This window comes from Pelodiscus sinensis, chromosome 2, assembly GCF_052426305.1.
Source record: "Pelodiscus sinensis isolate ZL-2025 chromosome 2, ASM5242630v1, whole genome shotgun sequence".
In the NCBI taxonomy this organism is placed as follows: Eukaryota; Metazoa; Chordata; order Testudines; family Trionychidae; genus Pelodiscus; species Pelodiscus sinensis.
The window spans coordinates 181676787-181808620 of record NC_143053.1 but is presented as its reverse complement, the minus strand read 5'-3'; the positions used below and the strand labels follow the sequence as shown (position 1 = coordinate 181808620).

The 131834-nt window shown below is 45.9% G+C and overlaps 2 protein-coding genes and 2 long non-coding RNA genes across 5 annotated transcripts in view; 1 reads left to right on the top strand and 3 right to left on the bottom strand.

Annotated features, from left to right (window-relative positions):
- Window positions 1-11807: 11807 nt before the first annotated feature.
- On the bottom strand, window positions 11808-46565 carry LOC102460859 (C-C chemokine receptor type 5-like). Of its 2 annotated transcripts, XM_075921898.2 has the most exons (4): window positions 46508-46565; window positions 39136-39213; window positions 17381-17576; window positions 11808-16372 (listed from the first exon to the last, which is right to left on the bottom strand). In XM_075921898.2, exon 4 carries the CDS (start codon window positions 16359-16361, stop codon window positions 15309-15311), a length of 1053 nt encoding a protein of 350 aa, XP_075778013.2. In that variant the 5' UTR covers window positions 16362-16372; window positions 17381-17576; window positions 39136-39213; window positions 46508-46565; the 3' UTR covers window positions 11808-15308. The 2 variants fall into 2 exon arrangements, with proteins under 2 accessions (XP_075778013.2, XP_014434096.3); XM_014578610.4 differs by lacking the exons at window positions 39136-39213; window positions 46508-46565 and adding an exon at window positions 38102-38599.
- A 21502-nt stretch (window positions 46566-68067) lies between these two features.
- On the bottom strand, window positions 68068-71342 carry LOC102460373 (C-C chemokine receptor type 8-like). Its single transcript, XM_006133158.4, has 2 exons — window positions 71208-71342; window positions 68068-69373 (listed from the first exon to the last, which is right to left on the bottom strand). Exon 2 carries the CDS (start codon window positions 69362-69364, stop codon window positions 68309-68311), a length of 1056 nt encoding a protein of 351 aa, XP_006133220.2. The 5' UTR covers window positions 69365-69373; window positions 71208-71342; the 3' UTR covers window positions 68068-68308.
- Window positions 71343-90942: 19600 nt separating this feature from the next.
- On the bottom strand, window positions 90943-115921 carry LOC112547462 (uncharacterized). Its single transcript, XR_003091196.3, has 4 exons — window positions 115615-115921; window positions 93437-93558; window positions 93157-93238; window positions 90943-91303 (listed from the first exon to the last, which is right to left on the bottom strand). It is a non-coding gene; the product is annotated as an uncharacterized LOC112547462 (long non-coding RNA).
- A 13675-nt stretch (window positions 115922-129596) lies between these two features.
- LOC112547464 (uncharacterized) overlaps window positions 129597-131834 on the top strand; it is a 4070-nt gene continuing 1832 nt past the window's right edge. Inside the window, exons 1-3 of the long non-coding RNA XR_016348937.1 lie at window positions 129597-129694; window positions 130830-130932; window positions 131395-131834. The exon at window positions 131395-131834 is cut by the window's right edge and continues 1832 nt beyond it. This is a non-coding gene — a long non-coding RNA (uncharacterized LOC112547464). The remainder of the gene's footprint in view (window positions 129695-130829; window positions 130933-131394) is intronic.

Sequence of the window (131834 nt, the reverse complement as noted above, 5' to 3'; positions counted from 1 at the left end):
TTCTCTGTTTTGTGTGTTTGTTTGTCTCTTTCTGTAGGTGGTGAGGGCTATAAATTCCGTCCTGCTGAACAGGGTCATCCACCTGGGAGATCTGGACCTTATTGTGGCTGGATTTGCCACTCTAGGCTTCCCCATGATGGAACCCACATCCCCATCCAGGCCCCAGAACATCGAGCTGCCCAGAACATCAACAGGAAGGGATACTTCTCGATGGTCCTGTAGGCTCTGGTCGACCACCGTGGACAGTTCACGGACATTTTCGTCGTGTGGTTGGGGAGGGCGCACGACGCTGGTGTGTTTAGAAACTCCAACCTCTACCAGAAGCTGAAGGCTGGCACATTCTTCCCCCAGCATGACTTCAGGGTCAGGGATGTGCAGATGCCACTGTGCATCATGGGGGATGTGGCCTACTGCCTCATGCTGTGGCTGATGAAGCAATACACTGGCCACTTGGACCCCAGCAGGGACCGTTTCAATGCCTGCCTGGGCAAGGCCTACATCCAGGCCTTTGGAGGCTTGAAGACGAGGTTCAGGTGCTTCCTGACCCACCTGGATGTGGGGGAGCAGCCTGTTGTGTTCTCCACAACATTGTGGAGAGCAGGGGGAGGCCTTCTTTCCAGGATGGGGGGGCAGAAGCCAGCCCGGAGGGATGGGCCTTCCAGCAGCCATGCACAGCTGCCATCCAGCAGGCCCATCAGGTGGGGTTGCGCATCCAGGAGGCCTTGAGGGAGAGTTTCTCTGAAGGACCCAGTAACTCTCCCCAGGGCCCCCCAACCAGGGCCTGTGCCTTGCCCCTCTCTGCCTTTCCCACAACAACCCCTCCCTTCCCCCCTTCCCTGCACACTCAATAAAAACAACAGTTTGTGTTAAAAAACTGGGGAACCTGGATATCGGGAGGGATGAGGGGAGCTGAGAACCTGGATATGGGGAGGGACTAGGGGGGCTCAGAGCTGGGGCTGAGAGTGGCACGTGGTGCAGCTGGAAGTTCTAACTCAGGTCTGGGGACCTTGGTGACCTCAGGAGTAGAGGAGTCCAGGGACAACAGGAGGATAGGTGGGGAAGGGGGGGGTTGCGGTGGAGCCAAGCATGGCAGGGGGAAGGGCCAGGGGCTGGCATGGCAGGGGGGGCAGGGACAGGAGCAGGGACAGGAGCTGGGTATGCCATCATCTCCTGGATGTTGGCACATATGTTGAAGCCCTGCTGCACCAGCTCAGTTCACAGTTGGACCCACCACTGTGCATCATCCCGGACCTTCTGGGCCAGGGTCTGCTGCATGTCCCAGAGGATGGACACATGATCCCTCAGGTCCTCCTGGACCCTCCAGTCCCTGCGGCTCTCCAAGGGTTGGGCAGCTGGCTCTCATGTTGGTGATCGCCCCTCAGTCATGGCTGGTCTGGCTGTGGAGAATAAAAGGGAGAGGTGGTCAGTCATCCATGCAGACATTGTCCCTGAGGCCTTGTTCTCCTCTGTGAGCTGCGAGCAACAGTCCTTCGGGCAGAGGACGGTGATGTCCTGGGAGCAAGGCCATGTGTGGCCAGGACAGTGGTCCCTGCCTCACAGGGGCCCAGAGATTTCCAGGGGACCATGCTTTCTGCCCTCCCTCCACTGTCCCACGGAGAAGCAGGGAAGGGAAGTGTCTGGCCACACTGAGATCCCATGGGCGGAAGAGGGGCCTCGAGCAGCCTGGGCTTCCATTGGGGCTGTGCACACACCTGTGCCTGGCAGCACTGTCTCAGGGGGTATGTCTACACTACCCTCCTAGTTCGAACTAGGAGGGTAATGTATGCATACCGCACTTGCTAATGAAGCCCGGGATTTGAATTTCCCGGGCTTCATTAGCATAAGCGGGGAGCCGCCATTTTTAAATCCCCGCTGCTTCGAACCCCGTGTAGCGCGGCTACACGGGGCTCGAACTAGGTAGTTCGGACTAGGGTGCCTATTCCGAACTACCGGTACACCTCATTTCACGAGGAGTACCGGTAGTTCGGAATAGGACCCTAGTCCGAACTACCTAGTTCGAGCCCCGTGTAGCCGCGCTACACGGGGTTCGAAGCAGCGGGGATTTAAAAATGGCGGCTCCCCGCTTATGCTAATGAAGCCCGGGAAATTCAAATCCCGGGCTTCATTAGCAAGTGCGGTATGCATACATTACCCCGCTAGTTCGAACTAGCGGGGTAGTGTAGACATACCCTGGGAGTGGTGGTGCTTCGAGCATGCAGGCATGCCCATGTGCAGCACTCCTCAGTCTGTGTGCGGGTGTGCGTGAGCCCTTGTTCTCAGCCTGCTTCCAGCAATGGCTAGTGGTGAGAGGGCATCCCCCACAGGGGTCAGACGTGCTTCAGAGCCTGTGAACAGGAGCCTGGGGGTGCTCTGGGGCTGTCTCCTGGGGCTACGTGGCACAGACTGGCATTGCACATGCATCCATGTGCATGGACTGCAGTGTGAGGGCCAGGCCGAGTGACGATCGCACCCCAGCCCTCAGCGCCCACCACCGCCACCCTGTGCATGTGAAAATTAAACAGCACTCACCTGCTGATCCCTCTCTAGCCTCGGAAGATGCCTGGGAGACATGTAGGCCCTGGGGTATTGGCTCCAGGATGGTGCTGATGGTGATGGCTGTCTCTTCCTTCTCCTTCAGCTGGTCGTCCTCCTCTTCCTTGTGGGCTGGGGCCCCTGGGAGGGCAACGACAGGCGTCTCCAGCCCCGAGTCCACCACTGGGGTGGAGCTCGTTGAAGTAGGGGCAGGAGTGATGGTCTGGTCCAAAGCAAGAGCTGCGCTCCCTGGCCCTGGTGTTATCCTGCCGCAGCTCTTTGACCTTGCTACACACGTGCTCCAGAGTGATTGGGTAATGGCCTCTTGTGGCTAGAGCTTTGACTATCTGGCCATAGATGTCTGGAGCAGAGATCCTGCAGGGTCTCCTCCTCACCCCAGACATCTAGGAGGGTCATGATCTCTGCCCTGGGCATGACTTTTGGTGCCCCTGGCAGGCTCCTGGGAGCCCTCTGCATGCTCCCTGGGAAGGGCAGAGGGCTCTTGGGGGGGCTTGAGGCTGGGTCATGGGTGCCCAGAAGTGTGGCAGTGTCAGCCACATGGTGAGGTGCAGCTCCCAGGGCTGACCTCCTGCCACAAGGTGTCTGCAGTTTTAAGAGCTGCCAGGAGACAGGAACTAGAGTTGCGATGAGTGTGGACAGAGTGGTCAGCAGGGCACCTATATTATTTCCTGGAGGCCTCTTTTTTTGACAGAACTCCTCTTCCACATCCACACATGCCTTTTTCCAAAAAAGCTTTTTCGGAAAAAGGATTATTCCTCGTATAATGAGGTTTACTGCCGTCAGAAAAGGCCCTCCATTATTTCAACTTTTTGTCAAAATAACACAATTGCAGTGTGGATGCAAGTATTGTTTTTCCAGAATAACAGCCATTAGTCTGGAAAAACACTGCAGTGTAGATATACCCTCAGAGAAAAATGAAAACAAAAATGACGGATTGGTTAATACATTCCTCTAAAACCAAAATATCACTTGTGGTGGTAACAGCACCTACAGAAGTGAAGCAGTTTTCAGTGAGGCCCAGGGAGACAGTGTCTTAGCGGTATGGTGGATTCAGTTCGTGAAGAGAACAAGGCCCTGGAAGAGAGAATCCCAGTTGTCCTGGATACAATGACGGACAATGAAGTGAGGAAAGCGGAGAGTATTTTTTACCTCTTGATGACGGAGTGGGGGGTTGTGACGGGGCATATGCACCCCTCACTGTTCAGGTGGGGGTTAACCCAGCCTGGAGGGCAGACGAGGCCACACCCCTTTTAGCTTACTGGGCATGCCCTGGCTGCACTAGTATAAGAGAGAGCTGCTCAGCTCAGTTAGGGGGAACAGCCAGAGGGGAAGGAGCTCAGGATGGAGCTCTTGAATGGTCCCCGCAGCAGCCACCACCACCCCTCCCCTCCAAGCAGCAACCCCGGCAGCAGCAGTTGCAGCCGCCACAGCCTCAGTGACAGCCATGGGCAGTGAGGCCATCTGGGAGGCACCAGCTCGCCAAACAACACCCCGGGGGCCGCACTGCACACTGAGAAAGGTAGGAAGGAGCCTGGGGCGGAAGATTGCCCTCCGGGAGCTCAGCGTGCTGCGGCTGGAAACCCCGCTGAGCCAGCCGTGGAATCTTCCACTGGCAACAGGGCCCTGGGCTGGGACCCAGTGGAGAGGGAGGGCCCAGGTCCCCATACCAACCCCCCAACCCCTCAGTAATGCCACTCACAGGCCGTTGGGAGGCTTACCTGCTGACTAGGCTGGAGGGGCCGTATTTACCAGAGTAGGGGTGAACTGGACTTGGGGCCTAAGTCCCATGAGGCTGTGCTTGCTCTAACAGTAGGAGCTGTACTTTGGGAGGACCGGCAAGGGGTGCCCCTGGCATGAGGATGCCCCACGACAGGGGCTCATAAAATGTCCTGAGGGACCATTTCTTAGGACAGAAAAGGGCAATTGACGTATTTGCAAAGTGTACTGTTTCAGATGGCTAGCAAATATGGAACAAGTCAAACGTGACTGACTTATGTAGTATGAAACTGGGAACAATCACATACAGTCATATATTTTGGCTGGAAAGAAACTGAAACATGTCTATGACTGGGAAAGTCTGTAGACAGTTAATTGCAAAATGCTATCGAGGGGAGAGGTGAAGAGCAGTACTGTTTGGCGTGTTGGATTGTATTTTGTTCATGGCAGAGAGTAATTTAACATGGAGAGATAAAAATGCAGAACTGGGGAGTTCAAAGAATGGAAATATGATGGGACTATTAGAACTCTTAAGTCAGTACGATAATGTGATGGTTGAACATCTCCAAACAATTAAGGCGACAAAGGGTCTGACATCATATTTGAGTTGGTGTACATAAAATGAATTTCTGAAGTCTCTCTCAGACTGTGTCAGTTGCAAAATTTGTGAACAGGTCAAAGCAGCTAAATACTATGTGGTGGAACGAGACTGAACTCCTGACATTTCAAAGAAGGAACAAGTATCAATAGTTACACATTATGTAAATATTGATGACAGCGAAGAGGTAAGCACCGAGGAATCATTTCTTGGTTATACAAGTGTTAGTGATGCAATGAGGGAAGGGCTAGTGGCAACACTGATAAATACTCTAAATGGGTTAGGGATTGATCTGGCAAATTGTCATGGCCAAAATTACGATAATGGCTAAAACATGAGAGGAGTTCACCGTGGTGTCCAGACAGTAATGCTCAATAAAAATCCTGAAGGCTTATTTTTGCCATGTGCCAGCCTTAATTTGAACTAGTTGCTTGGTGATGCTGCTTCCTCAAAGAGTGTGCATGAATTTCTTTAGTACAGGACAAAAGCTGTATACAATCTTCTCCTCCTCAGTCAAACATTGGGAGATTTTAAAAGAATGTGTTAAGCTTACATTAAAGTCATAGAGTGAGACAAGGTGGGAAGCTCAATTAGATTCCATTAAAGCTCTGCGATATCAGCTTGGTGACATTGTTAAGGCTTTAGCAAAGTTAGAGCTCACAACAAAAGACACCGAGATTTGCTCTGAGACTAATGCACTGTCAAATGAAATACTATACAGTGTGTGGATTTTTTAACTTCTCTGTTGATCTGGCATGATCTGTTTATGGAAAGCACACAAACTAGTGTTGCAGTGTAGTCAGAGAACATCACACTAGACCCTGCTGTTCTGCTGACTGACAACTTGAAAGACTTCTTATCAAATTAGTGTGAAGATGGATGTGAGAGAGCTGTATCTTCTACTCATACACTTGCGATGGAACTCAGTGCTTCCACTGCTTTTCCTGAAAAACGCAACAGAAAACGCATAGCATTTCACAATAAACTGGACACTGACTGCATTTAACTTTAAGCGCAATATGTTCTATATCATGGTTGATACAGTAAACAGCAAGCTTGAGGACAGATTTCAGAACCTGAGACAGATATCAGAGAAATCGAGTTTTGTTATAGAAACGGGTAGTAATGAGGATTTGGAAGAGTCTATGACGTAGTACTTGATGTTTCAGACAATATGACTCAAGAAATCTACACAGCCAAGTATCTTTTGAAAGATTGTAGATCTGTCCGAAAGAAACTGAACTTCATACTGAAACCCAATCTTGAGTCAGTTTTTCCAAATGTGGCTGTCACTATAAGAGTTTTTTTAATCATGCTAGTTATGATGGCATCCACTGAAAGACCATTTCAGCAAGCTGAAACTGATAAAATTACTATGTGTCCTACAATGAACCAAGAGTGTTTAATGAACTTGTCAGTCATTTCAACTAAGCACAAGTTTGCATGATCCGCTTCCCTCACAGAAGTCTTGGACATATAGGCTGTCAGGAAAGCAAGACGTGACACTGTCACTGTAAGTATTCTAATGCTGCTGATTATGGTATAATGTATGTCTCAACAAATCTCCATGCTGAATACTTAGCAGATTATTTTCAACAATTCAGGTGATTCCTCTCCACTTAAAATTACAGGACATTTGATTTTATTAACTTGAGAAGTGCTGATTTTTGACTTGCATAACATGACTGTTTTTGTTGTTCTTTAAATGAAATACTAGGTGGAATTAAAACTATGCCAACTTATTTGATCACTCTTTAATACATACTGAGAAGAGGGGGTAAAATAATTAACATTAGCTAAGCAGTAATGATCAAGAGACAAGCCAGAAGAGGAGAGAGGGGCCCAAAGTCATATTTGCATGTCCCCCCAAACAGCTAATTGTGTCCCTGTTGATGGGAGAAACTCTCCTGTTGACTTCCCTTACTCCTCAGAACCTGGTGGAGTACTAGGGTCATTGGGGATGCTATCAGTGGTCAATTTAGCAGATCCTTATTAAAGTTGCTAAATCGAATACTGGGAGATCAATCTCCACAATGTCAATCTCCTGATAAGTGAAGACAAGCTCTTAGCCAATTAGTTAGGTTTAAACTGCAGGTTTCCATACTCCACTGGAGAAGTAGAAGACGAGAATTGCTGCAGGCTTTGAAAATTTCAGTGTCATTGTGAAGTCTCAATGGGTGTTTAAAGGCAATGGTGGGACAATCATCTGTTTCCCAGACTGTAAGGCGTTTACGCTGTTATTTCATGGAAAAGAGCCCTACGGGAGCATATGTAGGCATGCATATAATTAGATTTTTGCATTTGAACTTGTGATTATTACAAGTACTAAAACTTAGAGGAGGAGAGGGAGCCCCCCTGAAAGTCTTCTTTAAAAGAGCTGCTATTGTCAATTTTTGCAAAGGCCATAAGTAAGCTATTATGATTTAAAAAACATTTTCCTTGGGAAAATTTAGGTCACTCTCTAGCTATCTGAGGTTTAACTCTGTAAAATATATAGTGTAAATACCAAAGCCCTGAGAAGAACAAACTCTGATATGTACCACAGAAAAAAAGGTAAGCTGATATATAGAAAAGGGGACTAAATTCTGTACCTGATATTATGGAGTGTTATAGCTGTGTCAACCTTGTGTTGCATGTTGGCTCTGAATACCTTTCTCCAACCTGAGGGAGAGCTCTGTCTAGCTCAAAAGTTTCTATCACTGTCAGAACTTGGTCCAAGAAAATATATTTTAGTACTGTACCTGGTATTAACATAATGCCTTTCCAAAATCTGTAACACCTTCACTGCTGCTGGGGTGAAAACATGTGCTTTGTCTATTTTCAGACTAGGCCCTGAACTGCAGTCTCCTATGTAGCAGCTAGTCTTAGCCTGTAGATCTAACTAAATTTGAACCTTGATCCCCTCCATGAGTCTCTGACCAGTGCTACAGAGTGGCGCAAACAGCCTTTTTAAGCAAAAATATTGTTTGTCATAGGAACAAAGCTTTAGAGAAGAGGAGTTTAAAACAACAAAAGATCTACATGTATGTAAATCTAATCTAGAGTCCAAGCATCCCAAAATGGAGGCCTAGACAGGCCAGTTTCTAGTCACTTTGAACCTATTGGGGGGCAGGGGTCATTCTGTCTTCCTTAATTCTCTCTCTCTCTGCCTGCCTGCCTGAGAGATTGTCTCCTTTTAAATTTATTCAGGCTCTTTGTTCCCCACTGTTCTCCTAACTTCACAGGTTCCCTTCCCTAAACAAACTAGTCCAGAAGTGATATCAGCACGGGCAGGAGCCACCATAGCAAAAGGGAATGGTTCTTGCATTGTCCCTTAAGTGTTGGTAAATGGGTGGCTATCTGAAGCCATACTACTCTTTCCTGCGTTGTACAGTCCACCTCCTCTTGAATTAACCCCGGGTAGCCAAATAATATCCTCCCCTTCCACTACAATCAAACCAACCATTAGCAATTTTCTTTACCATATTCACAAGCAATCACAGGCAATTCCAAATCTGTCACAGGTGTCAATGAATTTTTCCTGAGTAAAGAAATACTTTGTTTTTCAAGATGAAAAGTGGGAGAGGTGAAAGAAAGAAATACGCCTCTTTTCTAGAAACAGGAATTACCAGCCTGGATCAGACCCATAGTTTGTCTTGGAAAATACCATATTTCTAGAAGTGGCCAGTACTGGCTGCTTCAGAGGAAGCTGCTAGAAAGTCTGTAGTGGACAATTAAGGAGAAACCTGCCCACAGGTAACATTTCTTCCTAAACCCAAGTGTAAACATGTCACTCGCCGACCGCGGGGAGAGGAGGGTCCGGGCCCGACCCCTCTCACGGACCCCAGCCCAGGGCCCTAAGGACACGGACACTTCTGCTGTCCGGTCTGGCTGGCAGGGCGATCCGCCGTAACTCGCCAGCCCACTGGCTCCCTTTGCCTGCCCTGGGCTACTTCCTCTCTCCACGGTCAGATCCCCTTGCCTCCAGGCTCACCTCTTTGCCTTGGGTTCCATCCGCTGGTGGGCCTCGGCGAGAGACCACTTCCGCGTCCCTCCTCTCTCTGTGGCATCTCTGGGAGTTTAAATCCACGCGCAGACTCCTGGGCCGTGGGATCCCACCCCTTCTGGCGTGGCCCTGCTTCTGGTCCGGCATTGCTCCTCCCCATGTTGGCGCCCAGCCGGCCGGCGGTGCGTGGGCGTTCGGCCGGGGCAGCCACCCGGGAACAGCTGCCGCATAGCCGGTAGGCCAGACCCTGCGTCACTCGGCCTGTGTCATGCGGTGCACCCGACGCCGCTACCCCGCCCTTTCGCACGGGGGCTGCCAGATAAGCGGCCGCCGGTGGGACTGGAGTGCGGGGCGCTTCCGCCCTGTCACACCAAGTAATTAAAGTTTGACTTATGTCCTGCAACGTAAGAGTTTATATTCCTTTAAAAAAATAAGGCTTTGTAATTAGAGATCACTGTGAAATAAACATCCAGATTTGTGTTTTCCCCAATAATACCACTTTATGGTATATATGTGTGATCAGAGATCTGTCATTGTAGATCCTAGTTCTATAGAGCTATCAATATGTTCATCATGACAGATCCATTTTGGTATTGCTAATAAGACTGCAAATGACAGAAGTCCAGGAAGGGGTTTTGTGAGGAGGCTTGTGTATTGGAAAGGATGTGGACTGCGGTTAGGGCAGGCTTTCCAAAAACATAGGGCCAGCCCCTACTAGTAGAGTCTGAGTGAGACCTGAAACTCGTGTCCTACTTTCTGATGATCTTGGAAAAAAATGCAAATTTCTGCATGGGATTTTCTGTTCATCTGCTACCAGGTTCCTCAGTGATTTGCTGGCATAAAGGAAACTGAATCACAGTCCCTCTATCCATTCTGTAACAGCAGCCTCTTTCCTTGCAGGGTTTTTTTACCCCCAGCTTGTACATCCCTTAGGCCCATTTTTCTCATGAGTCCCCAATTTCTCTTCAGGTTCATTCATATCACTGAAATGTTTCAAAGTAAATGCTAATGTGACTTGATGTCCTTTACCCTTCTCGCATCACATTAATAGCTATATGTGTGTGTGTTGTCTCCAACTCACATGAAAGTGGGGATTGAGCTCATTTGCTTTAACAAAAGTGAGTCATGTTAGCAGAAAGTTTGAAACCTAGTGAGGCAGGGAGTGGATGTGAGGGAGCCACCTTACCTGATCTGGGAGTGAGAGGCTGTCATGGAGGAGGGATATATTTTGATTGGCAGGAGATGGAAGCAGTGGTAGAGAGGACGTTCATGCATGGAAGAGGGGTGCAGAAGATTGGAAAGAGCATAAAGGGAAGGGAGTGGGCATGGTAGGGACAGAAAAGCAGGGAGAGAGGGATGTAGAGCAATGGGCACTGATCCATGTTTAATTTTAAATACTTAATGTTGGAAATAAGTCTGGGCACCCTACACTTAATGTTCTATAGATATAAAACTTTAGGGGCCAGTGTCAAGTCTGTTCCCCACTCTGGCACTCTGAGTGCAGACAGTGGTGTCACACAAGAGACTTTAAACAACCCTGCCACTAAAGGCTTCTGTTTCAAAACTCCCCAAGGTCACAGGCTCCCTGGCCTTGGATTGGTATTGCTGCCACCACCCTAATGCAAAAACCTCTTTGAGAACCCAGGAAGGTGCACTTAGGAATTCCTTCCTGTGGGGTATCCTCAAGCTCTTTAATCCTCCCGCTAGAGAGCTTGAAAAACTATAATTTATCCTAGCAGTTTGGCTTTACAGACTTAGTCACCTGCACACAGAGTCTCCTGTTTTATAGGACTCAGGAATCAGCTCATGGTCTGAATAGGGTGATTTTTATTAATAAAACAAAGAGAACATACTTGGTGAAACACTACTTGGTTCTTTGATGTTACTTAGCAACTTAAAAAAAAGGATTAAAACACAGAGAATTGCTTCTCTAGGGTTTAGTCTAGAAAGTTACAGTGTAAGGAGAGGGAATTATATGTGCTTAGTGCAGAGAAGCCCAACGAATCCAAAATAAAGAAAATAACCTGATTGCATCTGACTACACATTCCCTGTTCTACTCACATATCTATTGTTCCAAGACTTAGTCATTCCCTAAGTATGGATCTCACTGGCTTAATGTCTCCATACCCTGCTCCCTGGCTTAATTCATGTCTTCCCAGCCTCTTCTTTGGACACACAATAATAAGAACAGGAAGATCACTACTTCCAATTCAAAAGTCCACACCATTTCTATTGGCTTTCCTGGTCTCCTACCAACTCATTTCCTGCTTCCCTAGCATTCCTGGGGACTCTCTAGGAACCACTTAAGGTTTTAAGCCTTACAGGCAAGCCAATTAGGGCTAGGTCTCAAAAGTTAATGACTGTGAAAAGTCTTTAGTTAGCTGAGTGGATGGAATGTCCAGAAAAGTGAATTTACCTCTCCCATTCCTCACAGCCAGTTTCTCTAATTGGCTAATGTCACTTTATACTACCTAAGCGGCAAAAGTCACTGCTACTTAAGCAGTGGCCAGAGTTGGCTTGGGGGACAATCCAGTTTGTTCCCCAGTAGTGTGTGTGTGTGTGTGTGTGTGTGTGTGTGTGTGTGTGTATATATAATTTCCTCACTCATTTTCACTCCATCTGCTTTATAATACCCACCAAAGCTGATATTTCCCCCTAAATTGTGGATTTTTTTCAAAAGTCAAAGTATCAAATACCTCCTCAAACATCCTGATGCATGAGGGCTGGTGCTGCAACATCTTTTAGGAGTAGGCTTAATTTCTCTGTGGATTGGGGTAGGAGAGGGTTTTGGTCCATGGTTCCACATCCTCCCTGTTCCACCTTTGTGGTTATGTGCATTCCCTTGGTGTCCTTAAGGAGCAATCCATGTACTCTCTCTCAGTATCCAGAACTGAAGCCCCTTTTCCACAAAGACAATGAGAAACATACTGTGTCTTTTCAAACAATGATTTTATTAATAAATTGTATTAATGTAGAAAGAGAAAGAAACATAAAATCAGAGCATCAAAATTCACACCCCAATAAAATACAAATGGAGAAAGCGCAGTAAAATTGAAATAGATATATAACCATAACTATGATATTAATACATGTCAATAAGTTGCTTTCACATTAGTGCAAACATACAAAAATATTTTTTTCCATAAGAGAAAGTTAACTTTGGGAGTAATTTTTTGCCTTCCCTTTGTAGCACTGCAGATACAGTATCTGCAGATACAGTTCTGGATACTTTATAGGACTACTGTCTGGCTGAATTATTAGTTATGTACAAAGGTGTGAGGCAGCAATGCAATCTGTAAGTGATTAGGAATTAGTGTAAGTGATCTAATCCTGCCACCCTTTATTCATGTGAGTAGGACTTGCCTGCATGAGCAATGGCATTTGGAGCAAATGGGTGAAAGTCCAGGGACCCTCGGCATGAGTCGTGCCTGCCTGAATGAGTTTTTGCAGGATCAGGCTCTTAATACTTAAGTAAGAGCTAACAAAGCATACCCATTTTCTCCTCTCTCTTCCTGTGCATATCACATCACTCTCTGGAAATGGAGTTGTTCATGGTGTCAAAGTTAAGGGACATGCAACATCTATGGAAATGTCATTTCACGGTAAAGGGTGATATGGTATTAAATATTAGGAATCTAGCTGAGAAAAAGCTTCTACATTTAAAATGAAGTCAGAAGTTTATAATTTTGTTTGTTCTTGTAAGAAGTTTTCACCCTGATTCATGAGACGGCAACGAGTATTATGACCAAGAAAATCCCTTTCCAATGGAAAAAAAACAGGTTAGATGCAAGCCTGTACTATTCAGGTCTTAAAAATTTTCTCTGGAGATGTTGCTTTCCAGATTCACTTTTTCTTATTGTATGTTCATGCCTCTGGGTCAATGATCAGCTGTGTGATATCCCACAGCAATAATTCATCTAGTATGACATCACTCTGTTTACTGCAGTGCATGCCGACTCCTATCAGCACTGATGTTGAATTTTCAGTATACAGTTTATTTTGACTGTGGAATCAGTGGTGTATGGAAATTGGCATCCTGAGCATTCCAGAGCCTGCAATAGTCTAGTAGCCTGTCACAGAATCAGGAAAGATAATATATTATTGTGGAATCATGGAGTGTAAAAAGAGCACTAAGCATATTATTTTTTCACTCTTTTTTGGGTTATGACTAGAAGACATAAACCATGTTTAGTTTCTGCTTGCAAGGCTGTTAGAGAAATAAGACAAGAAATTTTGTATACAGGCTCTTTTTTTTTCTTTTTTTGTTTTTGAAAGCTAAAATATAAATAAGGCTAGGCAAAGCAAACCTTAGCCCTGCTTTATTCAGGATTTTACTGCAACAAAACTATAAGACTTAGTCTACACTGCAGGGTTTTTGTGCAAGAAGCCTTTTGCAGAAGAGTTCTTCCACAAAAACTTCTTGTGCAAAAGAGCATCCAGATCTCAAAGTGCATCACAAAAGAGATGTGCTTTTGTACAAGAGAGCGTCCACACTTCATGGACACTCTTGCAAAAGAAAACTCTGATGGCCATTCACAACTCTGATGGCCATCAGAGCACCTGTGCTTTTTCCAATAGGGGTTTCTTGTGCAAAACTCCCTAAAGAGCATCCACACCTCCCTTTTTGTGCAAGAGCTGTAGTGCAAAAAGGAGTTATTCCTCATGGGGAGAGGAATAACTCTACCTGCAAAAGCCCTCTGTCCTGTCGATTTTCTTTCGCAAAAACACGCTTGAGGTGTGGACGCTCTGCTGGTTTTTGTGCAAAAATGGTCAGTTTTGTGCAAAAACCTTGTAGTGTAGACATAGCCTAAGAGAATACGTGGCTTAGACAATTTTTTTGTGAAATTCTGGCATTTCAAATTGTTTCCATTTTTTTTCCAGTTGATTAAAAAAATCTAGAGAGATCTTGAGATTTTCATCCCACAATACATTTTTTCATGTCACCCCCTCCTGTGTCATCCACTGTTAACCATTCTTTTTATGATCAAACAAAAACATTGACTATACTACAGTCATCAAGAATAATTTTCATTTCATTTCTCATTCTCTTGGGTCACATTTATGCTCTTTTATCAGAACCTGACAGTTGTTTCTCTATGAAGGCTATGACTTTCAGAATCACAATCCTGGTTTGTGGCTACACCTTTACTTTGCAATTAATACCATTTAGATTTCTAATGACTTGATGTGTGCAGTAACCTCCAGAATTGCAAGGCTGCATAAAGGCACCTTTAAAGAAAATAGTCATAAAGATATAAGTATCTGAGGCTACATCTAGACTACAAGCCTCTTTCAAAAGAGGCTTTTTCGAAAGAGAACATCTAAACTGCAACCACTTCTTTCAAAAAAGCGAGCTGCTTTTTCAAAAGAGAGCACCCAGGCAGTCCGGATGCTCTCTTCTGAAAAAGCCCTGTTTGCAATCAAGAATGCCTTTTTTCGAAAGAACACTTTTGAAAAAAGGCATTCTTCCTCGTAAAATGAGGTTTACCATGGTCAGGTTTCAATTTAGTTTTGAAAGAATGTGGTGGTAGTCTAGATGCAGGGGAAGTTTTTTTGAAAAAAAAACCCACTTTTTTCGAAAAGACCCTGTAGTCTAGACACACCCTGAATGTTTAAACTTCCTCTTAGAATGTGTAAAACTGAAGACAAAATAATTAAATAAAGTAGTCAAGGGGAAAAGATTATTTTAAAATGACAGTCACTGGCTAATATAGTACCCCATGTTTAGCACAATTCTGGTGAACAGAAGGTCAGTCATATCCCTCAACAGAGGTGTGCACAATCTATTACTTCCCTGTTTATAAAAGCTCTTTTCATAAAGTTTTAATACGTCTTCAAACCCCACATAGGAAAAACAATGTAGCAATGCAATTGTAAATAAACATTCCCTACCTTAGATATGCAGTTGATTTTTATTCTGAAAAAACACATAGCTTATAAAATTCTTGGGAATATTAATACTTTTTATGATTGTGCTTCAGTTTTTGTCCTTATAATGTTACTTTCCTGTCGACTATTGAAATAAAAAGATGAATCAAGCCCCATGTAAATGGACATAATATCCTCTCATGGAGGCCTTCTTCCTAATGTTTTTCTTATGGTTTTCAATGTAGGTAAAAGGGCTCTTGAGAGAAAACAAACCTTATTCCTTGCCCTCTTAAAGGCATCTTCTGAATTATATTTCCTGAACAAATAGTTCTTTGACCAGTGTTCATGTTTAAAGAGCAAACACATACTACTTTACATGCCTTTTTATAGTAGATACTTACAAAATTGAAGTATTTGAATTTTCTGTGGCATCTGTAGTAATCCCCATATGACAAATAAGAAATACTGCAGTGTCATAAAAATTTAACTGCTGCGAGTGGTTACATGTCCCTAAGTTTTGTTTAATTGAACAAACTTTTAAGTAAAAAGGAAGATGACACTTTTACTGGCTACATATTTAATGTGCTTTACAAACCAACAGAGATGTCATGCTCTGCAGTAGATGGGGTGTATGTTAAGCTAACATGTTCTAATTTATCACGATAAAGAGCTGGACAGTGTTTGCAGAGGTAGATTGCAATGTGTTTTTGGAAAAAAGTATGAAGATATTTCCTAAATTTTTCCCCAACAAAGGCATAGATCACAGGATTGATACAACAGTGGATCATCGCAAATGTTTCTGTCACTTGGATTGCTAGCTCTATCTGCTTGCTGTTCTCACAAGTATTTAGGACAAATAAATTCGGAAAAGTGTTCATGAAAATAACAATATTGAATGGGGTCCAGAAGATAACATAAACAATCATTATGATAAAAATAAGCCTGACTGCCTTATGTTTTTTCTCATTCCTACCTCTCAATAATGTCTTTATAATTGCTGCATAGCAGAAGATCATAATGAGCAGTGGAATGACAAGTCCCACAAGGTTCATCATTAAAGTCTGGCATTGCTTCCATGTCTTTTCCTGTCCCCAGGGATAATGAGGGCTGCAGGTCCAATGAGTAGCTTCCTTTTGAGCACTGTGAAATATTAACTCTGGAAACGAGGCTAATATTGCAACACCCCAGGTGACAACACTTGTGAGAATGCCATAGGTAACTGTCCTAGCTTTTAAAGCAAACACTGCATGGACAATTGCCAGATATCTATCGACTGTCAAAAGTATTATGAAAAACATCCCACCATAGAAGCCAGCAATATAGACCCCTGAAAGAATTTTACACATTGCATTTCCAAAAACCCACTCATGTGCTGCATAGTAAGCCCAAAATGGTAGGGAAAGAATGAAAAGCAAATCGGAAACTGCCAGATTCAGCAGATAGATGTCAGCCATGCTTCTCAGCCTTTTGTATTTTATCAGGATCAGCACCACTAGCGCATTGCCCACCAGGCCAAGTATCAGCACCAAGGAGTACAGTGGTGGCAGAAACTGGGATGCAAAATTTTTTACTTCAGGTTTTTGGCATGGTTCTAACAAAGAATCGTAGTAGAAGGTTGTAGTCTCAAATTCTTCATCCATCTTTTGCAGTCCTAGATGAAGAAAAGAGTTAAAATTGAAGAGATGGAGTAAAACATAGACAAAGATTGGAATTTTACACCAAATGGTATCATAGAGAAGATGGTAGTGACTATTTAAGTTGACTGATACTTTTCATCATAAAAGATCAATCCAACCCTTTTTTGAGAAGTTCTGATACCTCCACTATATGTTAAATACTGGTTTCCACATGCACTATGTATGAGAAATGTGTGTCATCCTCAGTAAACTGTTCAGCACCATGACATAAGTGAAACTGCACTGATGACTAATCTCAAAGGCAGCTAGTTCTCAGATGGTTTGTCAGAAGCTCGTTTAAGTAGTTTTCAGAATCGTCAGAATGAGATAAAAAAAGCAGCATTTTAAAAGGGCTTATCTAGAGGAATCTGTTAAGGTTTTTCAGGTTTCCTAACTACATTCATGTGTTACTAGCTCATACGACAGAATAAGGCATCAGTGGGTGTGCATTGGTAGGCTGTGGATGGAATGCTTCTAAATAGCATTCCAAAAGAAAAATTTGCCAAACATTAGCGGTTGAAAATTATTCTTTCAGAAAGTTCACTCATTTCTCACATTAATAGACCTCTCTGTGCATCTGATTTGATTTACTTTGGCTCAGAAAAAAAATTACTCCTTACAGAATATACGAAGAGAAACACTAACAATCCCAATTTTCAGATATCTATATACAATAAAAATGCTGTTAAAATACACCTTGAAAAACAGAAACCATTTGATTAAATGAGAATAAGGCCCAAGGTTTTTATTTAACAAAATTGTTCCTGTAAATCTTTGGCCTTATTCTCACTTATACCCAGGCCTCTTTAAACTGTTCTGATCATGCAAAGGAGCCTTGAAGGAAGTAAACATAAATATAATTTATTTTTACTGTAAGGCCCTTTTACCTTTTCAGAGAAAGATAATGTGGCCTTCGAGTGAATGATAATTAGACTCTCTTGTTCTTGCCATAATAATATCTTTGTGTGCAAGAAATGACTTACCTTTCCCTAATTAGGAAAATGTTGGAGAGGTGATTTGACAACTTTGTACCACCGTTGACTTTGCTGGATGAAATGTCAAGTTCTACTTCTTTGCAGTTCAGCTTGAGTCCAAGCAATGAAAAATGTAGTCTTTGAATGAAAACAGAGCACTGTTCTCTACCAGCCAAAAAATATTTAGGACGTTATTCTTAGTAACCTGTAAGAAAATTCACATTTATAAATTGGAATTGAACACCACTCTGAATGGCATCTAATCATTTCAAAACCATCACCTTTGAGGCATATTTTTCTACTGTAAAATTTTAGTAAAAATGCTTGCCAGCATCCATTTTGAATGTATCTGCAGTTAGGATTGATTATCTTATTGTAATTATTGGGTTCTGCCAAAATGTAATATTGGGTTGAAATGATCCACTTGATTCAAGATTTTATTTCCTCTTATTTCAATGGTCTTTTGGCTGAACTTTAATGTGGTATGTCCTTTGCATCAGGAATGCCTATTGTCTGGAGTTTGAAAGATGGTTGAAATCTATGTGTTTCCATCAATGTGTCCAAAATGAGACCAACTATTTGTAGCTATTTGAAAGTTATCCGTAAACAAATTTTGCTATTTATAAATACAAATATTTATAAATATAGTTATTAAAAATTATTCAAAGTATTTCAGCCTCTGGGTTTCTTGGACTTATTCACTGACTGTAGCTTTGAATATTCCTGACTGCATTTATAATTCACTATTTGTGCTGTGAAGCTGACTACCCATATCACAAAGTATTTCTTCTCCCTGATTGTATGACTGAAACTTTTAGAAACGGGGAGGCTTCACTAAGTCCTCTCTAGTAAGTATTGTTGTGTGGATACATATTCCCAAGTTTCTGCAAATATTTCTGCTAACCAAAACAAATAGTTTATACAAATGTTAGAAGGAAACAATTTTTAAAAGTTGCAAATACCACGTCTTGCATGGCAGAGAAAAGACTGCACACATTCCTGCCTCGTAGCAGCCCTCTTAGAAACTGTAGTGTTTCGAAAGACTGTAATATATAAAGAGCAGAAGTTTTGGGTGGAATGTTTACCCCTTCATCTGCATGTATAGTTTCTGTGAAGGAGCAAAGTTGGTAGTGATAGTTAATACTGAATAGATTTTTTTTTCCCTTTGTGGTGGTACAATGTTTCAGGAAGTGCTTTGCTGGACAGTTCCCCAGTGTTGGCACTGGCTGCATGCAACAAGAGAACACTAGTTCTTCTATCTAGTGCTTAATCCAGGGTGGGCAATAATTTTTAATGGGGACCACTCCTAGATTTTGGCAAATGGTCAAGGGCCGCATTTGTACTACGGGGATGTGGGGTCTGTGACAGAGATTGGGTGCAGAAGGGAGCTTGGGGAAAGGAACTGGGGTGCATGAAGGAGTGTGAATTCTAAGAGGGAGTTTGGGTGAAGGAGGAGGTTGTGATCTGGGGCAGAGGCTTATAGTGCAGAGTCCAGAAGGAGGTATAGGTATAGGAGAGGATTCTGGTCTGGAGAAAGGGCTTTAGGAAAGGGTGCAGGGTGTGGGAGGGAGTTGTCACCTGGGTGACAGTGGTGTAGAGGGTTGGGGGAGGGGGTGACCTGAGGTGAGAGAATAGGGTGCAGGGTCAGGGAGGGAGTGTGGGTGCCAGAGAGGATTCTGGTCTAGAGGAGGGGCTCTAGGAGGGGGTGTAGGGTCTGGGAAGGAGTTGTGACTGGGGGAAAGATGTACAGAGGGTTTGGGTGGTGGCCTGGGTCAGGTAGTTGGGGAGGAAAGGGGGGGGTGCTTGAAGCAGGCTCTGGCTGGGAGGCACTTACCTAAGTAGCTCCCAGCCAGCAGTCCTGCAGGAAATTGAAGGCTGCAGTCACAAGGCTCTGCTCTGGGCAGGGGGGGAGGGAGAAAGAGAGGGGGCTTCATTGGCTACCCCTGCCACCAGCAAAATTTCTCAGCTCCTATTATCCAGAAACTGGCCAATGGGAGCTGAGAGATTTTGCTGTGGTTGGGATGGAGCTCAAAGCCTCCCTCCTCGCTCCCAACATAGAGCAGCCACCTTTAAAGTGATGGCAGCTGTGCTGTGCTTAAGGGACCCAGCAAGGCAGTCACAGACCAGATCTGGTGGCTTGCCAGGCTAGATCCAGACTGCTAGCCACCTCTTGCCCACCCTTGGCTTAATCCATGACCTCTCACTGATGGTTAAATGCTATTGTCTAAACACTATTGTGATCTAAAAATAAAAAGGAGTCATATAAAAAGTGGAAACTGGGTCAAATTACAAAGGATGGATATAAGCAAACAATGCAAATATGCAGGGGCAAGATTAGAAAAGCAAAGGCATAAAACGAGCTCAATCTAGCTAGAGACATAAAGGGTAACAAGAAGACTTTCTACAAATATATTAGAAGCAAGAGGAAGACCAAGGACAGAGTAGGCTCATTGCTCACTGAAGAGAGAGAAACAATAATAGGAAACTTGGAAATGGCAGAGGTGCTTAATGACTTATTTGTCTTCACCAAGAAGTTCAATGGTGACGGAAACCTAATAGTGAATGCTAGTGGAAATGGGGTAGGTTTAGAAGATAAAATAAAAAAAGAACAAGTTAAAAATTTCTTGGAAAAGTTAGATGTCTGCAAGTTACCAGGGCCTGATGAAACGCATCCTAGAATACTCAAGGAGCTGATAGAGGAGGTATCTGAGCCTTTAGCTATCATCTTTGAAAAGTCATGGAAGTCAGGAGAGATACCAGAAGACTAGAAAAGGGCCAATATAGTGCCCATCTATAAAAAGGGAAATAAGAACAACCCAGGAAACTACAGACCAGTTAGTTTAACTTCTGTGCCAGGGAAGATAATGGAACAAGTAATTAAGGAATTCATCTGCCAACATCTGGAAGAACATAAGGCGATACGTTACAAACAGCATAGACTTATAAAGAACAAATCATATCAAACCAATCTGATAGTTTTCTTGGATAAGATATGAAGCCTTGTGGATGACGGAGAAGTGGTGGATGTGGTATACCTAAACTTTAGTAAATCATTTGATACAGTTTCACATGACCTTCTTATTAATAAACTAAGGAAATACAACCAAGATGGGACTACCATATGGTGGGTGCATAACTGGCTGGATATCCATTTTCAGAAAGTAATTAATTATTAATGGATCAGAATCACGGTAGAAGGGCATAACAAGTGGAATTCCACAGGGGTCTGTCTTGGGTCTGGTTCTGTTCAATATATTCATTAACAATTTAGATATTGGCATAGAGAGTACGCTCATTAAGTTTGAAGATGATACCAATCTGGGAGGGGTTGCAGGTGCTTTGAAGGATAGGGTCAAAATTCAAAATGATCTGGACAAGCTGGAAAAATGGTCTGTGGAACATAGGATGAAGTTTAACAAGGACAAATGCAAAGTACTCCACTTAGGAAGGAACAATCAGTGTCACACATATAGAATGGGAAGCGACTGTCTAGGAAGGAGTACGGCAGAAAGGGATCTATGGGTTATATTGGACCACAAGCTGAATGAGTTAACAGAGTGACACTGATACAAACAAAGCAAACATGATTCTGGAATCATTCAAGAATAAGAGACCTCCTGAGTTTTCAAAGTGTTCCTGAGCATGTTGATGAAATGAGTGTCCAGGGGCTCCATGCTTATGCTCACAGCTGAATGGTTTTTGAGGGCTATTTATGACTGAACTTGCTAATAGGGTGAATTTTAAGGGTGCCCTGTGCCTGAATTTGCCCACAGACCCTTAAAATCACTTGCTACTAATGAACTCCTCATAGCTCAGGCACCCTTCAAAATACAGGTTGGACCTCTCTGGTCTGGCATCCTCTGGACCTGACTGGTCCCAAACAAGGGGATTTGCCAGACCAGGGGAGGGTCCTCTCCTAATGGCCACTCCCCACCTCCCCCACTGCTTACCCTGCTGCTGCCTGGCCAGCCATTGCTCCCTGAGTTCCTGCTGACCCTGCTGCTGCTGCTGGGGTCAGAGCTTCCTGGCTGCCACCAGGGTCAAAACTATGTACCCAGAGTCAGAGCTTCCTGGCTGCAGTTGGGGCCAAAGCTTTGCACCTGGGGTTGAAGCTTCATGGCTGGTGTCAGCCCCCTGCTACTGCCCAGTTGCTGGGGCCAGACCTCCCTGCTGCGATGCCCGCTTTTCCCTATACCTGGACTCTGTGGTCCAGGAACATCTGTGGTCCCGCCAGTCAACAGATGTTGCCAGACCAGAGTCACGGTTAAGGTTGGTACAACCTGTATACCCTTTCCCCCTACAAGCAAACAGTACTTAGTGGACAAAAGGCATGGCTTGCCCTCCACCCCAAATTAATATGCTCCACTTTTTATCTATATATTTTTAAAAAACATTCCTTCATCCTATGGGTTTTCTCCCCATTCAGCTGCAATGAGAAATGAGGATGTGGGCTGATTATCAAAAATGTTTCTTTCTTCAGTCTGCATTCAAAGATGGCTGATGGACACGACTTTCAAAGGATGGGATAAATGTCCAACCATTCACCAGAGAGAGACCTGGTGGAGATAAGTTTTGAGACCCCTTTTGTAGCAGAGGGGATTCTACGATAGTGGGTGTAGTTTTTAGAATGTTGAGATATTTGAGAGTAAATCTTTGCTTAGATTTCCGAAGTCAAAACCACACAGGGTTTGCCATTCAGTTTCTGCAAAGAAATCAAAAACATCTTCTGTGTGCCTTGGAAAAATGCAAGAGCTTCCACATACTACAAGTGAACTAAGGAGTAGGATTTGGTAAAAAGGAGTGGAGAGAGAATAATGCAGTTTTTGTGGTCAATTAAATGAGGATGTGAAGCTGCTGCATTTGATAACAACAAAAACTAGTTCATGAGAATCAGATGCATGGCTGTGTCTACACTGACCCCTATTCCATAATAGGGATGCAAATGTAGCACTTGGGAATAGGCAAATCCGCGGGGGATTTAAATATCCCCCGCGGCATTTGCATTTTCATGGCTGCCGCTTTTTTCTGGCTTGTAGATAAGCCGGAGAAAAGCGCCAGTCTGGACGTGATCCTCCGGAAAATAAGCTCTTTTCCGGAGGATCTCTTATTCCTACTTTCAAGACTTTGAAGTAGGAATAAGAGATCCTCCGGAAAAGAGCTTATTTTCCGGAGGATCGCGTCCAGACTGGCGCTTTTCTCTGGCTTATCTACAAGCCGGAAAAAAGCGGCAGCCATGAAAATGTAAATGCCGCGGGGGATATTTAAATCCCCCGCGGATTTGCCTATTCCCAAGTGCTACATTTGCATCCCTATTACGGAATAGGGGCCAGTGTAGACATAGCCATGGTATTTTTGTCATGCAGAAACATGCCTTTATTTTCTGGATCCACAAGGCAAATTTGATACACCCTTGCATTTCATAATGGGGTTATTGGAGGATAGGATTGTTCAGTTTATCTGATGAAAATACCAAAGAATTTCCATTCACTGTTTATCTTAATACTTTGGTTTGTACATGTAAAAAAATCTAAGGATAGTTTGTGTGTAATTTGATTTTAAAAAGCTACAGATTTCAATAAAATCAAAGTTAAGCACACATTCTGGAACTTCTATTATGGGAAATTAGATCTGAGATTTGCCTCCTAGAAATGCAGGATTGGGTGATCCAGAACTTTGACTGGCACCCTAACAGACTGAAGGTTTTACTCTGAAGCTCAATGAAGTCAATAGGAGTCTTTCCATTAACTTCAGTGAACTATATACTTCCACCAAATGAAGTGGGGTTACTTCTCTTGTCTTGATTTTTGTGCTAAACTCTATCAGACACCTGATTTTTCACAAAGCAGATTGCAACTAAAATCTCTTTCTGGGATAATGTTGCTAGATGATGGCCAAATGTAGATATATTTTTAATGATCAACTGGAATGTAGCATGTAGAGGGTAGGGACCATGCTGTATGAAAAGTTCCCCTGTTAGATTGCATTTATCACAATTAAGTAGAAATGTGTCTTAATTTAGAATATTGCACATGGTGGGGAAAAAAACAAAATAAAAACCAACATATGAAATGTTCTGCTTTTAGAATGCAGGTATCAAAATTTGTTGTATGCAGCGTTGTTGTAGCGAAGTCCATCTCACACTATTAGAGAGACTGAGGGAGATCCCCGTATAAGATTGTCTCACACACCAACAGCACTTGGTCGCATAAAATATATTCTCACCGACCATGTATCAAAATTTAGCAGAAGGGATCCCTAATTAGAATCCAATGTTGTCTGTCTCAGCATTTTATAATACAGGTTGAACCTCTCTAGTCCAGAATTCGCTGGTCTGGCAACATCCATGGTCCAGCATCAGTTTAGTAAGCTGGATGTCCACTTTTCGTGAGTGTGGCCAAGTTTTCTGCAGTCCCATAAAATTTGTTTACAGCCAACAGTCCTACCTCTCCACGTTCTGTGATGTAATTTAGCTCTAATTTACCCCTGAATGTCCTCTAACAGTAAGCAGTGGAAGTGTTGATAATGCTGCTAGACAATATTGACTTTCTGTGGTCCAGAAAATTCTCTGGGTCAGTCCTAGTCAGTTCCCAGGGATGCTGGACAAGAGAGATTCAATCTGGACTCTATTATTGAGAACGAGTGGGTGACCGTTCCCCTTTTCTGGCTCAATTAATTTTCATATAGTTGAGATTCAGAGGGTAAATTTTGTGAGTGAAACAAAGTCAGAGCTCTAGTGTCATCAGACTAAAACAGACTGTCTTCAAAGCCAAACCACAAATGCTTTTATCTTACATGTAAAAGCAAACGTGGGTAAGGAAACAGACACATACAATAAAGTATCAACTTTTTGCAGTCAGTAGAATATTTTCTAAAATACTGCAAAAATTATTCCCCCTCACCCTAACATACACTTTTAGTTAAAGATTCAATGGAGTAGGATCTTGTATGACAATTGCAAAGGAAATCACAATTTGCATTTGTTTTTAAGACTAAGTTATTTCTGCTTCACAGAGATGGTTGTAGAGGTAGGAGCATTAGAGCTTGAAAAGGGGGTCTATCTGCTTGTCTCTTCAAAGTAACTGAGGAATGCATATTTTAAAGGCTCATTTAGGAAATGATGCCTGCAGAATTATCCCCAAAGAATCTTTTATTTCACACAGTAAGTTGCCACAACCCTCTCTAAGGATGATTCTACAGAGGATAGTTATCTCTCTGGCTTTTCCCTCTCCTAGACTCTATCCACCTTCTAAACTGCAGAGCCAGGAATGGGAAATCCTGTAGATCCCTTTTTTGTAGGGATAAAATGTGAATGTTGTTCTTATTGCACATCTTCTCAGACACTTTCCATGTGTACAGACCATTTTGCTGGGTATTGTGGTTTCTTACCTGTTTATGCACATGGTGGCTGACTAGATCAGTGTTTCTCAACCTTTTTTTTTCAACCCCCTTTTCAAAAAAAATTATAAGTACCCCCCAGTTCCTGCAGTTTTCAGACACACAATATTTTTTCTACCATTTCAACACATTTGTTTAAACAACTTAATCGTAGCCGGGCGGGCGATGAAATGTTTGGGTGTAAAAAATACAAAAATAAAGCTCTGTAAAACATAAAACAAATTCAGTTTTCTCCAAACTTCAGTTGTGTTGACGTACCCCCCCAGACTTCTCTCAAGTACGACTTAGGGTACTCGTACCACTCATTGAGAAACGTTGGACTAGATGACTTAGGGTTCAGTCTAAAGCATCAGACTTTGGAGAAGGGGGACTATCACCAGCTCTTACCACTTCAATTCCCTGCCTCTTTCCAACTTATCCTACATATACACTATGTAAATAGAGTAAAAATAGCTACATGAAACCCACATGCTGAGACTATGTCTACACTGCACCTCTCTTGCTGAAAAAATGAGGAAGAATGGCTCAAGAGGGGGTTTTGCGCAAAAAGGAGCCATCTACACAGCTCCTTTTTATTCAGAAGCCTCTTGTGCAAAAATGGCCCTTGATTAATTATGCAAATGAAGTACGGCAATATGCAAATCTTGCTAAGCTTCATTTGCATAAGCTTTTGCGCAAGAGAGGTACAATGTAGATGTAGCCCTAGTGTGGTTCACTGTCGCACATAGTGGCACTTAAACCATTTACAGCAACAGATAAGAACAAGAGAACTCTACAGCCTAAGATGAGTGCCAGCTGGCTTTTAGCTCAAGTGGTAGCGGCTCCTGCATGAAGCTCCAGTGGTCCCAGGTTCAAATCTGCCCAGTGATGGTTACATATAGTCGCACAGAGTCTGTATGACTCAGAGAATCACACCCACACCAGAAAGAGGCAGGTCTACATTACTGGGGAAATTCTACTGTGAAAGAACAGACAGGCCTGTCACTAGAGCTGATTGAGAAAAAAGAGGGTATGTCTACACTACCACCCTAGTTCGAACTAGGGTGGTTAATGTAGTCAACCGGAGTTGCAAATGAAGCCCGGGATTTGAATTTCCCAGGCTTCATTTGCATGTTGCCGGGCGCCGCCATTTTTAAATGTCCGCTAGTTCAGACTCCGTGCCCGCGGCTACACGCGGCATGAACTAGGTAGTTCGGATTAGGCTTCCTATTCCGAACTACTTGTATTCCTCGTGGAACGAGGTGTACAGATAGTTCGGAATAGGAAGCCTAATCCGAACTACCTAGTTCGTGCCGCATGTAGCCGCGGGCACGGGGTCCGCACTAGCGGACATTTAAAAATGGCGGCGCCCAGCAACATGCAAATGAAGCCCGGGAAATTCAAATCCCGGGCTTCATCTGCAACTCCGGTTGACTACATTAACCACCCTAGTTCAAACTAGGGTGGTAGTGTAGACATACCCAGAGTGTCTTCTGGGAGCTAAGATATGGGTTGTAGACATGAAGCTGAAGAGGACCTTAATGTGAGGAGGAAAAAATCCACTGAGTAACGTTTGTGTGGGAACAAGTGATACTGCTGGATTCATACTGGAACACACCAAGGGAGACTATACTAAGTTGGGGAAGATGCTTGAAGAAACAGAGGCTCAGGTGATCTTCAGTAGAATTGTCAGAGGAGAATGGAGGTGAGACAAGATTATGATGATCAACAGATGGCTTAAGAAGTGGTGTTATGCCAAGGGCTTTAGCATATTCAATCACTGGAAGGTATTTACAAACAGAGGATTGTTCTCATGGGGATGGAGTAGGGAGGGGAGTAAGGTTCTCCAGTGGAGGCTGGCACAACTGGTTAAGAGAGCCTTAAATTAGGAATTTGGAAATGTTTGGGCAATGCTCATCGAATCTCCCATGCCTTATTCTAACCTTGAGTGGGAGGAAAATCAAGTAAGAGAGGATACAGCAATGGAGAAAGGAAGAAAAGAGGAGAATGGACACCAAGACTACGTCTACACTGCAGAGCAATTTGGGGATAAAGAGGTATCTATTCTGCATCTTTTGAGCACACCTGTTATTTCAAAATATAACGGGCTCGCTAGTCCGATGTCCCTGTAAACCTCATTTCACGAGGAATAAGGAATGTTTCAGAATAGCACTTTATTTCAAAATAAGTGCTGTGTAGACAGTGCCAAATGGCAAAATAACATCAAAATAAGATACGCATCGAAATAAGATACTATGGTGCAGTGCAGACACAGACCAAGAGAAAAGGCAATGCCAATATCAAGGACAGTAAGTACATCACATAGGCAATACTGGCAGCAGAATGACTGTATCTAAACAGGAAAAGAGTCTGGGCAAAGCTGAGCAGAAACAACTAAAATATCTCATGGCAGAGTCAAACCAGAAGGATATAAAAAGTAGTGGAGGTGAGATGTATAAACCTCAAACTGAGGAGATCCCTGCTCCCAGAGTAACAGGGAAGGGCTGGTTTAGAACCAGCAGAGGCAATCGGGGGCAGTAGAACTCCTGAGACTAATTGACCAGTCCTGCAGAGTGAGGCTAGCTTAGGCCAATTAGGATACCAAGGAGTAATTAAGAAAACCAATTCAGACTGGCTATAAAAGAAGCTTGCTGGTAGTTATAGGGCAGGTGCAGCTGGGAGGAAGGAGGAGAGCACCGCTGGGAGCAGGAAGAAAGGCGATTACAACTAGGAGGATGAACTGGAGAAAAGGAAGGCTCTGGGGAAGGTGTGGGGAAGTAGCCCAGGGGATTTGGAGCTGTATTGTGGTAAGTGTCAGGGATTCATATGAGCAGCTACTATCACAGGGCCCTGGGCTGAAACCTGGAGTAGAGGGTGGGCCTGGGTTCCCCCCAACATGCACCTTCCCATCTCCACTTGGGAAAAAGGATTGTGGAGTTTATTCTCCGTTTTACCATATGTTCAACAAACAGCCAACTAAGGCCCTGGGTGTGCTGCCTAAAATTGTGAGCTGCTGTGAGCCTCTGAGGCAAGCAAATCTGCCAGGAAGCATGGAACCCACCGAGTTTTCATAGGCGCTTTGTCACAATTTGTACAACAATGCAAAGAATCTGGGTTACAAAAAAGAGGAACTGATATTACTGGTGCAGGAAGTGAAACCAGGTATTACAGGGAAAACAGAAACTTGGCAGAGTAGCAGTTATGTCTAGAGTACAAATACTGAAGGCATGTATTTTCAGAAGAGACAGAAATAAAGATGGTGGAGTAGCATTATATATTAATGATGAGGTAGAATGAAAAAATATTAGAACTGATGAAATGGAAACAAAAGAATCTGTTTGGGCCAAAATCACTTTGAGAAAGAAAGATAACAGAGGCTCCACTGGGAGAATGTTTAGGACCAGCTACAGACTCTGAGGATCCAATTTTGTACATTAATAAATACCCCTTAATATTCTTTATGAATAAATACTACTGGGAATTGTGTGATTATGGGAAACTGGAATCCGCCCCGATATAGATTACAGGACAAGTGATAATAATAATAGTAGGACCCAGCTATTCCTAGATATGATGGCTGACAGATTTCTTTACCAAACAGTCACTGAACCAACAAGAGATGATGCCATTTTATATTTAGTATTGGTAAGTATAAAATGAGGACCTCATAGAAATATTTGTAGAAGACAGCCTTGGTTAGAGTAATCATGAGCTAATTCAGCTTAGACTAAATGGAAAGATAACCAAAAACAGGTCTTCAGCTAAGGTCCTTGATTTATAAAAGGCAATAAAAATTAAGGGAATTAATTAGGGAAATGTGCTGGACTGAAACTCCAGGATCTGAATGTGCACGAGGATTAGAATTGCATTAAATCAAAATTGCAGAAGCTATTTGAAGCCAGCATCTCAAGCAAGGGGAAAATGTCATTGGGAAGGTTGCTATAAGTTGGGGATGTATGTGTTGGAAGTGACAGTGGAGGAGAAACACCTGGTTATATTGGTTGATCACTAGATGACCAATGTGCTGCATCTGTGAAAACAGGTAATGCAATCCTAGGATGCTCCGGTAGAGATGGCGAAGTGTTAATAAGTTAATGTTAATATGTGACATGGGTGAAACCTCTTCTGGAATATTGTGTTCAATTCTAGTCCCCCATGTATAAGAGATGAATTCAAACTGGAACAGGCACAGCAAAGAACAAATAGGATGATCAGATGAATGGACTTAAGGGGCTTGATTTGTTTAGTCTAACCAAATGAATCTTGAAATACATATAAATTAAATACTACAGGAGGAGATGTGTGGATAGAGCATGTTAGATTAAGAAATAAGTAGAAATTAGTCTTTGTTTAAGTTAGGTTAAGTATAGAGCAGTATGGGAAATTGAGTTTGTGGCCTGGATTTTCAGGAGGTCAGGCTAGATAACAGTGGTCTCTTCTGGCCTTAAAGTCTATCAGTCTTAGGGTAAGTCTACACTGCAGCATTATTTCGGAATAACTTGATGTTATTCCAAAATAACAAAGAGTGTCTACACTACAAGCCTTTATTTTGAAATATTGTCAAGCTGGAGCACTTTGTACTCTGACTCCTGTAACCCTCATTGTACAAGGAATAAGGGGAAGTTGGAGGAAGAGTGTTCTTCCTTCAACTTACTGCTGTGTAGACAGCACCAAAACTGACGTATGCTATTTCGACTTCAGCTATGCAATTGACGTAGGTGAAGTTTTGTAGCTTATTCTGTCTTTAGCTCTGCTGTGTAGACATGCCCTATGAGTTAAACACTGAGGCTATGTCTAGATTATGGGGTTTTATCAGAAAAAGGAATGTAAGTTGCGCTCTGCAATTTGTGTACCTTTTTCCAATTGTTTTGTTGGAAAAGGCTTTTCTGAAATTTGGCCTGTCTATATTGGGCCAAATTTTGGAAAAACCTCCTCTTTCAGAAGAGCCCTTCTTCCTCGTGGAAGGAGGAAGACAGGGCTTCCGAAAAAGCATGTCTGCTCTTCCGCAAAAAAAAAAAAAGCGGAAGAGCAGACGCGTTCCCTGGATGCGGCAAAGTTTTTCCAGGATACCTCTGGAGTGTCTGGGGCCCCAGCAAGCTACTGTAACGTACAGCAGACTTTCTAGTGCTACCTATGCCATGGAAGTGTGTGCTGCAACACTGCTTTTGACATGCCCCATCCCACAACTCTCACAATCCCCAGCAAGCCATACACTGATGTTGGAATTCTCTCTTGGTTAGCTAAGAAAGCTTTATGCCCTCTGTGTGCCAATACAGTGATGTCTAGGACCCATAGCAGAGAGTAGACTCCCTCCCAGAAAATTCTAGGTCCAACCTTCCTGCAGACCTTTGGGTTAGAAACAGTGCTGTTTCTTAAACTCTATATCAATGAGTACCTTCGAGCCATATGAAGGGTTGGCAAAGCTTTCACTCTTCAGAGTCATTTCTGGCCTGAATAAGGGTATGCTATCAGGGGAAAATATGATTCTAAGGTGTTCATCTGTGATTTCAACGTACGGGCAAGGAGACCTTGTTAAACATGCTCAGAAAATGTTGAGCTCTCGTTAAAAAGGGAGAGACCTTTAAATTCTTCACCTCTTCCACTGCCCCAGCACAATTTCAGAACACAAATGTTGCTTAGCAAAGCAGTGCTCTGCATCGCAAGGCCTTGCTTACTGCAGCATGGTCATTGGCCCCATAATGAGCATGCAGCTCTGACCATATATTTTTTTTATTTCTGTAGCTTTTTGGCTTCTTGAATATCCTCTTTCACCTAGGAGGGAAATAAGGGTGACATCTTTTAGTCACTGACGTGTCTGGATACTGGTATGCCTAGCAGATATTTCATCAATTGTGCATTTAGAAAGCCTTCAAGCAAGAGGGATTCAGAACCCTGACTCATTCAGTTATGCCATCACAGATCATTGCTCAAGGAGCGTGGTGTGTCTGAAATGATCGCTAAGATGATTTAGTCAAAGTCTCCTCACAGCAGTCAGAATGAATGTTGCAAAACAATAAGAGGCCAAAGCCATGTCAGAGGGGACAGTTTCTCTCACCAGCAGTGAGAATAACTCATTGACCAAAAGTGAACCCTAAAGTTTGCCTTTCCATTTCAGAACCAAATCCAAGTCTTCCTCTTTACACTCTATAAGTGGTTGAAGGGGCCCCCTTTAAGAGGTATCTGGGCTCTTTGATTTAAGTTGTATTGGCCATGTGACTGGTGGTTTGGAGGAAGTCAGGTATGTGTAACCAGTAAGGCATGTTAGGTTAAGAAATAAGTAGAAATTAGTTTTTGTTTAAGTTATGGGAAATTGAGTTTGTTAGCATGAGTAAAAGATAATTGGGAGACAATCAGATGGAAAAATTGAAGTTAGAAAGGACATGAAGTTAGCAGGGCTATGTTGCAGTTAGGCTGAGGCATAACTTGTTTTGGCAGAGCTTTCTGTGAGTGTTTCTGAGAAATATGAATGTAAATTAAAATGCAATCTGTATTGCTATCATGGGAAGGACGCTGGTGGAGATGTTAACTTAAATGATATGTAAAGTGCAAAGAGCCAATAAAGAGGTGATGGAAATGTGAACATGGTAATGGATAGGTTTAAAGTTAATTAATATTATAATAGATTATAAAAGGAATAGCCTTGTTAAATTAGAGAATGCACCAATTAACACCAAAAGGGTGTGGGGTAGAGGGTCCACCCCACACAAGACCTGGCGGCAGGGTGACCAGACAGCAAGTGTGAAAAATCAGGAGAGGGGCTAGGAGGTAATAAACACCTATATAAGATAAAGACTCAAATATCAGGTCTGTTTGTATAAAATCAGGACATCTGGTCACCCAACCTGAAGGGGTTAAGATGGCTAAATGGACCAATGAACTGCCCATGCTGCTCCTGGAGAAGGGGAGAGGGAGCAGGGATTAAAGTAGAAAAGCTGGGTGGGGCAGACAAGGCCTATATAAGCCTGGAAGCTGGAAACAGAAAGGGCTACAGAGAAGATATTCCTTGCAGGGGGCAGTGTGGCTTGGCAATCCCAGAGAAGGGGGAGAGCCAGAGAGAGGCAAAACTTGATGGAAAGAGCAGTAAGGTATGAGGTAAGTGAAACCATAGCTGCCAGTATGAGGGCCCGAGCCAGGCCTGAAGTAGAGGGCAGGCCCAGATCCCCTATCAACTGCTGATGAAATGATGCTGGCAGGTAGTGAGTGGGAAGACTGCCAGAGCTCATTTGCCCGGAAGGACTTTCATACCCCACAGAGGTGGTTCCTGGAGTGGAAGTGCCAGCAGGGAGAGAGGCTGAAGGAGGAGAGACACTGCCAGGGGAGGGTGCAATGTCTGGCCAGAGCTAATCCCCACAATGGCTCTTAGGAGGCCCCACTAATGCAAGTGCACCTGTGACAGAGCTCTATTACGTTCCAGGGTTATAAGGCTAGACTTCATTCAGTTGGCATGGGATGGATCTCCTGTTGATACACTCCCATCTGAAGATGGAATGGGGTAATTGTAGTAGCTGTGTGAATGGGTAATTATATGTGTTTGCTAAACTAACTGTTTTCATTTGAAATAAAGTTTGGTTTGGTTCTAGCATTCAGTGTGCCATCCAGGGTCCTCTGCTAAACTAAACTATCTGTAGCAAGCCTAGAGGCTTGAACTTGAAAGGTAAGTTTGGTTTATTGCATCCTTGCTTTAACAACTTCATATTAATTGGGTACACCTACAATCTAGGCTACACAGGGTAGAAGGAAGAACTTGCCTTTAGCAACATTGTTATGTTAAGTCTTCAAGGGCAGCTAGAGCTTTGCATAGATACCCTTTTGGGAGAAATGTGTCTAAGGCCAAAATCCAAATGAAATGATAGATATTGAGCTATACTCTGCACAAGTATTTAGAGATGCTTATTGGTTCCTCCCAGTAGACATGACTCACATGGCCTTTGGGTTTAAGGAAGTGATTCTCTAGGAAGAAGGAATACTGGGAAGGCTCTGCAGGGAAATCCCTAAGATCAGCTAACCTTGGTGAACAAGCAAGGATTTTTCCCAGTCCCCACAGTGAGTTCCCCACTGCTCCTGGCCGCTGGGATGAATTCAGGAGCCACACAGACCTCAGGAGGGGAAAGGGAGAGCCAAAGGCTCCCAGTATTCGCAAATTTTGTCATTTGCAATTGTGCCAGGAATGCATCACCTGTAAATGGCAAGAGTTTACTGTATTGGTGTCCAGGGTGGTCTACCTGACTGCCCACTCTAAAGACTCTTCTATCTTCAGAGATTACCTGGAAATCTAATTTCTCTCTTCCAAGAGTTCTGTTTGCCCCACATTCTGCCCTCCTACCATGGACTCTATGGCCCTATGCCTCTTTCTCCCCCTTTGTGAGGGTTTCTGTATAACCCAACACCCTTTAGCTTCCATGCCATAGATTCCCTGACTTCCATTTTCTTTGTGTGCCCCTTTCTTCCTCTCCTATATCAGTATTCCCCAATTTCCCCCACTAGGTTTCTGCGTGGCTCCCATTGCTCTCTCCTCTCATACCAGTTTCCCACATTTCCTTCCCTCACCTCCCCCTACCCCATGCCAGGAGCTATGTGCATTCCTTCCTTCACTCCTGTACACAACATTGTCATCTTTTTGTCTGGGAGAAGTCATTCAAGGTGTCAATATATTAAACTCTGTTAGGAGGATAAACAGAGAGGAGATGTGGTATTCTTCTGAAAAGTGTCAGTGGGTGCCAACCAGTAGAGGTGCTTGAAGCTGTGGCTATGCTGAACAGATGGTAGGGGCTCTGTGTCCTGTTTCCCCCTCCCAAAATCATCAAAGTTCTGGCCATTGATGCCTAGAACGTTCCCTGACATTGTGGAATTGATCTGCTGTGGTGTTGTAAAGTTATTTGTGACAGATGCACAATGCGATCGAAAATAATAATTCTCTGACCAAAAGTAGAAAGACACTTGCAAAAACTCCAAGTTCTTGTGCTTTTTTTTGTTCTTAAACATTTAGTTCTTAAACATTTAAAATAAAAGAGAGAGCATGATCTTTATCACAGTTCCTCATTTAAAAAAGGAACACAAACTATCAGAAAAGACCACATGCAATGTTCATTCCACATATAGCCAAGAGGATAGCTGTAACTGACTTTTCAAAAATTTATAGTTTTAGAGTCAACGGGTTTTGTGCTCTGTACATAGTTAGCAAAATCCTAGATACAGTACTTCTGTAGAAATTTTCATAGGAGGGTATGAAAACACTGTACAATTAGAATGATGAGATGTTCTGTTTTTAAAGGGCCAGCCTTGTATTTAAGCCCTTAAACTTGTTCTTTTAAAATGGGCAAATTGTCCTTTCTTTTCCATCTCTTCCCCCTCCCCCCCCAATCCCCCATCAGTACTGATGTGTCCTGCTACTGGTCAGATCCTGGCCTCTCTCTTCCCCCCTGCCCCTGCTCCTGCTCCTGCCCCCGCCCCATACCTGGAGCATCCTCGCCCCAGTCAACCTTAGTTCCAGCCTGCTGGCTGACACCAGATCCCCCCATCTCTGTGCTGCCCTGTGTGAGTACCAGGCAGGAGGTCCCAGCCATCCCTAGTTGTGGAGCACCAGATAGTCCCACCCACCTGCTGGCCCACCCTATCCCCAGCCCCGTCCTGCTTTGGGGAAGAGGAGCAGCCTGGGTGGGGTGATGGGGGAAGAGTGGGAAGCAGGAGGGGGCCTCAGGGCGAGACATGGGTGGAGGCATGGCCTCCTCTGGCCTGAGATACCATGCTCACCCCCAGCCTGGGTCCTGCCCTGAGGGAGTGCAGGGCGGCTTCATTCCCTAGGCACCCTCCCCTGAAGAGCCACATCTCTGGCCAGGTTGGCTGAAGCTCCTGGAGTCAGGTTCACAAAGCAGCTTTAGGGTTTAACTCCTTCCTGCCTGTGCTGTAGCTGGGGGACAGGTGGCAGCTGGATTCTGTCAGTGGCCAGCAGCAGCCTGGAGATGAGAGCTGCCTTATGGCACTGGGCCAGCAGGAGTGGGGATGGTAGGGAGGGGCGGGGAGAGATGAGGTCTGCAAAGACATGGACATCCCTTCCTCCCACCCTGTCTCTCCTGCATGGTGGTGAAAGGCTGCTAATGGCCAAATTCTAGTGTGTACCCTGACAGAAATCTGACAGTGCATGTGACTCTGCATGCTTCCTCCTCCACTCCCCCAGATATTGCCTCAGGAAGTCACTGAGCCAGATACCAGGAGAGGCAGGTCTGTGCCAGGGACCTAACTAGGCATGGACGACAAAGTGTGCTGAGCAAGGAGGGTCAGGTCAGTCAATCCCCCTCTCCCTGTGAGATCTGTACAGGAGTGTCTGTGTGTCACCTCTCCTTGTGTGAACCCTAAAACCTTAAAGGTAAGAAGGTAAATAAAAATAATTGAACTATGCAGGATTTATTTTTATCCATGGCTTAGTTAACTTGTTAATTTTTAAAAATTTTACTCCATAGTTACAGTTGCTATTGAACTCACTCGAATATGAGTCATTTTACTTAGGGTAATATAATTATCATACTCTACAAACTTTAAGTTTCACAATAACACAGTGAGCAAGATAAACTGAGGGTATGTCTACACTACAAAGTTTATTCAAACTAACAGCCGTTAGTTCGAATTAACTTTGATAGGCGCTACACATGCAAACCGCTAGTTCGAACTTAATTCGAACTAGTGGAGCGCTTAATTCGAACTAGGTAAACCTCATTCTATGAGGACTAACGCCTAGTTCGAATTTAGTTCAAATTAAGGGCTGTGTAGCCACTTAATTCGAACTAGTGGGAGGCTAGCCCTTCCCAGCTTGCCCTGGTGGCCACTCTGGGCACAACCAGGGAAACTCTTTTGCCCTCTTCCCAGCCCCAGAGCCCTTAAAAGACCACGGTCTGGCTACGGTGCCTGTGCCAGGTGCAAGCCTGCCAGCACCCAGCCAGCAGACCCTGCACCTGGCACGGCACGAGCCAACCACCCGCTGCCACCCAGCCCTCTGCCTCTTTCCGGGACCAGGCTGGCTCTCACAGGAGCGTGCCCAGGGCCGCAAGAGGCGGGCGCCTGCCTGGTCTAGTGCGGAGATCGTGGACCTCATCCAGGTTTGGGGGGAGGCATCCAATGTCCATGACCTCCGCACAAGGCACAGGAAAGTGGCCGTCTAGGGCAGGTTAGCTGCCAGCCTGGCCACCAAAGGCCACGTGCAAACCCAGGAGCAGGTTTGCATGAAAATCAAGATGGTCCAGTGAGACCCCTGACCCTGAGCTTAGAACATAAGAATGGCCATACTGGGTCAGACCAAAGGTCCATCTAGCCCAGTAGCCTGTCTGCCGACAGCAGCCAACTCTAGGTACCCTGGAGGGGATGGACCGAAGACAATGACCAAGCCATTTGTCTTGTGCCATCCATCTTCAGCCTTCTACAAACAGAGGCCAAGAACACTATTTCTACCCCCGGCTAATACCACTCAGTGGACCCAACCTCCATGACTTTATCTAACTTCTCTTTAAACTCTGTTATAGTTCTAGCCTTCACAGCCTCCTGTGGCAAGGAGTTCCACAGGTTGACTATTTGCTTTGTGAAGAAGAACCTTCTTTTATTAGTTTGAAGCCTGCTACCCATTCATTTCATTTGGTGTCCTCTAGTCCTTATATTATGGGAACTAATGAAGAACTTTTCTTTATGCACCCTCTCTACACCACACATGCTTTTATAGACCTCTATCATATTCCCCCTCCCTCCCCCCAGTCTCCTCTTTTCTAAGCTGAAAAGTCCCAGTCTCTTTAGCCTCTCTTCATATGGGACCTGTTCCAAACCCCTGATCATTTTAGTTGCCCTTTTCTGAACCCTTTCCAAGGCCAAAATATCTTTTCTGGGGTGAGGAGATCACATCTGTACACAGTACTGAAGATATGGCATTCCATTGTGTGATACTTCCCCACCCCTTTCTTCCCCCGGCTTCCCCCTTCCAGCTCCCTCTGCCCAGGTTTCCCCCTCCCCTCTCCCACCTCCTTTTCCCAGTCTCCCCAGAGGTTAACCCCCCCCTCCCCAGTTTTGTTAAAAAGAGTTTTTATTTTTGAACACACATGTCCTTTATTTTGTACATCAGGAAGAGGGGCTAAGGAGGGGTAAGTGGAAGGAGGTGAGGGAGGAATGGGCACGAGTCCCCGATGGGGAGGACTGGGGTGGCTCTGTGGGCTCCTTGGGGTGGAAGCTCTCCAGCAGCCCCCTGATTGACACCTCCCCCGGATGGCAGTCTGCAGCAAGTGCAGCCGGGCTGATGGCCGAGTGCTGTGATGTGCTGAGTGTGGGCACTCAGGGCACTCCAAGCCAGGACTGCTTTGCTGTCTCTCATCAAGGTAGACAAGCAAGCGGGGATCCCTGAGAACTGTCTGTCCGGGGTGGGGGTCGGGTCCCTTTAAGCACAGCCCTTGGCTAGCCTGAGACAGCAGCTCAATGCTCTAAGTCCTAACCTGATGCCCTGCCGGCACTGCTTTTGGCCAGCCTTAACTTCAGTTCACGGTCCACTCAATGTGGACATACTAGTTCGAATTAGCAAAACGCTAATTCAACTAGTTTTTAGGTCTAGATGCACTAGTTCGAATTAGTTTAGTTCGAATTAACTAATTCAAATTAAGTTAGTTTGAATTAGTGCTGTAGTATAGACATACCCAGAGAGATTAAGGCAGGGGCAGGCAAGATACGACCCACCAAGCCTTTTACTCCAGCTTACAGCCTGCCCCAGAAGGCTCATGGACCTTTAGGCATAGAGCAGCTCCACACAGCTCAAAGCTGCTGTCTGCTCCACTTGGCTCTCTGCACTGCCAGCTGGTGGGGGAGGAGGGCTCTGTGTGCTGCCCCTACCCCCAGCACAGTCTTTCATCTCCTAATGGCCAGAACCAAAGCATTCCCGTCCCCTGCTCATGGTGCAGAGAGCCACTTAGAACAGCTAGCTGCTTTGAGTGGTCTGGGGCTGGTCCTGCTGGGCTACTGGCTGGGAGCTGCCTAGGTAAGCACCTCCTGGCCAGAGCCTGCCTCTGGCACTCCACCATCTCCCGCATCCCATCTCCCTGCCCCAGGTCAGCATCTGAAACCCTCTGTACCTTCCTGCCCCAAGGCACAGCTCCCTGTACCTCCTCTGACATTCCTCCCCCAGGTCAGAATCCTCTCTTGCACCCACACCCCCTCCAGGACCTGCAGCCCAATCACCTTTCACAGGTCACAACCCCCTCCTTCACCCAAACTCCCTCTCAGACTCCACACCTTCTCTTGCACCCCAGTTCCCTACTCCGAGTTCCCTTCTGCACCCAACCTCTGCCCCAGACCCCAAACTCCTTCCATAGAAAAGTGCAGTCCTTGACCACTTACCAAAATCTTGGAGTGGCCTCTCCTCAACAATTATTGCCCACTCCCAGACCGAGTGCCTCAAGATCACAAGGAAGTCTGTGACAACTGTGGTAACAGGACCTGGCACTCTAGTGTCCAGTTCTGGGCTTTAATAACTGGGTCTTACTTCCTCCCATATGACTAATTCAAAAAAAGTCAGACTGAAGCAATTCAAACAAGCTAGAGACTTTACAGCTCCTGTAGTCACAGCCCTTTCAGGGTGCAGTTAAATATTAACATGCAGGATAATACTGGGTGACAGAGTCCCAATCTTGGGGGTCATAGGAAAGTGCCATAAGGTTCCAGTCACATTGTCCTTCCCAAATGGGGCAGATGCCTCTGAGTACAGAAGAGGATGAAAACCACTGCTCTATCATATATAAGTACCACTGCTCAGTTACAATGGAATTGCACATTATATGATAGCAGAGCTTCTACCCAGTCTTTATTGCAAGAGTCAGTACAATTTTTCTGGACCATTCCTGCCACAGATTTAAATGATCTTTAACCACAAGAGAGCCTCTTTATGTGGGAAGATAAGATGTTAAATGGTAGTCACCACATAATGCACTGGACTTACCCATATGAATCCACACTAACAATAATACATTTTGTGAGCTCAGCTCCTGGCAGACCTAGTTAATGAGATATGAAGCATTTTATTTTGAACATGGTTGTGTTCTTAGATAAAGCTGTTTAAAAACATAATGATTTCCTGCATCAGTTTTGGAAACAAAATCAGGAATTGTTTTTAATATTTGTCAGACATTTTTCAACATGATTTCTCCTCGTTGTTGTTATGGTGTTGGGCAGCACTTTATTCCACTGCATTCCCAACTAGCTCCATCCCTGTCTTGTTTCCTTCCTGGCTTCCTGCTCAAATGGTTCTGAAGGCTGTGTGCCTTGCTTAATTAAATCATCATTCTTGCTAATTCTTAATAATTTACTCTACCTTTCCAACTGATACATTTATACATATATATTGGAGAGTGAAAAGATAGATGAGATACTCTTACCAAACTTCTTATGGATTATAACTGTGTCTTCATTCCTGTGGTCAATAGGGCAGTTGATCTTATTTATATCTTCAGAAGCTGGGAAATAAAATTTGCTGCATAAGAGAACTTTTCCTCATCGTAGATATTTTGCAAGCAATATACAAAAAGGAGCAGTTCTTCTTTCTAAAAAGAGACCTTCAGCAACCACTTAGAATGTAATGCAAATATTACAGTGCTGAATTTTCCGCGTGCATGTTAAATGCAGAACTGAGGGCTTAGATCCCCAGTTCTGTAGATTCACTTGTGTGAACTCTGTATGGGTATGTCTACACTACAGCGTTAATTTGAGTTAGCTTAATTCGAAATAGTTAATTCGAATTAAGCTAATTCAAAATAATGCATCTATACACAAACTATTTCGAAATAGAGTTTTGCTATTTCGAAATAGCAAATCCACACTGAGTGGACCCTGAACCGAAGTTAAGGATGGCCAGAACCAGTGCTGGCAGGGCATCAGGTTAGGACTTAGTGTGTGGAGCTGCTGCCTGAGGCTAACTGAGCTCCATGCTTAAAGGGACCCTACTGCCACCCCGGACAGACAGTTCTCAGGGTTTCCCACTTGCCTACTTCGATGAGGGACAGCAAAGCAGTCCTGTCTTGGAGTGCCCGCACTCAGGACACCACAGCACTTGGCCACATGGAGCCAGTGGTGCCCCTGGGCATGCCGGTGCATCTCGTGGGGTTGTTGCCATCAGCCTGGCTGCACTTGCTGCAGGCTGCCATTAGGGGGATTCATTGGGGGGCTGTCAGGATCCAGGAGGCCCTGAGGGACAGCGTCTACCCCAAGGAGCCCTCAGAGCCTCCCTGGACCTCTCCACTGGGGGCTCGTGCCCCATTCATCCCTCACATCCTTCCACTCTACCCCTCCCTAGCCCCACTTCCTGCTGTCAAATAAAAGACATGTGTTTTTCCTAAATACAAACTGTCTTTATTTAACAAAACTGGGAAGGGGGAATGAAACTCTGGGGAAGGGAGACAGGAGGAGAGAGGGTGGGAGAGGGGAGGGGGGAAATCTGGAAGGGAGAAGCAAGGAGAGGAAGGGGGAGGGGAAGCTCAGCGCTCTGGGTGGGGGTCTCTTCAGGCCACATGTCTCCCAACACAGTGGCTGCGGGGGCCTCGGCATCCCTGGGGGGATGGGGAGGAGGGAGTGGAGGTTGAGGTGGGGGGTGTGGAGATTGAGGGGGGGAGCAGGAGTAGCTGAGGGGGCAGCAGGCGCTGGGGAGGCACGGGGCAGCATGCTCTGGAGCAGGGCCTGCAAGTGTGAGCACATGGCACAGTCCAGGGCAAGCTGCTTCCGGGGGAGCTGCAGGTCCTCTTGCACCCAGGCCTGGATGGTGCAGAGCAGGGCTCGCAGGGCACCAGGTGCTGGTCCCGGTACCCCTGTCGTGTGCTGGTGGTCTGGAGGAGCCCTTGGGTATGGGACCATGTCCCAGGCAGGGTGGTGCGCCCTGCATGTGCAGCTGGTGTGGCTGTGGAGAAAGAAGGGGAATGGTCAGTTCTCCCTGGGGACACAGTGGATGATGCCCAGCGCCCCCTGCGAGGTGAGGACAACCATGCCCTGCATTGTCAGAGCCGACATGCTTGCACAGAGGCCATGGTCGGGATGTCTGGCTCTCCTCGGGAGTGGGAGCTGCCCCAAGGCTGCACCCATGCTCCTGTGCCGTGTATAGTGTGGCCGAGGTGGGGGGAGATGTCCCCTGCCTCTGTGTAGAGGGGGGCATGTGGAGGGAAGGTATCCTGCTGGGTCCCACCCCAGGGTCAGGAGCATGTCAGGTCTCGTCACACACACGTGTGGCTATCGGGCCACAGCCCCTGTGTGGCATGCAGCTGGAGCCACCTTCCCAAGGGTGGCACGGCACGTGCCTGCAAATGCACAGGTGGCTGCATGATCCATAGGAGGCATGGCCCATGCGCACAGTCCCTGGTCTCCCTCTCTGCTCTCTGCCCCCCTCCCCCGGGTAGGGGACAGTGATGGCACTTACCTGGTGTGGCCTCCCCTGATGACCCTGCTGACTCCAGTGCCAGGACAGCTCGGGAATCCCACTGGCATGGCACCCTCTGTGCTGGCCCTTCTGCCACTCCTAGGTCAGGGCCCTCTGGTCTTGGCTCGCTGCCCCCTGGGGTGACGCGGAATGTCCCGGCCCCCAGGATGCGGTTGAGGGCAGGGAAGTAGGGGCAGGTGTCCGCCCCTGCTGCAGCACCGCCCCTGGTGGCCCTGGCAACCCCCTGCCATAACTCTTTAATTTCAGGCTCACCTGCTCCTAGGTGCACCTAGGAGCCTTTCTGGGCCCTGGTGGCTGCTAAGTGGCCATAGACGGCTGGGTTCCTTCTCCTGTTGTGCAGATCATGGACATTGGGGCCTCCCCCGAAACCTCTGAGGTCCACGATCTCTGCACCAGTCCAGGTGGGCACACACTGTCTACAGCCTCTGACTGGTCCCTGGGTGCTGAGGGACTCGGTTGGGGACGGCTGGCTGGCACTGGCTGCCTGACTCATCCTGGGGCCACTAGGTCAGGGGCAGAGACTGCTGGCAGGCCTGGCTCTGGCACGTGCCGTCTGGCCAGAGTCTACCCGTTTAAGGGCTCCGGGGCTGGGGGAGAGGAGAGGAGTTTTCCTGGTTTGGCCCAGAGAGGCCACCAGGGGAAACTGGGAAGGGCTGGAGGCCCCCTAATTCGAATTAAGTGTCTACACAGCACTTATTTCGAATTAGCTATTTCGAATTTGGCGTTACTCCTTGTAGAATGAGGTTTACCAAATTCAAAATAAGCGCCCTGCTATTTCGAATTAAATTCGAAATAGCTGTTTGCATGTATAGACGCTATTGAAGTTAATTCGAAATAATGGCTGTTATTTTGAATTAACTGCAGTGTAGACATACCCTATGGAGTCCCACAAATTTCACTTCCTGTGGGTAAAGTCTGAACTAGTGTTTCAGTTTGCAGGAACAGGGCCTACTTACAACTTTCACTACTGTCTTCCCATTAACTTTTTTGGGAGTCAGATCAGGCCTTAAGTACACAAAATGGCATCAATTTTTTCTGACTGTACTAAACACTTTTGTAGCATATTCAAATATAATTTGAAATATCCGGTGTTTGCAGCTTGTCTGCAATAGGAAATTAGGTTGGCTCAGGGGTGTGAAAATGTGTCATATAGTTAAACTTAGAGCTGTCTATGTGGAAGCTTAGATAAGTTGATGGAGCAAGTTTATTGTTAACCTAGCTACTGCCTCTCAGGGAGTTGGATTGCCTATACTGATGGAAACATGGAATCCAATTATTTCAAAACCACCTTGGAGAGCATCTAATTATTTAAACACCGTCGTCTTTGTTGGTCCATATTCTCTTACTGTAAATCTTTTTTGTATGTGGGGGAGGAGAGATGCTGTCCAATGTCCCTTTTGAATATATCCGTAGTTAGGTATCTTTTTGTAATTACTGGGTTCTGCCAAAATGTAATATTGGTTTAAAATGATCAACTTGATTCAAGATTTTATTTCCTCTTATTGCAATGGCCTTTTGCCTGAACACTGTTGTGATATTTCCTTAATACCAGAAATGCCTATTGTCTGAACATGGCAATTGGGTATAATAGATCTCTTTAATCAAATAGAAGAGGTAGGAACCTGTTTGTAAATCACATGGGAACAGGTTCTGCTATTTATTAATATTATTCAGAGGTTTTATTCAAACAAAATATTTCTTTGATATTTATTGGATTTCTTATGAATTAGTCAGTACAAATATAACCTTGAATATTTATTATTTATAATTCTCTATTTGTGATGTGCAAGGGCTCACCTAAGTCACATTGTGTTTTTTCCTCTCCCTGTTGGGAAGATAGCTAACGTCCTTTTCAGTGTGTATCATTGTGTAGGTACAGCTGCATGAGTTCTGCAAATATTCTTGCAAACAAAACCCATAATTCATAACTAGGCATCTTTTACAAATGTCCACAGACTTGTCCTCAAAGAAACCCATATCTTGCAGTGTAAGTTCCCTTGGACTTTTGGGAGGTTGATTCTGCACAGAACAACTATCTTCCTGATTTCTTTTCCTCTGTCCTTCATCCACCCACTGAAACTGCAGAGCTACGGCGGGGGAAGCCTTCATGATACTTTCTACTGGGGACAAAGTGTGAATTGTTCCAGCCCCTTAGTAACCTTCCAGAGTCCATTTTGAAAAGATTGAACAGCCCTCTTGACTAGTTTGTTTGTGGATGGGTAGTGGGGAGCAAAGGTTTTGATCCCCTTACCGTTCAAAAAAAGCCTGGAATTCCTCAACAGTAAAGACAATGGCAGTGTTTTAGACGATGCTTAGTCTTAGTTCATGTGTGCTAAACAAGAAACAAAGTCCCTCCATAGTTAGAGACAGCTACTCAGACCAGAATGACTTCCATCCATTAGACTGTGGAATAGTATAATTGTTGTGTAATCTGATTCAACACCTTCTTGGCCATTTCCATGGTAAGAAAATTGCCTGTTGTCACAGATTTATCAACTATTGCTTTGTGGCACAGCCCACTACTGCATTTTCTTTCTTTCTCTCTCTCTCTCTCTTCCCCCCCCCCCCCCAACTGGGCTTGGACACGAGATGCAACTTCTGGTCAAAGTTTTCTCACACTTTTCAGAATTGGAGCATTTGTGATTGCTTTAACCTTCTCTTCTAGTGATTGCAGTCCTTTTTCTGAAATACCATGTCTTGAATAAACACTTTCGTTGAACACAAACACATTTTGAATGCTTGAGTCACAATCCTTTAACCTTTGTCGAACTTCATCTGGGTTCCAAAGAACTACTTTGTCTCCTGTTGCAAAAACATTATCTAAGTATACCACAACCTGGCACAATTCAGCCAATAACCCATTTCTGACCCTTTGGAAGACAGTACATGCACTGAGCATGCAGTCCCTCCACCCCACATCCAGCTCTGAGAGCCACCTGGAGACTTTTAAATATTTGAAATCACCTGGTGGTGGGTGGGCCAGAGGATGCATCAGGGCAGGCGGAGTATGCAGGAGCATCAGGTGAGTCTGGGGTAAAGATCTGTCCCTGAACTTTCCTGTAACTGGGCCCCCAGGTCAGGAATATTTCTGGAGCCTGGGCAGCAAGGGCATATGTGATGGATAGGAAGAGTGCTGGCCAGCAGTTGGTGACTAAAGAGTTAAACTCAGGTAGCTAAGGGTGTTGGCAGGGACCCAGAAGAACCAATGGAATACAGTGCTGAAATCTGAATTGTATATAGATGCCTTGCTGCTCTTCCTTTGTATGAGTTCTAAGTTAGGGTCTGGAGGAAACAATATGCAATAATCAGGACTACCATGCCTCCAAGGAATTTGGGGCATGGAAGTTGACTGGACCGTGAAGGTATCATGAGTAAATAAGGGGAAAATGTATATTTAGTCACAACCAGGGTATTTTTCTTTGTTCTGGTTGTTGGGTTAAACTTCTCTCTGTGAATTCCATGTGCCTTCCCTTCCCCACGTGCCTTACTGAAGCTACAGCCCAAAGAGATTGTTTCTGTGTGTTTTGATCTGTTCTTTTCTAGTTGCTCTCTAACACTTAACAACCAAGTATGCTTTATCAAGTCTATTTTTGTTTTGTTAATAAAATACCCCTTTTTAAGGCCATGATTTGATTCTTATGCCCTGGAAGGTAACAGGAGGGCTATATGTGTATCTGCCTCGCCTGGGAGATCAGCTATCAAAGACAGTTTGTTTTCTGTGTGTTCTTTTGTTCCTTTTTCAAGTTCTGTTTTGGCAGAAGAGCTTGGGAAACCCCAGGGAAGGAATCTTCCTTCCTGATTTTTTTTTCAGGGTTCCTTAAAAAAATCACTTGATGGTGGCAGCCTACCTTCCCGAGTTAGTACATCTGTGACTGTGGAGTGTTTTTTGTAAGCAGAGCCTATAAGGGCAAGGTATTAAGGTCTTTTGTGGGCCTCCACCTTTTGCAGAGCGCACTTTGTGTAGCTTTTTCCACCATTTGGCCCCGTCTAAATAGGGACAAATGGCAGCAAAGCCTCCTCTTTCAGTGGAGCCCTTGTGCCTCATGAAACAAGGTATACAGGGCTCCCTGAAAGAGTGCATTTGCTCTTCCGCAAAAAAACGTGGAAGAGCAAACGCGTTCCTTGGATGCAGTGGGGGTTTTGCGGGATACCTCTGGTATCCCGCAAAAATCTCATAGTCTAGACGTAGCTTCTGAGTGCTAGAGTTTAACCCTTTAGTCACCAAGTGCTGGCCAGCACTCCTTTTATCCATCATAGCCCATATAACTCTCCACCCCTGTTAATAAGACAGACAGAGAGTCCCACACCAGAATATCCCATTGTTAAGTGGTTAGAGTATTTCCTGGGAGACCCTTGTTCATATCCTCTTTTTCCCCTCAGGCGGGGGGGGGGGGAATGAACCTGTGTCTTCTACATCCAGGGTGAGTGCTCCAATCCCTGGGCTAAAGTGATAATGTAGGCACTGCCTTCTCTTGTCTTTTTGTGTGTGTTGAGACTAACAGTTCTTGCAGTCACAGCCCTTTCAGGGTGCAGGTAAATATAAACATGCTTATTAATGCTGTGTGACAGAGTCCAAACCTTAGGTGTCAAAGCCAAGTGTCAGAAGGTTCCAACCACCTGGTCCTTCCCATTTTGCTAAACAGGGGAGTTAAGTCTGAGTACAGAAGAAGTAAAGCACCACTGCTATATTCCATGTAAGTATGACTGCTCTGTTACCCTGGAGTGGCACATTATCTGAAAGCAGGGTTTCTACCAGTTGCCATTGCAAAAGCCCCAGCAGTTTTTCTGGAGTCCTGTTGCCACAGGTTTAAGTTCTCTCTAAACAGAAGAGTGTCTCTTTATGTGGGGAGGTCAAATGTTAAATGGTATATTTTCCACATAGTGCGTGTGGACTCACTCTTATAAATCCTCACTAACATTAAGAGAATTGTGAGCTTGGCTCATGGCAGGCAATAAAACTGATACTCACTAGACTAGATATGAAGGATTTCAAATATGTTTAATGTGCTCCTGTTCTAAGATTAAATCCATTTTTCAAATCAATGTTTTCCTGAAGCAATTTCAAAACAAATTCCATATTATTTGTATATAATATTTGTCAGACATTTTCAACATGATTTCTCCTGCTTGTTCTTATGGCTTTGGGTAGCATCCCATTGCATTGCATTCACACCTAGATCCATCCCTGTCCTATTTCCTTCCTTGTTTACTGATTAAATGGTTCTTCATCTCTTGTCTAATTACACCATCATTAGTGCTAATTCTAACCATTCACTTATTCCTTTCCACTTCATATATATGAAAGTAAAGAAAGATGAAATACTCACAGATTTACGAAGCTTTTCATGGATGATAACTGTGTCTTTGTTTCTGTGATCAATAAGATGATCAAACTTCTTTACACCCTCAGAAGCTATGAAACTTTGAGTTTCCTGTGTGAGGTAAGTTCTGCCTCGTCTTAAGATATTTTGCAAGCATTATAGCAGGAAATGAAAAATCGTTAAAATAGATCTTCATTAATCAAAGTCCATTTAATTCTAACATTTTGAGAGTGCAGAACTGATTTATCAGGACTTCAGTATCACAGATTCATTCGTGCAGGATCTGCACTTGTCCCATTGTCAGCATTGTACATTGTCACAGGAGTCTAACCTAATACATGTTTTTGAAGTATTAACACCAGTGACACACTCCAACTCCCTTTGAGGTCTTTCCATTAACTTAGCTGGGAATTGGACCAGGCCTTGGGTATCATGAACAAAATTGTGTCCATGAAGCAATGACTAAGAAAAATTCAAGTACAGTCAAAAATAGTGTATTCAAAAAATAACACGAAGTATTTGGCATTTGCATTTAAAAAGATATTCTACTCTGCAAAATATCAGCATGGTGCTCCATGTTTATGGCCTCTCAATGATTTCCATATCAAATCTGCTGAGTTCACAAATAAAATGAGGATTCCCATGTCACCTTAAAGACTAAGGGTATGTCTACACTACCACCCTAGTTCGAACTAGGGTGGTTAATGTAGGCAACCGGAGTTGCAAATGAAGCTCTGGATTTGAATTTCCCGGGTTTCATTTGCATCTCGCCGGGCACCGCCATTTTTAAATGTCTGCTAGTGCGGACTCTGTGCCCGCGGCTACACGTGGCACGGACTAGGTAGTTCAGACTAGGCTTCCTATTCCGAACTACCATTACTCCTCGTGAGTAGTCCGAACTACCTAGTCCAACTAGTCCGAACTACCTAGTCCGTGCCGTGTGTAGCCGCGGGCACGGAGTCCGCACTAGCGGACATTTAAAAATGGTGGCGCCCGGCGAGATGCAAATGAAGCCCGGGATTTGAATTTCCCGGGCTTCATTTGCAACGCCGGTTGCCTACATTACCACCCTAGTTCGAACTAGGTTGGTAGTGTAGACATACCCTTCAGATTTATTTGGGCGTAAGTTTTCATGGGTAAAACCCATTTTTCTCAGACTCTTTGTTGTTTCTGCAGATACAGACAACATGAATACCCCTCTGAGACTTTAAATAAAGCGACGATTTCTTAATTACTGGACCTAAAAACTCTATAGTAAGAGTCAATCTGAGTTCTCTCCATTTCACACACACACTGGTGATAATGATGGTGCAGACCAAATTAAACTCTCAGGAGCAGCCTTGCAAACCCATTGGCGTCAGTGAGGCTGCAAAGGTATAATTGTCTGAGACATAATAAACAAGTGTCATCATAAAGCACAAGGTGGAATAGAATCTGAAGTCAGTCCCACCAACAGGGGTCACTGGCCCTGGTGTCTAAGGGGTTCAAAAGGGCCAGGGGCGCCTGGCTGCTGCCCCCACTATTACAGAAATGGCAGTGGCTGGAGCCCCAGATCTTTTAAATCACCACCAGAGCACAGCGCAGTGCACTCCAGGCAGCTCTAAGGGCTAGCAAGGGGTCATTGTGTCGCACTCTGGGCAGCCCCCAGCACTGTCCCTTCTGCCCCGTCAGCCTCACCTCTCCAAAGCTCTCTCTGCCCTTTTGGTTCTGTGGGGTTGGTGGCCAGAGAAAGAAGGGGATAAAAAGAAATAACATAACAAAAGACCATTCATTTTATTTCTATTTCCAAAGCTAGATGATATGACTGAACATGCACCGGGAACAGATCCATTGAACACGGTTGTCCTCGTTTTAGCCTATTTTCTGGCATTGAACTGCACTTTCATTGATTGCCTCTCCAGAATGACTGGTGCACTCTGGAACCATGCAACAATAGTTATTAACATTTACGAGTGAACACAACATTCATCTAATGTCTCCCTGAAGATTGTTGTAAAAATCCAATAACTTTTGCTTATTACCATTTGGTCTTTCCCTTCTTTTTAGTCAAGCAAACCGTGACCTTTATGATCATGAAGAAAAATAATGGTGAAATAAGTTTCTAAAAAATAAGTTTGTGCATACTTGTTAGAAGCTGGCAAGTAAATTTGCTGATGCTTCCCTTTAGACTGAGCATGTTTCATCTTCACATGGGCTGTGTCTAGACTGCAGAGTTTTTTCGAAAAAAGTAGCCTTTTTTCAAAAAAACTTCACCTGCGTCTAGACCAAAGCCGCGTTCTTTTGAAATTAAATCGAAAAAACACGGCTTTTCTTTCGACGGCGCTACTCCTCATTTCACGAGGAAGAATGCCTTTTTTTCAAAAGTGCTCTTTTGAAAAAGGCGTTCTTGAATGCAAACAGGGCTTTTTCGAAAGAGAGCATCCAGACTGCCTGGGTGCTCTCTTTCGAAAAAGCGGCTTGCTTTTTCAAAAGTACTGCTTGCAGTCTAGATGTTCTTTTTCAAAAGAGGCTTTTTCGAAAGTATCTTTCGAAAAAGCCTCTTTCGAAAGAGGCTTGCAGTCTAGACGTAGCCAGAGTGACTAAGCATGGGCCCAGAGTTTGAAGAAGCATTTGCCTGTGACTGTCTTCCACCTGCTGGGGTCAGGGAGCAGGACTGTTGGGAGATTGCATCTCTTATGCTATCCAGTTCCTCCTGCTGCACTGTGTGGAGGGGAAGGAAGGGGGAAGCTAGACTCGAAAGCAAAGGAGTGCTGACAAAAAGATGGACAGGAGCCAGGGGTGGAGATGAGCAGAAGGGGGAGAGTCAGAGTGGCTGGGGGGCTGAGATCAGAGGTGAGGGGACAAAGTCCAAAGTGAAAGTTTTATAAACAAAGGGCAGAGCACATTCTCCTTCAGAATAGAACCCAGGATTTCTAAATCTTAACATTGCTCTTTTTCCAGCCAATATTTGTGAAACTCACTAAAAGTGTGGCTCATCCTCCTCTAGTAGCTGCTCCATAGAGTATCACAGCCTCCGAATGCAGCGGTTCCCAACCACCAGTCCCCAGCAGGCTGGGAACTCCTGCCTGCCAGGCTGCGGCACACTGCCAGGCCACACCCCCAGCTGCTAACGAACCCTGCCCACTTGGGTTCCCCACGCTGCAGCAAGGTGAGTAGCCTGGCGGGCAACCGGATGTGCTATGGCTGGAGTCAGGCCGTGGCCCTGGTTCCAGCACCGGTAGACACCCAGCAGGCAGGGCTGTGTGACGGGCAATTGCAGCACTCATCTGGGGCAGAAGCTGGGCTCCACGTGGCAGTTGGCCCTGGCCGAGTGCAGCAGCTGTGCTCAGCGGGGGCCCAGCTGTCACGGCACTCAGCTGGGGCTAAGCGCCATGTTGAATCCAGCTGCTGCAGTGCTCAGAAAAGGAGGAGGAAGGGACGGACATGGGGGGCTCTGGAGGTGGTGCTAGTAGGTGCATCAGGTTTGTATAATTTTTGGTGGTGCCCAAAATGGATCTAGTCTCCCCATTCTCTGCCCGCCCACCTGCCCTGTAAGCTGATATATATTTTATTAATGTAAAAATGGACTGGAAACAGTAAGCGTTTAAGTTTCCCTTTATTGCACAATATCACTATCATAAGAAATTAACTAAGAATATCAATGTTATGAATACTCTTTTGAATATGGAAACAACCAAGCACTCTTTGATCAATAACCCTCAAGAGCAGATACTTTCTAAAATTAAAACAAACATAGCCCCTTCTTTTGCAATGCTCTTCAGGAGGCAGCAAACACTTTTTGTCGTTGTTTGGTTCTAGAAATGAAGTCATCCAGGAGACTTGCAATGTCCAATTCAGAGGTAGAGTTCTTATGAACGTGCAGAAATGCCAAGTGATTTAGAAGTTCTTGGCCCATTGTCGTTCGCAAATAATTTTTCAGTTGGCACAAGCAACTGAATGATCGCTCAGCGGTGCAGGTTGTAGTCAGAATTGTGTAGAATAATTTCAGGAGAATTGTAACTTCTGACATGTCACTTAAGTCTTTTTGTTTTAGAAATTGCTTCACTTCGCTCACCGAATTAAGCTGGCAATTTCTCGATCTGCAAATATCACTCAACATTTCTAAATGAAGAAATAGCTTCTCCATGTTAATGTCACCATGGAAAGCTTCACTTATTGGGACAATGTCCTGTTTCGAGCCATTTGCTGCCTCAGTTATAAGCTTCTCCAATTTTACTGTGAATGTAAAGCTTTCTGTTGAAAACCTCTGTTCAATGGCAACTTTGCAAGCATCAATAATCCCAACATATATTTGATGAAAATACTCTTTGGGGTCACTGAAGGTGTGAGGAAGGCTTCCATGGTCGAGCCATCTCAGTGGCTTGTGTTTTCTTGGGAGTGTAGGATCATCTAAAAGATTTCTTGCCTTCTCTACTGTTGTTTCCCAGAATTGATTTTATGATGAGTCAGTGCACATCCCACTCAGCACCTCTTGCAATAGGCCAACTTTCTTCATAATGCTTGCCAATGACATGTTTGGGTCTTGAATTTTTGCATTAGCTTCTTCTATAGGACCCACAGCTTTCACAAGAACTGTTAGTGTAAAGTACGTTGAAAAAGATTGAAGTTGCTTCGAGAATCTACTACATTTTAAGCCAAATTCATCGGAAGAGTAACTAAGTTCATTTTAAACAGTTGATTCTAACCAACAACCACAGGACATACCACACTAATACCAACCCTGGTACCTTCCCTTGCAACAAACCCCGTTGCCAGCTTTGTCCACATATTCACTCTGCTGATACCATTATTGGACCTAACCAAGTGAGTTATAAGATCAAGAATACATGTTCCTGCGCATCCAGAAACATCATTTATGCTATCATGTGCCGAAAGTGTCCGTCTGCTTTGTACATTGGACAAACGTCTCAGACACTTCGCCAAAGGATCAATGCCCACAAAACAGATATTAGACAGGATCACAAAGAAAAAACAGTTTCTTGCCATTTCAACCAGAAAGGACACTGTCTCAACGACTTAATTACATGCATCCTGCTTCAAAAGCATTTCAAATCTGTACTCGAAAGGGAATCCTCTGAACTGTCATTCATGCTAAAATTCGACACTCTACATGTCGGTCTCAACAAAGACCCCAACTACCTTACCCATTACAAAGATAGCTTCCCCAATTATCACCTCTAATACCATTAGCTCACAGACTTTTACCTTCACCCTCCCCCCGCATCCCGCTTCTGTTCTGAAATGTGATTTGTCCTTTTCATATGTGTTCACTTTTTTTTTTTTAATTGTATCCTTTGGTATATATGGTTGTGACTATTTTCTTCCACTATTTGATCTGAGGAAGTGGGTCTGGCCCGCGAAAGCTCATCATCTAATAAACCATCTTGTTAGTCTTTAAAGTGCTACATAGTCCTGTATTTTGTTTCAGCTACACCAGACTAACACGGCTGTATTTCTATCACTAAGTTCATCTAGGCCGTTCATCCTGGCCTTGTAGTTGTGGAGCAGTGATTTTAATGCTACTGATCCTTAGTGTCCTTGTTGGGCACAAGGGTCATAAAGAAGATTCCCCTTCACGCTGAAACTCTCTGAATGCTGCCATACGTTTTGGTGACTCCCTGAAGGCATTGGTGAGATCTTTCACCATCAAAAACATATGAGGACATTCTTGAATATTATGCAGAGCATCATGTGTGGCAAGGTTAGGGGAATGTGCAGCACAGAGCACAAATTTCATTCTCGGCTCTTGATCCATCACTCTGGCTTGGACCCCAGTAAATTTGCCAGACTCATTACTGGCTCCGTCGTAACACTGCCCCTGGCAATCAGAAAAGGGCAAATCACGCCTGAGAAGTGTATCTTCCACAATTTCAAAAAGAGAAGCAGCATCCGTTGCGTCAGTTTGGTAAAACCCAATAAACTCCTCACAAATCTCCCAGTCGTCACTAGAAAAGAATCTTAAAGAAAAACTTACTTGTTCTTTTCTTGACAAATCGGTCGTCTCATCCATTACAATGGCATAAAACTTAGAAGCCTTTATCTTTTGCACAATTTTTCTTAGTGCCATCATTGCCATAATTTCAATTATTTCGTTAACCTCATGTGACAGCCACTTGTATTTTGTGCGATTAAGTCACTTTCTCAGTTCCTCAGAATCTGTACTGTGTAGCAACAAGAGCTGCATCAAATTTAAATCACTCTCATTATGTTCACGTAATTCTATTCCTTGTTGAGCTAGGTACTGAACACTGGTAAAAATGTTGTGCAGTGCAATCCTAGCTGATTGTGATCCTTTTCTGTAACTGGCCAACATTAGTGCAGAAACATTTACCTGTGATTTTAGAGCAGCATACTTCATTACTGCTTCCTTGTGACAGGAGGATTTTTCGTGTGATGTAAGACCATTCAATGCCTGTCTCCAGTCTTGAAATCCAGACAAAATAAATATTGGTTCAGCCTTCATAAAAAATATTAAGATCTTCTTTTCAGAACAGTTTTTGCAGACTGAGCTAAAAGCTTTGTTTAATTTGGTATTGTATTCTAACCACTTAAATCTTGATAGCTAAGACTGCTGAAAATTCCTTTTCTTATCTTAGGGTATGTCTACACTACCCCGCTAGTTCGAACTAGCGGGGTAATGTAGGCATACCGCACTTGCAAATGAAGCCCGGGATTTGAATTTCCCGGGCTTCATTTGCATAAACTGGGCGCCACCATTTTTAAATCGCTGCTCGTTCGAACCCTGTGCCGCGCGGCTACACGCGGCACGAACTAGGTAGTTCGGACTAGGTTTCCTAGTCCGAACTACCGTTACTCCTCGTGAAATGAGGAGTAATGGTAGTTCGGACTAGGAAGCCTAGTCCGAACTACCTAGTTCGTGCCGCGTGTAGCCGCGCGGCACGGGGTTCGAACGAGCAGGGATTTAAAAATGGCGGCGCCCAGTTTATGCAAATGAAGCCCAGGAAATTCAAATCCCGGGCTTCATTTGCAAGTGCGGTATGCCTACATTACCCTCCTAGTTCGAACTAGGAGGGTAGTGTAGACATACCCTTAGAGATTTGCCACTTCTTTCTTTTGTATAACTTAAGTTTGAAAGCTGGGTGTCGAACTCCGGCCATCATTTGATGAATTACCCTTTTCTTCTTTTTCTCTGGGTAACTTTATTAAGAATTTATCTATTGTTGATTGTTAGTGGTCCTACAAATCAAGAACTTGTTGCTGGTATAAAACAAAGCTACAGTGCGCTGGTGCCACAAGATTACAAGGGTCAATTAAAAGTGGAAAGTCAGAAGCAGCACTCGCCCACTTCAATATATTATAATGAATATATTGAATATTCAATATATATTGAAATATATATATTTCACCCTTTTTTAATATTTGTACCCTTTTTTCCTGGGTTATCCACACAAACACCATAGTAGCATAAGCATAGAATAAACCCATTGTGGATTCCATCGTGCATCAAATATATTTATATTTTTGTTGTACCTGTAGTGACTAAGTGGGAATGTTCTTAATGTTTTCTCTGGACACATGACCAGAAGTAAAGCCCTCTCTCTAAAGACTTTTCCCACCATCCTCCTAGCAATAGGGATTAGTTTGGCCCCCACCAAACTCCCCTCTTGCAACTATCCTGCAATTGCATTAACCCACTGTGTGTGACATTAACTCGGGGGCAGAGAGGCTGGGGAAAGTGTTCCCTCTAAGAGTTTCCTCCCATGAGCAGAATGAATTGTGTTGTGCACCAGTACTGACTTCATGTGGCTTGTTTGGATGTGCCACTGTGGCACCCAAGTTGTTAATAAATATCTTATAAACCTCTACCTTTTCCCTCTGCTGCCATGTCTCCTCCCCTTGCTCCATCAGCTCCCCTGGTGCCTGCTGCCCCCCAACCCCTCACCCTCCTCTGCTGTCCTGACTTGGACTCCTGCCCTTCTCACTGCCCTTCTCACTGCACTCATCCCTCCTGAGACCTGCCCCCCTCCTCTACCAGCCCTTCTTTCCTCCCTGAGCCCACTCCTCCAGTAGCCCCACTCTGATCATGTGAGCTACCCTTCCACGTCCCCTCTCCTACAACCTTCCTCTACACACCTGCACTGCCTCTCTCCTCTGGTGCTGGTCCCTCCCCTGCAGGTGTCTGCCCTTCTGCTTCACCCCCAGAATCCCCTGGCTCCTGCACCTTCCCTTACCCCTGTACCCTCCTGGTGCCCCCCTTCCCTCACTGTCCCTGCCCCTTTTGCCCTCCTTTTCCCTGATGCCCACCCCCTCACCACCCTCTGCCCCTGTTCCCCTTATGCTCTTGTGCCCTCACACGACTTGCTCCATCCCCGCCTTCCTCATGCCCACCCCTTCTTTCAAGCCTTCTCTCAGAACCTTCCTCTCCTCTCCCCTCCCCAGCCTCCAGTGCCCTTACCCTCTTCTCTCCCAGCATCACCCTGTCCCCCCTCCCACTGACACTTCCCCTCCTACCCTTTTCCTCAGTCTCCACTTGACCACCTGGCATTTGTCTCTCTTCCACCCTGTCCCTTGGTACCTTCCTCTTTCCTCTCCTGCCCTGCTTCCCTTCCCTTAGCACAAGCCCCTTCCTCTCCCATCCCTTCCCCCTATTTTTCCCCCTCCCCACCTCACCTCACCCCTCTCCTTCCCTCCCCTCCACACCCCACCTTCTTCCTTCAGGTTAGCAGCGCTGGAGTCTGTGATCGGGCCCCTGCTGCTTCTGGGGCTCCAAACCACTTGCCAGGCCTGGAGCTGGGCAACACGGTGCAACTCTGGGCTGCACGGTTTTAAAGTCCCAGGCCGTGATGTCACGCCATGCCCGGGTGTCTCCCCTCTCAGCTGTTGTGCGGAGTTTCAGCACACCACGCATGCGCTCCCTCTGCCCCACAGTGGGAATTTAAAGTGAGGAGCTACAGAGCCCCGTCATAATCCCCCTCCTCCTCCTCCAGAAGCCACCAGCCAGCCCTTCTGCCCTTTGGAGGACAGTTCACTGGGAAATTCCCGGTGTCCTGCCGGGCCAGTCCACCCCTGGTGCCTCCTCCCCCTCCTGAGGGCTCAGCCTGCTGCTGGCATCTCTTGTTGCCATAGGCAGCAGCAGCCGGCAGTGTGCGCAGGCAAGTAGGCAAGAGAGAGCAATGCACAGCTTTCATTCCAGCAGAGACTCTCTGGGGTCGGAGGGGACACTGGGGTTGGGGGGAGGGAAGACACATGGGGGGGGAGAGACAGGTGGGGTCTGGGGTCCGCTCCAGGCACAGCTGGGGGAGAGACCCAGCTCCAGATATTGGTGGAGCAGGGCCCCTGGCTCTGAATATTCCTGGAGCATGGGCACCACAAGTCGATATAACTCAGGGTATGTCTACACTACAAAGTTAGTTTGAACTAACTTTAATAGGTGCTACACTAGCGCTCCGCTAGTTCGAATTTGAATCGAACTAGCGGAGCGCTTAGTTCGAACTAGGTAAACCTCATTTTATGAGGATTAAGCTTAGTTCGAACTAGCTAGTTTGAATTAAGGGGTGTGTAGCCCCTTAATTCAAACTAGTGGGAGGCTAGCCCTCCCCAGGTTTCCCTGGTGGCCACTCTGGCCAACACCAGGGAAACTCTATGCCCCCCTCCCGGCCCCGGACCCCTTAAAGGGACACGGGCTGGCTACGGTGCACGTGCCAGGTGCAAGCCTGCCAGCACCCAGCCAGCAGACCCTGCACCTGGCACGGCTCGAGCCACCCACCCGATGTCCCCCAGCCCACCCCCTCTTCCCGGGACCAGGCTGGCGGCTCCCGGGAGCTTGCCCTGGACCGCAAGAGGCAGGCACCTGCCTGGGCTAGTGTGGACATCGTGGACCTCGTCCACGATCTCCGCACTAGGCACAGGAAAGTGGCTGTTGAGGGCAGGAGAGCTGCCAGCCTGGCCACCCAGGAGCAGGTGTGCATGAAAATCAAGGGGGTCCACTGAGACTCCCGACCCTGAGCCCTGAGCTTACAATGGCCATCCTGGGTCAGACCAAAGGTCCATCTAGCCCAGTAGCCTGTCTGCTGACAGCGGCCAACCCTAGGGACCCTGGAGGGGATGGACCAAAGACAGTGACCAAGCCATTTGTCTTGTGCCATCCCTCTCCAGCCTTCCACAAACCTTGGGCAGGGACACGACACCTACCCCCTGGCTAATACCACTCCATGGACCCAGCCTCCATGACTTGATCTCACTTCTCTTTAAACTCTGTTCTAGTTCTAGTCTTCACAGCCTCCTGCAGCAAGGAGTTCCACAGGTTGACTCTTTGCTTTTTGAAGAACAACTTTCTGTTACTAGATTGAAGCCTGCTACCCATTCCTTTCCTTTGGTGTCCTCTAGTCCTTCTTTATGGGAACTAATGAAGAACTTTTCTGTATGCACCCTCTCCACCCCACTCATGCTTTTAGAGACCTCTATCCTGTCCCCACTCCGTCTCCTCTTTTCTAAGCTGAAAAGTCCCAGTCTCTTTAGCCTCTCTTCATATGGGACCTGTTCATTTTAGTTGCCCTGATCATTTTAGTTGCCCTCTCCTCTCCCAGCCTCTCTCTTCCCCTCTCCCACCTCCTTTTCCCAGTCTCCTCCAGTTTTGTTCAATAAAGACAGATTCCATTTTGGAAGACACGTTATCTTTATTTTGTACATCAAGAAGAGGGGCTAGGGAAGGGTAAGTGGAAGGAGGTGAGGGAGGAATGGGCTACGAGCCCCCGATGGGGAGGACTGGGCTGGCTCTGCGGGCTTCTGGGGGTGGAAGCTCTCCTGCAGCCCCCCAATTGCCCCCTCTCCCCAGATGGCAGCCTGCGGCAAGTGCAGCCGGCCTGATGGCCGAGTGGTGTGATGTGCCTAGTGTGGGTAGTCCGGGCAATCCAAGCCAGGACTGCTTTGCAAGCGGGGCACCCTTTAGAACTGTGTGTCCGGGGTGGGGGTCGGGACCCTTTAAGCGCAGCCCTCGGCTAGCCTGAGACAGCATCTCCACGCTCTAAGTCCTCCTCTGATGCCCTGCCGGCACTGCTTCCGGCCATCCTTAAGCCCTGTTCAGAGTCCACTCAATGGGGACTTGCTAGTTCGAATTAGCAAAATGCTAATTCGAACTAGTTTTTAGTTCTAGACGCGTTAGTTCGAATTAGCTTAGTTCGAATTAACTAATTCGAACTAAGTTAGTTCAAACTAGCGCTGTAGTGTAGACATACCCTCACTGCCTATGGGTGCTAGTGCTGGAGGTTCTGGGGGTGGGAGGCTCTAAGAGGCGGGGGGCTGACACTGAGTGACACTGACATCCAAGATAAGGAGCTGGCACTGGGTGGCTCTGGAGTGGGACTAATTGTGAGGGAGCGAGGGGGACAGGGCTTTCACTGGGGACAGAGCTAATATTCAGGACCGGCATGGGGTACCTGGGGGGATTGGGTGCAGTGGGGCTTTGGAAACAGGAGGCTGGCACTGAGGCATTTGGGGCAGAGGGGTTGGCACTAGGGAACTCTGAGGGCAAGAGGCTGTTGGGGGGGGAAGTTGGGTGCAAGGGACTCTGAGGTCAGTGGCTGGCACTGGGGGGGTGGTGGAGGGACTCTAGAGGTTAGGGCTGGCTCTGGAGGCTGGAGCTTTTTATACCGTGGACCAGCTAACCCATTCACAAACTGTTGGCAGACCAGTAACCTTTTATTTGAATGAATATTTATTTGAATATTCATTATTTGCATAACGATTATGCAAATAATATGTTGCCAGTCTGCCAAAAGTTTGTGACTGGGTTTGCTAGTTCCTGGTCTAAAACAGTTTGGGAACCACTATCCTAATGCTAGCAGAAACAACATTCATTCAAGCAATAGAGGACTGTGCTGTGGAGTTAAAGTATTCAGTCATGGTGATGAGCCATATGGACTATAATTTGTTTCCCAAGAAATGGGATGCTGTCTTCTGGGGAAGCATTAGAATGGACCTTCCCCTTCTTGGTGTGTGACAGCCCAGTACTGTCAAACCAGAAGGTCTTTCTCCAGGCCATTTCAATACTATTAGATGATCTACACCAAACTCACTCAACAGAGGCTGCCCTCTGAGAGGGATAGGGCACTGTAGCCTCCTATGCTGTGCAATTCCACTACCTCATGGCCGATACAGACTGGAACAAGGTGGCCTAGACGTACAAGTTCCAGTGGGGCCTGCCAGAGGAAGTTAAAGATGAATTAGCCTGGTTAGAGATGCCCACAAGTCTAGATGCCCTCCTGCACCTTCTGTACATGTAGATAATTGGCTACAGCAATGAAAGGAGGAAAATAGGGGTCTTGCAACCCTCCAATCCAAATACTGCAACCTTTTCATAATTGCCTCCCACCAAACCAATGCAGATGGGTCATCAACACCTCTCCCCTTGAACAAGAATGATAATGCCATCACTGCTTCTTCTGCTACAGTGAATTAGGTCACACCATCTCTGCCTGCCCTGCATGAACTGCAAGGAATCAGGGAAAAGAGCCCCTACACACTTTGGTCTTGACCGGAATATACTCAGAGCCCTTCCTGAGAGCTCCTATTTGCAAGTGCCAGTCCAGTTACACATCCTGGGCTGCTCCTAGTAAATTCCTATTCTACCAGTGCTCCTGAACTTGGGCACAGCTGACTGCTTCATAGACACCGCAGCAGCCTGGATTCTGCAGATTCCCCTGCAACAGAAGGTCACTCCTGACCTTAGAAAGACGACTGGTGGTTTCCCTTTGTCTTCTAATTTAGTAATAGAGAAAATAGCTCCCCTGCAGGCTTTGCTTCAGGGCCACTGAGAAACATCACAATTTGGCATGATCCATTCTCCACCCTTTCCTCTGATCCTGAAACCTGCCTTCTAGTCCCTTTGCACCACCCTAGAGCAATACTGAATCTGGCCCTAATAATCTTTGTATATGTCCTATTCGTGAGAACATCATCTTACACTTTTTAGTACATACAGGGAAAGCATAAACAAACATTGAGGTTTAGATAAGTTTGCAAGATCTGCTTTCACAATTACAAAAACTAACTTACCAGACCAAAGAACTTGATACGGCAGCTATTTCCCGCTCTTCTCCGTCTTCTCAGAAAAGGAAATGACTGTGGTATCTCAGGTAGTATGGTGTGGTCAATATTGGTACATAACAGTGTTTTCAATAGTGACTGCGGTAGTTAGTGTACTTGGATGGGGAACATAAATATAATACAGGGCTCTTTGTCTAGGAACAAGTCATTTTGCTCTGAATGTCTGAGTAAGCTAATCAAATGTGGATAAACTGCTTCTATTACTACTGTTTTGTTCACGTATGCCCAGTATTTTTACTTGCCAATTAAACAGTCTAATTTAGTGGGGAAATAATGTAAACTATAGCAGGCAGACCCAGTGTGCTCAAAATTTTTCTTTGCAATGACAGTATAGAGGGAGATTTACAAAGAAATGAAGACCCTAAAGAGTAGTGAAGTTAAAAGCCACCACACTACAGAGTGCAAAGGAAATGCAGTATTGTGTCTTTAACTCAGCCCCCGATCTTATGCAAAATCTTATCAACAAAGTTTAGTTTGCATAGCTTCAGATACACTGGGGTTCACCTGAAACCTCAAATCCAATGCAAACATTGGTATGGTTTGCCAGGCATTCAAACAAAGTTCCCCAGATCCTCCTTCTCATAAGTCTACCCCAATAGACATTCTCTCTTCCATACCCTTGGGTGCACTGGAACAATTTGTATAGAGGGGATGCTGAGAGCCATTTGAACCAAACTGGAAACCCTGTTTATTATGGAAACCACTTCAAGTCAGGGGTTCTGCAGCACCTCCCTCACCTCTAGTTCTAACACGTATGCATACCCTTCAGTTGTCATCTGGGTGAAGAGGCCTGCTAGCCTTTATTTCCTCTTCTCCCTGTTGCTTCAGAGGGACAATTTCCTAATTTTCAGGTGTTCTGTTGTGTTAAGTACCCATCAGCTGCCTGCCCCCTGAGGACCAGCTGGCTACTCCCTCAATACAATCCATTGAGGGAGCTGCCATGTAAGTCTGTTCCTCTCAAATCTATTCTCGGACACTTTCTCACTGTGAGATGAGGGAGTCACTAAAACTTAGGTACATTCTAGAATTTCTCAGGCCTAAGTAAAGGACTACTCAAAGTAGAGGTCAATCATGTCCTGGAAAGGCAGCAGCATATGGCTGTGGTGGTGGGAACAATGACTACATGCTGATAACCACTGAAAATGTAGCCAGAAGAGTGGGCTAACCCATTTCTAGTTGAAGACACTGGAGTGGGGAACAGACCCATTAAGCCATTACCAAAGAAGGGAACTGGAAAGAAGGAAAAGAAGTTATGACCTGCTTATGGAAGAGTATCCAGACCCAAAAGTCATTTAAGTCTCACCAAAGTTCAACAAACCCCAATGATTTTCAGGTTCCAAATGAAAGCTATAACTTATAGGATTGAGTGGCAATTATGGGTTCACTTCAGCAGGCATATGAAAACCACAAAGTTTTGTGACTCAGGTTCTGCAAGTGATAAAGCTAATTAAGTCCAGATATGAGAGGTGTTTTACTCCAGTTGTTGAAGGTGGTTCCAGCTGCATATTAATTCATGTTGCTTCCTTTGGTAGCTTGTTCATAGCTCTGAAACTACTACAAATAAAAGGCATAACAAAGAAGGGCGTGTATGATGAAATATTATTTCCACAATTAACTGGGTGGTTCTATAGGCCTGGTTGGCCAAACTCTCACTGATTATATTTTTATTTTAAGCAAGAATTGAGGAATATACTGTTACCCCCAAAAATATTGTCCCTGGAGACCACCCAGGGTTACATTAGTAAGGGTTTATTTCCACTAAGTAAAACTAAATAGGAGAAAGCAGCCAACAAAGGTTTAAACTAAGGAAGATAGAACTCTCTCTCTCTCTCTCTCACACACACACTCAGACAAATGAGTTGCAGAAGGAGCCAAGGCATGTGGATCCTGGAGGGTCTGTCTGCTCATCATGGTTGGGGAAGCTGGTCAGGAGAGACACTGGAGAGGAGCTTCTCAGGATCAGGGGAAGGAAAAAAGAGAACGTCTCACATGTGCTCCCTCTCTTTATATAGTATCTGAATGGCTCCTGTGACTCATTCACCTCGTCATCAGGGAGCATGCCCAGACATCTCTTTATCTAGCAGGGAGCATTCCCAGATTCATTGCCATGTGGTCCATTGTTTCAAGCCTTCTTCAAACACACTCTCACACTCACACTCTCTCTCCATTCACCCAGGGGAGAATGCAGCTTAGGGAAAGTTACAAGCAAGGTGGCTGAGAGTTACAAAGATTACAAAGTTGCAGTTTACAGTAAATTTGAAAGTTACACAGATTACAAAGTTTGACAAAGATCACAATGAGTTACAGTTTAAAACCTTAGACCTTACGGTTCCGTGTAGCTTCAGAAAATCCATGTATTATAAATCTAGTGAGCTCAGGTGGAGGCTTTTTTATGCAACATATACAAGAATACAGTTAGGATCCTTTTTGCTCCCCATGAGAATAGATCCAGAATAATCATTAGCTATGAGACCTGCTGTTCTTCTCCCTTTGAAATTAGTGGTAAAAATCTCAGGGTATGTCTACACTACCCCGCTAGTTCGAACTAGCGGGGTAATGTAGGCATACCGCAATTGCAAATGAAGCCTGGGATTTGAATTTCCCGGGCTTCATTTGCATAAGCGGGGCGCCACCATTTTTAAATCCCCGCTCGTTCGAACCCCGTGCCGCGCGGCTACACGCGGCACGAACTAAGTAGTTCGAACTAGGCTTCCTAGTTCGAACTACCGTTACTCCTCGTGGAATGAGGAGTAATGGTAGTTCGAACTAGGAAGCCTAGTCCGAACTACCTAGTTCGTGCCGCGTGTAGCCGCGCGGCACGGGGTTCGAACGAGTGGGGATTTAAAAATGGCGGCGCCCCGTTTATGCAAATGAAGCCCGGGAAATTCAAATCCCGGGCTTCATTTGCAATTGCGGTATGCCTACATTACCCCGCTAGTTTGAACTAGCGGGGTAGTGTAGACATACCCTCATTGACTGCAGAGGGGCAGAATCGGGTGTAAATAACTAATGTGTGGGTTGGGATCCCTTTTGAAACTGCTTATTTAGCAAGTTTAACTTCCTCTCCTCTGGGTGGCTCCTCTTCTGTCTTTTTCTGTGTCCTCTGGTGAAATTTAGCCTGGTGGAGAGGCCCAACATGCCACATTTGCAGGAAAGGGAGAGAAAATGAGGAACATTTGGATGAAGAAACAATGGTCTGCTTTAGAGAACTACACCAATTTCAGGTTAAACAGTATTCCTGAGGTGAAACTGCTTTGTTTCAAAGAGGTTTTTATTGTACATGAAGGTTTTCAACTGTATACTGTGATAAGTTAATACTTAAAGTTCCTCAAGGTAGATCTATACTGCAGCTGGGAGCGAGTCTCCTAGTGTGAGTAAACAGACTTATACTAATGGGGCTGAAACTAGTAGGCTAAAAATAACACCATGGGCACTCTGTGTTGGGTGGAAGCTCAGGTTCTCAAAACCACCCAACTCCCTAAACTGTAGAGCCTGAGCTCCAGCCCTACAGAGAATGGCTTTTCCTCCCTGCTGGCTGTGATGGAGCATATAGCAGTGAGCCTGTAGAGGAACCCCCTACCCCCCACCCCTCCATGCAGAACAACATTCCCTCCTCTCCTAGTTCCATAGCCTCCACTCCCCAGGGGCCTGAGGATACCGGGGGGAGGAGGGGGAGAATACAAGGGCAGCCTCACACTCAACCTCCTGGGCCTTGGGAGGAAAGAGGCTGTTCTTCTTGTGTTTCTGATCCCCCACCTTTTGGGTCCCATCATGGTCTCCTTTTCTATCCCTGCTGTCTTCCCAAAATAAAAACACATGATCTCTAAACAACAGTCTCTTTATTGCTTCTATTGCATGGGTGGGGTGGGAGATTACAGGAAAAGTGCAGGGCACCTCATTGAGAGCAACGTGCAGGACTCTCAAAACTGGCCATTCATAACACTTTCTTTCAAGGCTTTCTTTCAAAGCATCTCTAATTTGCACTGCCCTGTGCGGTGCTCTCCTTTTTGCCCTGGTGTCTGGCTGCTCAAAATCTCTAGCTATGTGCTCTGCCTCAACTCCCCACGCTGCCATTATAACTTCCCCCCTCTTGCTCTCACAAATATAATGGAGTACACAGCAGGCTGCCACCGCAAAAGGAATGCTGCATTCACTGAGGTCTGACCTAGTCAGTAGACTCCTAACCTTCCCTTTAAGTGCCCAAAAGCACACTCTACCACCATTCTGCCCTTGCTCAGCCTATAGTTGAACTTCTCCTTTACTGGGATCCAGGCTGCCAGTGTACAGCATCATGAGCCACCGGAGCAAGAGGTAGGCTGGGTCACCAAGGATGACTATTGGCATTTCTACCTCTCCCATTCTAATTTTCTGATCTGGGAAAAAAGTTCCAGTTTGCCTCTTTCTGAAGAGGTAGGAGTTCCTAAAGATGTGCGTGTCATGCACCTTTCCCAACCATCTCATGTTCATGTTGGTGTAATGGCCCTTGTGATCTACCAGTGCCTGCCGCACCATCGAAGAGTACCCCTTGTGGTTTATGTACTCCCTGGCAAGGTGGCTAGGTGCCAAGAGGGGGATGTGTCACTCCACTGAAGTTAGGGATCCCCATCGTGGCAAAGCCCTCCACTGTGTCATCCACATTTCCCAGAGTCACTACCCTCTATAGCAGAAGGGTATCAAGCACTTTGACTACTTGTATAACAACAGCCTCTCCCCTCCCTGCCCCCCGCCCACCTCTAGATTTCCCCACTCTGAATTGATTTCCACCTGACTGGTAGCTGTCTGGCGTTGCAAGCTTCTCCGAGGCAATTGCCACATGCTTCTCCACTGTCAGAGCAGCTCTCATTTGGATGTCCCTGTGCTTCAGGGCCAGGGAAAGCCATTCACAAAGTTCCATGAAAGTGGTCTTGTGCATTTGGAAGTTTTGCAGGACTTGCTGATCATCCCATTCCTGCGGCAACACGAGCTCCCACCCATCTGTGTTTGTCTCCCGGCACCAGAACCAGTGTTCTATTGTTTCCAGAAGATCAATGTGCACATGCTTTCAAAATACTGCACCATTAGGAGCACCAAGGTACACATCAACATCATAATGCTTTGATGCACAACGGAATCCATGAGGGGGACCATGCTCGTGCTGCTATGGCATCTGCATGGGTAAGTGGGTAAAAAAGACATAGAATCATAGAATCATAGGACTGGAAGGGACCTCGAGAGGTCATCGAGTCCAGCCCCCCACCCTCAAGGCAGGACCAAGCTCCGTCTACACCATCCCTGACAGATGTCTATCTAACCTGTTCTTAAATATCTCCAGAGAGGGAGCTTCCACCACCTCCCTTGAAAAGACTGTTTCCCATTGCTCTCAAACAAGGGAGGAGGGAGTAGATGGGCGCATGATGGGGCACTGATGACATGAACCCAATACCACCTGCTGCAAAGTTTTGGTCCCAGTGTGCACCATGACCATAACGCAGAATGCAAAGCGGTGCAGGCATTGTGGGATAACGACCCACAGTGCATTGCTCTCAAAGTTGATGGCAGTCTCCCTACTAGGGATGTGCTACTTCAAACTATGTTGAATTCTTGCATACAGTGAGGACACAAGCCTGCACACAAGGAATTTCTCTCTGCGGGGGAGGGTGCTTTTTCTGTAAATGCAATTTTTTAAAATATAAAGGAGTTCAAAATAGTCATGCAATGAGTGTGCATAAGAGAGGTTAATGAAAAATTTGAGTGGAAACAGTGATTGGTACTGTTGCCCATCACGCTGCCCTGCCAGCCGGCTGCCGGACAGTGGAACTGGAGCCATGGTGAGGCTGTCAACCAGAACAAATGCAGAGTGCTGCACTAGGGACTCCCTCCTGAGGTCCAACCCTATGATTCAATGAGTCTATGAACACTGTAAATACATTGCAGGAGGTGCTCAGAAAAAGGTCTATGAGCTGTTTGTCATTCAAAAAGAGACAGGAGTGGGATTTCACTTGTCACAGTGGCATTTACCTATTACTTTTCAGGAAGAACGGCATTGCACAAGATGGTTTTTCTTGCACAAGAAGAGGCAGTGTAGACACTCCTTCTTGCACAAGAGCCTCTTCTGAAACAAATGGTGGCTCATTAGGTATGCAAATGAGGCTCGGTGATATTCCACACTTAGCCTCATTTGCATATTACTCGCACAAGAAGCCGCGAGTGTAGACATAGCCTAGGTGTGTGGGTTACATATGCCCACTATTTCAGTGGGAGTTGGACACATAACAGATCAGAAACTTTGGCCCTTACTCTGAACCTGGAGAAACTACAAATCCAACACTGAGAAAAATCCAATTGAGAGTTATGATGCAGTGGTAGCTGCACTAAGATTAAGGTTCCATTAAAGAATATCATTTGCGTAGTGGAAAGAATGGAGGTTATCTGGTTTCTTTGCAAGTGTTTGAAGAGAAGGTTTGATTATAATCTCTGGCTGATCACAGATTGTTTGGTATATTGATTGTGCAATGTGACGTTCTGGAAAGCTCATAATAAGCTGCTGAAAAACAGATGGTGGGCCTTTTTTCCCCCTGAGGAGTGTCTTTTCTTTATGATCATCTAGCAGAAAAATAAGATTGCAGCTATGGTCAAAAATTACACATGTCATAGTTCTCATAAGAGAGATTTTTAGAGTCTTTTTAGGAAGATTCACAGCTTACAAAAAAAGATGCTTTTAAAAGAGATCCCAAGGGTGCCGGACCAGGGAGTTCCAACCTGTACTGTACTACAGATTAGTAAATACCTGTGTGATCCACTGGGGAAGTGTCTCCAAAACAACGAGTGAGAAAATGTGTTGTTGTTTTTTTCACCCGAGAGGAAAAGACAAAAGAAAGAAAAATTCGTGACAAAAAGGGAAAAAAAAATTTTTTCATCAAAGTTTTCCACAGAAAACTTAAAGGTTTTGGAGAAATTTTTAAAACCATAATATTTTGTTGAAAAAACAAAAATGTTTTGAGTTTGAAATGTGGCTGTGGTGCCTTATCAGTGTTGTAGTTTGGCTGCCTCATTTTCATCTCTAGCCTGGGTTCCTAATTTGGCCCACATCTTCTGTGAAATACCATGGTCTCTTTTTGTGGCGAGGGAATCATATGATTATGATGTTTTGTGGGACATATCGTGCAGCTGAGAAGTACATACAGTATATATTTCCAACCTCAACTTTGACATGGATAATAGAGCATAGGAATAAATAAATGGAGTACTTCACAATTTCTAACTATTTGAAGTCTTTGGAGAAATAGCAGTGCGGTAATTGAACCACAGTATACTTCTAGTCTTTGTAGTGACATGAGGCATGACAAGAAGTAGTCAGAATTTAAGTTAGAAATATATTTCATGTCATTAATTAGTAACATTACCGTAATTGTAAAGACATTTTAAAAATGAAAGATAGAGCTGCTGAAAAAGATTGTAAAATTTCTTGAATAATTTCTAGAGTTCAAGGCATTATGTTGGTTTTAAAAAATGTGCATATGGCACCCTTAAATGAATGTAAATGTAGCTTTCTTTCTGTGAATTATTATTGGAGTTTTGATAAAACACTTATCTAGAAGGGAATTGGAGAGGTCTTATTTTGAGGAAAGACTCCAGTGCATCACACTTCAATTTAGCTTGTCTTTAGGGATTATCATAACATATCTCACCAGGCAACTTCTACAAGGTGTGGGGTGACATGAAGAAGTGGGCTGTGCCCATGAAAGCTCATGATACCATCTATATGTTTTGTTAGTCTATAAAGCGCTACCAGACCATTTGTTGTTTTTTCTGTACAGACTAACTCGGCTACCCCCTGAAGCTTCAGAAATCATAAAGTCTAATAAAGTCATCAAAGTCATGGGGAAGATGTTTCCTGACTTAAATGAACTTTAGATTGGATCAATAGTCGTGGCAACAGAGCAGGCTATATTTTAGAAAGATTACGTGCCAAATTAAACACATAGGAAAATATTCTGCTCTCGGATGTTTCCATACAGGAATGTGACTCACTCCTGTCTTACTTTGGTGTTAAGTAGTCATAATTGCATTGAAACTGAGAGTTACATCTGTGTCAAATTGGCATAACCCAAGGGTGAGCGAAGCCATATATTTAAACACTGTAGCTGATTTGTCTACACAGCCAGATAGTGAAATGGTGTTATGATTCATTTGACTTCAAAGCTAAACAGCAGATATATTTTTGAATACCTGTAGTCTGAAAATTATTATACAACGGCTACATTGCAGACACCCAGAAAGAAGGCAGCCAATCTAAAGGGAATTTTTGGCTACCAAACTTTGAAGGAAGCCATCACAAACACCTTTTTAATTGTCAGAACTCTGCGTCAATGTCCTTCCAACTAAGTTTGTGTTTGAATGCCTTTATACCTAGCCCTCCCGCAATTTTAAACTATGGAAACTGTCAGGAAGCCTGAACAAGGAAGCCATTTTGCTTTATTCAAGAAAAATACTTGTTTAAAACAGAAAAATACTGTGAGGAAGAAGACACTGAGCTTATGCATTTCAGAGTATTATGGAAATATTTACATGTAAGAGTCCTGCAAATCTGTCATCTTCATTCATAGTGGAAATCAAAATCCAGAACCAACTTTCTTCCCTTCCTATAAAATAAACAGTGGAGGCAGAACACTAGGCACAGGCAATGGTAGTAAGTTTTTAGGGCACTCACTGTATTCCGATGAACACAGTTAGAATGTTCTCTTGGGCAGGGAGTGAGAAAGCTTACAGAACTCTGTCACTATCGGAGTAGCCTAATTCTTGAATGGGCAGGGAGTGAGAATGATTTGCAGTATTGCTACTAGTAGCACTTGAAATGCGTTTGAGGGAAGTTTGGAATATTTTTTGAAGATGAGTTTTAAACATTTCGCCAGCAAAAGCATAGATCACCGGGTTGAGGCAGCAGTGGATGAAGGAGATTGATTCAGTCAGCTGCAGGGCCAGTGCTAGCCTTTTGCTTGTCTCACAGTCGCTGATGACGTGCAAGTTCTGCAGAGAGTCTAGGAAGAGCACAATGTTGAAAGGAGCCCAGAAAAGGAAAAAGATGACCACGATTATGAAGATCATCTTGATGGCTTTAATCTTCTTTCGGTTTTTGCATCTCTGCAGATTTTTCAAGATGTGGGAGTAGCAGTATATGAGGATGCTGAGCGGGATCAAAAGGCCCAAGACATTGACTTCAAACTGAGTGAAAAATCGCCAGGTCTCTTGGCCTGGAGGGTATTTGGGGATGCATGTGAGGGACTGTTCAATTTCCACTTCTTGGTTAAACACCATACTGGGTACGGCAGCCAAGCTAGCCATCACCCACAAGATTAAGCTTATAATTATACCACAAGAGGCTGTCCGAACTCTCATGGCATAAACCGCATGAACAATTGCTATATACCTGTCTATGCTCATGAGGGTAATAAAGAAAATGCTACTGTAAAAGCCTATGTAATAAATGCCAGTCATTATTTTACACAAGGCATTCCCAAAAATCCATTCTTCTGAAGCGTAATGAGCCTGAAATGGGAGGGGCACAACAAACAGCAGGTCAGAGATCGCCAAGTTGAGCAAGCACACGTCTGTCATGGTGGTGACTTTCTTCCTGGTTAAGAGCACACATACGACCAAGGCATTTCCTACTAGACAGACAACAAATACTAGGCAGTAAACGATTGGAAGAAACAGTGTTTTTAATCTGCCGAAACCATTGCCTTCACTGCAAGGAGAGGTGCCTTCATCATACACATAGTAGTATTCTGTGGTGTTTGGGAAAGGGCTTGTAAATATCATCTTTAATACCTGTGCACAAAAAAGAGATAATTAATTGACTATGGGTAGAGAAGAGTTACAGAAGACTGAATTCTACTTCTGTTATTGACGCTGAATGAAATCAATGCGACTGCTTGAGGAATAAGGTACCGATCAGTTTAAGGATTTGTCTAAACATAAAATGATGCCACTTCAACTAAACTGGTTAGGTAAAGCAGTGTGAACTTACCCCTTGTACATGCCCAGTATGAATGCAATTATGCTGGTATGGCTTACTCCCAAACACAAAGGAAAATAAGCTGTATCAGTATAATATGTATCACTACAACAACCGCACTAAGGGCTAAATCACAAGAGCTCTATTGTGGGGTTTTTTAATTGCACCACTAAATGACAGAATTGTAGTGGTACAAAAATTGTGAGGAAGGCAGCCCTAAGCATAGCAGGATCCAGCTCTCCATGTATTATAATAAAGAACATTTTATTGAGAAGATATATAGCCTCACAAAGGTCAGATTTCTGATTGGACAACCCATCTGTTGGCATTGTACCTCTCTGGAACAACTTTTCCCCAAGTTGAGATGCAGGTTTTGGTCTTAGTTCAAGTTTTCTGGTTTTGAAAATCAAAACCAATTTTGGTGGTTTCTCTCTCCATAATGTATGACACATTCTAGTGTAAACAATTTAATAATATTATTGCCAGAACTTTCATAAGTGACTAGTAATTTTTGCATGACCACACCTTCCCTTTAAGAGGGAAAAGTTATAAAACATATCAGGAAAAGCCATGAAAAGCAATCTATTTGGAAAGATTTTTCCCCTAATTTGTAAAAAACATTTGCATTTGCATTTTTCTGGCCATAACCTTGAAAACAAATTCTTTGTTTCTTGAAGGCTCATCCAGAGCTTTGAAACACATTGATTAGAACAGGCAGGTATAATTATTATTTTGGACGTGGATCATCCACTCTTGGGGGAAGGGAAAGCAGATTCTCCATGAGGATTCTTTTAAAGAAACCTCCTCTGTCCTGTTGGGGAAGTGGAGTTTGTCTCCATTAACCCAAAGACACGCTCTACCTGTGCACAAGTGCTTTCATCATTGGAATGATGCTATTGAGATGGTCAAGCCTCCCACTGCACTAAAGATGGAAGAACTAGCAATAGACGGTCCGCTTCGCACCAGGTCAGGAGGGAAGGGAAGAGAATCAGGACTGTAATTTACTCTCTAGTCCTGCTGTTCATGCCTGTCATTCTACATCCAAACTCTTAAACCTTTCATTTGGCGGCTCATAGCAGGCAATCAGCATATTACGGGTTCAGAATCTTTATACAACCCCCCCCCCCCAAAAGTCATGTTTTCATGCAAAGATCTTTCGTTAGAAATCATAAGCAATGAGAGAAGAACCATGCAATATGTTATCTAAACTAATTCTCTGCTCTGATTCTAGAGCAAATAACATATAGTTCTGCAATTACGTTATATATTTATAAAACAGATGTGTGTAGAATAAATATATGCCATGTGAAATCACACAAAGGTAATTCATTTGATTCTGATCTCATTTACATCAGTATAATTCAAGAGTAATTTTACTAAAATGAATAGGTGATTCAGTGCTCAGCATCTCTGAAGTTTGGGTTGTTATTCTATGTAGCGGATACACTCTTCTCAACTTTCTATTTTCCAAATTTCATTGTTTTCCATGCGGGACCTCTTCTCCCTTCTCCACCTCAGTAAGACTAATAATAAAGTTGAAAAAGCATAATTTTCTAGAGACAGATATCTCTCAAGGCACCCCTTTCCCAACTATAGCTAGTTAACTACAGTTAAGACTACATTATGTTTACTATAGACTGATTTTACCTTTGACTAAAGAGGCAGGACTTGGTTTGGTACTTGTTCTACTGTATTATCTTCCTCCCTTGGTCACAGATGCATCCAAATGGTCTTTTCCCTAGGTAGTGGAGATCGACGAGCAATTTTAAAGCATGTCAGTTGTATAGACTCCCAAGAGCTACAGAATAAGTATGGAGGCTAAAAGTCTAGTTTAAGAGAGAACATACAATAGATGCGTAAACAGGAAATGGCGATCGTGAAAGGGTTTATAAATAGTCTCTGTAAGAATGTGTCAGTCTCACATTCTTTGATGTAAAGAGGTATACACATGTGAGCAGGTGCTCTCCTGTGTATGCAAGGGCTGCAGCGTCAACTCCCTTACCTCTAGCAAAACACCAAGCCACTATGGCCACCTCCATAATAGAAACTAAGACCCCTTAATACCTGTGCCAGGAACGAGTAGTACAGGTGCATGTTCTACAGATGTAACTTTTCTGCAGGTGTAAATTGGTGTAGATCTGCTGAATTCAATGGAATTGTGCCAATGTAGCGCAAATGAAAACCTGGCATGTAATTTCCAAAAAAATCTATTTGGTTTCATATTAAATGACATACTGGTCTAGCCATGTACTTTCTTTTCTGCATCTGTTTATTAGTGACTGTGACGGGACAAGGCAGCCCCGCACTGAGCCTGCAGGGCCCAGCTAGGGTTACCTGGCTGCAGAGGTCCCTCACCCGCAGCCCTATCAAGCATGCCCAGGCTGTAGCTCCATTATAAAAGCCTGGGGAAGGACTCAGTCAGGGATGGCAGCCAGAGGAGAAGGACCTGGGAAGGGAGCTCCTGCACAGCTGTCACCAGAGACTGCCCGCCGAGGAGACACCGGCCCGGAGGCCGCAGCAAGCTGTACGAGTACATGGGAAAGGAACCCCAGTGAACCAGGTAGGAAGAGGCCCAGGGCAGGAGCGGGAACCACCTCTCCCACCCCGAGAACCTTGGCACGTTTCAGCTAGATTGCCCCTCTGAGGGAGTGACCCACTATCTGGTCACTCACAGGGCCCTGGGCTGGGAACTGGTGGAGTAGGCTGGGCCCAGATGTAACCCCACTACAACTCTGAACTGTGTTTCGGACTCAGGATGGAAGGCCTTGGCCTTGTCTTAAAGGGCCAGACTTGAACTGTGTTTTGGACTCAGGCTGGATGGCCTTGGACTTAAGAGGTCCTGCAGAAGGGCCAGGCAGGAGTGACGTACTTGTTTCAATGAGATATGGACTCACCCATACCTACACATCTCTTCAGCCATTTTTGAAAACTCATTTTTATTTAAAGTTGAAAGATTTGTTTGAGTACATTTTGGTATATGCAACACATGAGGTTTGGGACAAAATGCCGGCCCGACTGGAAGTAGGATTGGCTTCCACTTATGATCGCTTTATACAATGTTATAAAGATATATTGGACTTAAAATCCAAATGCGCACACACAGTTCATCTACAGATCTCAACAGTATCATTTCTATATTACTGTACGTACAGAGGCCAAATGCCTTGCCTGACTGGGCAAGTAAATGATAGAACTGGAAAAAGTAATATGGTAGCTTCCAAAGGCCCCAAGATCTTGTGTACTGCACAGTCACAGACTGAAAAACAATCCCAAAGAGCCTACAATCTGAAAAGATAAGACTGACAAAGGGTAATAGGAGAAACAGGCACAAAAGTGAAGTTACTTCCTAAAGCTCACACCATAGATCAATAGCAGGGCCAGGAGCAGAAAAAGTATCCTGTTTTACAATCACAGTGCTATCCACTGGGCCATTGTACCTTCAATGGATGCTCATCCCTTTGATTTTATAATCTAATAAAGACAATCCCCTCATCCCTTTGGAAAAGAAGAGATATAGAGATAGCTGGTAAGAGATCAGAGTAGGCAGAATGAATAAAAGAACAGGGTTTGTATGCTGAGAGGAAGGGCGTTTGAAATAAGATATAATATTTGTTTAGTTCTAGACAGCAATGTAAAATAAGTCTTAACAATGAGAAGGGGGCAAGAAGCAATGGGGACACATGAAATACAAGGAAGAGTGTGAGTAGATGAAAACAGAGACATAAGATGGGGATAAAATTATGCAGGACCTTGAAGACTTTGAACTTTGTGATAAAAGAGAAAATGCCGGTGAAAAGAATTAGGGTATGTCTACACTACATGGCTCCGTCGATGGAGCCATGTAGATGAGCTTTGTAGACAAAGGAAAATGTCATCATTTACATCAAAATGGCTGCCGCGCTGTGCCAATCAGCTGTTTTTTGGCACCGCATGGTAGTTTGGACTCTCTGTGGTCGACATCAAAAGCCTTTGTCAACCGCCCCGGTAAACCTCATCCCACGAGGCATAACGGGGAGGTCGACAAAGGCTTTTGATGTTGACTGCGGAGCATCCAGACTACCACGCAGTGCCGAAAAACAGCTGATTGGCACAGCGCGGCAGCCATTTTTATGTAAATGATGACATTTTCCTATGTCTACAAAGCTCATCTACATGGCTCCGTCGATGGAGCCATGTAATGTAGACATACCCTTAGAGTGTGGGGGGTCTGGGGAGGAAGATGAGTTTATAGCCACATTTTGGATAGAAAGGAGAAGGTTACAGTATGGAAGCCAAAATTGTGTAATGCACAAATAATGGTTTTAGTTGTATGAAGGGAGGGGAAGAGATGGTTATAGAGTGGGACACGGAACAGTCAGAAGTAAAATTCTCAAGAGCACCTCATGCCCATTTTCAAAAGTGGCTAAGGCAAAAGGCCCCGTGTCCCATTGACTTTCAGTGAGACTTAGGAGTCCAAGTGCCTAAGTCACCTTTGAAAATAGGACTTCAGTGCTTTTCAAAAATAACCTGTATCTGGAGGGGAAGAATTAAAGATGACAGTGTAGGAAGAATGGAGTTGTCCAAAGGAGAAAAGGATTAGGGAGAAAGATGGAGAATCCAGGATTGGAAAAGTAGAATCATATGAGAAAATCAGATGGAGGAGTGAGATTAGACAGAGATAGAGGTTGTGTTAGGGGATGTCTACACTACAAAGTTAATCTGAAATAACAGCCGTTATTTTGAATTAACTTCAATAGGGTCTATACATGCAAACCACTATTTCAAATTAAATTCGGAATAGCAGAGCGCATAATTCCAATTTGGTAAACCTCATTCTATGAGGAGTAACGCCAAATTCGAAATAGCTATTTTGAATTAAGTGCTGTGTAGACACTTAATTTGAAATAGGGGACCTCCAGCCCTTTCCAAGGAGCCCTGGTGGCACAACCAGGAAAACTCGTCTGCTCCCCCAAAGCCCTGGACCCCTTAAAGGAGCAGACTCTGGCCACAGTGCTTGTGCCATTTGCCAGCCTGTCAGCACCCAGCCAGCAGACCACGCACCTGGCACAGGATGAGCCAGAAACCCGCTGCCACCCAGCCCTCCACCACTCCCCAGGACCAGGCTGGCGGCTCCCAGGAGCCTGCCAGGGGCCACAAAAGGCAGGCACCTGCCTAGTCTAGTGCGGAGATTGTGGACCTCATTGAGGTTTGAGGGGAGGCCTCCAATGCCCATGATATCCACACTATGCACAGGAATACGGCCATCTACAGCCTCATGGCTGCCAGCCTGGCCACCAGAGGCCACATGTGGATCCAGGAGCAGGTGCAAACTAAAATCAAAGGGTATGTCTACACTACCCTCCTAGTTCGAACTAGGAGGGTAATGTAGGCACACCGCACTTGAAAATGAAGCCCGGGATTTGAATTTCCCGGGCTTCATTAGCATAAGCGGGGAGCCACCATTTTTAAAACCCCGCTGGTTCAAACCCCGTGCCGCGCAGCTACACGGGGCTCGAACTAGGTAGTTCGGACTAGGCTTCCTATTCTGAACTACCGGTACACCTCGTTTCACGCTCCCCGCTTATACAAATGAAGCCCGGGAAATTCAAATCCCGGGCTTCATTTGCAAGTGCGGTATGCCTACATTACCCCACTAGTTCGAACTAGCGGGGTAGTGTAGACATATCCAAAGAGCTGCAGCAGGCCTATGCCAGGGGCTCCCAACCAGGGGCTGATCCAGAGGCCTGCCTGCACTACGAGGCCCTGGACCGCATCCTGGGGGGGTCAGATGGTCCGTGCCCCCCTGGTGGTCATTGACCCCGGGGCAGAGGAGGAGAACAGCATCCAGGAGCCTCAGGAGCCTGCAGGAAGTGTGCCCTGGACCCAGAACCCCCGAGGCATACCAGAGAGCCCATCAGCAGCCTCATGCGAGGCTGGGGAGGCCTCCACATGTGAGTGCCATCACGGTCCCCTTATGTGCGACCGGGGGGGAGGGGAAGCCCAGGGACAGAGTGTGTCGGCCTTGCCAACCATGGAGCAGGCGGCAACCTGTGCATCTGCCATGTCCACTAGGACATGTGGCCCCACCTGGGTGCCATGCAGGGGCCCTTGCCTGTTCCCCACATGCGTCTACGCGTTAAGGTACATGACAGGCTCCTGACCCCTGGGAGAGACACTGCACACTGCCCTCCCTCCAGATGCCCCCTCTACCCAGAGGCATCTTCCCTCTCCTTTGCCCTCCCCCCACACCACACTATAGGCAGCACAGGGGCTGGGGTGCAGTCCTAGGCCAGCTTACATTCCCGGGGATAGCAAGATGTGATGGTGCGGAACCTGCCATCCTCACCTTGCAGAGGGGGGCTGGGTTTCACCCACTGTGTCCCCAGGGAGAACTGACCACTTCTCTTGTTTCACCACGGCCACAGCACCTGTGAATGCAGGATGCACCACCCTGCCTGGACCATCCACCCGCATCTGGGCCAGCAGGCACACCCACAACCAGGAGGAGTACCAGCGACAGCACCTGTGGTTACAGGGAAGGCAGGTCCACAGCCTGGAGCACTGGGTGCAAGAAGACCTGCAGCTGCAGTGGGAGAGCTTGCGGGAGCTGTGGGAGCAGGGCCGTGCCCTCTGTGAGCACCTGCAGATCCTGGTGGAACAATTGCTGCCTCTTGTTGCTCCAGCCCCTGCAGCCGCCCCAGCTATCGCTCCTCCTCCCACCCCTGCTTCCCCTCCTGCTTCTTCCACCCCCACCCATTCCTCCTGCCCCACCCTCCACTTTCCCCCTCCCAGCCCTGGGGACACTGAGGCACCCGCACTCGCAGTGCTGTGAGAAGTGAGGGCCTGCAAGATCCCCAACCCTGATCTCCCCCTCCCCCTTCTTCCCTCTGCCTCCCCCTTCTAGCTCCCTCCTCCGAGGTCTCCCCCCTCTCTTCTCCCGCCCTCATTCCTCCCCTCCACCGACCCCAGTTATGTTAAATAAAGAGTTTTTTGTGGCAACATGGGTGTTTTTATTGTACATCAGGAAGGGGGGTTAGGGAGGGGAAAGGGGAAGCAGATGGGGGAGGAATGTAAGGCACAAGGCCCCAGTGGGGCACGCCAAAGGGGTTTCAGTCCTCATCCACCTGGAAGCTCTCCCGCAGGGCTCCCCGGATGCAGACAGCCCCCTGAAGAGCCTCCTGAATGGCAGCCATGCGGGGTTGTGCATACTGGCCAGCCAGGCGGTCAGCCTCTGACATCCAGGCTGGCAGGAAAACCTCCCCCTTCCTCTCACATAAATTGTGGAGCACACAACATGCTGCCACCATGTGAGGAATATTGTGCTTGGAGAGGTCGAGGAGGCATCTAAATCAGGCCTTCAGTTGGCCAAAGGCTCCCTTGACCACAATGCAGGCCCTGCTGAGCCTGGCATTGAATGCTTGCCGGGAGGGGTTGAGGTGCCCCGTGTACGGCTTCATGAGCCAGGGCTGTAGGGAGTAGGCCGTATCCCCCAGCAGGCACACTGGCATGTCCACGTCCCCGACCCTGATGTGGTGGTCAGGGAAGAAAGTCCCGGCGTGCATCCTCTGGCACATGGAGGAGTTGTGGTACACCCGCGCGCCATGTGTCTTGCCAGACCAGCCCACATTGATGTCCATGTGCTAACCCCAGTGGTCAGACTCGGCCTGCAGGATCACAGAGAAGTACCCTTGCCAGCTGATGTAGAGGGAGGCCTGGTGGTCCGGGGCTTGGATAGGGATGTGCGTCCTGTCAATTGCCCTCCCCCCCGCAGTTGGGGAAGCCCAGGGCGCCGAACCCCTGGATGACCGCGTCCAGGTCGGTGAGGCAGACGACTCTGTGGAGCAGCACCCTGTTGATGGCCTTGACCACCTGTAGAGAGACACAGAAAACTAAGGGTTGCTGGGGTGCCGGGCGGCTGGGAGTGTTCATTCCCAGCCACTGCTCCATGCCCCACTCCCAGAAGCAACCCCTGCTGCAATCCTGGCCACCGCGGGTGGTCTGTAGCATGGCTGGGACAGACCAAACCCTCCCAGGTACTTACATCACCTCCCCCCCGTTTTCCCTGGGGCAGCCCATCTCCTCCTTGCAGCCCCCCTCCCCACTCCTGGCCCAGTGGCCGGTGACTGCTGTACCAGCATGATTTCCCTATGACGAACTAGTTGCCGATGGATCAGTAGCTATCCAGCATGGAGAGCTCCCAGAGGGCAATGGCCACTCGCTCATGGAGGGGAATGGTGGGCCTCATGCATGTGTCCTGTCGCCGCAAAGCAGGGGTGAGCCACTCACAGAGCTCGAGGAAGGTGTCCCTCTTCATCCTGAAGTTCTGGGTCCACTGCTGGTCTCCTCAGCACTCCAGGATGATGTGGTCCCACCAGTCGCTGCTGGTGTCCAGATGCCAGATGCAGCGGGGCACGCTGGTGTCCGGCCGCTGCTTCTCCATGGCCTCCATTGGGGACAGAGGGAGGGCCAGGGGGCTGACCTGCAGCAGATGGTGACAGGCAGCCTCCAGCAATTACTGCCAGGCTTGCAGCAAGACATTCAACATGAGCACCAGAGTGCCCAGGGGCAGCTATGGCTCCATGGTGCTGAGTACTGTGGTGTCCCAAATGAGGGCGACCAAAGTGGACAGAGAGGAAAACGCTTTGCTGTCCCTCGGCGAGGTAGGCAAGCAAGCGGGAAAGCTGAGAACCGGCTGTCCAGGGGGGTCCCTTTAAGCACAAACCTCAGATAGCCTCAGACAGCAGCCACACAAAGCAACTACTAACCTGATGCCCTGCTGGAACCAGTTTCAGCTGCCCTTAAATGCGCTCCAGTGTCCAATCAGTGCGGACATTCTATTTTGAAATAGCAAAACGCTATTTCGAAATACATTTTGTGTCTAGATGCGTTATTTCAAATTAGCTTAATTAGCTGTAGTGTAGACATACACTTAGAGTGTAAAACTGGGTGACATATTTGACTGAAACATTTTAAAGGCAAAAATGAAGTTTGCTGATGCCAAAAAGGTTTGTGGATTATGTTGGTTTCACCAAATAGTTGATGGTGAAAAATACCCCAAAAGTCTAAACTTGTCATTTTAACAACTTTTGAAACAAATTGTCCTGGGTTTTAATTCAAAACAACTTTTCATTTTGAAATTTCCTTCGAGTTTAGGAAACCCCTGCCCACAAAACTTAGCACTGTAAGCAGACAAATCGTTTCTTTTCAGATTGAACAAAAAACTTCATTAAGCCTAGAAATTTTTTATATTTTCCACATAAAGTAACAAAATGAGTCCTTCATCTCTAGTAAAGAGGTAGATTAATCATTGGCAAAAGGTGGTATTCAAAACCACTGGGGGTGGATGGAAATCACCTACAGAGAGTGGAGGTTTGATGCTATTTCCAGTCATACTGAAAGCAAAGAAAAATGTGTTAATCCACAAACTAGTAAGAAGAGGGAGTAAGAATGAGCAGGTCACCAAACGGTCATGAGTGGAGGAGGGGAGAGCCAAACATCTGTTGGCCAGAAATGAATGAAAATGCATCTGCTGTGGTTCTTTTGGTGGCACTGTGGATAATGCAGCCATCTAGTACGATGCCCTCAGATTCTAGCGTATTATCCAGCTCTCTATGCTTTCTTTGTGGAGGGGAAAATTGCGTATAACCCAGCAAAGCAAGGAGCCACAGAGATACACAGCTCTGTTCTCTCCATTCTCCACATCCCCACAGAACACACTCGGTATTAACATCTTTGAGACACTTTTGTTAGATAGCTTTGGATCCTGGGGATGCGCTGTAGTCCTTTATGTTCACAGAAACACGTCCGTAAACTGCAGAAGAAAAGTGAATTATATGAGCACCACAGCTTTTATGATAAATTTTGTCCACAAACATCTCAACCAATTGCTAGGCTTTGCTGCTTCCGAAGAAACATCTGTGACTGCATGGGAACAGAACCTAACTTTCAGTGCAGGACAAGCCTCCTAATTTGCCTTGTTTCCACAACAGGCTCTGTTAAAATCTTGACATTCATTTACACACTGCGGTAGCTGAAGATACCAAAGTCTTTGGCAGAGTCCCATTCTAGGGTACATCTACACAGTGGCGTTATTTTGGAATAACTGACATTATTCTGAAATAACATAGTGCACGTCTACACTGCCAGCCTTTATTTTGAAACAATGTTGAGCTGGAGGACTTCTTACTCCAACTCCTGTTACCCTCATGTCTTGAGGAGTAAATGAAGTTGGTGGAAGAATGCTCTTCCTTTGATTTCCCGTTGTGTAGACAGCGCCAAAAGCTGAATTAAGCTATTTTGACTTAAGCTACCCAATTGATGTAGCTCAAGTTGAGTAGCTTAATTCAACTTTCGACCTGCTGTGTAGACGTAACCCAAATTATAAGGAATACTGCAAGTGCAACAGACAAAGTAAATTTTTCAAGGTGGTATGTATTAGGGGGCAGATCCTCAGCTGCTGTAAATTACCTTAGCTCATTCATATCACCCATTTACACAACCTGTTGAATCTTCTCAGCAGTGCTGCTGCCACGCCAGTTATTCCCACCCCATTCTGGTTTTGTGCATTTGTTTTTTCTTCCCTATGTATAGAACCTCACAATTGTCTTTGTTGATTTTTTTATTTTGTTGCCTATAGCCCAATTTTCTAATTTATCAAGAACTCTCTGAATTTAAGCTCTGTCCTCCAAAGTGCTGGCAACCTCCCCCCTCCAGCTTTGTGTCATCAGCAGATTTGATCAGTGTGCTCTCTGTTCCTACATCCAGGTCATTAATAAAAAATGTTACAGAAGACTTGATCCAGAACATGTTCCAACAAACCCTAGTAGAGACCTCCCTCCAATCTGACATCAGTCTGGCCCACGAAAGCTCATCATCTAATAAACCATCTTGTTAGTCTTTAAAGTGCTACATTGTCCTGCATTTTGCTTCAACTACCCCAGACTAACACGGCTACATTTCTATCACTATTCCATTTATAGTTATTCTTTGTGATTGTTTAACCAATCATGTATCTACTTACTAGTAGTTCCATCAAGCTTGCATTTCTCCAGCTTACTAGCAGAATGTCACGTAGGACTGTGTAAAAAATTACAGGGCTGACTACCAAAAGGAGGACAGTTACTGCTAAATGTTTATGGATTTTTAGAAAGACTCTAAATCCCCTTCTTCCTATGCAGTGATCTAGAGAAGATTGGTTTTGTGACAAAAAATGAAACTGTGGTCATGACAGCAGATACTTTGAAGCATTTCTCTGCCCTCAAACATGATGACTTTAGAAGCATTTAGTATACCTATCTAGCAATGGTATTTCTAAGAGAACCTCTCACTTTGGTACCATAAAAAGCTTAAACAATAATGGTCCTGTAGCACCTTAGGGTGCATCTACACAGCAGGTCTTAACTAGAAATAAGTTATGCAAATTGAGCTACATCAATTGTGCAACTTATTTCAAAATAGTTTATTTCAAAATTGGGAGTGTCTACGCAGCACTTATTTTGAAATAGAACATTCTCCCTCCGACTTCCCTTACTCCTCCTTCAATAAGGGTTACAGGAGTCAAAGTAAGAAGTCCTCCAGCTTGACAGCATTTCAACATTATTTCAAAATAACCGCCTGCTGTGTAGACATGGACTACGTTATTTTGAAATAACACTAGTTATTTTGAAATAATGTTGCTGTGTAGACGTATCCTTAGATACAAACAAAAATATATAAATAATACATCGTGAACTTTTGTGGGTACAACCCACTTCTTCACATGACAAATGTGGAGCAAGAGATAAAGAGGCTGAATTATAAAGCAGAAAAAGAGGAGAGAGGGAAAGGAAAAGTACCATAGAACATCTCCAGGCGGTTAGAAAATTAGGCAGTTTTCCTTATATGAGGTTTACCAATAAAAGGCTACATATTCCCTGTACCATCTTGCCATTGCAGCAATCAACTAGGAAACAGCAACAGAAGTTTGATCTGCTGCCTTACTTCCTCTGGTTTCCAAAGGCTGAAACACCAACTAAGTCATGCCAATTTCACCTATGAAGACAATTCTGCTGTATCATTACTAGGCAGTGCATTTATGACAGCTCATTGCTCAAAGTCAGGTGCTTTCACTTTTACAGAACCCCCAGCAGTGCTGAGTGTTTTCCAGTTCAAATGGTCCCTGAGGGTACATCTACACAGCAGCGTTATTTCACAGTAACTGATGTTATTCTGAAATAACTCAGTGCCCGTCTACACTATGTTGAGCTGGAGGACTTCTTATTCCAACTCCTGTAACCCTCATTTCATGAGGAGCAAGGGAAGTCGGAGGAGGAGTGTTCTTCCTTCAACTTCCTGCTGTGTAAACAGTGCCAAAAGCCAAATTAAGCAATTTAGACTTATGCTACACAATTGCCGTAGTTGAAGTTGTGTAGCTTAATTTGACTTTAGTCCTGCTGTGTAAACTCACCCTGAGAGCTTAAACTTTGTTCTACACTTTCCTGCAGTTTCCACTTCAAGGTGTATGAATCACAGTGTGAGCCAAAAGGCTGTGCTATATCAGCCCCGTGTCGACAATGTGGGCGTGAACAGAAAGGTTCCAAATTATAGTTTGTAATCAGGTCTGAAGCATGATTTGAAGAGGGAGGGTGATTGGTGTGAGGAGAGAGGCCTGGTTTGGTGGTCCAGAAATGGGAGGGCATTCCAGGCTTAGACAGCAGTGTGAGAGAACACAGGCAGATGGATTTAAGAGAGAGATGAGCAAATGTGGGTTGACGCTGCTGCTGAGGCACGGGAGTGCCATGACAAAGAGACTAGTTGGGCTATGGAGGATGTGGAAAGTGAGGCCAAGCAGTTTACACTAGGCATGTGAGTAGAAGGATTCAAAGTGTGGGGGTGATGTAGTCAGATTGCTGGGTGAGGATGACAAATACAGGCTTTGCCTTTTGATAATCCATTGCTTATCTACAGCTAAGGCTGTGTCCAGACTCAGGGTTTTTTTCGAAAAAAGTAACCTTTTTTCAAAAAAACTTCACCTGCGTCTAGACTACAGCCGCGTTCTTTCGAAATTAAATTGCACGAGGAAGAACGCCTTTTTTGACGGAGATCCGTCGAAAATAAGTGAGTGTGGACGTGGGGAGGCCATTTTTTCGAAAATACTGGCCTCCAGGAAGAAGCCCTGGTGGACAATCTGGGGCATGGGTTGCATGTCTCTGGTTCCTGTCTGCAGCCATTTCTTAAAGGGACAGGCACCCTCACAGCCACTTGTTGCAGCAAAGGAGCTAGAGCACATGGCTACTTAGGTGCAGCATGTCCCAGCCCCAGGACCCTCCTGGCCCTTCCAGAGAGCCTTCTGGGGACCCAGCCAGGGGCTCCAAATGCCGGGCACCATCATGGTCTGGGCCAGAGATCAAGACCCTTCTGGAGCTCTGGGGAGAGGAGGAGGCCTTACAAGCCCTCAAAAGCCGGCGGCGAAATGCGGTCATTTATGGCCGCATGGCAGAGGCCCTGGCCCAGAAGGGACACTACCCCCGCACCCAGGACCAGGTGCGCTCCAAAGTTAAAGAGCTGCGCCAAGGATATGTCAAGGCCAGGGAGGAGAGCTCCCATTCTGGTGCAGCCCCCTACTACTGCCCTTACTACAGTGAGCTGGACCAGATCCTGGGTGGCAGTGGAGAAGCACGCACACCACGACGTTTCGTCCAGTCAGGCTTGGCAGACCCTGTGGTGGACGCGCCAGAGCAGGACCCAGAGCACTCAGGAGATGGGGACATGGTGCCAGAGGAGGATAGTGAGGAGACGGCGACCCTCACCCTGGAGCCAGTCACCCAGACCCCAGAGGCCTCCCAGGTGTCATCTGGCACAGGAGATGAAGCAGCAGGTGAGTGCAGTGAGGTTGTGTAACACCGGGGGGAGGAGGAGGTAGGTGGGTGCACAGTGGGTGATGCACAAGGGAAACCTGTCATGCTCAGGCTGATGCCCAGGTCACACACAGTGTTACCTTCAGAATGTCTGATTCCCCTGTCTCAAGGAGAGGGCATGCCCTTTTGGACAGCTGTTGCACACATGACTGATTGTGATAGAAATGTAGCCGTGTTACTCTGATCTGAGGAAGTGGGTCTGGCCCACGAAAGCTCATCCCCTAATAAACCATCCTGTTAGTATTTTAAGTGCTACAGAGTCCAGTTTTTTAGGACTGATTGTGTCTTCTTCTTTTCCTCCACAGCCGGACCAGCCGTGCAAGAGGGCCGCAGCACCCCAGCCCCACCTCCATCTCCATCTCGGGGACATGGGAGCCGCAGACACAGGCGTGTGTATGCGGACATCCTGAGGCAGCATGTGGAGGCCGTGCAGGAGCTCAACTCCATCCTGCGAGAGAGGGCGGAGGCAGAGGATTGGTGGCGTGACCAGCTTATAGAGGAGCTGGTCCAGCAGCGCACGTCCCTGACTGCCACTCTCAGGGAGGTCTGCGGCTTGCCTGCTCCTGTGCCTGGTCCTGCTCCTCCAGCACCCCATGACCCCGCCCCACCAAACCCCCCTTCCACAACAGCATCCCTTTCCCCCCTTGGACCTCCCTCTCCCCCAGCCCCCCCAGTTCCCCAGCCCCTCTCTCCCCCTGGCCCTCCTCTCCCCCAGGCCTCCCCGTCCCAAGAGCACCCTATCCAGCCAACCGACAGGTGCACCACCCGACCCCGTGGCCATGGTGGACCCTGAACACGAGGCCCAGGCAGGAGACTGAGATCAGGCAAGCACCGTGCAACCTGATCCCCTTCCCCCCTCCAGGTTTCAAGTCCCCTTCCCCCCTCCAGGTTTCAAGCACCCCCATAATCCCAGTTAAATGACAAAGAAAGTGTTCAACAAAATGTTTATTGTACATAGTTTTTTCTACATCAAAAATGAACAAAAGCTTTTTTATGTTTGCAACAGTTATACTATTTTTTGAGTGATATTTAAAAAAATAAAACATAACTTATTATTTTGAGACAAACCCTGGTGTTAATGATTTCTCCAAACAGGGTCAGGAGATGGGTTGTGGAGGGAAGCTTCTTTTGGGCCAGGGCCCAGTCCCCAGGCAGAAGCCCCTCAGTAGAGTCAGTGGCCTCCACTTGAGAATTGCTCCCGTAGGGCCTCCCGTATGCAAACAGCAGACCGGTGAGCCTGGCGGATGGCAGCTGTCTGGGGCTGGGCAAAGTGCCTCTCCTGGCCATCAGCACCTGTACCCCACCCTGGTAGGAAGGCCTCCCCTTTCCTCTCCACCAGGTTATGGAGAACGCAACACGCAGTCACCACCTCAGGGATGTTGCTCTCCCCCATGTCTAGGTGTGTGAGCAAGCACCGGAATCTGCCCTTTAAACGTCCGAACGCACATTCCACCTGGTTGCGAGCCCGATTAAGGTGAACATTAAACTGCTCCTTGCTCGCATCCAGGTGGCCGGTGTAGGGCTTCATCAGCCACGGCATCAGGGGGTAGGCCGCATCAGCCACTATGCACACCGGCATGTGCACATCCCCAACTGCAGTCGTGATGCGGGAAAAATGTTCCTGCCTGAAGCCTCCGGTAGAGGTACGAGTTCCTGAAGATTCGGGCATCATGTGCCCGCCCTGACCACCCAACACAAATGTCAGAAAACTGGCCACGATGGTCGACCAGGGCCTGGAGGACCATAGAAAAGTAGCCCTTTCTGTTAATGAATTGGGCTGCTCGATGGGGCGGTGCACGGATTGGAATGTGTGTCCCATCGAGCGCTCCTCCACAATTCGGGAAGCCAAGGGCAGCAAAGCTGGCCATGACGCTGTCCAGATCTGGTAGACAGATGAGCCTGTTGAGCAGCTCTGAATTGATGGCCCTCACCACCTGCAGAACGAGACAGACAACAAAATGTTAGAAGGGGTGCCTTATCTCTTAGGAGGAGAACCCACCGCCCACCTTCCTTCTCAAACATCCCGGGAATCCCCTCCTCAGAACCCCCCCCCCCAACAATTCAGGGTGAGTGGAGGAGCTCCCTCCCACTCCCACTCCACTTGGCCCTTCCTGACATTCTCCCTTCCCCCCACCCCAAACTGTGACTGTCCCCAGACAATGACTTACCTCCATCAGGATGGATCCAACAGTAGACCTGCCCACTCCAAATTGGTGTCCCACGGAGCGGTAGCTGTCGGGGGTTGCCAGCTTCCAGAGGGCAATGGCGACCCTCTTTTCCAGGGGGATAGCGGGCCGCAGGTGGGTGTCTTGCCGTTGCAGAGCAGGGGCGAGCCAGGTACACAGCTCCTGGAAAGTGGTCTTTCGCATCCTGAAGTTGCGTAGCCACTCTTGGTCATCCCAGAGCTCCATCACGAGCCGGTCCCACCAGTCAGAGCTGGTGTCAAGCCTCCAAACACGCCTGTCCACAAAGAAGTTTGGAAGCAAGGGCAGTGTGGCTGCTTGACGGATGATCCCTTCGTACCTCTGGTCTGGGTCCAGATGGGGAAGTAGCCTCATGACTGTGTCATGCAGATGCAGCAACACTTGCAGTATGATGGCATGGGGCCATCGCCTGCCCAGGGGCAGCTCTGGCTCCATGCCAAAAAAATGGGTCTAAAACAGAAAAACCTCCAAACAAAAAACCTGCTGGGGTGTCCCAGGAAGCTGAGCACTCCAAACCAGCACTGCAATGCCTTGCTTACCTCCTAGAGGGACAGCAAAGGCAGCTGCAGAAGCAGAGCAACAGGTGTTCAGGAGTGTCCCTTTAACCACGCCGCGTCTCTGCAAAGGGCAGGCAGGCAGCAGCGCCCTGGCAGAAGCGGTTCCGGGTGGCTTTTAATTTCGAAAGAGCGTCCAGCTGTCAGGACGCTCTTTTTCGAAAAAGCGGATCGATTTTCCGATCCGCGTATTGTAGTCTAGACGCGCTCTTTCGAAAGAGCCTCTTTTGAAAGAGGCTTGCAGTCTAGACATAGCCTAACTGTGAAAAGGACTAGCTTTCTTTGCTACACAGGTCTGCATGCAGCATTTGTACTGATTTAACTATTTCATTTGGAGCTGAGATTTTCCCATGGAAATAGTTCTATCAGCTCAACTTGTGTGGTGGATGCATTTCTGTTATTATAAACGTGTTTTATTGCCCTTTCCACCCCAGAATAAGTTATACCTCCATAACTGCATCCACCCTAAGGGATTGTACCACTTTAACTACACCTGTGTCATTAAAGCGATTGCTGTTACTACCCTTGTGCAGCAGCAGCTCACAGCACAGAATATGGTTGTAGTCCAGGTATTCCTCAAATACATATTGCTCAGGGCATTCAAAATGAAAAGCTGGTAGGGCTATTCATTTTTGTATCCCCGGCTGTTGCTTCCCATATTGCCTTTCACTGCAGACAACAAACAATTCATCCTCAATGTGTTGACATGAACAGCTGTGCTCATTGTTATTAAGTCACAGAACCTCATGAGAATCTTATCAGATATTAATACATTGAAAAACTTCCGATATAGTTACTCATTCATCATAATACAAACATATAAGCATGAGCTGAAACTCTTTCTTTAGACCTAGAGCCTTAGCAAATTCAGTCCATTGTGGTCAAATTTCATATTACTGAAATACTAAATTTCATGAGTTCGGTTATTTAAATCTGAAGTTTTACAGTGTTGTAATTGCAGGTGTCCTGACCCCAAAAGGAGATGGGGGTGTCTCAAGTTTATTGTAGGGGAGTTGTGATACTGGTACCTTTACCTCTGTGCTGCTGCTGGTGGTGGCTCTGCCTTCAGAGGTAGGCAGCTGGAGAGAGGCGGCTGTTGGCCAGCAGCTCTGTAGAAATGATGGCATGGTATGGTATTGCCACCCTATCTGTGAGGCTGTCTGAGCTTGAGCCCTCACTGCAACTCCTTCTTGGGTCAGGATCCCTCAGTTTGAAAAACCCTGGTCTCCCCCATGAAATCTGTAAGCACACAAAAGACCAGTCCATGACTGGCATGTTGTTTATGGCTGTGAATTTGAGAGGGCCCTATTCATATTACATGACCATACATAGTCTGGAACAAAAGGCAGCCAACAAAACACATGCAAACTGTGACTTGGGGATCTTTGAGGAGATTCTGCAATCTGCCCTACTCCATGAGCATCATTGTCTCATCCTGAGACCTTTTGCTCTCGAATCACTGTTGCCCTGCACCTTCTATAATCATTGGAGGCAATTCAAAGTGAATGCAGAAGGAGTCTCAAACTCTCAGAAATCAGACTGCTCGCATATTGCACTGACTCCACCCACATGTTAATGACCATGCGGATTGTACTGCAATAACGAACTGATGTCTTCATAGGTGCCACCAAAGGACTAAGTGTCATTGCCCCTAGCAAAGTGGTCAGCCAGTGGTGAATTGTAATCCCACAAGACTAATAGAAGCAAACAAACAAAGGAGATAATAGGCACAAGCTGGGGGGCTGCTTCGGCAGGACCGAGATCAACTCAGACCTGCCGCAGGTTCCCTGAAAACCTACCTGATCCCCCCACCCTTTCAGCCATTCCATTCAGTTCCACTAAAAAGGCAAGTCATAAATGGGCTTCTTTGGGGAACACCTTGCATCCAGTTTATCCAATCAGATTGTCACATCAAGCAAACTCTTTGACAGCTAGTATCATACACCATTTCCTAGCCACTGCACAGTTCACTTCCAGGTCCCCAGTCATTATGGACTGTTGAGTAGACAAAACCGAAGTATTTGAACCTTCCTCTTTCCACAAAAGGTCTCAATGTTTCCATACCACAGTCCCAAAATATCAAGTGTGCTGTCTTTGAGCTATGTCCTGGAAAAAAAGGAGAATTACTCCTCTGGCTCAAGCTTGGCTTATCTGGCCCTGTACACTGCCAACACAAGGCTGTGCCTTAAAGGTGCTTAGCACCTTACAGGATCAATAGTCCTACAGTATCTCAGGCACATCATGACATCTAAGGCCTCGTGCAAACTTCAGAGGGCCCTCAACTTCTCTTGCAGTTCACAAGATTGGAAAACACTCAACAACTTACCACATTAGGTCATTAATAATGTTGCAGCCAAGTTTTCATATGCAATTACTAATTTTATGTCACCATGGTTTTTGTGCCCAACTTGTAATACCCAAGGGTGTGTCTAGACTACATGCCTCCTTCGACGGAGGCATGTAGATTAGCGAGATCGGAAGAGGGAAATGAAGCCGCGATTAAAATAATCGCGGCTTCATTTAAATTTAAATGGCTGCCCCGATCTGCCGATCAGCTGTTTGTCGGCAGATCGGGGGAGTCTGGACGCGATGCCCCGACAAAGAAGCCTTTCTTCATCGACACAGGTAAGCCTCGTGAAACCAGGCTTACCTGTGTCGATGAAGAAAGGCTTCTTTGTCGGGGCATCGCGTCCAGACTCCCCCGATCTGCCGACAAACAGCTGATCGGCAGATCGGGGCAGCCATTTAAATTTAAATGAAGCCGCGATTATTTTAATCGCGGCTTCATTTCCCTCTTCCGATCTGGCTAATCTACATGCCTCCGTCAAAGGAGGCATGTAGTCTAGACACACCCTAAGGCCTAATTTCTATTTTGGTTGCCACTGGTAGCTGTGAGTCTTTGCTAGCTCTGAATATAAGGCTTTAGGAGTCTCAAGTTGCATCTCCTTCCCCTTTCCCCTCCCCACCCACCCCTCCAAAAAATGGAGGCATGTAAAATCACTGAAAGTTTCTGAAAATGTTGACGTTGAAGGTTTATAAAGTGCTGAAAGATCTGGGGCTGAAAAGCCTCATGGAGTTTTTTATGTTGTATACTGAAAAGCCATCTACTTTCAAACCTGATTTCATGATTGGTAGCAGGACACTTTACTTCCTGACACATACTTGTGCGATTGTCACCCTTTCACTGTGACTCACCATTGGGTACCCAGACGGAATTTACAGCGAAGGTTTTCAACACTTTTTTCCATCTTGCACATTTCCTGAGAGAGCTGGTAGAAAATGTGTTTCCTGAAAATGCAGTAAGTGAAAAAAAAACCAAACAGAAAAACTGCAAAATGAGCACAACTATCTTGCAACTTCCTGTTTAGAGATTTAGCATCAATATAGGTATCTTAGATAAATATATTTTTAATTTATATCTTGTAATTAGAAGAAAGCTGGAGATTTTAAATGTATGCTTGGCTCATGTTAAGACAGTGTTTCTCAAACTGTGCTCCGCGGAGCCCCAGGGCTCTGCGAAACATCTCCAGGGGCTCCGCGAGGTTGACAAACTGAAAGCCTTCAAAAGCATAATTGAGAATCACCTTGAACTGATGCAATGAACACACACCGCTGGGGCGCCACATAAATTTTTATGCATGTAAAGGGCTCCAGAGCCCTAAAAGTTTGAGAACCGCTGTGTTAAGATATTTGTATTCCAACCAGGACTGGACCTCATTGTGCCAGGGGCTGTGCATACACAAGCCCAGAGAATTCACAGCCTAGGTAGAAGTGGACAAGTGGTGGAGGAAAGAAATATTATTATTCCCAGGATGCAAGAGAAACCAAAGCCAAGAGTGATTAAGGATGAATTCTAAGGAACAATTGCATTGAAATTAATGAGAGGTTGTTGGCTTAGTTCAGATTTGACGATCCCAGCAAAGCAGCTTGCACTGGGTTGTGCACAAAGTCTGGGGCAGAACTGGGATTTGAACCCCCCTCTGCTGAGTCACAGGTTAGTACTTTAACCCCAAAGACCAGCCTTCCAGTCACTTCAGACCATGGTTTTACATATTAGAATCTGGACATTTCCTTTGCTGAATGATCAGTTCCCACTGCTGTGTCTGTAGATTTCCCCAGTAGAAGTCTAATAGGCTATGTCTACACTGGCAACCGAATGACAAAACTTTTGTCTTTCAGCAGTGTTAAAAAACATGCCACCCCGCAAGACAAAAGTTTTGCGGATGACAAGTGCCAGTGTGAACAGCATTTTATCAGCAGGAGTGCTCTCCAGCCAACAAAGTTGATGCCACTTTTTTGGGGTAGAAGTTTTTTGTTGGCTAAAGTGCTGACAGAAGCTATACTGTATGGCTGTGTCTAGACTGGCAAGTTTTTCCGCAAAATCATCTGATTTTGCGGAAAAACTTGCCAGCTGTCTACACTGGCCGCTTGAATTTCCACAAGAACACTGACGAGCTCATGTAAGATCATCAGTGTTCTTGCGGAAATACTATGCTGCTCCCGTTCGGGCAAAAGTCTTTTTCCGAAAGACTTTTGTACAAAAGGGCCAGTGTAGACAGCACAGTAGTGTTTTCCACAAAAAAGCCCCGATCACGAAAATGGCAATCGGGGCTTTTTTGCGGAAAACCGCGTCTAGATTGGCCACGGACGCTTTTACGCAAAAAGTGCTTTTGCGGAAAAGTATCCTGCCAATCTAGACGTGCTTTTCTGAAAATGCTTTTAACGGAAAACTTTAGCAATACTTCTGGCCACATAGTATAGACAAAGCCTAAGGCAGGACGGCTCTCTGGGCAGAGCCCAATTTTGTTTCTGGCTCGGACAGCAAGCACCTTTGACAGAATATTAATCACTCTAGATCACACAGAGAATCACCAGCTGTGTCTGGTCCCACAAGAAGTTCAGCATGGAGGGAAAAAGACAAAAATTAGCATTTGGGAGCAAATCTTACCTCAGGAGCACATTTGGAGGTACTTGTCGAGGGAGATGTGAGGGAGACGTGCTTATTCTGGAGCCCAGGTTGGGGAGGGTCTCAAGAATGTTGCCAGACAGATACTAGACAGGATGAGATGAGTGAGGTGCACTAACAGGCCTCAGCATGTCTTAATCCAGCCCTGGTTGATGGAAATAAAATGAAAATGATTACAGAAAGAGTATGCACTGGTTATATTTTCTTCTCAGCTATGCCTACACCACAAGGTTTTTGTGCAAAAACAGCCATTTTTGTGCAAAAACCGGTGGAGCATCTTCACCTCAAGCATGTTTTTGCACAAGAAAATGACAGAACAGGGGTGTTTTGCCGGCAGAGTTATTCCTCTCCCCAAGAGGAATAGATCCTTTTTGCGCTACAGCTCATGTGCAAAAAGGCAGGTGTGGACGCTCCGGAGGTTTTTTTGTGCAAGAAACCCCTATGGGCAAAAACACAGGTGCTCTAATGGCCATTCTGTGAATGGCAATCAGTGGTTTTGTGACAAAAAATGAAACTGTGGTCATGACAGCAGATACTTTGAAGCATTTCTCTGCCCTCAAACTTTAGAAGCATTTAGTATACCTATCTAGCAATGGTATTTCTAAGAGAACCTCTCACTTTGGTATCATAAAAAGCTTAAACAATAATGGTAGCCAGTTTGGAAATACTGGAGAGCACTTTTATGAGTTTGAAACCGGCATAGAGAAAGATAACTTGGGAATTTTTTGTCAGTAAAAGGAAAGATTACCAAATACTGTCATCAAAGATGGGTCTTTGTTATAGTATAGGATCTAGCCTAGAACGAGTTCTAACCGCACCTATTCCCTTCTGCCAACCACAAAACCACATCCTGCACACACACAGACATATAAAGTTTAAGCTCCTCAGCTTTTATATATTTATTATGCACCCATAGCTACAATTAAATCAAACAATGAAAAATATCCATTGTATTTTGTACATTTTAAATCTTGCAGGGTAATTTGAAGAAATAGCAATCATAATACAATCTTTGTAACTTTTAAATTGATAATAATCTACTATATATTTGAGAGACTTTGTCTGTCTGTGAGTCTGTCTGTTCAAGAACTCCTCCTAAATAGTACGAACTAGGACAGAGGGGGCAATAATTTTTTGAGGGGGGTCATTTAATGAATTTTGGTATGTGGTCATCGGCCGGCTCCATCTCTGGAAGGGGTGGGGACTGGGGCAGAAGGGGCAGAAGGGGCAGTGCTGGGGATTTGCCTCCCCCCCAGAGTTGTCTGGGACTAGAGGCTTTAAATTAAAAACACAGCAAAGGGCTCACGGCTCCACTGCTACCATGTTGCCTGGCAGCTGCCTGTAGTTGCTGAAGCTATTCAAAGGGCTTGCGACCCTGGCCACTGCTGTGGTAGTGCCCCGACTGGGAGCCAGGCGCCATTTACATAGGCTCTTGCTGCCTGAGCCACCGCCTGGAAAATTGGTAGCACAGCAGCAGGATATAAATAGAAAGTAGCCAGATACAGTCCGCAGGCCAAATCAAAGTGTTAGGCGGGCTGGGTCTGGCCCCCCAGGCTGCATCTTGTCCAGCCCTGAGCTAGGACCACCAGATTTAGTATGCAGTTTTCTCTCATCATAACGTAAAGCTAGGTCAGAGTTTGGTTGTGCCAGAAAAATAGGATGTGCTTGGAATGGGATTCCTTCTCATAAAACCAAACAGAAAAAAAGCAGCCTACAGCCCCAGCTTAAACCCCTATAGTGCATCATTGACAATCTTCAGCCTATCCTGGAAGTCAGTCCCTCACCCTCATAGGTCTTGGGAGTCAGGATGATCCTCGCCTACAGACAACCCCCCAACACAAAACACTTTCCAGCAGCCACCCACCACATCTCAGATAACACTCATCCACAAACCTACTCTGGCAACAGACCCTGTTGCCAGCTCTGTCCACATATCTGTACAAATGACACCATCACAGGACCTAATCACATAAGCCGCAACATCAGGGGCTTTTATACCTGTATATCCACTAATGTGATATATGTCATCAAAGGCCAGTAACGCTCCTTTGCCACGTGTATTCGCCAAACGAAACAGTCTCTGCAACAAAGGATAAATGGACACAAATCAGACATCAGAAATGGTAACACACATAACCTGTAGGGGAACATTTTAACCTCCCTGGTCACTCAATCATGAATTTAAAAGCAGCCACACCCAATTACATAGAGAGACTGCAGAACGGGAATTCATCTACAAATTTGACACTGTTACCCTAGACTAGAATAAAGACATTACCTGGTTAATTCACAACAAAGCCAATTTCCCCTGCCTTTGACATCCACATTTTCACATCAAAACTATGAATCTTGGAGTCATTATGGATATAGCTCTGAAAACATCCTCTCGATGTGCAGCAGCTGTCAAAAAAGCAAACAGAATGTTAGGAATCATTAAAAAGGGATAGAGAATAAGACAGAGACTATCTTATTGCCTCTGTATAAATCCATGGCATGCCACATTTTGAATACTGCCTACAGATATAGTTGGAAAAAAATTAGAAAAGGACAACAAAAATGATTAAGGGTTTGGGACAGCTAGCATATGAAGAGAGCTTAAAATGACTAGTACTTTTCATCTTAGAAAAGAGCAGATGAAGGGGAGATATAATAGAGGTCTATAAAATCATGACTGATGTGGAAAAAGTAAATATGGAAAAGTTAGTTGCTTGTTCCCTTAACATAAGAACTAGGGATCACCAAAAGAAATTAATAGGCAGCAGGTTTAAAACAAATAAAAGGAAATATTTCTCCATGCCACGCACAGTCAACCTATGGAACTCCTTCTCAGAGGATGTTGTGAAGACAAGGACTTTAAAAAGAACTACATAAATTCATGGAGAATAGGTCCATTGATGCGTATTAGCTGGGATGGGTAGAATGGTGTCTCTAGCCTCTGTTTGTCAGAGGCTGGGAATGGGTAACAGCGGAGGGATCACTTGATGATTACTTGTTCTATTTGTTCCCACTGGGACACCTGGCATTGGCCACTGTTCAAAGACAGGATACTGGGCTAGATGTACTTGTGGTCTGACCCAGTATGGCCATTTTTATGTTCTTCTGAATGGGACACATCCAGCCCGCTTAATTAGCTTCATTAACATGGATCCAACAATTGACAGGTACTTCTTTTGCTGTTATATTTATCTTGCATTTAGTTATTTCCACTCCATCTGATGAAGCAGGTCTTACCTATGAAAGCTCATGATACTATGTATATTTTTGTTAGTATCTGAGGTGCCACAGGACTACTCATTGTTTTTAAAGATACAGACTTACACAGCTACCCCTCTGAGACTTTTTAAAATTAAAGTGTACATGCTTCATTTAACTCATTGCTCTGGGGTGGAGATGGGGCTGAGGGGTTCAGTGTGAAGGCTGTTCCAGGGAGAGAGAACTGCCCCAGTTCTCTTTCACCACAGCAGCATGGTGTCAGTTGAGAAGCGCCTCTCGATGGCTGCTGCACTCCAGCTCATCTGATGAAGTGGGTTTACCCACAAAAGCTCATGATACTATATACATATTTTGTTAGTCGCTAAGTCGTCACAGGAGTACTCATTACTTTCATTTTAGGTTTCCAAAAAACAATTCATTGAGTTAAGGACCCGAGCAATGCCGGGTAAATCTACTACATAATAATTTACATTCCAATAGCGCAGTCTATCCAATGGTGCCAAATGAGCTGTGTGACAGAGTACTAGGAATTAGCAACAGAACCAGCACTCTGGTCACTGATTAATCAATTGGTCCCCTAGTGGGGTGAGAGGATGATTAAGAAATGCAGTTCCTGATCACCTGCTCAGATTGCAATTGGGAAGCTAATGAACTAATAATTAGCCCATTAATAAGGAAGCTGTATAAAAGAACACGGGAAAGCAGTAGAGAAAGGAGGTACTGTGGCAAAGACAAAAGGGACTTATCTGAGACCAGACACCTTTCTCATAGTTTAGACTATAGGGGTGTGAATAGCAATGTGCACCAAAATACTGTGTTGTAGCTCCCCTGTGTGGAGGCTGTGAGCACCCCCACAGTCCTAAATGTGGGGCAATGTAGCCAAGCCCTCAGGTATATAAATAGGAGTCTTCCTGCCTGCAAATGCAGGAGCTAGGCTATTGAGTTTCAGTCTCTGTGAAGAAAGCTAGAGAAGTATCTGTAAGTGTGACCCTAACAGGAAGCAGAGTGATGAAACTTTGTGGGAACAGGACTCCCTGAAGAGGCAGATTTAGGGATTTCTGAGCAAGGAAACTGCCTCTTGTTGTCTAGTTCTGTTTTACTCGGGGAACAAGTACATTCTTTTGTAATTAGGCACGATTACACTGAATATATATGTGACTCATATAATTGATGTCTCACCCTAACAGAAACACAGCAGCACAGCCCTGAGTATTGGCTAATTGCTTAGATTAAAAGGGCAACAGTATTGTTCTTACTGTCAGTGAAGGGTTAAACGGGTGGAACTTGATCTGATTTTCTTTTCCCCCTAAATTGGGGATGTTTTGGATCCTGGGTTTTGAGGTCGGTACATTTCTAAAAGCAAACCAACCACCCCACCCACCCAAGAACAGGCTCCTGGACAGTTTTAAAGTCAACTGAAAATGTGCTGGGAATTGAAACAGCCAGAGATCTGGAGAGCTAAGGTGTAGTTTCTCACCGCTGAAGATTTCATGCCCAGGCAGCTTGCACTGCTGGAACACAGTTTGGAGGTAATGACACTGTGTATTGTTTTGGGTCATTTGATCTAATACTACATACTTCAAGGTAAGAACTTTGCCATCAACTACAGGCTCTACCCCTGGTTTACCAAAAACTAAGAAAATCTTGTTTTATTACATTAACTTTGGGAAATATTTTTTAGTAAAACATTGTTGCATGATAACAGAACAATGTTTTAGTTGGATACGAACCCTGGTTAAAATAAAGTTCCCTGGGTTTTCTTTTTTTTCTTTTTCTTCCAAACTGTTCAGATGGGAAAGAAATCAAACATCACTTGGTTTGGTAACAATTACCCCAGCTGTGTTTAAACATTGTTAATATTTTGTGGACAGAGCATTCGGACAAAGTTTGGCAGTATTCACAGATGGTGTTAACATAAGGAAAACAAACAAAATTTTTTTTTTATCAAATAGATGGGACAATAGCAGCATTTCATTTAAAGTTAATGTTTGGTTCCACAATTATTTAAAGTAGAGTGCCAAGAAACAACACACAAGAAGCAGACTGTAGTACCTAAGTTGGTTCCTACTAAAAAGATGACTAAGGCCTTGTCTATTCTTAAAGTTACATAAGTTTATTTGAATCCATTTAAAACAGATCTAGTTGAAACTTCAGGGACACTGAAATTGATTTAAGCCTGGATTATGTTGATTTAGCTTACCTTGGAAGGGGATAAGCAATGATTCAAAGCTAATTTAATATAAACCAGGTTTGAGTTGAATTAACAAAATATACAAGAGTATGACACAGGATTTTGAACTGGTTTTACTAAGTCATTTTGAAAATCACACTTTTGGTCAAACCCAAGCAGCTTTCAATACAGAAAAGGCCTAAGACTCCAAGTCTTTGATGTCTGATCTCTCACTTGAGTGGAACTCTGTGCAGGGGCGTGGTTTAGCCCTTGTAGAGCCCATCGCAGGACTGTAGTCTAAGACTATAATGTTTTGCATAAGCAACCAAAACTATTACATCTCAATGGACAGATGTCAGCACTGGGGTAAGAATGCAAAGGTAATGAACTATCACTGAAGATGAAAGTAACAGGCAAAGCTATTTCATTTAAAAACAAAACAAAGAAACCAGTATTTCTTAGATATCACCATCCATCCAGATACACACCAGAAAATTTTACATTCACTAATGGAAAAAGAGTGAACATACTGCTTTTTTGTGTAGTCTTTGAGGCAAGTGAGATTTTTATATTCCTCCTGGCTATAATAATTTGTTTTGAATGTGTAACCATGCCATTAGTCTCTGTTATGCCTTGAGCTGATTGTGTGATGATTTAGAGCAAGCTTGAAAATAAGAAAGCTGCTGAAAACAGGAAGATCTTGTCTTCTGTCTTTGCAGAGAAATTCTAAAAAACAGATGCAAAGTAGTTTTTTTAAAAGTTTGTACTTTAGTTTTGTCTCTAATCTATAAAAAATGTCAGGATATTTGTTAAGTTTTTTGTTTGTTTGTTTTAGGCTGGCTTTTTACCTTAAAAATATCAGGAATGCAATGCAGTTTTGCTGGAAGAATCATTTGATATTTCAGAGACAGAGTTTCTCAGCCCATACTTGGAAGTGAGGTGTTTTAACAAAGAAAGCTTTTCTCCCAAGAGTTCGTTAAGCACATGAGATAAAGATGAACACAATCAAATGGAAGCCAGAATTTGACACACTGAAAAAACTCCCCCACCTTCCTGCCTCTACTAGTCAGATTTAATTTGTGTAATAACTGTTATCAAAATCCTACCATTCGTCAATCATCTAAAGTCCTGCCAAGAATATCAAAATAATCAAGACCTAAATTTCCAGTGTGAACAGTAACCAAAACTTCACTCAATCCTCTTTTTCTTTCCTTCCTTCCTTAAATTAAGTTTTTAGCCCTAAAAGAGGGCACGGAATTATTTATTCCTTTACATGTCACCTTTAAAACCTAGTAAGTATGGTCTCACCCATTGATAAAGAGGAAATTAAATTAGATTATGTAATGCTCAGATACCACCCTTGGCAGAAAAGCTTATAAAAACCTAGATAGTGGAAAAAACAGTTAAAAATTGTGCGTGCATACTTGAAGTATTAACTGAGTTCTGATATTCTGTACCTTTAAATATTGTCACTTGTCCACAGAGATTAAACATGCACTCTAAGAATTGGGTTCAACCTCTGCATTGATTGTACAGTTGTTAGGACACCTCAGCCAAAATCTTCACTACACTCAGTATTTGATATATTCCTTTGCTGTACTTAAAGAGACATATATGTAATACATCTGTCAGGGAAGAGTTTGAAGATTTCTAACAAGGAGTTGAGTGAGGCATTCTCTACTGGGAATGGGGTTTTTTTTTGCTACATCTCAAGGTGTAAATTGAAACTAATACCATATGCTGACACCTGTGAAAGATTCCAAACTTTTAGGCTATGTTTACACTGCAATGCTATGTCCGGATACCGGAACATCTTCATGGTAAATCCATTATTTTGGGCTTGCTATTCTGACTTCCCTGTAAACCTCATTCTACAAGGAGTAAGGAACGTTTTGGAATAGCTCTTTATTTTGAAATTTGGCACTATATAAACCAGCAGTTCTCAAACTTTTTGGACTCCGGAGCCCTTTACATGCGTAAAAATTTATGCGGAGCCCCAGCGGTGTGTGTTAATTGCATCAGTTCAAGGCGATTCTCAATTATGCTTTTGATGGCTTTCCAGTTTGTCAACCTCGCAGCGCTCCTGGAGATGTCTCGCAGAGCCCTGGGGCTCCGCAGGGCACAGTTTGAGAAACACTGGTGTAGACAGTGCCATATGATGAAATAAGCCACTGATGGACCTATTCTCCAGCAATTTAACTAGTTCTTTTTTTTAATCCTGTTATAGTTTTGGTCTTCACAGCATCCCCTGGCAAAGAGTTCCACAGGTTGACTTTATGTTGTGTGAAGTACTTCCTTTTGTTTTTTTAAAACCTGCTGCCTATAATTTCATTGGGTGGCTGCTAGTTCTTGTGTTATGTGAAGGATTAAATAACATTTCCTTATTCACTTTCTTCACACCAGTCAAGATTTTATAGACCCCCTATCATAATCCCCCCTTAGTCATCTCTTTTCTAAGATGAAAATTCCCAGTCATTTTAATCTCTCCTCCTGTTTCATACCCTTAATCATTTTAGTTGCCCATTTCCGTACCTTTTCCAATTCCAATATAACTTTTTGGGGATGGGGTGACCAGATCTGCACAAAATATTTAAGGTGTGCACGTACCATAGATTTATATAGAGGCAATATGATATTTTCTGTTATGTGTTTTGGTATATTTTGCTTTATTCTTATCTTAAATTTGCATTATCCTAACAAAACATTTAATTTATTCATATCTCTTTTATACGTTGCAGGTCAAAGTGAAAATGAAAAGACAAAAAACAATACAACAATTTTCCACTCAAAGGCCTCAAAAACTAACCAAGGTGACGGATGCATCAAGAACATATCAACATGTCATCTGAAAGGTCAAGTGGTGTATCTACATCCGACCAGCCCGAAGCACAAATACAGCTACCTACTGAAGAAACACTTTCAAAGCCAATTTTGGAAGTACTTAATGAGGCTGTTAAGAATTCTGGAGACACAACACAGTTCATGCGAACAAACATGGCTGTGGCATCATACTTTCTATTTAAGCAAGAGATATCACATACTACAAACTGGAGGCCAGTGTTAAGTGCATTGTCACTTGTTTATCCTGAAGTTGAACACTGGTTCCAAACAAGACCAGCCAATGCTCACTATCTTTCTGCAAGAAACTCAGCTGTCTGGCTAGAAGCATGTGGTGCAACAGTAAAAGACTCAACAGTTGAAAAAGTGAAGAACTCTCTCACCACATTCAAATATTAAGTCATTGTGTACATTATCTTGATGTCAGTGTAGACCAAGTAGATGCATTTCTAGATGTTCAAGTTATAGAAAACACATTGTCTGCATCTAAGACAACCCACATCTTAGAAGTGTTAAGTGCTTGTCAATTGGACCCCAAATTGATGGTTGCTTGTGCATTTGATGGAGCTGCAAACTTCTCTGGAAGACATGGTGGAGTACAAGCTTTGCTCAGAGAAAAGTGTAACCCTAATCTCTCCTATACACACTGCAGAAGCCATCTACTCCAACTAGCATTAGTACGAGCTGCAGAATCTTCAAAAGACATTTAAAAAGCTATACATGTAATATCTTCATTATATTCTTTTTTCAGCAAGAGTCCAAAAAGACTGAATATCTTGGAAAATATAGAAGATACACTTGGACTGAAGTTCAAATTAGTTCAACCTGGGAAAACCCGCTGGCTTTCTCATGAGCAATCCTTGGCTGTTGTCTTAAAATTATTCCAGCCATTATTACTGTCTTTGGAAAGTATCTACCAAGATGGGATGGATCTAAGTAGTGAGGCTGGTGGATTACTTTTGCTACTACATTCAGAGAAGACTATTGCCATTCTCTCTCTCGTAAATCTGTTGAAACTATTTGGGTCATTAAACAAAGCCAGCCAGGCATCTGCTACAACAGTAGTAGATCTTTGTCCAGCAATAGAAGCTACATTTGGATCAGAGAGCTATCCATTGAAAAAGTACTGGGGGTATGTCTACACTACAATGTTAGTTCGAACTAACGGACATTAGTTCGAACTAACATTCATAGCCGCTACACTAGCGCTCCGCTAGTTCGAATTTGAATCAAACTAGCGGAGCGCTTAGTTCGAACTAGGAAAACCTCATTTTACGAGGATTAAGCCTAGTTCGAACTTACTAGTTCGAATTAAGGGCTGTGTAGCCCCTTAATTCGAACTAGTGGGAGGCTAGCCCTCCCCAGGTTTCCCTGGTGGCCACTCTGGCCAACACCAGGGAAACTCTATGTCCCCCTCCCGGCCCCGGACCCCTTAAAGGGGCACGGGCTGGCTACGGTGCCCATGCCAGGTGCAAGCCTGCCAGCACCCAGCCAGCAGACCCTGCACCTGGCACGGCACAGAGCCACCCACCCGATGTCCCCCAGCCCACCCCCTCTTCCTGGGACCAGGCTGGCAGCTCCCGGGAGCTTGCCCGGGACCGCAAGAGGCGGGCACCTTCCTGGGCTAGTGCGGACATCGTGGACCTCGTCCACGATCTCTGCAGTAGGCTCAGGAAAGTGGCCGTCGAGGGCAGGAGAGCTGCCAGCCTGGCCACCCAGGAGCAGGTGTGCATGAAAATCAAGGGGGTCCACTGAGACCCCCGACCCTGAGCCCTGAGCTTACAATGGCCGTCCTGGGTCAGACCAAAGGTCCATCTAGCCCAGTAGCCTCTCTGCCAACAGCAGCCAACCCTAGGGACCCTGGAAGGGATGGATCAAAGACAGTGACCAAGCCATTTGTCTCGTGCCATCCCTCTCCAGCCTTCCACAAACTTTGGGCAGGGACACCACTCCTACCCCCTGGCTAAGACTACTCCATGGACCCAACCTCCATGACTTGATCTCACTTCCCTTTAAACTCTGTTCTAGTTGTAGCCTTCACAGCCTTCTGCAGCAAGGAGTTCCACAGGTTGACTCTTTGCTTTGTGAAGAACAACTTTCTCTTACTAGTTTGAAGCCTGCTACCCATTACTTTCCTTTGGTGTCCTCTAGTCCTTCTTTATGGGAACTCATGAAGAACTTTTCTGAATGCACCCTCTCCACCCAACCCCTGCTTTTAGAGACCTCTATCCTGTCCCCCCTCCGTCTCCTCTTTTCTAAGCTGAACAGTCCCAGTCTCTGTAGCCTCTCTTCATCTGGGACCTGTTCCCAACCCCTGATCATGTTAGTTGCCCTCCCCTCTCCCAGCTTTTCTCTTCCCCTCTCCCACCTCCTTTTCCCAGTCTCCCCCAGTTTTGTTCAATAAAGACAGAGTCAATGTTGGAAGAAACGTTATCTTTATTTTGTACATCAAGAAGAGGGGCTAGGGAAGGGTAAGTGGAAGGAGGTGAGGGAGGAATGGGGTATGAGCCCCCGATGGGGAGGACTGGGCTGGCTCTGCGGGCTTCTGGGGGTGGAAGCTCTCCTGCAGCCCCCCGATTGCCTCCTCTCCCCAGATGGCAGCCTGCGGCAAGTGTAGCCGGGCTGATGGCCGAGTGGTATGATGTGCCCAGTGTGGGTACTCCGGGCACTCCAAGCCAGGACTGGTTTTCAAGCGGGGCACCCCTTAGAACTGTCTGTCCAGGGTGGGGGTCGGGATCCTTTAAGCGCAGCCCTCGGCTAGCCTGAGACAGCATCTCCACGCACTAAGTCCTCCTCTGATGCCCTGCCGGCACTGCTTCCGGCTATCCTTAAGCCCTGTTCAGAGTCCACTCAATGTGGACTTGCTAGTTCGAATTAGCAAAACGCTAATTCGAACTAGTTTTTAGTTCTAGACGCGTTAGTTCGAATTAGCTTAGTTCGAATTAACTAATTCGAACTAAGTTAGTTCGAACTAGCACTGTAGTGTAGACATATCCTGGAAGAAGCAAAGATTTCAGTCCAGAAGTTTACTAATGAAGGCATTTATATTGAATCCTTCAGTGAAGAGGAAAAGAAGTGTTTGTTAAGGCAACTGAAAAAGTACACAGACTTGATTCTTAAAAATCTACAACAGCGACTTCTAGATTCTACTCAACCTCTATGTAGCTTTTACAGATGCCTGTCCTATAAAACACCGACAGTTGAGTGGAGTGAGGCACTATCAGCAATGGGGCTGCTGTGTGCTTAGGACAGAATAGAGAATTTGAACATAGAGTGGAATATCATACGATGAATGAATGAAGATTTGACTTCAACTTCTTTTTTATCAATACTAGCGGCTTGACCAGATCTTTGTGCTATGTTTCCTGGGATGAAAGAAGTAGGAATTCATCTCTTGCTACTCCCAGTCACAACAGCTACAGCTGAGCATTCTTTTTCATCATTGAATAGAATTTTGTGTTTCTTCTGCCTGATCATGTGAATAAACTAATGAGCATATCAATTGAAGGAATTGAAGTACTGTACACACGAGAAGCCACCGAAGATGAATGCATTGCATTCGAGAAGATCATTAACAGAGATGTGCAAAATTATAACAAGAATCCAAGAAGGATGTAGACGAAATGCTTCATAGAAGGTTTGAGTAGCCAACTTTAATTTGTATGATTTTTAAAACATGAGTTAAATCTAATAAAATGGTCATGAAACATTTTTTCAGTTTTTACTATGGTGCCATACAGCCCACCTTCACCCTCATGGTCTCACCCTTCATCAGCCCTGCAACCCTCCCATAAATTCGAACACCCCCCTAATTTCAATTCCTGGGGAAAATACTGGCTCCCACTGACAGCTGTGCCTGATGAATAAAGCTTCAAAAGGAATCTCTTGAGATAGGAGGTATCAAGGCTGTTCCCCACTTTAGCACTCCAAGTGCAGAAGGTGGGGCCCGCAAGAGACCTTAAAAAATACCTTGCTTTTATAGGCTTCTGGACTGGACCCTGAAGCACAGATATGTGAGTAGATAGGGAATGTCTATTCCCACCTTCTTAGTTGACTAAGTCCTCTCCCATCAGCATAGGAATAGCATAATCATTATATATTGCAAAATTCCAAATTCCTGACCAGCCCTTGTACATAATAGGCAACATGGCTATAGGCAGGTCAAAAGAGTCTGCCTGGAAGGGTTGAACAGTTACTTGAGCCTCTGGATTAATGAGTTCAGTGTCCAGTAGGCATTGGTGGATCGTGGACACATGTGCTTCAATGTCTCTCGATGCAATAACCTTCTTCAGGAATTTGGAATTTTACAATCTATAATGATTATGCTATTCCTATGCTGATGGGAGAGGACTTAGTCAACTCATAATTTCCCTTCACTCTGGGGGTATCTGAGAGACATCTGGGCCTAAAGAATCTTGGTGTGACCCCAGTGCAATAAACTGCACTCTGCTGGTGTTCTTGGGGCAGTTGGCCTTCATGTGCCCTAGATCATTACATTTAAAACATCACCCAGCTGGCTTGTCACTGTAGTGAGATAGATTACTAGAGAATGGGGTTGTAGAATGAGAGGGTGTCTGTGGCTTTCCTTGAGGTGGAGAGAGCTCTTCCCTGCAAGATATGCCCTTGGATTGCCCCTTGTCATGGGATACCATCTATGGGTGCCCATTCTGGTACACCCTTGAATGGCTGTCAGTTTTGTTCCTCTCTAAGGGTATGTCTACACTAGAAAGTTAGTTCGAACTAACGGACGTTAGTTCGAACTAACTTTCCTATGCGCTACACTAGCGCTCCGCTAGTTCGAATTTGAATCGAACTAGCGGAGCGCTTAGTTCGAACTAGGAAAACCTCATTTTACGAGGACTAACGCCTAGTTCGAACTAGCTAGTTCGAACTAAGGGCTGTGTAGCCCTTTAGTTCGAACTAGTGGGAGGCTAGCCCTCCCCAGGTTTCCCTGGTGGCCACTCTGGCCAACACCAGGGAAACTCTATGCCCCCCTCCCGGCCCCGGACCCCTTAAAGGGGCACGGGCTGGCTACGGTGCCCGTGCCAGGTGCAAGCCTGCCAGCACCCAGCTATCAGACCCTGCACCTGGCACGGCACAGAGCCACCCACCCGATGCCCCCCAGCCCACCCCCTCTTGCCGGGACCAGGCTGGCGGCTCCCGGGAGCTTGCCCTGGACCGCAAGAGGCGGGCACCTTCCTGGGCTAGTGCGGACATCGTGGACCTCGTCCACGATCTCCGCACTAGGCACAGGAAAGTGGCCGGCTAGGGCAGGAGAGCTGCCAGCCTGGCCACCCAGGACCAGGTGTGCATGAAAATCAAGGGGGTCCACTGAGACCCCCGACCCTGAGCCCTGAGCTTACAATGGCCGTCCTGGGTCAGACCAAAGGTCCATCTAGCCCAGTAGCCTGTCTGCCGACAGCGGCCAACCCTAGGGACCCTGGAGGGGATGGACCGAAGACAATGACCAAGCCATTTGTCTCGTGCCATCCCTCTCCAGCCTTCCACAAACTTTGGGCAGGGACACCACTCCTACCCTCTGGCTAATAGGACTCCATGGACCCAACCTCCATCACTTGATCTCACTTCCCTTTAAACTCTGTTCTAGTTCTAGCCTTCACAACCTCCTGCAGCAAGGAGTTCCACAGGTTAACTATTTGCCTTGTCAAGAACAACTTTCTCTTACTAGTTTGAAGCCTGCTACCCATTCCTTTCCTTTGGTGTCCTCTAGTCCTTCTTTATGGGAACTCAGGAAGAACTTTTCTGAATGCACCCTCTCCACCCAACCCCTGCTTTTAGAGACCTCTATCCTGTCCCCCCTCCGTCTCCTCTTTTCTAAGCTGAACAGTCCCAGTCTCTGTAGCCTCTCTTCATCTGGGACCTGTTCCCAACCCCTGATCATGTTAGTTGCCCTCCCCTCTCCCAGCCTTTCTCTTCCCCTCTCCCACCTCCTTTTCCCAGTCTCCCCCAGTTTTTTTCAATAAAGACAGAGTCAATGTTGGAAGAAACGTTATCTTTATTTTGTACATCAATAAGAAGGGGGGCTAGGGAAGGGCAAGTGGAAGGAGGTGAGGGAGGAATGGGCTACGAGCCCCCGATGGGGAGGACTGGGCTGGCTCTGCGGGCTTCTGGGGGTGGAAGCTCTCCTGCAGCCCCCCAATTACTCCCTCTCCCCAGATGGCAGCCTGCGGCAAGTGCAGCCGGGCTGATGGCCGAGTGGTGTGATGTGCCCAGTGTGGGCACTCAGGGCACTCCAAGCCAGAACTTCTTTGCAAGCGGGGCACCCCTTAGAACTGTGTGTCCGGGGTGGGGGTCGGGACCCTTTAAGCACAGCCCTCGGCTAGCCTGAGACAGTATCTCCATGCTCTAAGTCCTCCTTTTATGCCCTGCCGGCACTGCTTCCGGCCATCATTAAGCCCTGTTCAGAGTCCACTCAATGTGGACTTACTAGTTCGAACTAGCAAAACGCTAGTTCGAACTAGTTTTTAGTTCTAGATGCGTTAGTTCGAACTAGCTTAGTTCGAATTAACTAATTCGAACTAAGTTAGTTCGAACTAGCGCTGTAGTGTAGACGTACCCTGATATCTCCAGCCATGTGGCACCGATTTTCCCTGCTTCTGTTATGGTTTGGGGCTTCCCATCCAGGACGTATCTTTGGAGCTTTCTAGGAATGCCTTTTAGGAATTGTTCCATTTTCATCAGGAGAGACAGCTCTTCCATTGTCTTAGCATTTGCTCCTGATATCCATGTGTCTCAGTTTGTGTTTATCTGGTAGGCATGTTAGGGCCATGCCACATCTGCTTTCTATCTTAGGGCTCTGAAACAGTGGTGGACATGTTCAGGGATGAGCCCCGTCCTATATTCTGGCCTCTTGTTTACTAAGTTCATAATCATTCATTTTTTCTCCAGGCATTTCAGCTGCCACTTCTGCTAAAGGTCCACTGAGTTGTGGGCTCAGCTCCATCATGTACCATTGTCTTTGGAGGTGTTGTATACAAGACAAGCCCTTTCAAAATTCACGAAGAAAGCCTCTGGATCATATCCGACCTTGTACACTGGGTATTTCTTGGGTTGGGGAGCATTAGTTAGAGCAGGGTGGTTAGTCGCTGTAGCTGGAATGCCCAGCTTTTCAGCCTTTTCCAGCTCAAAGCATCTGTTTCCCCCTCTCCTCTACTTCTAAGTGTCTCATCTCCGCATCTACTTCCAAATGCTTCATCTGTAGCAAGAACTTCATTTCTCCCTTAGTTAGAGGTCTGCCTGCCTTAAGGCTATTCTCCCACCCTGAGGACAGTGGTATGGGTGGGCATGGCCACCTGTTCCCGCCCCCTCATGGTTACTCTCCCCTGGCCTCACAGGGACATTCTCCTGTCCCTCCTCCTTGTTGTATGAGTCTTCCCCAGAAGTGGACATCTTGCCCTGATCTGAGGTTGTTTTCATATCGGTATGTAGCTTAGAGATTGGTTGTTCCAGAGCTATTCTGCCCAACCATGAATGCATGCATGCACTGGGCTACTTCCCTGCTAGAACAAACCCTTCCCCCGCCCCAAAAAAATTGTTTCGTTTGGACTCTCTGGCTTTGCAGGTTTAACCTTTTCCCCTCAGGCAGCAAAAGAAAAACACACCAAAACTTCTAACAGCAAAAGAGGGGGGGGGGAAGTGTCCTTTTAAATCCTGAGGTCTGCATTCCTGGTTCAAAACGATCCCACCAGTGTTGCCAACATGTCAAGGCTGTTCCCCACTCTGGGACTCCAAGTTGCAGAAAGTGGGGGCCCATAAGAGGCCTTAAAATACCTTGCTTCTATAGGCTTCTTCTTTAAAAAACTCCCCAAAGTTACAGATTCTCTGACCCTGGGAGATAGGCTGCCACCACCCAGTAAAACCCCCTTTCTTTTTTAATCTAGGAAGAAAGCACTTGGAACTTCTTCCAGAGGAATACCCCCCAGCTCTTTTACCACAAGAGAGCTTGAAAAAGAGAAAACAAACGGTAATCTCTGATAGCTGACTTTTCAGTCTTAAGCATGCATACACAAACCTCCTATTACTTTCCAGGACACAAGAATCAAATCATAGCCTTTAAAACAATGATTTTATTAACAAAACAAAAAGATAGATTTGGTAAAACATACTTGGTTAGTAGGTGTTTTAAAGCAACTAAGAAAAGAATAAATTAAAACAGAGAATTTCATCCCTGGGACACAGATTAAAGTTATAGTGTATGGCAGTGGGGTATATGGATTTATCACAGAGAAGTTTAACCAAACATCAAAACAAAGAAAATAACCTGATCGCATCTAACTAGACATTCCCAGTCTACTCACAGATTCATGCTTCAAGGTCCAGTCCATTTCCATGCCCAGTATTCTTTGTAGGCATGATAGTTGTTCTGCCTGGTTCAATTCATTTTGTTCTCCCAGCTTCTGGCTTAATTTCACACAAAGAAAAACAGCAGGCAAATACCCCTTTATATTCAAATCCCAATACTTTCTTCTCATTGGTTCTCCTGGTTCCCTGCCAATACTTTCTAGCTACCTGGGTTTAACCCTGGGGTTACTAAATGCTGGGATGTTCAGAAAAGGACAGCACTCCTCCCATCTATCATGGGAGGTTTAAGGAAATCAATGAGAATATGACTGGAAAACCTGAAAGTTCTCTTCTGCCCAGATAATTGACTTAATTTTCCATGACCTGGCACATTGGGTTCAGTGAGTGCAATGGCCAAATCAGATGGTAGCATTAAGACCCATTTTTCACCCACTTCCCATAGGTGCCAAATAGATGCAAGGCCCTGAAGGATCTAGTCCTATGGTGCATTCAGTTTATCTGACAGATTTAAAGGTGTCCTCCTGACCTTTCTCTAATTTTAGTTGTAACAAGGGACTATTGTGTCAACGGGGACAGTAACATGCCCCGTCATCCACCATCTGTGCCAAGCAAAGATTCCCCTAGGCTGCGTCTAGACTGGCATGATTTTCCGCAAATGCTTTTAACGGAAAAGTTTTTCCGTTAAAAGCATTTGCGGAAAACAGCATCTAGATTGGCACGGATGCTTTTGCGCAAAAGCACTTTTTGCAGAAAAGCATCCGTGCCAATCTAGATGCGGTTTTGCACAAGAAAGCCCTGATCATCATTTTCGCCATAGGGGCTTTTTTGCGCAAAACAGTTTTTACCTGTCTACACTGGCCTTCTTGCACAAAAGCATTTGCACAAGAGGGCTTATCCCTGAGCAGGAGCATCATAGTATTTGCACAAGAAGCACTGATAATCTTACATTAGATCGTCAGTGTTCTTGCGCAAATTCAAGCGGCCAGTGTAGACAGCTGGCAAGTTTTTCCGCAAAAGCAGCTGCTTTTGCAGAAAAACTTGCCAGTCTAGATGCAGCCCTACAGTGCAGGAATTCTCAACTGTCCATGTAAGTGGTTTTAAGTCTTCTTTGCACCATTCTAGGGGTACGTCTACACTAGCTTGTTAGTTCGAGCTAGGTAGGGTAATGAGGGCAAGTGAAATTGCAAATGAAGCCCGGGATTTAAATATCCTGGGCTTCATTTGCATGTTCCTGGGTGCCGCTATTTTTATATCCCCCTTAGTCTGAACTCCGTGCCCGCGGCTACACGTGGCACGGAGAAGGTAGTTCAAATTAAATATCCTAATTCAAACTACCGTTACTCCTCATTCCACAAGGAGTAACAGTAGTTTGAATTAGGATCTTTAATTAGAACTACCTACTCCGTGCCACGTGTAACCGTGGGCACGGAGTTCGGACTAAGGGGGATTTAAAAATGGTGGTGCCCGGGAACATGCAAATGAATCCCAGGATATTTAAATCCCGGGCTTCATTTGCAACTCTGCTTGCCCTCATTACCCTACCTAGCTCGAACTAATGAGCTAGTGTAGCCATACCCTAATGTACATAGAGCTGAGTCAAAATGAAAATCATTTTATCTTAAAAATCACATGTTTCTCCACTTCTACAATAACACTGTGTTTAACAAAATGGGCTCAGAGCCAAGCCACATTAGGTTTTCAGTTAGGCTGCATAAAAACCAAAACCAAACTGGTGAGGTTTTGTAAAACCAATGCCACCTGCAGCTTTGCTTATAAAACTTGAGCCCGTTTCTTTATAGTTTCACTGTAAAAGAGATACTCATGATGAAGCGATTTATTAAGAACTATTAATTCATTTCTTTGGATGGCTATTGCACTTTCAAGATAAAGGAGGAGCATGTAGTTAAGACACTAGACTGGGCAATTTCTATTTTTGCCAGACTTAAATAACTTTATTTCAAGTCACTTAAGGCCAGATTTTCAAAGGTATTTAGGGACCTAAAGATGAAGGCAGACATCTAGTGGGCTTTTCAAATTTGCCTCTCATTGCCTTCAACTGTTTCCCAGCACTTCTTGTTTATGGTTTTTTCATTGACTTTCATAAAGAAACAGGAAATGAAATGTACAAAATGGTCAATGACTTACAACTGATATGTTTCCAAATAGTGTGTCCTTCACAGCATAGAAGTATTTAATTTTACAACTTCTCGAACCTACAAGACCAGAAAATACAAACCCACCCATACTACATAGACATAACACATTAGAGTGGGAGTAACACTAATAAAATAAGAGACAACAGGCATGAAAGGAGAGAAGGAGGGGTAGGTGGAATGAAGGTCATCCACCATCCATTCTTTGGGCCATCTCACTATTTTTATCTAAGCACAGGGTCCAAATCTCTTCAGATTCACATAATGGCTTTATACGTGGATAACCAATGTTTCCTTGGCTGCTAACTCAGGCTTTGTCTACTCTTAAAAGTTTAAAGTACAGCCACGAGACTGCAGCTGTAGCAAGGTTTTAATCTGAAAGCTCTATGGAAACTACCTCCATGAGGGAAGTAGCTAACAGCACTGAAAGCACAGCTCCCAGCACTGTAGCCTGGTTCACACATTGGCTCTTTGCAATGCTGTAACTTACTGCACTGTCTGGAGGGAGATGGGGGCGAGGGAGCAGATGTTTTGTTCACACCTCTGAGCCAGACATTTACATTACTGTAAAATGCCAGTGTAGAATTAGCCTCTGACAGGTCTGACTATCACTGATCTATTATGGGCATAAGCCTACTTCTCTATTTTTGTAAAATCATGCATTTGATGCTAGTTGCTGCCCTCACAAAACAAAGCTTGGAGGTAGAGTTAAGTCCATTTTAGCAGACAGATAACCTGGGACATAATTTCCATCTGAGGTTTCACTGAACTTTAATGTTATTTTACCTCTTGTATCCACCTCTGTTGGCAGTTGCTTAACTATTGGGCAGTTTGCATGTGCATCAGTGTTCCTTTCCCTTGGTTATAGCACCATCAGACATCAGAGGACAACTTCCCCATCCTTCACATCCTCTGTGGTGTCAATACATTTTGAATCCTCTGTGGTGTCAATACATTGTATCAGGCATAGCCTGAGATCCACAGAGGCATTTTTAACATTTCCTACTCTGCTGAGATTACATTAAGGACAGTAATAAATCATTTTCTGTGCTTTCACAAAGGACTCCAGGCCAGGGTTTTCCAACCTGGGGGTTGCGATCTCCAGAAGTGTTGTGGTCTCAGCCTATTGGCAGGGCTCAGGGTGCGTCTACATTGCTGCTTTTTTCCGGAAAAAACGCTGTTTTTCTGGAAAAACAGTTCTTGAATCCACACTGCCATTGAGTTCTTTCGACAGACAGGCAAAAGAAAGGAGGGGTTTTTTCTGATGATGGTAAACCTCATTCTAAGAGGAAGAAGCCTTTTTCCGGAAAAGGCCTGTGTGGACACAGAAGAGGCAGTTCTTTCAAAAGAAGAGGCCTCTGGGAAATAACACAGGTGCCCTGGTGGCCACTCTGTCCACACTAATCACAACTTAACTGTGAGAGTGTCCAATCAATGCGGACGCTATCTTTCGAAAAAGCAGATCACTTTTTCGTTGCACTTTTGCTGTGTGGATGCTCGCTTGCGAAATAAGCTTTTCTGGAAGATCTCTTCCGGAAAAGCTCCTTCCAAAAGAAGCTTGTAGTCTAGACATACCCTCAGGCTATTAGCCATACACGGGCACAACTGTAGGGCATGCAAGGCATGCTGTGCATGCGGGCCCACAGCCACGGGGGGGCCTGAATCCAGAAGTGAAAGTAAGTTGGTGCACCCTGGTGTGGTGCTTCTTTGGCAAGAAGCTGGCAGGATGGGGAGTCCGGGATCCCAGGGCTATCCTGCAGACTGTCTTGCTAAGAAGCAGGCAAGCAGGCAAAAGGGGCTGGCTAAGGGGTTGCAATCTCCCCCAAGTCCAGGGCCGCTCCAAACTCTAGATACATGTGCCCCTTTGGAGTGGGAGGGCTGAAGCTGCATGTACCCCCTGTCATGACTCTCACCCCCAGCCGGCTGCCATGATTTCTGCACCCTCCACATCTCACCTGCCCTGAACCCCCACCTCCATCTCTAACCCCCTGCTCTTATTCCTGAATACCCCAAGCCTCCTACCCTGAGCCCTCCACACCCTTGTTCCCTGCCCTTACCTCCTATCCCCAGCCCCTTTCCCTGATTCCTGCACCCCTAAACCCCATATTCTACACCCCTCAGCCCCAGCCCCCTGCCCTTATTCCTGCAACTCTGAAGCCACCTGCTCTGAGCCTCCCCACACTCTAACCCTCTTCAATCGCTCTTTAATACACCGAGAAGATGGGGATAAAATAATTCATTAGCTAAGCACTAATGCTCAAGAGGTGAGCCATGAGAGGAGAGGAGGGGCCCCAAAGTCATATCTTGCATGCCCCCCAAACACTTAGCTGTGCCCCTGGCAGTGCGTGGTAGTTTTCAGGCTGCTTCAGTCCCATCTGTGGGTACTGGAGCTTGGGCTGTTTAAGCACCATCCCAGGGAGGTGGGTTTGGGTCGCTTGAGCCCTGTAGCATATTCATAACTCACCACCATGGTGCCTCCAGCTGGTCACTCTGGGAATTAGCTCAGACCAGGCTCAGAGCTCTCTCTCCTGGCGGTTTCTCACCTACTGTTACCTTTATGTCCATTCTCCAGCACTCATCTGGGCTCATGTCCCTCCCAGACCACAGAGACCTTCCCTCAGGGGACTGCCCTGCAGCAGTCCCCACACTCCGGGAACAAAGAATGCCGGCCACCTTATGGTATGGCTACACTCAGGGACCCCAGTGTTGAGGGGGGGCAAAGGGAGTAGTTGCCCTGGCGATTTAAAAGGGCCCAAAGCTCCCAGTCACCACTGTCTCTACAGTCACAGCTGAAGGGCTGGCTGAGGAAGGCTCACCCACAGCCCTGCCCCTTCTACCTGAGGCTCTGTCCCTTCCGGGGTCTGGAACCGCCACCCCCTCAACTTTGCCCAGCGCCTGGTGAAGTCTGTTGGTTGCCCTGGCTACATTAAACCACACCAGCGACACAACTGCGATGCTGCAGCCAGCGGCGGCTATAGGGCAGGGCGAGCGGGGCGGCTGCCCCAGGCCCCGCGCTTCAATAGGCCCCACGCCAGCCCCGCTTGCCCTGCTGTGTATCTGCCGCTGCTGCCCTTACCTGCTGGAGCCGCCTCCGCCGCTGTCTTTTGCTGTGAGTCCACGAGCGGCTCCACTAGCCAGTGGCGTGTGCGCCAGCAGCTCGTTGCCATGGAGGTGAAGGGCGACACCTGGCCATGGCACCCGGGTATCCTGCTGCTCCACCCTCCTGCCCCGCCCAGAGAGAGGCTGGGGGTGGCGCGGTCTCTCCCCCGAGAGAAGCCCAGACTCCTTTCCCGCCGTGCCCGGGGGTAGAGCGATCCACCCACCAGGGAGACCCCATCTCCTTCCGCTAGTCCCCACCTCCCCCCACTCATGGGCACAGCGCAATCCAGCTCCACAGACAGTGCCCCCCCCCCCACACACATGTCCCTGAGAGCAGGGGGAGTTGCCAGCTGCCCCCGCCCAGCCAGGAGCTGTTTGAGAGGCTGAAATGGTTATTTTGGCCCGTCTGATGAGCCAGACACCCCTGCCCGCTGGTCCTCCCTATGGCCCATTTGTGCGCCATCCTCCACGTAGCCACACCCCGCCTGCCCTCCAACCTGAGTAACCACACGCTGCCTGTCCCCCAAATCCCAGCACCTACACACTGCCTTTCCCCCCCCAAATCCCAACACCTAATACTGCCTGGCCCCCCAAGTCCCAACAGCCACATGCTACCTCCCCCCAACACCCAACGCTGCCTGCCTTCCAAGCCTCAACACCCACATGCCCTCTGCCCCCCCCCTTCAAATCTCAACACTCACACTCCACCTAGCCTCCGCAAGTCCCAGTGCTGCTTGGCTGCAGAACACCCAACGCTGCCTAGCAAATACCAGTCATGGGCAGCCAAAGAGAATCTACTGTGAGCCAAGAGCGTTTTGTAGGTCTTTCGATTATATCAATTGAAAACGACCTGTGTAAAGAAATGGCCTTTACTGACATAATTGAAGAATGTGCTGCCAAAAGAGCTAGACAGCTATAGTAGACTTAAATACAAATTAAAATGTTTAATTATTAATGCAGAATTGTGTTTAAGAATGAATTACAATATAATTAAAATAAAAATTATCCAACTAAATTAAGTTTCTATCAAATTTACCCAATTCACATTTAATATGAAAAATAGCCTTCAATTTGCGCATTTGACGCCTTTTTTCTATTTTGTCTCCAAAGGGGGGCCCCTCAAAATTGTGCTCCCCTGGGCCCCGCAAAACTCTCATCTGCCCCTGGCTGCAGCTGCTCTGCTATGGCACTACCTGTGCTGATGGAAGGGGTCCCATGGGCATAGGTCCGCATTCCTCAAACTTTCAGTACTTTTTCTTACTGTGTGCACAATGGGCCTCAGGTAGCACAGGACCAAAACTCATCACCGAATTTGGTATGCTGCTTGGATCGTTAGCTTCCTCAACCAAGGCTGGTACAGACAGGGCATGTGATGAGAACACTGAGTCTCCTGCCCCTGCCCCTGCCCCTGCCCCAAGGACTGGCCTGTGATGAGAATGACTTGGTAAGCAGGGATCCGATCCCTGCCCTTGCCCTTGCTCTGCACACCTTTCAAAAACTCCCCCCTCGTTACGTGGGAGGAATCCTTTTATAGGAACCCTGGAGGCCTTAATTGGCTGCAGGTGCTTAATTAACCCCAGCTGTAAGATTCCTCCTAATTAGGCTTCTATTCCCTACCCTGGCTGCTGGGCTGTGTTCAGGTGAGGCTAATTTGGAAACAATAAAGCATTAACCCACCTCCCAATATGGCTGCCTTCTGTAAGAGTTTTGCAGTCTGCAGGCTGTGGTGTGTCACATAAGATAAAACCCAACGTTGCCAATATTTAGGGGTGTTTGGAGCCATGGGCCTGAAGGTTAAGCCCATATCTAATTATTACCGTAAAATCTCGAGTATAATGTGCACCTATGTATAATGAACATCTGCCTTTTAAAGGTTCTTGAATAAACTAAACTCTTATCTATAATGCGCACCCCCATTATACTCGAGATTTTAAAGTATGCATAGGAAGGAAGAGGCTCACGCCTACTGCTGAGCCTCCTGCCCAGCTGAGCTCAGGCACGCTGAGCTCGCGCCTGCCGGGGGGGTGTCTTAACTCTAATCAAGACCCTTACAATGCTTCCTATCTCAGCTTCATGGAGACTCCTAATCTGTCACAATTTGTCATGTAAACTCTTATCTTTATCACAGTTTGCCTTGTAGACTCCTCACTCAGGTTCTCAAGTGCCTTTGTACTGTAAAATTTACTTCTAGCACTTCTGGTGTGAACAGAAACGTCTCAGAGTACTTCTGCTGAGACTTTGATATGTTAAAAAAAACCAATCAACAACTAAACTGTCTGAACATACTGCATAAAGGATCCCTGAAACTGTCTCTCAGGGCTGCTGCTGCTCTCACTCTGGTAGCTGTCAGCTTGCATGAATGCATAATAAAGTTTTCCTTCTAGATTTCTCTCCTGCCTCACTGCTTTGACCTCCAGCCTCAGACCCTTCTGAGGACTCTGTACCCCATGGGAGCAAGATTTCCCCTACAAAGTGCTGGTAGGAACATGAACTGATGCCACTGAAGTGCTCTCCTCAGGCTCTGAATGGAGCTCTGTGGAATGAGGGGGTGGATACTTGAATAAGGACAAGGAAAAGGAGTTGCTGGGGTCTGGTGGAGGAGTGGAGTTCATTAGATAAATGCATAAGAAGGATGTTTTTTAATTCCCTCTAGGCACCTACCTTCATCTTTAGATGCATAAATATTCTTGAAAATCTGGTCTTAAGCGATTTGAAGGAAAGCCCCTGGCAGAAATGGGAGTTGCTCAGTCAAGTCACCTACTTCCTCTTTAAAAAGCAATACAGCCATCTAAAGAAATAAATAAGCTGTCTTTAATAAATCTCTTCATTGTGATTATCTGATTTACAGCAAACCAATCAGGAAACAGGCTAGATAGATAGAGAGATAGAGAGATAGGCAAAACTGCAGGTTGCATTATTTTTGCAAAACCTCCTTAATTGCATTTTTATACAGTCTAGCTGAAAAGCAGAGGTGGTTTGGACTATTTTATTTACACACCCAAAGCAGTTCTAGGAGCATGGAATATTAAGGAAGAAGTGAAATAAAATGAGTAGCACCTTAGAAACTAACATCTCTATCTCTATCTCTATCTTTATCTATCTCATGAGCTTTTGTGGGCAAAACCCACTTCCTCAAATAGTTTAAGATAAATTATTTTTGTTTTGGCCTAGCCCCATGTATATTACCAGACATCCTGTTTTTACTCAGTAGACATACCCGTAAAGTTGCAAGTATAGTGCACATTTTTTTTCCCGTTTTTTTAACATCAAAGTCAGGGTGCGCATTATCCATAGGAGGTTTTTTAAAAAGTTTTAAACTCACCAGGCACAAGCTGGGCGGGGGAGGGAGGGCAGGCACAGGTTGCACTAGGCTGGGGCGTGGAGGTTGGTAGCTGCAAGCTCGGCACGCCGGAAGCTAAGCAGGGGATGCGCCCCCGGCAGGCATGAGCTCGGCACACCGGTAACTGGGCGGGGGAGACACCCCCCCGGCAGGCGCGAGCTCAGTGTGCACGAGCTCAGCTGGGCAGGAGGCTCAGCAACAGGCGTGAGCCCCTTCCTTCCTATGCATACCTTAAGTATAATGGGGTATAATGGGGGTGCGCATTATAGATAAGAGTTTAGTTTATTCAAGAACCTTTAAAAGGCAGATGTTCATTATACATAGGTGCACATTATACTCGAGATTTTACGGTAATAATTAGATATGGGCTTAACCTTCAGGCCCATGGCTCCAAACACCCCTAAATATTGGCAACGTTGGGTTTTATCTTATGTGACACACCACAGCCTGCAGACTGCAAAACTCTTACAGAAGGCAGCCATATTGGGAGGTGGGTTAATGCTTTATTGTTTCCAAATTAGCCTCACCTGAACACAGCCCAGCAGCCAGGGTAGAGAATAGAAGCCTAATTAGGAGGAATCTTACAGCTGGGGTTAATTAAGCACCTGCAGCCAATTAAGGCCTCCAGGGTTCCTATAAAAGGATTCCTCCCACATAACAAGAGGGGAGTTTTTGGAAGGTGTGCAGAGCAGGGGTAGGGGCAGGGATCCCGATCCCTGCTTACCAAGTCATTCTCATCACAGGCCAGTCCTTGGGGCAGGGGTGGGACCTGGCCTGGCCTCACCCCCGCCCCAAGGACTGGCCTGTGATGAGAATGACTTGGTAAGCGGGGATCCTTGCCTCTATGGAAATCCCAGGGCAACAAAGGAGGCCCAGTGAGTCTTAGTCACTCAAGTAACCGCCAAGAAGTGCAGAACCTCCAGGGAGCTGCCAGGGGACTTTGTTACACTGGTGTCAGGGGTGGGATAGTCTTTACTGTGCAGTGGCAAAAAACAAAACATAACAAAACAAATATATATATAGCGAGCACTTGGGTGTGGATCTGGAGGTTTGTTTTCACTCCCCCCCATCCCTGTTACCCAGGTAATTCCCTCTCATCACCACTTGTGTGGGGGGGTTGGAACTAGGGGTGTCCCACAAAATGGAGGATGTAGTGAAGGCATTGGTGCAAGCTATGGCAGCCCAATAGGAAGCCGTGCGGGTGCAGCAAGAAACAAACAAACTCATAATGGAGCAGGCTGCTGCAGATCGTGCCCTCCTTGGGGAAGTGTTTGACCAGTTGCGGGGGTGGGCAGGTTGAGCGCCCAGCAGTGAGGGTGTGAGAGCCCTGAGGGACTCAAGATGTCACTGGAGCATGACGTAGAGGTTTACCTGCTCGCGTTTGAGAGGACCGCGCAGTGGGAGGCCTGACCTGAGGAACAATGGGCCAGCATCCTTGCCCCGTTCCTTTGTAGAGAAGTTCAGCGAGCCTATAATGACTTACCGATGGAACATGCAAGTGTTTACCCTCGACTCAAAGAAGAAATACTAGCCCAACTGGGGGTAACCATGGCTGCCCAGGCCCAGAAGTATTGAACATGGAAATACCAAGAAGGGAGGCCCTCAAGAGCCTAGCTGTTTGAATTAATCCACATTACTCAGAAGTGGCTGCATCCCAATGTCTGCAATGCAGAAGATATGGAGACCGTGGGTATCGAACAGTTTGTGCAGAAACTGCCACTGGACCTTTGGGTGTGGGTGGGCTAGCATGACCCCACCACCTATGATGAGACAATTACACTGATAGAGCGACGGCTAGTGATTAGAGAGTTAGTTCTTCCCTCTACGGAGGAGAGGTGCTGGAAGGAGGCTGCCAAACCCCAACCCACAGGGTCAAGCATCTAAGGGCCTGGGGTACCCCAGAAAGGAGGTAGGGAGAAGAGAAGCTTCACAGGGGTCACAAATCGAAGGGGATGAGCCAGGAAAAACAACCCCTGAGAGTAGGTCCTTTTTCCCCCAGGGCCTCAGGAAAAACTACCGGTGCTAGAGTGTGGTGAGCTGGGCCACATAGCAGCCCAGTGCCCCAACCATGAGGAACCAATGCAGTGCAATTTCAGGGACTGGGGTGATCCATGTGCCCTGCTTAATCTGGTGGGAGTGGCAGTTGCCCTCCATAACTACACCCAACCAGTGCAGGTGGAAGGGGTGGAGACCCTGGCACTAGTAGATACAGGGAGTCCCATCACTCTAATTTCTAGAAAACTGGTGAGCCCAAATCAGCTGATACCGGGAAAATGCACAGAGGTTACATGCGTCCATGGGACGGTGAACTATTACCCCAGTGAAAGTGTAAGGGTAGAAATCCAAAGGACAAGCACCAAGGTCCTAGCTGGGGTGGTTCCACACCTCCCCTACCCAGTACTCATCGGAAGGGATTTTCCAGGATTTGGAAGCCTTCTCCCTCCTGAACAACAGGAACTAAGGGAGCCGCCCAACCCTACAGGGACAGATGCTGCAGAGCAGCATACTCCACTATTCCCACAGATGGCCCAAGATTTGTTCTCCACCCCCAGGGAGGGCAGAAAGACAGAGGCAGAGGAGGGCAGCTAAGGCATTGGGCACACTGATCCTGATGCGGGCCCAAGGAGTTACCTGCGTAACTAGATGTCCCCTGGCTCACAAAGGGAAAGCAGTGGTCTGCAGGATGGAGAGGACCCTGAATCGTTAACGGGAGAGGGACCAGAGACCCTGGAGGAGGCTATGGCTAGTGACAGTCACAGCACCATAGGGGCAATGCAGGTGCTGGAGGGCCCCCCCCCCCCTTAGGGCCTGAATTGGCCAGCCCAGGGAGAGTGACCTTTGCACAGGATCCCCAGTATGAGAATGCCCAGAAGGAGGTGGCTGATGTAGATGGGGGTACCTCTAGAAGGCAAGACCCGTGGGCCTGGCCCCTACTTTATTCTCAAGAAGGATCTCTTGTACCGTGTGGTGCATACACGAGAAGAGGTAATACACCAGCTCTTGACACCCCGAAAACACCAATGGGCCATTTTAGATCTGGCCCATAGTCACCTGTTCGGAGCACACCGAGGAGTAGAAAAGACCCAGGCCCAGATCCTACGCTGTTTCTATTGGCCGGTGTGCATGAGGACGTCCGCCGATTCTGCACTTCCTGACCAGAGTGCCAACTACACAGCCCTCACCCTCATCTGAGGGCACCTCTAGTGCCACTGCCAATCATTGAAGTCCCATTTGAACGGGTTGTGATGGACTTGGTGGGTCCCCTGGAAAGGACAACCTGAGGGTATCAGTATATTCTGGTGGTGCTGGATTATGCTACGTGATACCACGAGCAATTCCCCTTTGGAATACAGCTTCCAAGAGCATAGCCAAGGCCTTGGTGGAAATATTTGCCTGAGTGGGCCTCCCAAAGGAAATTTTAAGTGACCAGGGCACCCCATTCATGTCCCGATTGATGAAGGACCTTTGCACACTACTCCGGGTGCAAAACTTGCAGATCCTGGTCTATCACCCTCAGACCAATGGCCTCTTTGAGAGGTTCAATCATACCCTCAAGGCTATGATCAAGAAGGTTGTGAGCAGAGATGGAAAGGACTGGGACATGCTGCTGCCTTATCTCATGTTCGCCATCCGGAAGGTGCTCCAGTCATCCACAGGATTTTGCCCCTTTGAATTGCTGTATGGACATTGCCGTCAAGGCATCCTGGATATAGTCAAAGAAGGCTGGGAGGAAGAGACAAAGGGAGGGAGAAATACTTTGGAGTACGTGACACAGATGAGGGACCGGATAGCCCAGGTTACCTCCATAGTGAGGAGGCACATGGAAGACGCACAAGAAGCCCAGTGGGCCTGTTATAATCACCAGGCCAAGATATGGCAATTCCAGCCTGGGGACTGCGTCATGGTACTTGTGCCCACCAGTGAAAGTAAACTGCTGGCCCAGTGTCAGGGCTCCTATGAAGTCATCAAGCCAGTTGGGGAAGTAAACTATAGGATACGTCAACTGGGGCATTGAAAGCAAAAGCAGATCTACCATATCAACCTCTTGAAATCTTGGCAGGAGAGGGATGCCTGTGTGGTTACCCGGAGGGAGAAGCTTGATCCCTCCTTCCCCCCAACCGAACCCCCAATACCAGTGAAAGTGGGCCCCAAGTTAACATCGGCCCAAAGGAAAGAGGTTTCTAACATGATTGCCCGGGATGTGTTTTCAGAGAAGCCTGGCCAAACATTGGAGGCCACCCACCAAATCATTACCAATCCGGGAGCCCGAGTGACGATAAGGCCCTACCAGGTCCCGGCAGCTAAAAGAGAGGAGATAAGCATGGAGGTACACAAGATGCTAAAGATGGGTATCATCGAAGAATCCCATAGCCAGTGGTCCAGTCTCATAGTATTGGTGCCGAAACCTGACAGGACCACCCATTTTTGCAATGATTTCCGATGGTTGAATGAGATCTCCCAGTTCGATGAATATCCCATAACACTCATCGACGAGCTGGGACTGCCTGGGCTGAGTAAGATGCCTGGCCACCCTGGACTTAACAAAAGGCTACTGGCAGATCCCATTGGCCGAGGACGCCAAGGAGAAGATGGCCTTCACTACCCCAGAGGGGCTGTTTCAGTACACAGTCCTCCCGTTCGACCTCCATGGGGCACCAGCCACTTTTCAACGCCTCATGGACAAGCTGCTCCAGCCCCATGCTGCCACTTACTTAGACGACGTCATCATCCACACAGTGGATTGAGAGACCCACGTGAAGCAGGCAGAGGCTGTTCTAGACTCCTTTAGGTGGGCCAGCCTCATGGCAAATCCAGCCAAATGTGCTGTGGGGTTCAGGGAGGCTGAATACCTTGGATATGTGGTGGGAAAAGGGTGGGAAAACCCCAGTTAAATAAATTAGAGGCCATTCAATAGTGGCCCTGGCCTAAACTAAAGAAACAAGTTCAAGCTTTTTTTAGGAGTAGTGGGCTATTATCGATGATTTATTCCCCATTTTGCAACATGGGCCATCCCCCTGAGGTCATGTCTACAGTAGCTCATTAATTTGAGCTAGGTAGGCAAATGAGGTGACCGGAGTTGCAAATGAAGCCTGGGATTTAAATATCCCGGGCTTTATTTGCATGTTCCCGTCCAGTCGCCATTTTGAAATTTCACTAGCCCAAACTCACTGCCGCGCGGCTACACACGGCAGTGAAACATTACTTCAAACTAAGTCCTTAGGTCGAATTAACTGTTACTCCTCGTGGGATGACTTAGTTCAAATTAACATTTCACTGCCGCGTGTAGCCGCACGGCAGAGTTTGGGCTACTGAAATTTCAAAATGGCGACCGGATGGGAACATGCAAATAAAGCCCGGGATATTTAAATCCCGGGCTTCATTTGCAACTCCGGTCGCCTCATTTGCCTACCTAGCTCGAATTAATGAGCTAGTGTAGACATACCCTGACAGAGTTGGTGAAAGCCCGGGGGCCTGACCCGGTTAAATGGTCCGAGGCAGCAGAGAATGCATTTGAGGACGTACGGACTGCTCTCTGTAGCACCCCAGTATTGATATGCCCAGACTTCTCTAAAGAGTTTATCCTACAAACTGACGCATCAGATGTGGGGTTGGGGGCAGTACTATCACTAACAATTGGGGAAGCAGAACACCCAGTGTTGTATCTTAGCAGGAAACTGCTCCCAAGGGAACGCAAGTATGTGGTAGTTGAGAGGGAGTGCCTCACCATAAAATGGGCCATGGAGGCACTACGCTATTACCTCCTTGGGCGATGTTTTGTATTGGTGATGAACCATACCCTGCTGCAATGGATGCAGAGGAATAGAGAAAAGAATGCTAGGGTCACCCGGTGGTTCGTATCCCTACAACCTTTCAAATTTAGGGTACAGCACAGGGCCGGAACCCAACACAGGAATGCGGATGGGCTATTCTGCATTCCCTGTTTGGCGTCCTAAGTTGCCCAACCTCCTGTTGAGCTGGGGGGGATGTGTGACAGACCACAGCCTGCAAACTGCAAAACTCTTATAGAAGGCAGCCATATTGGGAGGTGGGTTAATACTTTCTTGTTTCCAAATTAGCCTCACCTGAACACAGCCCAGCAACCAGGAAAGAAAATAGAGGTGTAATTAGGAGACAGCTTACAACTGGGATTAATTAAGCACCTGCTGCCAATTAAGGTCTTCAGGGTTCCTATAAAAGGATTCCTCCCAGGTAGTAAGGGGGGAGTTTTTGGAAGGTCTACAGAGCAGAGCAGAGAAATGAAATGAAATGAAACGAAACGAAACGAAACGAAACGAAACGAAACACACACTGAACCCCAAGGACTGACCTGTGATGAGAATGACTCAGTAAACAGGGACCCTTGCCTCTAGGGTGGTGGTTCCCAAACTTTGTGGCATCATACCCCCTTTCTGATTTTTGAGAAATCCTCATGCCCCCCGCTCCCCAATAGTAGCAAAAGTTGAGCAAAAAAAAAAAAGAACTTAGCAAGGCTGAAAAACAAATAGCAGCAAAAATTGGGAGGGGCAATTGATAGGGGGGCTGGGTCACCTCATGTCCCCCCTGGAATTTCTTCATGCCCCCCAGTTTGGGAACCCATGGGAAATCCTAGGGCAACAAAGGGGGCTCTATGAATCTGAGGCACTCAAGTAACCCCCTAAGAAGTGCAGAACCCCTTTAAGGAGCTACCAAGGGACTTTGTCACACTTAGAACTTCATGGCTGGTCTAGTTATATAATGTATCCACTGAACCTTCCGTAACAGGTCATTCACGGGTCTGCCTATGGATTTGATCCTGTGCTCCTATTGACAACTATACCTCAATCAAGCACCAGAAGGAATCTCTTGAGATAGGGAATTTAAAGAAATGAATGAGACTATGACTGGAAAAGCTGGAAGTTCTCCTCTGTCCGGACAACTGACCAGGTTCTCCTTTGCCTTGTACCTTGGGTTAGCCATTGTGAAGTGAGTGCAATGGCCAAATCAGATAGTAGCATCAAGACCCACTTTCCACAGGTGGTAAGGAGGTGCAAGGCTCCAGAGAATCCAATCCTTTGGAAAGTCAGTTTATCTGAGGGTTTTAAAGATGTCTTTCTGCTTACTCATATTGGGTGCCACCAGGAAAAATTGTCAGTGGGGACGATAATGTACCTTGGCCACATCTAGTTTTGCCCTATATGCAAACCAAGGACTCCTTTAAGTTATGTCTACACAGCAGCATTATTTCAGAATAACTGACATTATTCTGAAATAGCAAAGGCTGTGTCTATACTACAAGCAGTTATTTCAACATGATGTCAAAATAATGTTAAGCTGGAGGACTTTGACTCCTGCAGCCCTGATTTTATGAGGATTAAGGGAAGTCAGAGAAAGAGTGCTCTTTCTTGTACTTCCTGCTGTGTAGACAGCGCCAAAAGCTAAAATGAGCTATTTTGACTCAAGTTACACAATTGACATAGCTCAAGTTGCATAGCTTATTTCGGGTTTAGCCCTGCTGAGTAGACGTGCCCTTATACTGGACAAATTCTCAACTGCCCATGCAAGTAGTTTTAAGTCCTCTTTGCACTGCTAGGCTATGTCTACACTACAAGGTTTTTGCAGAGTGGTTTTTGCACAAGAAACCCCTATTGGAAAAAGCCATGCAGTGTGGACACTCTCTTGCGCAAAAGCACATCACTTTTGCGATGCGCTTTAAGGTCTGGACACGCTTTTGCATAAAAGTTTTTGCGTAAGAACTCTTCCACAAAAGGCTTCTTGCACAAAAACCCTGCAGTGCAGACTAAGCCTCAGGGAGCATCTACACTGCACCTGTAGATGCATAGCTCAAATTGTGTATCTTATTTTGATCTAATTTTGAAATCCCTTAACCCTCATGGAATGAGAATTACAGGGATGTCCAAATAGTGAGTCTGTTATTTGAAATCTATTTTGAAATAATGGCCTGGTTCAAAAGAAACAGAATAGCTATTTCGGGATACCTCTGGTATCCCAAAATAGCACACAGTCTAGATGTAGCCCTAGAATTAGGCTAAGGGGATTTAATATGGTGATACCCATGTATATAGAGAGTATATGTCTTCTTGGCAACTAAGTCCAAAGAGATTCAGCTGGCCTCTAGGAAAGGTCACTTCTGTATCTAGGATCAGTTTGGGGAAATCCCAGATCATCTTGGATTGCTGGTTATTTAACTCAAACAATTTAACACTGTAAAATATTTGGGCTTATCTCGGGTGTCACGTTGGATTGTGAGGGGAGCAGCTGGGTCACTGCTGCACCCATAGGGGGGTTGGTATAAAGGGGGCCATGTGAGGGGTCAAACAAAAGCTTACTTTCTTCTGATTCTGTATCTGCTCTTTATATATCTGTATAATGTCTGTATGTGGAGTTATGGATCTGTACTCCGTATGGAGACTGGAAGTCTCTCTGAATGTGCTAGAGTAATGGGCTAGGAATGTTTGCCTATGGACATGCTAATGAGCAAAGCTCCAGGGAATAATGGGCCTCTGAAGGCCAAGGACACACCTGGCGCCACTGGCCACGTGATTCTAGCCAGCCTGGAAGAAACTAGAAAGGAGGTATAAATATGCCATGTGGTCGACTCCGTGTGGTCTTCAGATCTGCTTCGGACCCGAGATGCGGCTTTGCAGGGAATCACGAGCCGGGAAGAACTGTGGACCCATCCTGTTATAGGATGTACAACAAGGACCTTTAAGCCAGCAGCTATAACATCTCTGCTAGAGCCTGCATCGAGAACTGGGAGATTCGATGCATGTAATGTATGATCATTTAACAACCTTATTCTCATGCTTTTCTTTCTTGTAGTAATAAACCTTTAGGCTACGTCTACACTGGCATGATTTTCTGAAAATGCATTTAACGGAAAAGTTTTCTGTTAAAAGCATTTTCGGAAAAGCGCATCTAGATTGGTAGGATGCTTTTCCGCAAAAGCAATTTTTGCGGAAAAGCGTCCGTGGCCAATCTAGATGCGGTTTTCCGCAAAAAAAGCCCCGATCGCCATTTTCACGATTGGGGCTTTTTTGCGGAAAACAGTACTATGCTGTCTACACTGGCCCTTTTGTGCAAAAGTCTTTCGGATAAAGACTTTTGTCCGAACAAGAGCAGCATAGTATTTCCGGAAAAGCACTGACAATCTTACATGAGATCGTCAGTGCTTTTCCGGAAATTCAAGTGGCCAGTGTAGACAGCTGGCAATTTTTTCCGGAAAAGCTGCTGCTTTTCTGGAAAAATTGGCCAGTCTAGACACAGCCTTAGATTGTAGAGTCTAAAGGATTGGCTCAGCGTGATTTGTGGGTAAGGTCTAGAGTGTACATTGACCTGGGAACTGTGGCTGGTTTCTTGGAACCGGACAGAATTTGTTCGGGGAAGGTGAGATTGGGTTCTAAAACTCCTCACCTGTGTATGAGGCCCGGGGCCATCTGGGGCATGGATAGTCCTGGGCTGTCAGAGGGGTTTTGCTCGTGAGGCTTCAGGCAGGCAGCTGAAGTGATCTGTGGGACTGATTTGTGGCCTGTTTGGGAAGGTCTCCTGTCTGGGGGCTGTAAGGAGCCCCAAATTTGAGCAATTCGCCCTGAGTGGATGCCCTCAGCTGTGCCCAGACCCGGCCCGATCTTTCACAGGAAGGTTGCTTAGGTAGATGGTCACTGAATTCTTGGGATCTTTCACAAGTTTCAGTGTATAATGGGCTGAGCAGATCCTTAAAACTTAGGGAAAGTTCTGAACTTTACAGCTTGGGTCTTTATCACTCTCCTGGGATGAACCAAAATTTGAGATCTGAACAACTCCTTGCATGCTGAGGAAATTTGGATCTGGATCTGAATTTTGCTGGTGAATCAGACTCTATCTATAGTGCCAATACACACATCTCCAAAACACTTCTCAGAAATACAGGGAAGTCAGATTTTTGTGGTCTGATTTAAAGGAATTGTCTTGAACAAGACCTAGAATTATGCCCTATTTGATCAGATAAGAGAACTCTATCTAGCTTGTGTGAATTGCTTACTTTCATATGAAAGTCCCCCACCCCTTAAGCTATTATCTTGTCATGATGTGATGTGTTTGTGTAAATGCATTATTGGCCCAAGACTACAATAATGCTTTATGCATCTATCATACCTTCCGCATGAATTAAATTGCTACACAAGTATTAATAAACTCAGCCTTTCAATGTCCATGTGAGGCAGGGATGTAGAAAATGAGGCAAAGTGAGATAAAAGGACTTGGTCAAAGTCAGCCATTCATACCTTCGCTAAATACCAATGTAACTTTACTGGTATAGTTAGACTGATGTGGACACTCTTACTACAGGATGAGATTGGCTTTTGGGGCTTTTAGTTTAAATGCTTTTCTAGGGGTGTTAATGAGGCGCAAGGCTTTTGGGGCTAAACTGAAAAAGGCACTTTAAAGCTCAGTTTCCATTCAGATGTTTTACCACCATAACTTTGTCAGAGAAGGGTTCAGTTTTCCTTCCTGAGACAGTTATGATACTAAGGGTGGTCTAGACTACAGGGTTTTTTTTTTTTTGAAAAAAGGCGCTATGTAATGCAAACTGTGCTTTTTCAAAAGAGAGCATCCAGACTGCCTGGGTGCTTTCTTTCGAAAAAGCAGCTTGCTTTTTCGAAAGTACTGGTTGTAGTCTAGATGCTCTTTTTCGAAAGAGGCTTGCAGTCTAGATGTAGCCTAAAAGTCCTAGTAGAGATACAATTATACTGGTGGAAGGTGTTTTATATGAGTGTAGTTTATTTCACTTCACCTAACCAGAAGGGGGAGCGGAGCCAGCTGGAACCAGATTGCTCCATTTCCTTCTGCCACAGTGAAGTAGGTGACCCAGCAGGGAGATGGCAGTGGAGTGAAGCAGACTGACATGCACTGCTTACCCTCTCCCACAGCTCCCACTACTGCGGTGAATGCACAGGGGCCTGACCCCTGCTGCTGGCCCAGGCTCCCCAGGTCTCCTGAGTCACCCTGGCCCCCAGGGGCTAATTGACATTTGGAGGAGCATCCCATCCATAGGACAATTGGGGCAGCTGCTGTGGGGTACCCCAATGCATGAGTCCAGAACTGCCCTGAACTGTCCTATGGATGGGACATGTCTGGGACTGGGACTTGTGCTTTTTAACATATTCACTAATAATCTAAAAAAAGGTGAACAGGGAAGCAGCACAGTTTGCAGATGATACAAAGATGCTCAAGAATGTTAAGTCCAAGCAGACTGTGAAGGGCTACAAAGGGATCTCATAAACCTGGGTGGCTGAGCAACAAAATGGCAGATGAAATTCAACACTAAGAAGTGTGAAGTAATGTTCATTGGAAAAGATAATACCAGCTATCCACATACAATGATGGTTTCTAAACTAGCTGTTACCATGCCAGAAAGAGATCTTGAAGTCACCAGGGTAATTCTCTGGAAGCTTCTACTCCTTGTCCAGCAGCAATCACAGAGGCTATTGGTATGTTAGAGATTATTAGGAATGAGATAGAAAATAAGTAAATTCAAGGGATGCGTGCACGCAGAATATTCCTTCTTGGCGTCCTTTCAATAGCTCACAATTTGTTAAGCTTCTACAAAAAAAAAGTTTGAGAGGTGACTTAATTGAAGTGTCTCAAGTGCCTTCCTGGAGAGGAAATATCAGATATTAAAGGGTTGTTGATTGTTGCAGAAGAAAGACAGAACAAGACAAGTGGCTGGAAGATGAAACCTGACAAATTCATATTAGAAATAAGGCACAAATATTTCAGTGAGGATGATTCACCATTGGAACAAATTACCAAAGCAAGTGATAGATTCTCCATTTCTTGATGTCTTCTAATGAAGACTAGACGTCTTTCTGGTGTGTGCTGGGATCAAAACTTAGCTACTATGATAGACAGGAGGGCTGGGATATACAGGGGTCAGATTCGATGCTCTAATAGTCCCTCCTGACTGTAAAGTTTACTAATTAATGAAAAACTAAACATGGCATAGGGAGCAGCCTCTGGGATTTTATTGTTCATCCAGCTAGATCCCCAGACTCAGCTGCCATTAAGTGGGATGATCCAGGGGATGCCACTCAAACATACAAAGAGACTGACCAGGGTTAAGACAACAGCTGTACAAGGGAGTGGTGGAAGTGACATCACAAAGGCCTGTTGCAGGACCTCAGCCTATTGGAGGACAGTGGTGGAGAGATGGTGACCTCATAGAGAGACCCTGACAACAGCCAAGCAGGACAGAGGCGTAAGGCAGGGCAACCTCAGACTCCTGTGGCTTTGCAGTAGCAAGGCACCTTCTCAAAGGCTCTCCTTGAAGACTGAGAATTAGGGTCAATGTACTTGAGCATGAGGAGGAACCTCATTGGAGTTTTCTCCTTCCCTAATACTCATTTTGTAGTCCCCCTGGATAGAAGGTAAGAGCTTCAGAAGTTTGAAACCCTTTCAGTCTGATTCACCTGGTACCAGCTAAATTCTAGGCATAGAAATCACTAGGTTAAGGCGATTTGATTTCCTACCAACGGCTTTGTCCCATAGTCACTGGGGACATTGGGATTTGTCCTTTTAAGTTTCCCCTTCCCTCTTTCTTTCTCTTCTTCTCTTACTACTTTTCCCCTTTTTCCATTCCTCCCTGTTTCCATTAAGGAGGGATATGTGTGTGTCAGGAGGGTTTACTCTCACTGTGGGATGCCTCATAAAAAGATGGGACTGGAAGACTGGTCAGACTGACCCTCTCCAGTGGTGACCTGGGCCATCCTTTTGGACTGCTCCTGAGACCCCTCCATGGTCTGGCTCTCAGAGTCTCCATGCTGATGGGTTGAGCAGGTGGCTATTGACAGAGAAGGCTCAGGTCATTTTGTTCTCCTTTAAGACCAAACAAATAAGTCACAAGTTGATTGTGCTGCTTCTCTGCAATTTTTGTCACTGTGTAGTTTCTGATTCTATTGTTCCAATTCTTCTCAAATACTTGCTGAATACTGACTCTGAACAATTATTGGGAGACAGTGGTGGGAAGTGGTGACCTCAGAGAGAGACCCTGACATCAGCCAGGTAGGACAGGGATACAAGGCACCTCAGAGACACCACCATCCCTTATGGCTTTGTGGGAAACCGTCCCAAAGGGGGAGGGAGCTGGAATTGCTCGGAGACTGATCCCATCTGGTGGTGACCTGGGCCATCCTTTGGGACATCTGGTAAGATCTCTCAGCCTCCCACTTCTCAGAGTCTCAATGCTGATTGGCTGAGCAGGGGGCTATTGACAGAGAGGAAAAGTTTTCCCAATTTCCCAACTGTGACCGATGGCTGACTTTTCCTTTGCAGGGTCTGCACAAGGGTTTGTGTGACCTCAGGCAGGGCATGCTGTGGAACCTGTTGGCAGAGTCCCCAGATACAGACAGGCTCCAATACATCTTGGAGGTGAGCGTGATCAGGAGGAGCAGGGGGCAGTTTTATCTTAGTGCTGGGGAGAAGTGGAAAGGAGAGGCTGGAAATGCATTTTCTAGTCTGTCCTACTAGCCTGCACCCCAGTGGGCCATCCTTGGTTAAGGCAGTCAGGGCAGTGTTATATTGGGTCCTTCCTCTGTCAGGGTATGTCTACACTACCCTCCTAGTTCGAACTAGCGGGGTAATGTAGGCATACCGCACTTGCAAATGAAGCCCGGGATTTGAATTTCCCGGGCTTCATTTGCATAAGCCGGGTGCCGCCATTTTTAAATCCCGGCTCGTTCGAACCCCGTGCCGCGCGGCTACACGCGGCACGGACTAGGTAGTTCGGACTAGGCTTCCTAGTCCGAACTACCATTACTCCTCGTGGAATGAGGAGTAACGGTAGTTCGGACTAGGAAGCCTAGTCCGAACTACCTAGTTCGTGCCGCGTGTAGCCACGTGGCACGGGGTTCGAACGAGCCGGGATTTAAAAATGGCGGGGCCCGGCTTATGCAAATGAAGCCCGGGAAATTCAAATCCCAGGCTTCATTTGCAAGTGCGGTATGCCTACATTACTCCGCTAGTTCGAACTAGCGGGGTAGTGTAGACATACCCTCAGGGACAAGGGAAGGAGATGGCACTTCAAGTCAGGGCCCTGGCTGGCTTTGGCAATGACAGCCTCCAATGCCCTGTCCGCTGCCCAACCCCCCCTCCACTCCCGCCAATGAGATCCAGCAGGTGGTGCTCACAGAAGAGTCTCAGATTTCTTCCTAGAGAGCCAAGTGGGCTCAAAGGGAATCTGCTCTTCTCTCCTACTGGCACTGAGATTTGGTGTGGTGGAAAGAATTGTCCTCACAGTCAATTCCCTTCCTCAGGCCAAGAGCTTTCAAGCCAATGAAGGTAAGGGGTCTATCTCCATCCCGATGAGCTGTTCTTAAATCAGGAGTTCAGAAGGATGGGACCAGCCCACCCACTGAAAATTGTGACAATCCCTTTCTCAAATGCCATGATCAAGAAATCAGATATTGAACCCTGAGCACTGTCTCAGCCCCAGGGATAGAGGGGAGATTGTTTGCATAATATGCACACAAGTCTATTGCTCTTGACCTGCCTCCTTTCCCCACAGTGTCAACTTCTGCATCAGGTCCAGAGTGTCCCAGGAGAGAGCCAAGGCTGTAAAGAGCAGCAGCGCCTTGTTCTGATTCACCACCTCCCATCCTGAATTTGATGTAAGTGACCTCTGACCCTCAGCTTCTTGATGTCAGACATAGTCAGACTGGCTCAGAGACGCTGCAGGACTTGCAACTGCAGGAGCTGTGGGTTGGGAATGTTCCCTTTGGGAAGGCAGAGTCAGAGCAGGGAATGAAATATGCTTAAGTCAAGTTCATCTTCTCCTGGTTCAGTGGAGATGCTGGGACTTTAAGAAGACCATGTTCCAATACCTGTTCCAGCCAGGTTCATACCTCACCTTGGGTTGCTTCTTGCCCTTTTGAAGCAGTTGGGGGTGCAAGTACTTTTGCAGGACCTTTGCTCCAGGATCTGTTAGGAGCAGAAGGAGCTGAGGGTCTAGCTCTAGCACCTCTTCCCCAGTGTCTCCAGCAGAAAGATATGTGTGAGACTCCTGGCGCAGGGGAAATTTGAGAGCTGACAGTAGAATGCTGATGGATCCACCTCTCCTTCCCTTCCGTTAGATCTCAGCACAGTTCCCCAAACTAGGGAACGTATTGGCTTAGCTGTGACTGTCCATCAGTGACCCAGGTAAGGACATAGGCCGGCTGGCCAGGCAGGGGATTTAGCAGCTCTACTAACTGCTGCTACAACAGAGGTAAAGAACTCCTTCTGGGAAATGGGACCCAATAGAATAGTGACACTGACAGAACCCAGGCAGTAGGACTCCAGAGGAAATGATCCACCTCCCATCTGAGACTGACCCCCATTGGGTAATGGGAGCCCTGTTGAAACTCACCAAATCCTCTGAGATTGGCCCCAGCTGGAGGATGAGTCTGTCTCTCTCCTTCTCCCCCTTTTCCATTTAGGATCAACTGTAGGGTAAACTGAGGCAGCCCTAAATGTGCTAGTAGGCCTCTAAACAGCATAACTCCATTCTAGGATTAAGGCCTGGGAACACCAC

Bases quoted from the DNA above. Each gene is read 5' to 3' on its own strand.
- LOC102460859 (XM_075921898.2), bottom strand. From the start codon at position 16,361: ATGGATGAAGAATTTGAGACTACAACCTTCTACTACGATTCTTTGTTA.
- LOC102460373 (XM_006133158.4), bottom strand. From the start codon at position 69,364: ATGATATTTACAAGCCCTTTCCCAAACACCACAGAATACTACTATGTG.